Source organism: Rhyacophila brunnea, unplaced genomic scaffold, assembly GCF_057557595.1.
Source record: "Rhyacophila brunnea isolate RB1 unplaced genomic scaffold, BYU_Rbru_1.0 scaffold_15, whole genome shotgun sequence".
Classification (NCBI taxonomy): domain Eukaryota; kingdom Metazoa; phylum Arthropoda; class Insecta; order Trichoptera; family Rhyacophilidae; genus Rhyacophila; species Rhyacophila brunnea.
Genome location: NW_028232806.1, coordinates 7,361,433 through 7,505,611, shown reverse-complemented (window position 1 = coordinate 7,505,611; position 144,179 = coordinate 7,361,433). Strand labels below are relative to the sequence as shown.

General features: G+C 34.6%; 3 protein-coding genes across 4 annotated transcripts; 1 reads left to right on the top strand and 2 right to left on the bottom strand.

Moving 5' to 3' along the window:
• Positions 1–36,408: 36,408 nt before the first annotated feature.
• Amt (Ammonium transporter) lies at positions 36,409–56,897 on the bottom strand. The gene is made up of 11 exons (XM_085943232.1): positions 56,741–56,897; positions 55,407–55,493; positions 54,082–54,280; positions 52,398–52,543; positions 52,159–52,322; positions 50,891–50,976; positions 46,651–46,733; positions 44,335–44,484; positions 41,817–41,894; positions 40,324–40,502; positions 36,409–36,555 (listed from the first exon to the last, which is right to left on the bottom strand). Exons 1-11 carry the CDS (start codon positions 56,895–56,897, stop codon positions 36,409–36,411), a joined length of 1,476 nt encoding a protein of 491 aa, XP_085799358.1.
• An 8,301-nt stretch (positions 56,898–65,198) lies between these two features.
• LOC147074864 (synaptic vesicle glycoprotein 2B-like) lies at positions 65,199–135,421 on the top strand. Of its 2 annotated transcripts, none has more exons than XM_085942994.1 (12): positions 65,199–65,577; positions 115,340–115,657; positions 117,466–117,671; positions 119,394–119,541; positions 119,691–119,853; positions 121,190–121,411; positions 121,983–122,103; positions 123,256–123,438; positions 124,021–124,397; positions 125,324–125,547; positions 125,726–125,885; positions 126,905–135,421. In XM_085942994.1, exons 2-12 carry the CDS (start codon positions 115,585–115,587, stop codon positions 127,083–127,085), a joined length of 2,058 nt encoding a protein of 685 aa, XP_085799120.1. In that variant the 5' UTR covers positions 65,199–65,577; positions 115,340–115,584; the 3' UTR covers positions 127,086–135,421. The 2 variants fall into 2 exon arrangements, with proteins under 2 accessions (XP_085799120.1, XP_085799119.1); XM_085942993.1 differs by lacking the exon at positions 65,199–65,577 and adding an exon at positions 113,285–113,550.
• A 374-nt stretch (positions 135,422–135,795) lies between these two features.
• Positions 135,796–140,609, bottom strand: LOC147074863 (U-scoloptoxin(01)-Er1a-like; the record flags this gene model as incomplete). Its single annotated transcript, XM_085943230.1, has 4 exons — positions 135,796–136,326; positions 137,153–137,254; positions 137,617–137,730; positions 140,580–140,609. Coding segments are annotated over 4 exons (330 nt in total), but the record flags the coding sequence as incomplete, so codon positions are not given.
• Between the last annotated feature and the right edge of the window lie 3,570 nt (positions 140,610–144,179).

Here is a 144,179-nt window from a genome sequence, read left to right as displayed (position 1 = left end):
ATTGATAAGTTTTTAAAAATCAATTAAACCCTGCTTGAACCAAACCATAATAGTTTTGGTATATTTTGGGAGACATGAAATAATAATTGTGCACACTATTTCATTCATACTTATTTGTTTTCGTTGGATTGAATACATATTACACATATTGTTGGTTCATTTTTTTAAATTCATTAAGGCCTGTCTAAACCAAACTATAATTATAATTGTTGTTTTTATTTAATAAAACGCATTTTTTGTAGTACTTTTTCCACTTTTAATCAATAGATTTGGACCAGTTTCGTCCGCCTCATAGGGACATTTTCAACTCGTTGAAACAGTTGAAAATGTCCATCTGAGGCGGACGAAACTGGTCCTAATCTATTGATTAAAAGTGAAATAAGTACTACAAAAAATACGTTTTATTAAATAAAAACAACAATACAATGCAGTTCCACCATGAATTGACAGTTAACAAAATAAAACAAACTATATTACTTAGATAAAAAATATTATGTATGATTTAATTGCGTAATTTTAGTAAGTACGTTATAGATAGACGAGCATTATTATCTATTATGACTTGGTTTGCGCAGGGTTTAATTGAAATTTAAAAACTTACCAACATCATCTGTAAACTGTAGTCTCATTTCAATGAAAGCAAATAATAATTGTGACCGGCAAAGTTTAGTGTGCACTATTTATGGTGGATCTTAACAGCCTACCTCCACCCTTCGCCACTGGGTGTTATGATAAAAATTTTGTTGGCAACACTGCTCTACATGATTATGAAGCTCTTTTGTTTATTCTTCATTCTCTTGTCAATATTTGATATAGATCATTGCCGACTGAAGAGGAAAGCCGATACATTTCACGACTGGTCCTACCTTTCCGCCCCTCCCGTTCTATATGGATGACCAGTCATTGCCTGTCATTATAAATAGTATGGAAGTGGACCACTCGTTGCTTATGCAAAAAGTTATGATCAGGCTTTATTAATCTAAAGATGGCGGTGTATAGATACATAGGTACGTAGCAATATTAATACAATCTTGTAATCGTAAAATCATAATAAAAACATATGTATGTACCTACATATTGTAATAACCTTAAAAAATGTATTAAGTATGTGAATTAAATTTTACATTTCGATAATGTCGATAAGGAATCGCCAAACGAAAATCAGTCGACCGTTTCGTTGTCTGCAGTAAAAAAAAGCCGTCCCGACAAAAACCCTTTATCGGAAAGTTAAACGGATTATCTCTTGTAGTTTGGCAAAGCCGTTAAGTATAATCATCTCAAAGGCAGCGACATAGTTAGGTACCCACTGCTTCAAATTATTATGAGTTTTTTGTCAGAAGAATCATTGATATTCATACACAGCTGCACAGATGTATCTATAGTCTAAGTGCCTACCTAATATTTCTCATGGCTTATAATTTCGTCACTGTTCTGGCAGAAAACACCAATTCGAAAAAATGACATATTGAGTTAGTACCAAAATGTTCCTTATTTCAAACTTTACCGTCTGGAAACCTTCTTAATAAATAAATAGTCTTTATTTTAAAGTCATCCTTTTTACGATTACTTAGTAAACTCACATGATAGACCATTATTTCAAACATTTTAACAACTTCAAAGTCAAATTACTCAAAACTAGTATTCTCCAGTTAGTGTGTTCTGCCAGAACAGAGACGATTTATTCTCTGAATGTGCACATTGTACTTTAAGACCGTACTTCAGTGAAACGGCAAATAATTTTCAACAGTAGGTGTGACGAAATCGCCAATCGGAGACCGACAGTCGAGGTGTACGCACGTCGATTTGTTTTGTCATGGCGTCAGATGAATATATTCTTAAATCGTGTAAAGATGACTAAAAAACTTCAAGTATGTACTTACTTAAAAAAGAAAACCTGTCAATGAATATACTATTATTATTAGTAATATAATAATAAACATAACATTAAATGGATGCGTGTCGAATTTTTATGACAAATTATATTTCGTTTGGCACTCTTCATTTGCATAATCCGCGCACGCTTAGCCACGATATTTTTTAGACCATGCCTTCTATAATCTAAGACCATGCCTCAACATAGCCTTAACTAAAATAACATTCACTGTTGATGGCGTTCATGACGGTTCACGCCGAATGGCCAACATGAGTGATGATAGGTATATTATATTATATTAAATATTTATATACCTATATTTCGTATATAAACTTAAGTTTTATAAGTACTTACTTATTTAATTAATACATAGATAAGTACAACAAAAATTAATGTCTTGTTTGTTCTTGTTATATTTTGTCACCGTTCTGTTTATTCACGTTCTGTCATATCATTTTTACATAATTACATAGATTCTTCTTCTTCGATGGCGCTACAGCTCAAGTCGAGCCCTGGCCACCTCCACCGCCGTCCTCCAGCCAGAACGGTCCTCCGCACGTCTTTTCCAGTTCATGATTTTCAGCAGCCGGTTAGCATCTTTTGTAATGTTGTCACCCCATCGTGTGCGTGGCTTTCCCACTGGCCTTTTCCCCCCTGGATTTCTTTCGAGAATCTTCTTCGGTATCTTTGACTCAGGCATGCGCTGGACATGGCCTGCCCAGTTCAGCCTCTGGAGCTTTATGAAGGTGGAGAGTTTTGAATCTTGGTATAAGCGGTATAGTTCCGTGTTGTACCTAATTCTCCAATCCCCATCATCATTCATGGGTCCGTATATCCGCCTCAGGATCTTTCTCTCAAAACAATCCACCATTTCAGGTGTTTTCACATTTAGCGTCCATGACTCGCACCCATATGCAACGACTGTGCGTATGACGGTATTATAGAGCCGGGTCTTAGTTTTTCTGTGGACATTTTTGGATTTGAATATGGGCAGCAATGAGAAGTACGATTTATTTGCAGCGGTTATACGGGCTTTTATTTCTTCCAGTTCCTCGTTCTCTTTTGTAATATTGGAACCCAGGTATGTGAACCGGTTGACAACCTCAAATTGATGGTTTCCAAAACTGGAACTTTGGCCCAGCCATCTCTGATTTTGTCGGCTTTGTACCATGACTTTAGTTTTGTTTTCATTTACTCTTAAGCCAATCTCTAGTGCGGCCCTTTGGAGGTAGTCAAATTCTTTCTTCACAATCTGTATGGATCTGTCCATCATGTTGAGGTCGTCTGCGTAGCCAACCAGTCGGTCTGCTTAATATAGTGCCGCTCCTGTTCACTTGAGACTTTCACATACATATATACATGATACATATTATAGTGAGCAATGGCGAAGAGCGGAGGTAGGCTGTTAAGATCCGACAGAAATATTATCTACACACGTCACACACTCACACTAAACTTTATTAGTCAAACGTATTTGTTTTCATTGAACTAATATTAGGTACAATGTGTAGATATTGTATACTTTTATTTGTTTTTAAAATTCAATTAAACACTACGAAAACCAACCCATAATTGATACCTTATAGTAAAAAAAATAGTCTATTTATAAAATATCAAAAATTATGCCATTAAACCATACATCATTTTAGATATTTTAAAGATATAAAATTATTTTTATCTAATATGATTTGGTTTAGGCAGGACTTAATGAATTTAAAACAACTAGCCAATAACATTTTTAATAGGTATGTATTTTTAATTCAACGAAAACAAATAAGCACAAATGCAAATAAATACGAATAAAAAAATGTGTACTATTTTGTCGAATCGCCCATAACACTATTATGGTTTGGGTTAGGCAAGGTTTATTTGATTTTTAAAAACTAACGAACACCATTCTGTACATTGTAGTCTTACTTCAATAAAAACAAATAGGAATGTCCGACAAAGTTTAATGTGCACTATTTATGTCGGATCTTAACAGCCTCCCTCCACCCTTCGCCACTGGTGTAGGTACCTATTTAGATATACTGGAGATTGAAGGCGAATGTCAGTGTATCGGGGGTATTTATTAGAATACCATCAATTAGGCAAATCTGACAGGTAAGCATAATAAAATTTAACTACACCGAAACACTTAACATTATTATTACTTTAACCAAATCCATTTAAAAGTTAGGCATCTACTCAAATTGTAAGCAAACCATACCTTTATTAATTTGCTATTATAACCCAATTCATAAATTATGGGGAAATACGTTAATTGTAATTAATATTATTTTGACAAAATAGGTTTGTTAAATATTTTTTTTTCAAATAATTGAATTATTAATTACGAAGGAACCTCGGCACCCACATTAATTTTATTTAAAATTGATCGTATTAAAAAGAATAATTAAAACTTTTCTGTGTAGGTATCTATACCTAATCTATTTTCCTACTTAGTCGGGCACCTGTCAAACAAAGTGTTGTATATTGTATATATGCGATATACCTATACGATAGTAAACCAGTAAACGGTAGTGATATTAATAGTTGTAAGCATGGCCTCCACAAGGGGGGGGGGCTGACAGAGCTTTAGCCTGGGGGCCCGGCGAGGCAAGTCGACCAGATACGTGAGATAAACACACATCACAGATTTGTTTTCATAGTAATGCGCTATTTTCCTTGAATAATGAATGCACGCATGAATCAAAAAAGTTTGGCGCAATTTTCTTCCGTGGTATTAAATAATATAATTCAAGTTATAATTCAAAATATTTATACTTAATACTTATATTATATTCAATATCCACCTAGGTAAAATATCTGTCATATTTTTTGTTATAATAAGATGACAATAATATAATCCTAATAATTGTTTTTATTGTGCTTTGATATATTTCATATTTTACATATTATATTGGGGAGGAGGGGCGACAATTTTAGTCTGCCCCCTTGGCAGGGGAGAATGGCAAAGGTAGGCTGTTAAGATTCGACATAAATAATGCACACTACGCTTTGTCAGTCAAACGTATTTGTTTTCACGAAACTTAGACTGAAATGTGTAGATAGTGTTGTTTAGTTTTTAAAACTCAATTAAGCCCTGCCTAATCCAAGCCATAGTAGATAATAGTCAAAAAATATTCGTCTAAATATATCTATAACATACTTATCTAAAATTATGCCATTAGACCGTACTTATATAACTTAAGATATTTTATAGATAGAGGAATATTTTTTATCGATTACGGTTTGGTATATTATGTATTCTTAAATCAACGAAAACCAATAAGTTTGACTAAAAAAGTGTGCACTATTTTTGTCGGATCGCCCATATAGCATACCTAAATTATTATGGTTTGAATTCTAATGGATTCATATTAATGGATTTATGTTTTATACTATTCCATTTGAGTCGTTTTTTGCGACCCGGGTTTTGCCTTTCAGCGTCTTCAGGCGCAGTGTAGGTAAGTATTATTATGATTTGGGTTAGGCAGGATTTAATTGAATTTTAAAACTAACCAGCACCATCTGCAAATTGTATGTTTCGTTTAATGAAAACAAATAAATATGACTGATAAAGTTTAGTGTGCACTATTTATATTGAATCTTAACAGCCTACCTCCAACCCTCGCCACTGCCTCTTGGCGTCAACCACCCTTGGCGCGGCCATATCTATGATTTCAGAATTGTTGCTTTTTATCAATGTTTTAAGTTTTGATTATTTCCACGATACCTACGCATAAAATGTAATGTTTTAGAGTGTTTGTCCGTTTGTTCAGCCTTCACCAATAACCTATCTTGAAACTAGGGCGGTAAAGACAAGGTAAAGCTAGATGCTGGATGATTTTGAAATGTGGCGTTAAATTCTGAGAATCTTGAGGATTGCCAAAAGCACCAATGACTAAATTAACAGTGAACTACAGATGCGTGACAGACTCCCTTCGATTTGCTACTGACGGATTTTTTGGTCTTAGGGTAGGAATAGCCCGCGGAGAAGACCAGCAACCTGGAAACACTCATGTTATTGTCGGAGACGGCGAGGATCAGCTCCCTCAGATAGACAGACCAAATCAAGAATTTTGGCAAAGGGCCTGCGTACCACTGATTGTGGATGGACCAGGGAACACAAGCAGTGTTGCCAACTGTCGTTGAAAAAAACATGCCAGACGGTGTACGAAAACAGCTATTTCTCTGTATGATACCCAGAGACAGCGGCTTCTTAAAGATTTAAGTAAACAAAAGTACCAATTGCCACTGGATCTCACGATATTTTTAGCTCGACCGAATATCAAGGCATTCCAGTGTGTCCAAATGTTTCTGAGTGAGTGTGGCCTACAAGTTTAAACCGTTTTTGTACTTTTTCTTTTTTTTTCCTCTCCTGTAAATTTGTATTGTAATAACTATATGAGTAATTATTGTAATAATATATTGTATAAATAGTGTATGTTAAAAAGTAAAGCTAAATAAGACTCAATTGAGACTTCGGAGCTTAATAAATAAAAAATAAAAAAAAACAGCTATTTGGCAGGAAAAAACGCTCGATTTTATGAAAATAAAATTGCTAGTAAATTTACTTATTCTACCAAGAACGAAGTCAATACCTTTTATTTCGCTTATCGAAAAAAGGAAGTACAGAATTCGAAAACATGTCTATAAGTACGTGAAAAATCACACATTTTAACAGAAATATATTTCAAAATTGACAACAAATGCCTATTTTATGTCAACGGCGTTCGAGTTTCGTTTCATGTCATTCCGATAATCGTCAAACTGATATACTTACAGTTATTGTCACATACCTAAACGCACATTGAATTATTATTTGATACCATTTCACTATAGTTTCAAGTGTTAAATTATGTTGTTTTATTTCTCACTCAACTAAAATAGGTACCGACTAGGGATTCCAATCCCGGGATCCCGAGCTATTTTCGATACCTATGAATCCCGGGATTGATAAACATAATCCCGGGATTTCGGGATTGATTTTTTTTATCAATTTTTATGGAAAATAAAATAAAAGCGAAAATAAAACAGAAAAAATACTTTTAATAAAAAATAACTACATTAGAAATAAACTGAGTTTGAATGAAGTTTGATTTATACCCATGTGTAGGTTGCCGATTCATTTTATTTTTTCACATGAATTATTAAAAATGAGAAAGATTAGAAAAAAACAATGCTTCGCACTTTTAACAAAGTAATTCCACCATGATATCATACGTTATACGGCAGTTTCATATTTGGCTGATTAATTAGATTTTGCAGGTTGAGCAAGTGGCTGACATCCATTTCTCGTAAAAAAAAAAGAAAATCTGTTAATACAAACCTCTACTCTGTGGAGGCCCATATGATCCTATTAGAATCGGACATGGTCGAAAAATTAGATTTATGATGCGGAAAGGCCATAAGTACGCCATGATTATTTGCTTTACTATTTTAAATCTCGCTAACCCATTCATTATGTCTTTACTATCAGAAACAGCAATCTCATATTAAATTCACATTATTATTTATATTACAATATTATTTACTCCATTAAACTTGTGTATTTCCAAGATTGAACGTATACAATATTAACAATAAATGTCTTAAATAGTATAAATTATACTAGATTTATTTTTGACCGATTTTATCAATGTTATTTGTAAATATAAACATTTTATATTAACAATGGAAAAAAATGCCAATCCCGGGACCAGTCCCGGGATCCCGGGATTGTCAAATTGTAATCCCGAAATCCCGGGATCAGAATTTCGGCTCGGGATTGGATTCCCTAGTACCGACCTACCTGCATTAAGACGATACATCAGTGAAACGGCAAATAGTTTTCAACTATAGGCGCGACGAAATTTTGGACTCGCTGGCATTCGGAGAGAGAACGTCGAGCTGGGAACACTTCAATTTGTTTCGTGATGGCGACGGGGGTATTAATTCTTAAATCGTGTAAACATGACTAAAAACGTTATCCATTTACTTGAAAAAGAAAACATGTCAATGAATATAAGTATTATTATTGTTACTAATAGAACGATAAACAGAACATTAAATGGACGCATGTTGGATTTATATGACAAATTATATTTCGTTTGGCATGCGTCATTTGCACCCGCGACCCGCAATTCGCGCATCGCCTAGCCACGATCTTTTTAGATCGTGCCTCAACTGAGGCCTTAAGTAGTCAGAAATTTTATGTGCATAAAAATAAATAAACTAAATATCTGGCGTATTTTCGGCACATTTAAAGCTGTTGGAGGCATCAAAAAATGCTAGTTAAAATGCCACAAGCCAGATGCACTTTTTGCAAGCTAGATGCTTATCGAAAAATTCTAGATCTGGCAATAAAAATGCTAAATTGGCAACGCTGAACACAAGTATATAGTAATGGACTGACCGGGTGACAAATGTTGAAGTTCTCAATCGAATGGGGAAGGACCGAGAAGTTCTACTTAGTATCAAAACCAGGGGAACTACAATACCTCGGCCACATTATGAGAGGACAAAAATACAGCATTCCCCAACTCGTCATTCAAGGAAAGTTCAATGGGAAGCGTAGCAGAGGACGGCGCCGCATTTCGTGGCTTAAGAACCTCCGTGATTGGTACGAGTACAGCTCCACCGTACTGTTCCGGGTAGCAGACGACAAAGATAAGATCGCCTCGATGGTGGCCGACCTCCGCTAGGGGATGGCACAATAAGAAGAAGAATTTTTATTTATTATTTTTCACGATTACGAAATCGCGAACTGCTGCCGGTTATGAATTTGCTTTACGATAAGTACCTACATAATAAATACTTCTTGTTACAGATTTATATATTATGTACACTATCAATAATCGTAATATCACAAAGTACTTTCACATTTTCAATTAAACAATTAGTTTTAATTAAATGAAATAATAGCCAGAAGTCAAATAGAAATGAAATCTAACTTGTTTTCCTAATCCAATTAGTTAAATTCATAATTAAATTATCGAGTTAATAGTGTATTAATTGAATTAGCTGGCACCTTTTGACTAAATATTGATTTCAGCATATGTCATAATTATTATCTCCTATATATCGTTAGGTATTGAACAAGTATGATTTCATTAGCCTGTTATCTATATTATATATATTTTTCTATAATCTAAGCCTGTTATCTAATTTATTTATTGACAATTTCACTTATATATTTCAATTTACCATAATATGTCATCCCGCTATTTTAATAATCAATAATTAATAAATTATTATGGAAGTATATTTTTTTCAAAATCGTCTCCCCCTTATACTTTTTTGTGTGTGTTGTTTTCTACCAATAATTTCCTACCTATTATAGAAGTAGAAGGTATAGAAGTGTGGACACTGAACCACGAGATGTCTAAGAGAATATTGAGGCCTTCGAGATGTGTCTGTATAGATGTATCCTAAAAAACCTTTGGACTAACAAGGTGACAAAATGTTGACGCCCTCAAAGTATAGATAAATTCTGTGTAGTATCAAAACCATAACACTACAGCAGTGGTTCTTAACCTGGGTTCGATCGAACCCCAGGGGTTCGGTGAGTCAGTCTCAGGGGTTCGGCGGAGCAAGGTTCAACCGCAACTCTTCAGAACAACAACGCTCTCAACGTTTTGGTGTCAATAAATGATAACGTAACCTGTTATTGCTAAGAAAGCTCTGGAGATTTTCATACCGTTTGTTACAACATAATATCTTTGCAAGCAATCCTTTTCGAGGATGCTGGACATAAAAACGAAGAAAAGGAACAGACTTTGTTGCGAAAATGACATGAGAGTGGCACTTGCCAAGGTGAAGCCGCGCATTTATGAACTGGTCTCTGAAAGGCAACAGCAGAAGTCACACTGATTTGCAGTAAATATTCATTATTATGTTTTTCTTTTTGTGTGAAAATCATGTTTAATGGTTTTGTTCTTTGAACACAGTGATGTTGATGCACGGTTCATTTTGTGAATCAGTAAAATATATACCTACCTATGTTTTGAATTTGAAAAAAATCATATTTTATTTTTCCAATTAAGAAGGGTTCGGTGAATGCGCATATGAAACTGGTGGGGTTAACAAGGTTAAGAACCACTGCTCTACAGCCATATTATTATGAGGCTATGATGATTGGCGCCCCCCCCCCCACAACCTAACGCTAAAAGGGCAGTGCAATGTTCTACATCTACATTCTAAAGTAGTTTTCTCCAATTCTATTGGTATTCCGCGGAATTCCAGGATTCCGTATGCAATGAAGAGTAGGTATTCCGTGTATTTTTAATCGATGTGTGGTATTTTTTAAATAAATCCACTTGAATTGTTGGCAATCGGCATCATATTATGAAGCACTGATCACGACTCCCTTTTGTGATAGCCAAGTAACATGCAACCCTTCGCCATTTGGATAAATAGTCATTTTTATTAGCCAGGAAACACACTAACAATAGTTATAAATTAAAATTACACTCGTCAAATAGCGCTGCAAGTGACTTTATATACATCTATGCTTTATATAGTATTAAAGCAAAATTGTGGTGTATGTTTATCTCACTTAACTGTTAAACCTGCCACGCCGGGCCCTCAGGCTAGAGCCTTGTCAGCCTCTCCCTTATGAGGGCCATGCTTATAAACAGTGTAAACGTAAACGATATATTTTTTGCATGAAAATTTCTAGTAGTGTTAGCCACAGTATTCGTGACAATTGCATTGTTGGTTGTTTAAATATATTTTTAACGTTTTAAGTAAAGTAAACGTTAAATTGAATAATCATTCAGTATCGAGTCTTCTAAAGCTCAATTTTGTAATTATAGTCGCATTAAACCGAAATAAGTGTTGGTATATACCGAGCCCCTAACTATTTAGTGGTAAAAGCTTCTTATTTTAGAGGAGCTTTCAGTGTTTTAATGGTGACGTTCATTTGTAACATAGTGATGTGCTCTACTAACCTTAAATAGGTAACAACCACTCCTATAACTAACCGTAATCCGATTATGAATATGGAACTATCAGTGACCGCGCATATGAGAACCACTAGTGACTAGACGTTACCTGACGTCTCGGGTCTACTTTTCAGGGACGTATTGGACATAATATTATTATGAAATATTATCCAACACATAAAGACAACGTTCAGGTCATGGAGTCATGCGAGCATAACTGCAGGTTTATCACGTTTCCGTTATTTTTATCGGTCGAATAACACGGGAGGCATTCCATAAACAAAACAGCTACCTATATCCAATTCGTAGAAGAAGAAGAAGATAACTTTTGACAGTTCAAACGGTTAACTTTTTTACATAATTAACCGCCAGAATACGTAAAGTGATAAATGTGGTATATTTATCCCAATTAGCTCTTTTTGGATGGTAAGTGATATGTTAGAATAGGTCTGCTGCAATCAATGAAAATATTAATGGACGACGCACTCAGTACAGTAGCTAGCAAGTAAATTCACTCATAGCGACATTTGCACGTGCATAGGTAGACGTCACGCAATATCCATTATGCGATATCACGCATCGGGAATTTATAGCAATATCACCTTTATTGTAATGGCGTTAGAACAGCGTTTCTAGTATCAATGTTCGTTTGAGCGAACCCGTTCGAACCGAACCATTCGGCAGACCCAACAAAAAGCATCGGGAATTTATAGCAATATCACCTTTATTGTAATGGCGTTAGAACAGATTATGCCATTCGGCAGACCCGATAAAAAAGTGAGTGTCATTTTTTTCGCAGATGCTTCGTCCATATTAATGTCATTGGCTGCAATGGTTTAAAAAGTAACGTCTGACGGAAAGTGCTCCTTGATTGTCCAAATTTCAGCAAGAGCTTTTTATTGCAGTTGGCAAAGGCAAAAATTTAAACATTCGATACCTTCGAGGACCATAGACACCCAGCAGAAAGAGATGCGCTTTTTAATTTCTGCCTTGATGTAATTAATAAAAAGAATCACAAAATTAAACAATAGGTAACAAATAACACTTTATGCTTTTCAGATCCTGCAATTTCAGCCATGTAAGCTAGGATAAGGATCTTCAATTCTCAATTCTGCATCATCGTGCAATTGTAAATCCGGTGAAACAATGTCACAAGTGTTAAAAAATCGAAAGTTAGATTAATTGGTGCGTCAACGTCATAAGTTTAGTTCTTATAGTTTCCGTTATAGGTCTCATAATATGTCACATCATGAAACCATGTGACTATTAAGTTCACAATCCTCCTGAGAAAAAAATGTGTTTTGCACTTATGACGTTATTGCAGCGGATGTGCGGTATGTTCAGAAGTTCAGTACTTTGTGACATTTTTTACATGGGAAAGCTATAAAAATGCGGCAATAAATTTCACTGTGGCGAAAGCAATAATTGTCTTTTCTCAATGAATATAACAAAATATTCATCAGAGAAGAATGATGGTCATACATAAAAATAGCCGGCAATGTTGCAACCTTCTTCCGCGCGCACAGGAGGAACCACGCCGAGATAGTGACGTCACGCTGCTAACCGAAAAGAATGACTGACCGTCATCCATTCAAAGCAGTATCCACGCATTCGCAGACGAAACATGTTGCTATTCTACCAGTGGCACATGTCAAGTTATTTTTTTTACATGCTTCACTTCTACAGGCAAATGTTTTTTGCTACCTACCGAAAATGTCGCATCAACTCTATATTGTGTTGCAGTCAGTACTTTAAGTTTTTGTGAATGCCAACAAAATCATAATAATAAATTCGACGTGTTTCAGTCGAAACTAGTTTGTATGTGCGATATGGCAAGTAATACTATGACACGAGCAGAAACGCCGACCTTCAGTTAGTGTTTGTGGCAGAGTATGGTTTAACGACATAACTATACAAATCTAGCCTTGTAGTCAATTCTACTTCTCAATAGCCTTGCGACAACCTCACGACACGGTTCAGACAGGATATATAAGTCCCATGATTCTAAATTATGGAAGAAGCAGAGAAGAAATGGTCGAAAGAGACCTTGAACAGGTAACCAGTAACGTAATCGTTTAGTAATAGGAAGTAAAATGTATGTTGTTACCCTTTTCTTTGTAAATGTAATAAAATTTTACGTAAAAAATTTCGCCTCCAAAAATCGAGACTGCTAAAGTGTAATTAGAGCGCTGTGACCACAGGCCTCGAAATGACACGTCGCGTAGATTCGGCGCGATCTAATTTGGAAATAATTTCCGGGAAATCTCCATTAAACTTAGAAAATAAGTTATGGAAGAGATTGTTTACGTAAAATTTAGCAAGTACATGCTTCAATAACTTTTATAGCAATAATGGAAGTGTATGAAAATTGGAAAAGAAAATTGAATATTTATAAATTTATATACTGTATAATTATGAATAAAGAATTTTAATACTAATTTTATCAATACAAGATAAAAGCTAACTACCGCTATAAAAATACTGTAAACGCGTACCTATACTTATAGACGCGTAATCATAATTATAGATTTTGTTAATGCTATAACTTGCTGACTATAATGAATATTGTAAAAGTAACAATTGGAAAAACTTAAAATTCTGGTATAGATGGGTTTCTACCCATAAACAATAATAAATCTTAATCGCATCCTAAGTAATAAAAGAATCAAAAATCACAACTAAAAATACGAATTATCGCTCAACCTTGAACTTTAAAGAAAATCTATTTCGGTCAAAAGTACCGACCAGCTGGTTCACGTCGCGAAACAAAAATAGATTCAAGGTTGCATTCAAATTACTACATAAAAGCTACCATACAAGATTAAATAAGTTAGTAACTGCTCATGTATAACATCTTGTTAGAATTAAGCATTTATATACTTAAGTGGAAATGTTAAGTATAATATTATAGTATTTTCACGTAATAATGTTCGTCCGAAAGGTAAATATCGAATGAGAAAGTTTCTGCGGCTCCAAACAGTTTTATTAAAACTTAGTAAAATTCTATTGGCCTAAAAAGGCCAAGAGTGGTGGAAAGGACTAGTACATGGGTGTCAACCTTTCGTTTTGACATTTTAAATTTAAAGACTGCCATTCCCTTATTTAGTACCCGAATACTTATTCCGATACCTCGTTGGAAAGCTAGAAACTTTCCCCTTCGTTTGTTAAAAACAAATTAATAAACTCAGTCTGTAATAATAAATTTTACAAATCTTTTCGGGATTATAAAATAAATTTTTGAAACTTTATTAAGTAAACATAATTATAAAACAAGTTTTGGTAAATAAATTTGTAAACATAAAAACAAATTTTAGTAAATAAATTTGTAAACATTAAGCAAACCTTTTGTAAACAAGTTTGTAAACACAAATAAATATTTGTAAACATGCTGTGAACATAAATAAACTTTATAAACAACAATAAAATAAATTCTATTCTTTTTATAAACCTAATACTGTGTGACCAAAGAATAAATTATATTTTCTTTCTTATGGGAACATATTTCATGAATTAAAAATATCCAAAGAATATCTGCGTATACATTCTCTGAATTAGGTGTGACTTTTTGGGAATTTGTGAAAGATTTCACAGAGATCCTATAGTGAACAAATAAATAGTTTACTGATACTTTAATGAGATTTAATTACGGGAACAATGACAGTTAACCTTATTGTGTGACCGTGAACTCTGGTACCTGGATAAATTCGGCACCACACCAGCTGAGAGTTTTATTCGGGAATTCAAAAGTTGTGATACTACAAAGGAGATCCACCTCTCCTAGTTCATCACTAGTCTCCTCAGTGACGGCCCGGTAGCATTATTGAGCTAGCCGTGAGCCGGGTCATGTCAACTATCAACTGGTTCTTCCGAGCCGTTACAACTCACTAACCGCTAACAGCTAAAAGAACATCACTGGGTACCCACTTTCTATACGTTTTTTTCTCTAAGCAATTAACTCAACACTAAATTATAATCGTACCAACACGACTAAGCTTCTAAAGTGATTTTTAGTTTAGTGAGTGAATTTATAAAACATCGTCTGTATAATCGCATGAGTAGGTATCTACATTCCCAGCGATCACGCGATGGTGATTGGCGTCTACCGAAATACGTCCTAGGTATGTTTGGATCAATCAGAGGACGGGTTTATATCCCGCGACAAATTGTCAACATAAATTGCTAGAGCAGTGGTTCTTAACCTTGTTGGATGTACTGACCCCCACCAGTTTCATATGCGCATTCACCGAACCCTTCTTAATTGGAAAAATAAAATATGATTTTTTTCAAATTCAAAACATAGGTATATATTTTACTGGTGCACAAAATGAACCGTGCATCAACATCACTGTGTTCAAAGAACAAAACCATTAAAACATGATTTTCACACAAAAACAAGAACATAATAATGAATATTTACTGCAAATCAGTGTGACTTCTGCTGTTGCCTTTCAGAGACCAGTTCAGAAATGCGCGGCATCACCTTGGCAAAAGTGCCACTCTCATGTCATTTTTGCAACAAAGTCTGCTCCTTTTCTTCGTTTTTGTGTCCAGCATCCTCGAAAAGGATTGCTCGCAAAGATATGTTGTAACAAACGGTATGAAAGTCTCCAGAGCTTTCTTAGCAATAACAGGGTACGTTACCATTTGTTGACACCAAAACGTTGGGAGCGTTGTTGTTCTGAAGAGCTACTGTTGAACCTGGCTCTGCTGTATTTCAATGATTTCATCGAGGTATTCAGCACAGATAGGCCAAGCGATGTTGCGTGATCACCTGCAGTCAATGATGGCCAAGCGGGGCGTGTCATCACGAATCATGTGAGTCGGGTGTGTGTCTTGACCTCCGCCAAGCCCCTGAGACTGACTCACCGAACCCCTGGGGTTCGATCGAACCCAGGTTAAGAACCACTGTGCTAGAGTATTGTAAGCCCTGACACATCCACGATGGCCGCGCGGCTTCAACGTCAGCCTATAGCGTCGTGGGTCCCAGGTTCGAATCCTGGGTCTGGCAAGTACAAATATTGTTTTTCAATTTGTGCACGAGTCAGAGTATGGACCTAATAGGTTGAGCAAGTGGCTGACATCCATTTGTCGTAAAAACAAAATCTGTTAAAACAAACCTCCACTCTGGTGAGGCGAGGCCCAAATGATATTATTAGAATCGGACATGGTCGGAAGAAGAAGTAAGCCCTGACGCACATGGAAAATCGTCTCGTCTGTGTTATAGTCATAAATCAAAATTGGGCGCAAAGTTGCAACGGTATTCCGTGCGCACAAGCGAGGCCATGACGAAACAAATGAAAAAGCCACTTCTGCACATAATGACAGTGCGACATTGTGAACATGTCGAGTGAAATTTGTTGCTTGAGACACCAGCTGCGTTTTTCAAACTAAAATCTCGCATTCGAGCGGCATGCGGAGGTACATTAGGTTACGTGTGTTTTGTGAATACCAACAAAATCACATCGACGTATTCGACGTGTTACAGTCGAGACGAGTTTAGATGTGCGTGTTAACAAACACTTAAGACCAAATCCACAGTTGTACCGTACTTAAGTGACTTTAAGAAACGCAAAATTTGTACGCCACCAGGCGATATGTTGGTGCTTATAAGCATCCTGAAGCGGGCCCCTAGAGGCCCTAGGCCAGGATCTTTGCCGGCCCCCTACCTATCGATACGGTTAAAGGCAGTCTGATCGATACGCTCTACAGTGACGTTTTCCAAATGGTGTTCGAGGTCAAATAAAATTCATGGTATTTTTTAGCGTTTTTTTAACACATCGAATATGGAGTTGTCGAGTATCAACATACAACCAAAAATTGCATCGCATAACCATATATTTTAAAAATTCACAGGGTCATTCCTGAAGTAAAGTAGCGCCGCAGGTGAGATTTTTTTTTTAACTATTAGAGCAAATTTATGATGTGTGTTTATCTCGATTATAAGGTAGTCGCGCCACGCGGGGTCCCAGGCCCCACGCTAGAGCTCTGTCACCCCCCCCCCTCTTGTGGGGACCATGCCTATAAGTATTAGATTAGACTATAAAAGATCTTTGACAAAGATGTTTTATAACATTTATTTTAAGATCATTATATTATAAAACAAGCAACACTATAAAAAGGTAAGTATTTAAGAATAATTATCGAATGTGGAGAAATATGGGATAACCTTAAACGTTACGCCTGTATCGTGTATCATAATACGAAATTATAATATAAATTATAATATCATCGACAAAATGAAAAGCGCATTAAGCATTGGCAATATTAGAGGAACTCGGTTTTGTATTTCTTGTATTTATGGCCATAGTGATACACCGAAACTGATTTGAGAGCCAATGTTCATGGCGACTAGCTTTCGCATTTATACCCTATTAATTTGTTCACCGTGCACTACCATTGTGGCTCTGTGGGCAATTGATGTGCAGATTACCTACCTATCTATCAGTATCTACCAGTGGCGAAGGGTGGAGGTAGACTGTTGAGATCCGACATAAATATTGCACACTAAACTTTGTCAGTCATACGTATTTGTTTTCATTGAACTAAGTCCACAATTTACAGATGGTGTTGGTTAGCTTTTTATAATTCAATTAAATTAAGCACTGCGAAAACCAAGCCATGATAGATAATAGTAAAAAATAATCGCCTGTCTACAAAATATCTAAAATTATGCTAGTAAATCATATACCATTTTGGATATTTTATAGATAAGTACAATCATATTTTTTTATCTACTAGGTATGGTTTGCTTTAGACAGGGTTTAATATAATGTAAAAAAAACTAACCAACAACATGTGTAATATTATGCATTCTTAATCCGACGAAAATAAGTAAGTACCTATGAAAGAAAAATTATGCATTATTTTGTCGAATCGTCCATAAAATAGCAAAACTATTATGGTTTGGTTTAGACAGGGCTTAATGAATTCAAATAAATGAACCAACAATATTTGTAATAATATGTATTCTTAATCCAACAAAAACAAATAAGTATGATGTATGAGGCTTTCACGGTTGTTTTTTATCGTAGTATATTCTTGGGTTTCCACCGTGTCTCCTTCTTCCTTCTTTACTCGACGTTTCGGGCTCGTTGCAGAGGCCATTATCAAGAGATGATATATTACTCTGAACAACGTTTGCTCCTAGCTAATCGGATTCCTTTTGACATTCTTAGAGCCACGTTTACATTCACATACCTACACTACATTTTCATCATAAAACATATCATCTCTTGATAATGGCCTCTGCAACGAGCCCGAAACGTCGAGTAAAGAAGGAAGAAGGAGACACGGTGGAATCCCAAGAATATACTACGATAAATAAGTATGAATGAGAAAGTGTGCACAATTTTGTCGTATCGCCCAAAGTATACCAAAACTATTATGGTTTCATTTAGGCAGGGTTTAAACCACAGACTATAGATACATATAGACGCCACCCGTTGCATTGCTAAATGAAGCTACGTGCCGTGCGTTTGGTTTGTGGGCGAGCGAACGCATTCGCCTATAAATGTTCGAGACCATAGACCATTTCGCTAGTGCTCGCCCAAAGTGCTCGCACTAGACGCTCAAAATTAAAATATAATTTTCTGTTTTTTTACGTTATATAGTATTTTTAAGCGGTCAAAATGCAACCAATTAGGTAAATATATCCATAATTTAAGTTATTTTAAAGAAACACTAGGTCACTGATATTAAAATAAATAATAATATACAAATAAATTGTCACGAACATGTATCAACTTACCTATGAAACGTAATACCATCTTCTTGCTTATCAGTACGGCTACCATATTTTAATACAACATGCAGAACCACCTTTCCTACTTAATTAACTAAAAATATTTACCACTGACTTTATGTTTAACACAAAAAATAGCAAATTTAGCAACACGAACAACACGCTACGTGAAGCGATTCAGCACGATTTACCGGCGATATTTTTGGATACCAACTTAAAAATATGTATCCTTTTATCTTACTCTAGCGCGTGTCGCAGAGATTATAAGGGTGCCGAATACTTTCTCACTCGCACTCATGCATCGTTTTTGTTCAGGCCTTGGTTTAAACGATTTTTAAAAAAACTAACCAACACCATCTGTAAATTTATTGCAGTCTTAGTTCAATAAAAACAAATACATATGACTAACATAGTTTTATGTGCACTATTTATGTCGCATATTAACAGCCTACGTCCACCCTTCGCCATTGTTATCTACCCTGCCGACCTTCATTGTTAGCTAATGCACAGTAGTACGTACCTACATTTCTAATAAAACAAAAATGCTTGATAATAATTTATTTTTCCTGCAATAATTTCTATATTACAACAAAATCAACTTGGCAATTAGTTGACAATTACTATAATTAGGCTGTACTTAACCAATTATGGGGAAAAACGTCAATTCAAAGCCAAATTGTATTTTGATAAGGTCTTAATTTCATATCGACTACTAATCTATTTGCTAATTATGTTCTAATTACTATGTGCTTAGATCTTACCTTCCAAATAGTTCACTTACTATTACTAATTGTCTACGTTAGGTCTATAAATGTTTCTGGGAAGGTGTGTATAAATATTGTATACCTACTTATAGTATCTACATTTCGGTGATATCTATGACATAATTGTAGTGATCCCTAAATTCGGTTAACAGGTTTGTTTATAAATTTGACATAACTACTGATCGTCTGTGAATAATATAAAAGTGGCGAAGGGTGGAGGAGGTATGCTGCTAAGATCCGACATAAATAGTGCCCACTAAACTTACCAGTCACACGTATTTATTTTTATTGAAATAAAGCTACAATGTGCAGATAGTGTTTATTAGCTTTTATAATTCAATTCATCATCATAATCAACGTGAATCAATCCACTGCTGGATGAAGGCCTCTCCAACTTGATTCCACTTCTATCGATCCTGTGCGTTGCGTTGGTACGTACTTCCGTAGAATTTTATCATTTCATCTATCCAGCGGCCTCTAGGTCTACCTTGCAGATGGTTTGTATCTCTTGGGTACCACTAGATGATTAGATTTGTCCAACGATTATCCCTATTTAGAGCTATATGTCCAGCCCATTTCCATTTGAGGCCTTTAGCGAACTCTATTACATGTTTGATAGTATTTAATCAATGACATTAATATGGACGAATCATCTGGGAATAAAAATGACACTGACTTTTTTGTCGGGTCTGCCGAATGGCATAATCTGTTCTAACGCCATTACAATAAAGGTGATATTGCTATAAATTCCCGATGCTTTTAGTCGGGTCTGCCGAACGGTTCGGTTCGAACGGGTTCGCTCAAATGAACATTGCCACTAGAAACACTATTCTAACGCCATTACAATAAAGGTGATATTGCTATAAATTCCCGATGAGTGATATCAAATAATGGAAATTGCGTGACGTCTACCTATACATGTGCGAATGTCGCTGTGCGTGAATTTAATTGCTAGCTACTGTATTGAGTGCGTTGTCCATTAATAATGTCATTGTATATAATAGTCGTTTATCTATTAAAAAAATCCAAAATTGTGCCGTTAATCGATTCTTTAAGATTTTTTTATAGATATAAGAATATTTCTTATCGATTATAGTTAGCTCTAGGCAGGGCTTATAATTTTTAAAAAACTAATCAACATCACCTGTAATAATAATATGCACTAATTCTTAATTCTTTTATAAGTATTTGAAAAGGTGTGCACTATTAATTATTGTGCTCAAAGCACACCTAAACTATTATGGTCTGGTTAGGCAAGGTTTAATGTTTAATCGAAATCTAAAAACTAACCAGCGCCATCTGCGAATTGTATTATTAGTTCATTGAAAACAAATAAGTATAACTGACAAAGTTTGGTGTGCACTATTTATGTAGAATACGAACAGCCTGCCTCCACCCCTCGTCACTGCTACATCCCTGCCATAGAAAAAAACATAAGTACTTTAATAATTCCAGTGGGTGGGTGGTAAAAAGTTAGTCCGATCAGGTGACGAAAAATTGTGATCTACGGTAAGACCATATCATGGAGCATATTTTATTTTAGAATTCGGTAGGTTTTCTTGCAGTGACGAAGGGTGGAGGTAGGATGTATTAGGTAGGATGGAGGACTTTACATAACTAGTGCACACTAAACTTATCAGTCATACTTATTTGTTTTCATCGAACTATGCGTACAATTTGCAGATGATGCTGGTTAGTTGAATAAAATAAATTCATAGTAAAAAATTAATTAAACCCTGCCTGAACCAATCCTTAGATTAAACTTAGTTTAGGTATGTTATGGGCGATCCGAGAAAAATAGTGCACAATTTTTCAAGTCATACTTTTCGTTGAATTAACAATACATATTATATGGTGTCAGTCAAAATCAAGTGTAAAATTATGTAAGTATGTTTAAATGGCATAATAATAGTTTTAGATATTTTATAGACAAACAAATATTTTATTGACTATTATCTACTATGGCTTGGTTTCGGAGGGTTTAATTGAATTTAAAAAAAACTAATATACACTGTAAACACATTGTAGTCTTAGTTCAATGAAAACAAATACGTTTGACCGACAAAGTTTAGTGTGCACTATTTTATGTCGGAACTTAACAGCCTAACTCCATCATTCGCCACAGTTATCTTCGCTACATAACCTTCGTTTAATTAAGTGGATCATGGATCATCATGATACGACTGGTCTAGGATAGAAAGATGAACTCCAAGTTGATCGCCAACCGTAATATAAGATGGCGCCAATGGAATAATACGATGCATTTTTGAATGTGATACGTACAAAATATAATCTTTTATTTTTTGTACCTATGTATTTGTTCTTATCTAAGTAAAACTAAAATTTTTGGAATATACAATAAGAGGTGGGGACTACGTGCGCAATAGTCGAAAGGTTTAATTGGTAAGCCACGAAGCCACGAATTGAATTAGTTTGACTTTGAAACAAATAAATAAAGTAAATTATTTGATAGTTCGAATAGAAAACATCTACCGCCTACCTAAACCTCAAGTGCCCTCAGAAGAGATGCTTTCATCTAGCCGACGTGTATTTAAAATTTAATAGTACACTTGTAGACACTTTCAAAATTTTAATTTTAATTTACGATTATTTTTTTAAATAAGTATTGAAATTATCAAGTCGTAAAACGATAACTGCTTCATGATTTCTAATAAAACGATTTAAAAACCATAAAGTAGAAACATAATTCGTTGCATTCATAGACTATAGATGTTGCATTTGATTTCAAAGTGTATCTAACTCTAAGTGCCTAATACCAACATACTCAATAAGGTTTTAATGGTATATAACTTCTTAATTTAAACATAAGCGCTTGTTCCAAAAATGTTCCACGACACGCAAGGCCTGTGTCAGTGGATAACCGGTGGCATTAAATAAAAAAGTCGCCTGCGGCGCTAATTTACTTTAAGTGTTAGGGAATATTGATTATGGTTTTAAAACATGTAGTTATGCGATGCAATTTTTGATGTGTGTCCGATACTGGACAATTCAATAATATTGAAGTGGATGTATTAGAAAATCGCTCAAATATACACTAAATACAATACTCTTTCTCGTTTTCTGAGAGTTTCCGAACCGAGAAGGGAGTTCGTCGGGGATGTGTTTTATCTCCCCAGTTATTCAATATAATATATGGAGGCATATAATGCGAAGAGCCCTAAATCATTGGCAAGGCGGAATAACAATTGGTGGCCAGAAAATAAACAACTTAAGATTCGCAGATGATACCACACTAATCGCTGCTGATGAAAGAGAACTCACAGAGTTGCTACACCGGGTAGAGGAAGAGTGTCGCAAATATGGCCTCCTTATTAATAGGAATAAGACCAAGTTAATGGTTGTTGATCGGGCCAACCTTCTACCAACACCAAGTACACTCCAAAACCTCGAAACAGTCAACGAGTTTGTATATCTTGGATCGACCATCAGTGGAAAGGGCGGATCCGAAGCGGAAATAAGAAGGCGCATTATAGCATTGCAAAAAATGCGATGACACGCCTTACCAATGTATGGAAGGATCGGGGAATTTCGATTGCCACAAAAATGATGCTTGTGCAAACATTAGTGTTCTCGATATTTCTATACGGAGTCGAGTCGTGGACCCTGAAGGCAAGAGAACGGAAGGCAATTGATGCCTTTGAGATGTGGTGTTGGCGCCGAATCGGCCGAATGCTTCGCATTTCTTGGACGGAGCACAGGACGAACCAGTCAATCATCCAGAGACTGAAGATAAAGGAACGGCTCTCGACGATATGTATGAGAAGAATTCTGCAGTTTTTTGGACATATTGTCAGGCGCGGACCGGACAACCTGGAGAGACTGGTAGTTTTGGGTAGCCTCCAGGGAAGGCGAAGCAGAGGAAGAGCGTCTGTGCGATGGAGCGACCAAGTGAAAGAGCTTACTGAGGGCACCATCCATTCTGCCCTGAGAGAAGCGGAAGATCTAGAAGGATGGAAAGTCTTGGTCGCTCAAAGGATGGCGAAATTCTTAATTTTACCTCGAACACCATTTGGAAAACGTTACTGTATAGCGCCATACTGTCTTTAATCGTAGTGATAGGTAGGGGGCCTACCAAAGATCCTGGCCTGGGGCCATGGTTTGGAGCTTTCAATGTTAGCGACAAAAAGCGCAGATGACACAAACGGACACTAACGATCCTAATAATTATAACCGTTAGGCCAAGCGTATTCCGTAACCATTTATGGATGCGTCACATCTCTAAAACTCGTACCTACACGAGCACATCTAGTTATAGTTTCAGGCTAGCTACAAAAAACTGGGGACGAGATAGGGGACGCTTTTATTTGGCAGTGGATTGTCCCCCGGCTAATTATAATGATTATAATAAGAAATTAAACTGAAAAATATGCATAGCATTGCTTTTTCTCTATAATTAGAGAATGATAACAATCTGACTATCAGATGCCGGCATTGTACCTAATGATTAGTCTTAGATTAGTGGCACTGGGACAACTGGACGCCAGGATAAGTGGGCGCCGCACTGTCAAATGAAATATAGGTAGAGAAGTTCGTTACGATTTGATACATAAAGTAGACGAAGAATTTTGATAAATTTCTATCTACTACTTAGTAGTTGTAATTCATTTTGCTCTTAACATAATGGTTTTTTTTTATTGCGGATTGAGAATTATTATGCCTGACGCTTTATATATAAATAAAAGTACTCTCTTCTCATTGGAACTTAAACATAATATACACGATTAAATCATTATTTACGTGTGCATATTTAAACTCTCACTAAGTATTAAGAAATAATATATTAATTAGTATTAAATGTAGGTACCTATATTTTAAAAGTAGGATAATATTCACGAAAGTCCATTTATTTTCGAATTTCATTTTATTGCGTAGCGATTAGTTGTCCGGCACCAAATCGTCCTACTCCTAGACCCGTCTTAGTTAGGTACGGTTTTTTTCTAATTAATAATTAACAGTAGTTACACGTAGTAGGCTACGGAGCGGTGCGAGCCTATCTAAAAAGATTTAAATTTAAAGACGATGACTGTTGTCTATGTGACGGCTACACGTCTCAATCTGTGTGGCATGTCATCAACGACTTCCCTATACTGGAAAGGGAGCGATGGACTCTTAAAACTCTGTGTAGACAGCATAAACATGAAATTGACCTCCAAAAGCCTCACGAATTATAGATGTGTTAACAAGAGTTGAGGCGAAGACAATACTCACACAGACGCATCAGGTGTTTCAATTTTTTAAATCGACATCAACCTATATACGCATGTTGTCCTCTTTTCGCTATAAGCGCAATAAGTAGGCGTAAGCAAGACAAACGGCTGTTTCTCGTAGACGTCGTGCAATGCCCGTTGCCTCAGAAATGCACCAATACACACAATCTTTCGTATCTGTGATCGCCTCAACTCTGGCTGAGAGACCCGTACTAAGCAATAGAACAACATAAGAACACTACACAAAATATTTAATTCTGGCCATAAAGAAAATTAAAGATATAAATGGAAGAACATAATTCGCCACACATCAATGCAACTAATCCCCCAACCACCTTGTACGAAAAAGCAAGGGCATGGTTATTATAAAAAAAATAGTAGTTACAGTCAAAATTGCCTACTTCATACCATAGCAGACACAATATTATGAACAACTAATAATATATTAATTTCCCTTTTCTAATTCTGACAGCTTACCTACCTGTATAGTACCTACCCATTTCTACGCAGGTACACACCTATTCATTTAATGTCTTCTTCGTAAGGAATGCGAAATGTGATACAATTTTGTAGATGGGGATAATAAGAAAATTGATATAATTTGCAGTGGGGGTAGGGGGATGTTGGGTTGGGAGGCCAGTACCTCTATAATGTGCTATAAGCGATGCTTTCCCAGAGAACAAGAGAGGAAGCGAGTGATGGAGGTATTAACCAAAGGTTCTCAAAGTTTGAATTATACGAAATGACTCGCCGGGTCCAGCCGATTGTGATGAGCAATCGTATGTTTTTAGGCTTCCTACATTAACAGAGTTTGTTTTTCTTCCCTTTGAATGTTGTGACGGTTTAGAATTAGATATTTGTCATGTGACCTAGTCTAGTCGATTTGTAAACGAAGCTATTATTGGTCGATATTTTGATCTAGGTCTATCCATTGTTTGATAAGACGAGGGTAGGAAAAAACTTACGCGGCAGCGTGTCATTTACTGTTTCGATTTATGAGCAAGCTACATCTGTTTATTTAACCTAATCTGTGATCTATTTTTCATATTTATTATTATTCGGCAATAATATAGTCTATATATTACGTCATTGTCAAGTCATAAAATACTAAACAGATAATACTATATTATATATAGCAAATAGTAGCATCATCCCTACAAGCAAAAAAGTCACCCCTGTCCTACAGAATAAATTGGCGAAATGAATGGTTAAAATCTACAAATAAAAACTATTTTATTATTTTGTATATGTCGGTCTTCAGAGTAGATGTCATTGAGCTACTTTACAAGCTGCTAGTCGGCAAGTTTAAAAGCGGACGAGTCACCTAGTGCAATTGTGATGATGACACACAAAACTTTCCACTCGCTCAAAAGCCAACAAGCTAGCGAATCGAAACCATATGTTGTTTCTTTAATTTGCGGTGAATGTAAATAAAAATCCATGGGATTTACGCCAGACCCCAATATTGAAAGGTTCATAGGATATTATACTTTACTACGGTACTATTTGACAGGACGTATTGAATAGTTCGTTTTTTTACCGGCAGGTTCGCCACTATCGCTTTACTGTGCAGACGCAGATCGGCCCACACGCCAGCGAGTAGCGAGTAAATTAGCCCGGCTTTCAAATTTTCTCGGTATATTGTTTACAATCTGCATGTTAGCTAGTTCGATGATGAGGTTGGGTGAGTTTGTAGATTTTAAATTCACCGGCTTGTAGCTTATAAAGTAGCTCAATATCATCGAGCCTGTAGGTAGGTAATTAATAATTGCCTAGATAAACCTATAATATAAACCTATAATAACATGAAATGGCTTAGAGCTGATTTAATCGTCATGTTTAGTAGATAAGTTTTTTAGGCTTCACTGTTCAAGAAGGTTTTTCTTTCAAAGTCTTTACGAATCTGCAATTTCATTTCACCCACAGTTGAAGGATGTTGTAGGAATATTTGAGAGGTATATTAGGTTGGTGGGGGGGAGTGTGCGCGAGGTGGTGGTAGGTGTTAGTAGGCGGGCAGCGTCGGAAGAGCGAAGATTAAATTCCTCGCCAAATCTCAGAGGTATACGCGTATCATTACCCAGTTGAGGCACTGGCGGAAACTCAACCCTTATCTATTCATTCACACTTTGAATTTTTGTCTACAGTTTGATGTGCATATTTACTGCATTCCGAAGAGGTTTCGGTACAAGTCGGTTATGGGGAAGCCAGCGGCAAATACATTTTGAAAATAGCCGATACCTATACTGGATTAGTTTAGGTTAAGTTAGGTTAGGTTAGGTTTTCATTCTTGAATTCATGAATTTTGCCAAAATCGGACAATTAGGACAACAATGACAATTAGCGCGGTTCTCGCCTGGTTTCTTCTTCGAGAAATGGATATTATCTACTTGCTCAATAGATCTTAGATCTACCTAATAGTTCCCTTCAAAAGTCAAAACCAAACCGCCCAACACAACACTCTGTCTTAATCAAGCATATCGAGGCTCTAGGTTTTAAGTTTTGTAATTAATTGTTCACGCTCATGTATGTTTCATGATGCCTGAGACTGAGATTGCTTCGTACTCAAGTGTGCATTGTCTGAATTTATTGAGACTAAATTTAATTAAACATGCCCACGGGAAAGAGGTGCACGGAGAATTGACAAAAAAAATGATTCCAATTAACTTAAATCTCTTATTAGTCGTTCCTTCATGGGCAAGGATCGTGACCACCTTTAAATTCTGTCATCTTATGAGCGACCAAGACTTTCCACCTTATTTGATCCTCTGCTTCTCTCAGGGCAGAGTGAAGGCTGCCCCAGTCAGCTAATTCACTTGGCCACTCCAGCGCGGTGAAACTCTTCATCTGCTTTTCCTTCCCTTTATGTCTACCCATTACCATTGCGCTGAACAATATGTTCAAAAAAACTGCAGAATGCATCTCAAATATACTGTCGAGAGCCGTTCCTTTATCTGTAGTCTATGGATGATTGGCTGGTCCGTCCTGTGCTCTGCCCAAGTAATACGAAGCATAAGACGACAACACCACATTTCGAAGGCATCGATTGAATTCCGCTCCCTTGCCCTCAGGGTCCATGACACGACACTGTACAAACTTATGGAGAATACTACAACATACTACTGCACGAAAACAATACGGACATACCAAACTATGGGAAGAGATTTTCACGTCCGCTATAAGAAACTGGATTTTTTGTAAAGCATTAAAGTTGGCTTTTGTGGCGACCAGGTTGGACAGCCCGATGGGCCCAACAGCCCATCACAGGCCATCACAACACTTGAATGGTCAAAGACATTGCTTATGATTAGTATCTTTAGAATAAATTATCTTTAAATATGTAAATCTTGCCCATTTTTTGAATAATAAAATGCCTAATTCTTGTCATATTTGGGATCACAGAGATTATCAATATATTTTTTTTATTGTAAATACTTCACTATAATAATTTCGACATAAATTTTACTAGTGGTTTTATAAATGCTTTTAAAAATTAATAAATATAAAAAATCTTAACACCACTTCACATTGAAATACTGAAATATGACTATATTCTAAAACATTAGAGCGAGAGGTTTAAAAGAATAAGTACTATTTTATGTAATGAAAATACTTTATGCAGTCATCAAATGTTTAAAATAAATATAAAGGATAATAAGGCTTCAAAATTATATAAATAGATTATCTACAACGTTTAAGGAATGTCCAGGATCATGCTTTGAAAATAGCATAAAAGCTCCATTTTATTTTCCAGGCGTCGAATTTTAAACAGCGATCAATGGCTTTATAAGCAAACACGTCTATCTCAAAAGATGGCAAATCAGAATCCTATAGGCGTGCATTTTTGAAGCCATTATTAATAGACAAAAAAAAATCTGTCCAAATTAGATTTCATTCTGACAAATTGATATTTATACTTTCCGTTAATTATTTTAATACTTACCACTAATCATTTTTTACTTGCTGTTAATTATTAAATAATTTAATAAAATACTTGCTCATTTTTATTAAAATACTTGCTGTTTTTGTATATTATAATACTCATAATTTGAAGCCTATTTCAGAGCTTGCGCGGATTTTATTGACGCCTACGTATGAAGGAATTCAAAATATGAAAAATATCTTTGATATTTCGAAAACAGCCAAGATACTTTCCGCCGGTATATAAAGACACCCCCCAACCCCCTCTTTCGTTGCCTTTCCGTAATATTCAATTATTAAACAATAATCCGGCGTTTAGGGGGCCCGCGGGAGTAGTGCGGCCCGCCTATGCTCAACACCTCGCTCAAAACATTGCCTCAGTGGCGCACCATTCGGTACAATAATAATACACTTTTTATGATATTTGTAGGTACTTACCTACAGGCCTTGTACGAAAAACAATTGACCGAAAGCATCAGGCCGATTCACAAATGGCAAAACATTCCAGCCGAATGAAATTTTCATCGGTCAACCTTTTGCTAAAGCAGTTATATTTTGTAGATGCCTGGGACGTATGTAAGGGGTCCATTTTGAAAAATTAACAATATTTTTTTATCAATTCTTTAAGTGAGGGAAGGGAGCGGGGTAAACAAAGTCGATAAATTGCTAAGGTGCCGCTTACTTCCACATTTACCTCGTCTACTACTTACAGATTCTCGTCACATCACAGAATATCGCACTTTTATAAATGGTTATCATATAAGAGATACCTATATAAACTGTAGTTTTCTCTCAATACATCGATTGTGTCACGAGCTGTATAGCATATTCAGTTACGCCCCTAGACAAAATGCCGCCCCTGGGCAGGGCGCTATAATGTCGCCCCATTTTAATACGCTATAATACGCCCCCACCAAGGACATCGAAGGGCAACGGAAGTAAACTAGACATCGCGAACCCGACAAAAAATGCAGTCTTGTTAAACCGTTTACGTTAATTAATACATTTTGTTTCCAACCAGTGAGCTGAAATTTCTTAAAGGAAAGAAATCTTCGTTATTAAATACTGAGTTTAGGTAGCTATTTTTACATATTATACTGAATGATTCTCTTCGATTTGCCGCCCTTCGAGTAACTACCGCCCCCAAACGACGCTCAATCTGCCTACCCCCACGGGACATCACTGAACATATCACACCATCCTGTTGGAACCATAGATTGTCTATAATCCAGATCAAAATCATCTAATTAATGACAGAAAAAATTAGTAGGTACCCACCTAATCATATTTCTGTAGCGTTTTCCATTGACAGTAACTGCCTTGCCATTTTGGTTTTCAAAAAAATACCATCCAATTACATATCCAGACCATAAACCACACCAAACTGTTAATTTTATGGATGTACCTAAAGGTGTTTCGAAAATATCATGTGAGATTCCATTACTCTAAATGCGACAATTGTGCTAGGTACATTTACGAAACCATTTAACCAAAAATGAGCTTCATCGCTAAAGATGAATCTTTCATGAAATAACGGGTCTGTTTCAAGTTGCTCTAAAGCACGATCGGTTTAAGTTTTCGTGTTAACTGTATTTTATACGCATTCAAATGCAAATCTTTATGAAGAATATTCCATAATAGTGCCATAAGAAAGTCCTTGAAAAGAAAGAAAGGAAGTCCTTGAGAACGACGTGTAATTGATTGTTCCGGATTTTCATCCACACTTTGATTCACAAATCACAATATCGATATTTTCAGCAGTACGTTTACGTTTTTGATGTATTGGATTCTTGACATCACAAACATTACCATTTAACTCGATTTTTTTCAATTAAATTACGAATAGTAAACTTTGTAGGTCGATTATTTTCACCTTAAATTTCATGTAATCGTAATGCATGAAACGTAGCTCGAATAGATTCATCATTGTTGTAACAAATGTTAACAATTTATATAGGTACGCTGTACAACTGTGTACCTATAACATGACGATTTTCCAAACAATACTGAACACAGATGTCAATTTTGGTGGGATTCAGAAAAAATGGCTGGTATGACGTTTAAAAATATTTAAGTAGGACATACTAATTTGATAACTCTATACATTTAATTCGATACGACCTAGCTACCTGTAGGAGCAACGGGCTTCTACTATGCTGTTGGATTATTCTGTTAAAAATGTAAAAAAACTCAGTATTAAGCTTGTTTCGTGCACGCCAATGGGTGTCACGGATATTTTTTCGTTTTAAGCTGCAGCTCCGCGAACTACATCCGAGAAAACGGATAATAATAACCAGGCCACGGATATCGCATATTATAAATTTTTATTATACCTAACCAGGCTTTTTCTTGAATTGATACAATATTCTAAATTAATAGCTACCTACTCCTACCTACACCTACCTTACTGACCATCGTTACTGAACATAGCCCGGTCGCACATAGAAAAGAGTCTCGACTGCAGCACGCTGGATTTGTTGATGTGATTTTGTTGTCATTCAATAAACATAATAAGTACCTATGTAACTTACTGTACTGCCGCATATAGCGTCGTTTTAGGTAGAAAAAAACATCTGCTTGTCGCGCGTAAAAAATTTCATTCAGTATACCTATGTTGCATCGGCGCATGTGCAGAAGCTGCTTTTTTATTCGTTTCGGATAGCCGCGTTACCTCATTGTCCCGGTATGGTTCCGCTTGTGCGCTCGGAAAAGATTTGAACCATTGCGCCTGTTTTTTGTTTTTTTTTTAATTTATGAGGATAATCCAGTCGAGAGTTTTTCTTTCTAGATCTAGCATGTTTGAATAAGCTTGTAAAATTCACATACAACTTTAAATATAGCGTTTTTCGACACCGTTAACAGCTTAAATTTCTCATTAAAAATGGTAGAATAGTTTTTTTTATTGAGAATTGAGATAGCGACATTTTTGTACTTTTTGTATTAAAAAAAAATACAAATATTACGGAGCATGCCTTTGCTTTTCCGTATAACGTGTTTCTGTAGAGAAACTCGCATAGAGTTGATTGATTATACGTAAATTTATTAAATTGAAAGCTACGATCACTAATTTTTAAAACTAATTTCAAAATTAAATTAATTAACGCACTTTTAAATGAAATTGTAATGTAAATTATATTATGTTTCTTATTCTATAACTAGGCTGCTAGAGAACTTACTGCTAGATGCATCTATTACCCTTTATCTTTCTTACCTTATGGTTAATTTGGTGACTTATCTATACTTACGTTATTTTCATAATTATTGCATTGTTTTACAAGAAATTAATATTATATAACATGTACCATAAATTATAACTAAAAAATAGACTTATAATATAGACAATAAATTAAAAAAAAATATTCGCAATAGTCTAATATAATTTTAAATAAAAAAAATACAATGACATCGGTGTAAAATATAATTAGCTATACATTATTATGTTTTTGCTATCCAAATCGAGATGGCACTATAATATTTATTGAAATAACAGTGATGAAGAATAAAAATACATACATAAATAATTGTTAAAATTATTTTATAAATAAATAATTATTATTATTCATATTTTAATCAATCCAACCCATTCTTACTCTTGCTTCAGTATTCACACTATTTGGACGAGGTAACCAAAATCTTCTTCCGCTCCTCCTCAGATCCGAACCGTCCACCTTTATAATTCTGTCGATAGATCTACTCTTGAGAAAATCCTTCCCGCTCTTTTTTCGCGGTATTTTCAAAACTCGATAACTGTCGCCGTTAAATTCGATGATATCATTTCGCCGTCTTACGACGTTGTTCCTTGGAAACCCTCGAGTATTATTTCCAATTCCAGCACCATAATCTTTTTGGAATATAGTTTGTCTATTACCAAAATCATTTCGAGGACTATCCGATGAGCTGACGTATCTCTCGATCTCTGCTTCGAATTCTTTGCTCCTTGATGTCAGTGGGAAATTGGGATACCCATTATTATAACTAACAGAATTAATTACACCCAAAATTAGTTCATTGCCATTTTTAAAAAAATCCATACTTCCGTTTCTTGGATCTTGGTCAGCACTCTTCGGCTAAAATTGAAGATAATAATATTAATTATTAATTCGCTATGATTAGTAAACGTATTCTGGAATATTAAATGAAAAACTACTCTAAGCACTTCCATTTTATTACCTATCAAAATTGTACTGATTTTAATTCATTACATACTAACCGTATTGTATTTATTATAAAAATCTTTCAATTTATGAAATGTAGGTAGAAATATTACTTAATTTCAGAATAGACAATTAATATTATCAGCAGAGCAGGCGAAAAAAAACATTTCTTCCTTTATTTCCCACCACCAAGCACTGCATGACCTGTCTACATCCACGGGACTTTACTGCTCTATTAGGTTGTACAATAGAACATAATATTAATAAGATAGAAATGCGAAATCCAGTCATCATTGATCAATACTTTGAAGCAGTGGCGAAGGGTGGAGGTAGGCTGTTAAGATCCGCCATAAATTTTGCACACTAAACTTTGTCAGTCTGATGTATGTTGGCTGTTAAGATTCGACATAAATAGTGCACACTAAAATTTATCAGTCATACTTATTTGTTTTCGTTGAACTAAGTATACAAATTGCAGATGGTGTTGGTTAGTTTTTAAAATTCAATTAAACCATGCGAAACCAAGCCATAATAGATAATAGTCAAAAAATACTCGTCTATCTATAAAATATCTAAAATTATGCAATTAAATCATACCTTACTTTAAATATTTTATAGATAGAATAATATTTTTATCCATTATAGTTTGGTTTATTCAGGCCTTATGCATTTAAAAACAATGAACCAACAATATGTGTAATATGTATTCTTTATTCAACGAAAACAAATAAGTATGAATTAAAAAATGTGCACAATTTTGTCGTAGATTTGGCTTAGGCAGGGTTTAATTGATTTTTAAAAACTAACCAATACCAACTGTAAATTCTGGTCTTAGTTCAATATAAACAAAAACGTATGACTAAAAAAGTGTAATGTGTAGGTACTATTTATGGCGGATCTTAACAGCCTACCTCCACTCTTCGCTACTGCTTTGAAGCTTAGTTTAGTTTGGCCTGTGAATATCCTCAAATATTGAATGCGCGTTTGCTCTCCGTGACAAAAAATAATCCATATTGTGATATAAACGTAAATATGTACGTATTATTTATAACCACCTACAATTATTTTTAATTTGTACGCATTGGTTGGCAGTGTTTTAATGAATATAATATTTTAAACGATATGTGATTTTTGACCTGTCATAACAGCTAGACCAGGGGAGGGCAAACTGCGGCCCGCCGGGTATTTTTTTGCGGCCCGCCATCATCAATTGTACTTCTGATTACAAATAGGTTTTTTTATGATTTTTTAAAAAATATTGAAAATAGATTAAAATTTGAAGAATTTGTTGTTTCGTTAAGGGGGGACATGCTCGTCGAAGGTCAAAATTGAGTTTTTATTGTATTTTCAAACCATGATCCTGGACACTCCTTAAACGTTGTAGATAATCTATTTATATAATTTTGAAGCCTTATTATCCTTTATAGTTATTTTAAACATTTAATGACTGCATACAGTATTTTTGTTACATAAAATAGTATTCTTTTAAACGTCTCGCTCTAATGTTTTAGAATATAGTCATATTTCGGTACATGAATGTACAGTGGTGTTAAGATTTTTTACGTTTATTAATTTTTGAATTTGAATGGTCAAAGACATAGCTTATAATAAGTATCTTTAGAATCATCTTCAAATGTGTTAATCTTGCCGATTTTTTGAATAATAAAATGCCTAATTCTTGTCAAATTTGGGATCACAGAGATTATCAATATAATTTTTTATCGTGAATATTTTACAAAAATTATCTCGTAATAAATTATACTGATGGTTTTATAAATGCGTTTAAAAAATAATAAGTGTAAAAAAGCTTAACACCACTGCACATTTATGTACTGAAATATGACTATATTCTAAAACATTAGAGCGAGAGGTTTAAAAGAATACTATTTTATGTAACAAAAATACTTTATGCAGTCATCAAATGTTTAAAATAACTATAAAAGATAATAAGGCTTCAAAATTATATAAATAGATTATCTACAACGTTTAAGGAGTGTCCAGGATCATGGTTTGAAAATACAATAAAAACTCAATTTTGACCTACGACGAGCACGTGGGCCGTTAATGTATTATCTCAGTACGTCTTCCTTGCGTCTCGTCTCACACTATGTATTAACTATTTTCTATGTTGAACATCGTGACACATTTAAATACTTTTAACTCTGCGTTGCAAGGAAAAAAATATATGCCCATGATATGGTAAAAAGTTTGAATGGATTTCAAATAAAACTCAAGTTATTCCTTCGACAAATATCGAATAACAACGTGGACCACTTTCCAACTTTGAAGTTGCTAGAGTATAAATTTGAAGAATATGGAAAAATTATTAAAGCTCTGAATGACGATTTTTTACAAAGATTTGGTGACTTCCGAAAAATTGAGACAAGCTTAGCAACAGTACGCGATCCATTTTCAATAGATATTGATAGTGTACGACAGAGCTACAACTTGAGATTATTGATCTGCAGTGTGACACTGATTTAAGAGAATTGCATCGTCGTGAAGAAATCTCCAAATTTTACAATGCCCTTAATTCAGACAAATTCGACCAACTTAAAGATTATGCAAAAAAAATGTCCGTTATTTTTGGATCAACCTATACCTATATGTGAACAACATTTTCGATCATGAACCTCAATAAAAATTATTTACGATCAAATATCTCCGATGCCCATTTACAAGCAGTTTTGAAAATATCAACTACAAAATTAACACCTGAATTTGACTTTGAACACTTTCATTCTTTTCATTAATTTTTTTGTAATGTTTATTTTTCGTGATAATAAATAGTGTATAATTATCTAAAAATGGTATTTTACTTGCGGTCCTCCGCTCATTTTGAATTCTTGAATTTGGCCCTCCATCCAAAAAGTTTGCCCGCCCCTGAGCTAGACTAAACCATTAATAATTGGGTAGATAGTTGCAAAATGAAAAAAAAGCATATAACTTTGGGCGGACGTGCTCAGCGTGGGTCAAAATGGAGCTTGGAGCTACCTAACCGATTTTTTTTTAAAACGGTACATGTTCAAACCCGCGCGTTAACATCATTTTACTCCCTACTTCAATTATAGTTTGTCAATTTATAGCTACGGCCGTATGTTGTAGCTTAACCACTGGGGAATGCCAAAAGAAATGGCGTATTTCAAAAAAACACTACCTTATTCTTAGGTCAATAATTATTATAAAGCAATCATTATTCGTAGGATGTTTATCACACTTCAATGGTCAAAGACATAGCTTATAATGAGTATCTTTAGAATTATCTTCAAATGTGTTAATCGTATAATTTTGAAGTCTTATGATCCTTTATATTTATTTTAAACAGTTGATGACTGCATAAAGTATTTTTATTACATAAAATAGTATTCTTAAACCTCTCGCTCTAATGTTTCAATGTGTAAATCTTGCCCATTTTTTGAATAATATAATGCCCAATTCTTGTCAAATTTGGGATCACAGAGATTATCAATATAATTTTTTATCGTAAATATTTCACTATAATAATGTCAATATAAATTATACTGATTGTTTTATAAATGCGTTTAAATATTGATAAACGTAAAAAATCTTAACACCACTGCACATTTATGTACTGAAATATAACTATATTCTAAAACATTAGAGCGAGAGGTTTAAAAGAATACTGTTTTATGTAATAAAAATACTTTATGCAGTCATCAAATGTTTAAAATAAATATAAAGGATAATAAGGCTTCAAAATTATATGAATAGATTATCTACAACGTTTAAGGTATGTCCAGGATCATGCTTTGAAAATAGAACAAAAGCTCCATTTTGACCTACGCTGAGCATGTCCCCCCTTAACATAAAAATGGTTGTTTACGAACCGGATAAAATTCGTCCATATGAATCTTATGTCCAGGGTTTGATCCAATTGGTATTGTGTCTATGAGGTCTTCAACGTCCATATAGGGGCGCAAGATTTGAAGGGCGAGCGCTATATCGTCCTGAAATAAAAGTTTCAACGAGTAGATTTAAAAAAAACATATTATCACTCTTTCATTTAATATGGTAGGTAGGATGTGTGAAGGTCTATTTTAGGAATTAGATATATAGGTAATATGTACCTATTTATAATGTGTCTTTGGTACGAGTGCAGCTCCACTGAACTGTTCCGGGTAGCAGACGACAAAGATAAGACCGCCTTGATGGTGGCCGACCTCCGCTAGGGGATGTTACAATAAGAAGAAGAAATGTCTTTCTGAGTTTTCTCCCTATGAGCTGCAGGTTCAATATTTTATACCTTATAACCGTTTCTACTGATACTAATTATCTTAATAATTATAGTGTCTGGAAATTTGTACGTATTCAGTTCGCCGTATCACACTTCACGGTTAAATGTTGTATCGGAAATATATGGTCGTATATTACAGACCGTCCAACCTCTTTGGGTCGTATAGTACTGAGATAAAATTCATGTCTAAATAAAACACGGTTTTTGTCAGTTTACAGGAAGCCAGCGGCAAACAAATTTTTAAAATAGCCGATATACTTGATTAATTGTTAAGTTAGGTTAGGATCTAATAAAATTGGAACATTATTGTCTGCAATGCTTCACGAACAACGCGTAAGCTTTTCGTCTTTTTCCGATAAGAAAGCCCACGGTGAACTGTGCTACGGTGAAATGTATTACGTACAATTTACACGTAACCAAAACTGTTAATTATATCTGCATTCCAATTTTTATCGCTAGACTCAAAATATGGAGTGTCTGGGTATGGATAATGTATTTGAAAAAGTGCGATATTCCGTGGTTGAAGCGTTGAGAAACTATAAGTAGTAGGCGGGGTAAATGTGAAACCTGGCATTTTTTGTTAATCCCACCCCCTCCCTCCGTCTTTAAATCAATAAAAAATCTTATTGAGACTTTTCAAAATGATCCCCAAAACGTTTTTCTGTGTGGTTCGTAATATGTATTGCATTAATTAAGTATTTTGTTTTTTGTTTATGGGGGACGGTTCAGACTAAACATCTCATGATAGATCATAGAAATATAATTTTTATTTCATATCACACACAAACAAACATTACCAGATAGCAGTACAACCTGTCAACATTTTCAAACGCCTTCCCTGTGTCCCTTTCTCTCATACTTTTAAGTATATGTTTTGTCTTGCTGTATGTACCTAATTGTTCTGGTATTTTCACTCAATCAATTATGTTCCATAAACTGCTACATCAGCCTGGCGGAGTCTTTGCAGAGTCTCCTGATTTTGCGGAGCACGCCATCGTTGAGTTTATTTGTCAAGCGGCAACACTTATCTAATAATTCTCCCTCATCCATAATGTTTATATTTCTTGATTGATTGTGTTTGCTGCCTAAGGTTACAGTTGGTTAGAGCACATTATCCATTTTTAATTAGGTACCCTTAGATATATCTCTTGGATAACACATTAATATCTCGATATACTGTTACTGAACTGTGAGCATCAGCTGTCAAAACTATTATGAGAGTGTCATTTGTTTTTTTTTTCACAGTTCAAATAAGCGATTCTTCCGATTTTTAAATTTAGAATTTATGTTTATGTACAGACCTATAAACTTATCCGTAGAATGGCCAAAAATGGAACTACGAACTACCATAGGGCGCCATTTTAAAAATTTCATTCGAATGTCAGATTTTGTCCAGTTATGAGTCTTGATTAGGTAGTTTTCGACAGTGGCTCCCCCATCCCATTCTTCAGATAAGTTTGTAGGTCTTGTATGTTAAATACATCTTCTCTCTGTCCCTCTTACACATTTTCATATGCTTTCTCACATGCGTTACAGATAATTTTAGAGAAATAGATAAATAATATATCCCTATTTATCATACAGTAGTTACATAAAGTATATTATACTTCAGTGGCGAAGGGTAGAGGTAGGCTGGTAAGATCTGACATAAAAGTGCTCACTAAACATTGTCAGTCAAACGTATATGTTTTCATTAAACTAAGACTACAGTCTGTAGATAGTGTTTGTTAGTTTTTAAAATTCCATAATTAAACCCTGCCTAATACAAGCTATAGTAGATAATAGTGAAAAAATATTTGTCGATCTGTAAATATCTTAAATTATGCCATTTCGTACATAATTTTAGATTCGATTATGGTTTGGTTAAGCCTCAATTACATTGAGCTTCTTTACGAGCTGTTTATTGGCGAATTTACAATCTGCCTGTAAAGTCGCCCAGTGTAATCATCGAATAAGCTAATAAGCAGGTTGTAAACACTCTACCGATAAAAGTTGAAAGCCGGTCAACTTTACACGCTACACGCCGGCGTGTGGGCCTACTGCGTCTGCGCAGTAGAGCGCAGTACCAACCTCCCGGTAAAAAAACGAACTACGTTCCGTCAAAATACTCGCTGGCCTATGGCTTCTCAGCGAATGGAAAGTTTTGTGTGTAATCATCAAATCGCAGTAGCTGTATCGCCCGCTTTTAAATTCGCAAATAAACAGCTCGTAAAAAAGCTCAATGTAATTGACGCATTAGGCAGGACTTAATGAATTTTAAAAAGACTAACCAACACTATGTAATATGTACTTTAAATTCAACAAAAACAAATAAGTACGACTGAAAAAGTGTGCATTATATTTTTCGGATTACCCAAAACATACTTAAAACTATTACAGTTTGGTTGGGCGAGATTTGATTGCATTTTAAAAATTGACTAGCTTCATCTACAAATTGCATCCTTAGTTCAATGAAAACAAATAAGTATGACTGACAAATGTGCACTATTTATGTCGAAATTTTAATAGCCTACCTCCACCCTTCGCCTCTGATATGATCATGATAACGCGCGTGTTTGAACATGCACCGTTTAAAAAAAAAGTTTTTTTTTCGGTTAGGTACATGATCAAACACGCGCGTTAACATCATTTTACTCCCTACTTCAATTATAGTTTGTCAATTTATGGCTACGGCCGTATGTTGTAGCTTAACTACTAGAGAATGCCAAAAGAAATGGCGTATTTCAAAAAAAAAAAAAACTACCTTATTCTTAGGTCAATAATTATTATAAAGCAGTAATTATTCGTAGGATGTTTATCACACTTGAATGGTCAAAGACATAGCTTATAATAAGTATATTTAGAATTATCTTCAAATGTGGTAATCTTGCCCATTTTTTGAATAATAAAATGCCTAATTCTTGTCAAATTTGGGATCACAGAGATTATCAATATAAATTTTTATCGTAAATATTTCACTATAATAATGTCGACATAAATTATACTTATGGTTTTATAAATGCATTTGAAAAATAATAAATGTAAAAAATCTTAACACCACTGCACATTTATGTACTGAAATATGACTATATTCTAAAACATTAGAGCGAGAGGTTTAAAAGAATACTATTTTATGTAATAAAAATACTTTATGCAGTCATCAAATGTTTAAAATAAATATAAAGGATAATAAGGCTTCAAAATTATATAAATAGATTGTCTACAACCTTTAAGAAATGTCCAGGATCATGCTTTGAAAATAGAATAAAAGCTCCATTTTGACCTACGTTTAGCATGTCCCCCCTTTAAGTACGCAGAGATGTGAGGCACTCACAAGTTTGGAGGCATTAGCATTATGATGGCATCGTCTGTTTTATGGAAAACCGTCATTGATTTCATAGATTGTAATGATCACATCTCCCGCCTCTAATCAATACATGACCTGCCTACCCCCATAGAACGCCATTAGTATTATCATTGTTCTGTTGACTCAGTCCATTACCTGGCCATGCCTAATCATGTGCTCCGTCAAATCTGCACCGAGGAGTTCCTCTTTGGCTGTCATCCTGATCCTCCTGAAGAGGCTGATAGTCCAGAGGAGGAAAGCGGTGCTGGCCAAGCCCCAAGCCGCGAGGAGCAGTGCCGTCAGGCTTTGGACTCCTAACAGGTACCAGCCGCCTCCTGCAATATTATTTAGCAACGGTCCAATATTTTTAATACGACAAATTGACAGTTCGGCCAAAATATATGGTAGCGTAAAGCGAAAGGTCGATAGGAGAGGGTGAGGTTTGACAAGACCTTCATCTGAGTGTATCGACGAATGCTATGAATAGTTTTCGAAAAGGTAAGTATTATACCATTATTTCAACGATATGGTTGGTACCTAGGAACCTTAAATTTGAAAAAAAGACAGTTTAATTGTGATTTTTTTCTACCGTAAGTATTGAAATTCCATTGCGATAAACTAGCAAGGTATTTATCCTAGCACAATCGTAACAAGTCGATTGTATTAAACTATTAGTCCAATGACCCTTGCTATTATGTAGCTAACTACCCTCTGTAAACAACTGGCACCGCACTTCACTAAATAGGTACGAATTATTCAGAAAAATCTCGAAGAAAACAATTTTTTAACCCATTTTTCAGGATCACTTAAAAAGGCACACTGATTACTAAAATTGATATAACTCATTTATTATTCATTTAATTCAAATAAATCGTTTAAATGTTTACAAATAGGTACTAAATTATTATATTATTTATTTATATTTTTAAATTAACTTTGTATATCAGTGGAATCAAGAAAACATGTCAAATATAGTTTTTTTTAGCCCTTATGAACAAAAATCCACGATAGAAGTAAATGGTAAAAGAAAGATATACTAAAACTGCGGCTAAAGGTAATATTCATTATTTTGACAATTTTAAATAAAAATAGATTTTATAAATCAAATAATCCGGGAATGGGATGACTGGACGCCAGGACAATTGGACGCCGCACTGTCGTAGACACGTATACAGAACGTAGACGAGAAATTTGAATCAGTTTCTATCTACTAATTAGTAGTTTTAATTTATTTTACTCTTAACACAATGTTTTGTTATTGCGGAATGAGAATTACCATGCCTAAGGCTTTATATAAAATAAAAACTCTTTTTTCTTTGTAACTCAAACATATGCACGATTAAATCATTATTTACGTGTGCATATTTAAATGCTCAACAACTATTAAATCATAATATAATAATTCAAATATAAATAATAATGTTGAATTTTTTTTTTAAAGTACCTATAAGTACCTAACGTCTATTTAATTTCGAATTGCGTGGCGTCCAGTTGTCTCAGCGCCAAATCGTCCTAGACCCAATAATCCTGTGTACGACTGTGCAAGTGTGAATTATTTCCCAAGCAATCTCTAATAATTAACACCACCACCCACTGGACCAGCAATTGATTTTTCAAATATTATTTTTAATTAATTAATAACATCCAACCTTTAAAAAGTCCACTCCTTCCTCTTGTGGTGTCCAAAGGTTCAGGGTTATCAGCGAATAGTCCAACAGCTACAACACCTGGTATCAGAAAAAAATGTTCGATAGCATCATTAAAATCTATTAAAGTCACAGGTCGGCCTCAAGGAACACGGGCGCCCACCTACGAAAACCTAAAAGGCCGCTCCAGCCAAACAAAAAAGTCACATCATTTTATTCGTTATAATATATATTATATTAAAATACATTAATATAAGGCAAACCCATGAGAATATTGGTTAGCATGGAGGGCGGTGCAAAATAATATTGTTTTACCTGATTTATTCTTATTTGTCCAGTGGTTCTTTGTCCGGTACAAATCTTCCAATCGATTTTTAATTAAATTCCCGACTAGCTAGACATTTGAAACTTTTAGAATATATCAGAACACGAATGCCAATGCATTTTTTAAATACTTTTAGCCATCTTTAACTAGAATTGAATTCATTTTCAGTTAATTCTGTTTTGTATGAAAAGTTATTTCGACACCATTATTGGTTGCTAAGCGGATGGTCCTAGATACTTGCGTTACTGTGGAAATCAAAATGACATTTCAGTAGTAATGCTATCAAGTACAATTTTTTTTTTGATCCTTTAACTGATAATCTCTGTGATCCCAAATTTGACAAGAATTAGGCATTTTATTATTCAAAAAATCGGCAAGATTAACACATTTGAAGATGATTCTAAAGATACTTATTATAAGCTATGTCTTTGACCATTCAAGTGTGATAAACATCTTATGAATAATGATTGCTTTATAATAATTATTGACCTAAGAATAAGGTAGTGTTTTTTTGAAATACGCCATTTCTTTTGTCATTCCCCAGTGGTTAAGCTACAACATACGGCCGTAGCCATAAATTGACAAACTATAATTGAAGTAGTGAGTAAAATGATATTGACGCGCGTGTTTGAACATAGGGGAACACATGTAGGGAATGACAAAAGAAATGGCGTATTTCAAAAAAATACTACCTTATTCTTAGGTCAATAATTATTATAAAGCAATCATTATTCATAAGATGTTTATCAAACTTGAATGGTCAAAGACATAGCTTATAATAAGTATCTTTAGAATTATCTTCAAATGTGTTAATCTTGCCGATTTTTTGGATAATAAAATGCCTAATTCTTTCAAATTTGGGATCACAGAGATTATCAATATAATTTTTTATCGTGAATATTTTACAAAAATTATCTCGTAATAAATTATACTAATGGTTTCATAAATGCCTTTAAAAATTAATAAACGTAAAAAATCTTAACACCACTACACAGTTATGTACCGAAATATGACTATATTCTAAAACATTAGAGCGATAGGTTTAAAAGAATACTATTTTATGTAACAAAAATACTTTATGCAGTCATCAAATGTTTAAAATAACTATAAAGGATAATAAGGCTTCAAAATTATATAAATAGAGTGTCCAGGATCACGGTTTGAAAATACAATAAAAACTCAATTTTGACCTTCGACGAGCATGTCCCCCCTTAAGTTTATATGATTCAACAGAAAATTTAAAAATGTTCCATATAAAAAGTTATTTTTATCTTGTAATTATTTAATTATATTTGAGAATGTAGGAAATAAGTAAGTAGGCATATTTGTTATGAATTGGCTAAATCAGTTGTTTTTCGTTTGGTCCATGGGTTAAACATATTATGTTATATAAATTAATGTCAAATTATATATTTCAGTTCAATTCAATGACGATAATGTCATTGGTTCAATTAGAACATTACTTCATGACCCCCACATCCTGAATCGGGCCCTCAGGCCAGGATCTATGATGGCTCCCATACCTATCGCTAAGTTAAAATAAATGGTTTCAGCAAAACCCCAGGGTTAAGGGTATTCCGTGTAATTTTAACGATTTTGAAACAAATCTAGTTGGTTTATTGAGTTATCAGCACTCATATTATTATGAAGCACTAATATAAGTCATATTAATAATTGAACAATATAAGTGAACTCATTAAAAACATGATTACACGTGAATTGCCATTTAATTATGTAATAATATATGTTTTTCAAATGTTATTAATTATTAAGGAAAATAGCGCCACGGGCGACTTTTTTTACTATTGGCGCAAATTTGAGGTATGTGTTTTATCACTTAACTGGTCGATCAGCCACGATGGGGCCCCAGGCTAGAACCCTGTCAGCCCCCCCTTGAGGGGGCCATGCATCACTAAATCTCCAGAAAATAATCGAACGAACTAAAAAAAATGCACGAGTATAAAAAATGACCATTCGGTCAAATGCTCCACACACATTGCGTCATTTGGTCTCAATGCTATACTGTTATCTATTACCGGCACAAACTCTCACTGGGATAATAGATATAATATGGCGATCTACATTTATAAAATGTACATATTGTAACCAATACAACACGTACAAACACACACATTTATGGAGTTATTTCAATGGAATAGCTACCATAGCAAATTCTTAGCCTGTAAATATTCATACCCCATATCCCGCAGAATCCATGAACTGAAGATGCTCCAACGGGGTCATCCACTCCCATTAAATTGACTAACGGCATCGTCAGGCAAGCAATGGCACCTCCAATTATACCAATTAATACCGCTTCCCAAGAATGATACAGGAAACATCCAGCTGCAACCAAATACGAATACACATAAACTATATATTGTGAAACATATAATTTTTGTATACTGCCATTAACATACTACTATTAACATTGTCACATACTATTATTTGGTTTAAGTCATGGGCGGCCAACCTTTCAGCAGCCGGGCCTGATTCTAAAAATGAGATTTCCTACCGGGCCGCAACACTGATTTTTTTATAATACAAAACAAAAAAGGAATATATATTTTATATATTAATAAAATAAAACAAAAATCAGAATGAAACATAATTATTAGATTAGACTTTTTTTAAATAATAAAAAATAAACAAAATAATATAAAAATAATAAATTTTAGTGAGAAGTTTTATTTTGTGTGGCAGAACTAAGTGCATCAATATCGATATCGAGTGAGGTTGTTCCTACATGCAAACAGTTTTCCAAATGCAAATCAGTGATTCGTGTTCTCACTCGGGATTTGATATGCTTCATCCGACTAAAAAGCTGTTCACACGTGTAAGTGTTTCCAAATAGCGAAGTCATCATTAGAGCATGTTTGTAAAATGCAGGATATTTCTCCTTGTCCAAATATGTTTTGTAAAACTCTTCCAAACCAACCTGATGGAATTTCTTCTTTAACTGTTCATCGCAACATAGTTCACAATATTCCATTTGTAAATTTCCCGGTAATAAATTCACGTCTACAGAGAATGGCGTAACAAATGCAGCAAAAAGCACACGGTGCTTTTTAAAATCTTGAGCCAATATCGAAACTCAATTTGCGAAATTAGCACATCTAGCGGTAGCATTTGATATTATTTTTATTTTCTCACTGCTCCACGGACCACAAGTTGATACCCAGTGGGCCACTTGCGGCCCGCGGGCCGCGGGTTGGCCACCTTATTGATTTATTTTATATCGATGGATCTATATTAGCAAACTCCAGATTTGAGACGGCTGAAAGACGCTTCTTAGTTTGCCTTCACCGGACTCTTCAGTTTTTTGATCATTATAGCTCGCAGATAAAATGACAAACTGTGGAAACTCGTGATATTGCCGCTAATCGAAGGTTGGAGGGGGCGACGAAGAGCGTCCTCCAGATGGACGAACCAAACTATGACGTTGGTGGAAAAAAAATATAGTTTATTGTTTTATGTGGTATTTCAGAATTGGACGTATTTCTGCAAAAAAGATCCAACTCACACGTATAGTATTCTGATAAAAATCAATATTTGAGACAATTGATTTAAAAAATATGATGTGTGATTATTTAATTTAAACATGTGATGGGATACATGAATAAAATTTTATAATCAGACATCATGTTTGTAACTGCAGAATAATAAGCGATCAAATATCTATTATATCAAATTACTCTGTAGTAATATATTCCCAGCGAATCCATTTCCAGTAAACAACTTAGCTAGACCAGCAAGTCGATTGGCGAAATTAGAGACGGTGTATTATTACATAATATCACAGCACATTATACCATTACGGTGTATTAGCCGAATAATCAGTTTTCATAGTATTATATTTTCTTACGACTGTAATAACAAATAATATTTCTTTTCGCTACTCAATTTAAAACGCTTATTCTATAATTAGTCTAATATGATTATGTACCATAATTTAATGTTAATGTGTTACTTTTTATTGTATAAATAACGAAGAATAATTTATCTAGATGTCACTCGAATCCAAGTACTTAGCTCGTAACTATCATTGTATAATATACTATTGTACCGATACGCTGCTAATAAATCTCACCCTGCTACATCGTAGACTTCATTATCATCATCCTCAATCAACACATCGAACACCACACTAGTGACCCAACATGTTAAATCAATCTAAAGATAAATAATGAATTTTCTCAGAATTACACACGTGTGGGTTGGATTGTGTTTGCATAAATACGTACAATTATTGTTGCGCGATATGTTATTATAATTAAATGAAAGGTAAAGCCACATAGATAATAATTTTAAGTCAGCCGATGGCCGGAATAACACAATAGGCACAGTGCGCGCCTGCTAATCTGTATATAAATTCCGCCCGCTGCCTTTAATTTTTATTTCAATTGTCGAGTAAATCGTGGAGGTGTTTTACCAGAGACCAGCGGGGTTCATCCTCCCGGGAATGTTTATATACCGTGCGTAAAAAAGTTTCACTTCAACATAAATATCTACCTGTAATGGACACCAAAGCTCCAAGCACGCTGTTGATCAAGTCCATCAAATCCAGTTTTCCTTTGAAGCGACCCAAAGAATATCTGAAAGAGTAAACAAAGTGGATATCCTAATAATATTATGATAATTATATGCAACCAGCGGCGTTTTCTTTGGCACAAATGAAGTAATCAATTTGTCAGATGATTTAAAAAGGGCCTTGAAACGGTTCAAACCAGTTACATAATAATTATTAAGTTATAAGAAAATCTTAAAAAGATGCATATTACTTACAAATTAAATATAAAACATTACCCAAAGTCCCAAAGCATCACCAAATCCCTGCAACTAACATCAAAAGGGCCTATAACATAACAACTTGAACAGATAGGTTCTTTTGCAGAAAAAAAACCACTAATCACTGTCATCTTCGATTGGATTGGATAGAGAAGCAACCAAAAGAAATTTTTGAAATTCTTTATTTGAGGTTATGTGGATACAATTCGTGGATTTATTCAACTGGCTTTCTCTTAGGTATGCTAAAATACTGTAGGTAGTTTAAATGCTAGAAAATATCGATATTTGGCCACGTATTTTTTTCGACTTATAGGTACGTAGTGTAAATGAAAACTCTGCCATTCTTGTTGGTATTGATATCTTAGAAATTGGGAGCATCAGTTGTTTGTTCTACCAAGGTGCAGAACTAACCGGCCATTGGTGATGCCAATTGGGTGGGAAATAACTCTGATCAAGGTACTAAATCGTTTCGTATGTTGATATAATCCACCTACGTGAGGATGAGTATAGGTGGGCGTTGTATATAAATTAATAAAATAGGGTCCACTTAGCTCATTCGGTATGTTTCCATGCTTTATAATTTTTTATAATTTATGTACCCTAAGTATTTACTTTTCATACTGTTTTTTTGTGATACTGCATATATTTATTTATTCTTTATACTGTTTTAATATTATTTATTTGCTTTTAAATATCAAGTCGAGAACGTCTTAAATTTATAATTTATAATTTTCGTACGTAAAAATAAATAAATTTGAATTTGAATACATTGGTATTTTAAGTTGGTAGTTTGAATTGGTGGTTTTAATTTTTATTGCCAAATGGGAGGCCTAATAACTGTGTTCAATCAAATCGCTACGAATATTGACATATTCCACTTACGTGAGGTGAGTTTAGGTGACCTGTTTTATGAGTTTTTAAGATAGAGTCTACTTCTTAGACTATAGATACATCTAGACGCCACCCATTGCATTGCTAAATGAAGCTGCGTGCCGTGCGTTTGGTTTGTGGGCGAGCGAACGCATTCGTATACAAATGTTCGAGACCATAGACCATTTCGCTTGTGCTCCCCCAAAGTGCTCGCACTAGACGCTCAAAATTAAAATATATTTTTCTATTTTTTTACGTTATATAATATTTTTAAGGGGGGACATGCTCGTCGAAGGTCAAAATTGAGTTTTTATTGTATATTCAAACCATGATCCTGGACACTCCTTAAACGTTGTAGATGATCTATTTATATAAATTTGAAGCCTTATTATCCTTTATAGTTATTTTAAACATTTGATGACTGCATGAAGTATTTTTGTTACATAAAATAGTATTCTTTTAAACCTCTCGCTCTAATGTTTTAGAATATTGTCATATTTCAGTACATAAATGTGCAGTGGTGTTAAGATTTTTTACATTTATTATTTTTTAAATGCATTTATAAAACTATTAGTATAATTTATGTCGACATTATTATAGTGAAATATTTACGATAAAAAATTATATTGATAATCTCTGTGATCCCAAATTTGACAAGAATTAGGCATTTTATTATTCAAAAAATCGGCAAGATTAACACATTTCAAGATGATTCTAAAGATATTTATTATAAGCTATGTCTTTGACCATTCAAGTGTGATAAACATCTTATGAATAATGATTGCTTTATAATAATTATTGACCTAAGAATAAGGTAGTGTTTTTTTGAAATACGCCATTTCTTTTGTCATTCCCCAGTGGTTAAGCTACAACATACGGCCGTAGCGATAAATTGACAAACTATAATTGAAGTAGGGAGTAAAATGATATTAACGCGCGTGTTTGAACATGTACCGTTTAAAAAAAAATAAAAAAAATTCGGTTAAGTACATGTTCAAACACGCGCGTTAACATAATTTTACTCCCTACTTTAATTATAGTTTGTCATTTTATGGCTACGGCCGTATGTTGTAGCTTAACCACTAGGGAATGACAAAAGAAATGACGTATTTCAAAAAAACACTACCTTATTCTTAGGTCAATAATTATTATAAAGCAATCATTATTCATAAGATTTTTATCACACTTGAATGGTCAAAGACATAACTTATAATAAATATCTTTAGATTCATCTTCAAATGTGTTAATCTTGCCGATTTTTTGAATAATAAAATGCCTAATTCTTGTCAAATTTGGGATCACAGAGATTATCAAAATAATTTTTTATGGTGAATATTTTACAAAAATTATCTCGTAATAAATTATACTAATGGTTTTATAAATGCGTTTAAAAATTAATAAATTTAAAAAATCTTAACACCACTGCACAGTTCTGTACCGAAATATGACTATATTCTAAAACATTAGAGCGAGAGGTTTAAAAGAATACTATTTTATGTAACAAAAATACTTCATGCAGTCATCAAATGTTTAAAATAACTATAAAGGATAATAAGGCTTCAAAATTATATAAATAGATAATCTACAACGTTTAAGGAGTGTCCAGGATCATGGTTTGAAAATACAATAAAAACTCAATTTTGACCTTCGACGAGCATGTCCCCCCTTAAGCGATCAAAATGCAACCATTAGGTGAAAATATCCATAATTTAAGTTATTTTAAAGAAACACGGTCATTTGATATTAAAGTGTATAATAATATACAAATAAATTATCACGAACATGTATATACTTACCCATGAAACGTAATACCATCTTCTTGCTAATCAGTACGGCTACCACATTTTAATACAACACACAGAACCATCTTTTCTACTTAATTATCTAAAAATATTTACCACTGATTTTATGTTTAACACAAAAAATATCAATTTTGGCGGCTACACCTTAGCAAACCATCTCCCACATCTGTAAACCTTTTATCTTACTCTAGCGCGTGTCGCAGAGATTATAAGGGTGCCGTATACTTTCTCACTCGAACTTATGCATCGTTTTTGTTCAGGCCTTGGTCTACTTAGTTTACTCGGTGTGCTTCCATGTAGGCACCTTTTTTAACAAGTATTTTTATTATTAGTTAACACTGATTTTTTTATGTCATGTAATGAAGGTTTTGAACTTTTAAGTTGTCATGTTCATTATATATTATGCATAACAAATATCAAAACTCAAAATCGGTCAGTGGCACGCAGTGGCGCACCCAGGGGGGGGGGGGGGGGGCAAGGGGCCTTGGCACTCCCCAAAAATGAAAATTATCAGAATGATTTTAAATATTGAAATTGAAAGCCAATAAACTATATCTTTGGGCTTCAAAACAAAAACACGGCAAAAAAATAATTTGTAATAATTCTCCAGCACCCTTTTTCGAAAAATTTCTTAGATTTTAATTTCTAACACAAATGACACTATATAAATATAACTATATATAAAAAACACTAATGTCAGGTTTTTTTAGAAACCTAATCCCTAATGGAACTGTCAAAAAATTCTAGGTGTCCACCCTAATTCCGGAGTGGTGTAGGTCATGGCTGGGGAGGGCTGACAGGGCTCTAGTCTGGGGGCCAGGGCTGTGAGTGTAAGTGAGATAAGCATACATCAAAATCGTAAAAAAAGTCGCCTACGGCGCTATTATACTTCATGGTCATGAACATTTTCAATTACTTATATAATTGTGCAATATATTTTTTGAATATTATGTGTCAATACTCGACAGCTCCATTATTAAAGTAGATGTATTAAAAATCGCCAATAATTCACTGTATAAGTACCCTTAATTTGAACTAAAACACAATTTGAAAAACGTTAATGTAGTGTTTCACACGGCCTTTAATCTTAGCGGTAGGTAGGGGGGCCCCCAAATATCCTAGCCTGAGAGCCCGCTTCAGGATGTGGGGACCATGGTGTAGGTACACCGAGTGCAATAGACAAAAGACCGATAAACGAGAAATTAGGCCAATTCAGATTTCAAAAGCTGTCAATGATTATTACTACATTCTAAAAACTTTGTATGCTTATTAAAAAAATTATAAAATTTTACAGAAGTCCAAAAACGCCTCCACCGAAAGATCCAACCATCGTGATAACTGCGGCACGAGCAGCGTACTGCCACTTTGCACCACTCACCTGAAAAAAAACGTGATTCGTGATTAGAGAAAAGAATGAATTGTTTTGTCAACTTTTCAATGTCACGAAACTTCTTTTGAGGAACTGAACGGCTTTGTATATAATTAATTATTTACCTTTTCAACATGCCATCAAAACTTTAACAAAGGGAGCAAAACAAATCGATTTACGTATTCGTTGTTGTTGTAATTTGCAATGGAAAACAGGCTTTCATAATAAATAAAAATGTAACTTTTCGTAAAGATTAGGTAAGTACCTATTTGTATTGTAGGAATAATTACCTAATACCAAGTACCTAGGTACTTTAAGTATTCATTTTTCAACAATAACTGTGGTTAATTTAACACACCATTGAAATAATCTCAGAAAACGTACATAACATAACATTGGAAAAATTAAATTTGAACATAGGTAAAAAAAGATTTCGAGTTATAGGTAGGTACACATTTATATTTTTTATAAAAATCGTTATTTTTTAGAATAAATATAAAACCTATTAAAAATATGAATTAGTCAAAAATATCTTAGGTGCAACATAGAAAACTTAATAAACTAAATTTTAATAATAAATATGACCATAAAATATATGTAATAATAAAATGGGTTCCTTTGAAAAATTCACATTTTATAACATTTTTTTACAATTATTGTAAGTTTATCTTTGACTTTATATAAAAAATATTTTCTTTTTAATGTGTTCATATACATATTTATTAATTAATACAGTTGAAATTGTAAATTATCAAAAAATGTCTCAAATTGCAAGCTTCGTATTTTTTTCCGCTAGGTGCCTCTGGTAGGTAAAGACATCGCCTTAAGGCAGAGTGAAGCGGTACTAGAAACGCCTATTAACGGTATCACGAAATAAGCTATCAAATACAATTTACCGGAAATGTATGTTAAAAAGTGTTTTTTTTTAAATACCTAATTAATCAATTATTATAAAAAATAAAAACTGTAATAAAATGAGCATTTTAGCTTAGTAGGTACATGAAAGATTTCAATAACATTGATTTCTCTTGAAAGTAAAAATCTGTTTAGCTTGAAATTCTTTTTATTTATATCTAATCGAGCTACGATGTTGAAAATCAGCTCACGCATTATGGGTTTTTGTTAGAAAAAGTGAAGAATTGAATTAGTACCTACAATAATATTATTTGTAATGATATCAAACTCACGTACTCCATATGTGCTGCCAGAATTGAAGGCCAGCCAGCCCCACCAGAGTACGAACAGCCCCAGCACGGCGTTCACGGGTGACCCCGGGGGCAGAGGCTGTATTCCGTTTGAGTAGCGCCCCAAACGGGGGCCCAACATTGCGGCGGATGCAAATGCAGCGGAGCCACCTAAGTAAACAATTATTAAATAAATGTCTATGTAAATAATTAAAATGAAAAAATGGTGACATGGTTAAATCTTACCGATCAAATGCACAGGTCCGGACCCCGCGATGTCCACGGCCCCCATATTGTAAAGAAAGCCGTGCTCACCCCACACCCATCCGGCTGGGATACAATAAACAGCTGTGTTGAGGAAAGAAAATAAGCAGTAGGCTTTGAAGTCGCATCTGAAATAATCAATATCAATAATTATTGTAAATTCTTTCTACTGCGACAGGGTAGTGACGTCCCGTAAGGGTGTGCACTAAGCAACAGTTATATTCTATAGATATTCTTATTCTTCTTTGATGGCGCTATAGCTCAAGTTGAGCCCTGGCCTCCTCCACCGCCGTTCTCCAGCCGGAACGGTCCTCCACACGTCTTTTCCAGTACATGATTTTTAGCAGCTGGTTGGCATCTTTTGTAATGTTGTCACCCCATCGTGTGCGTGGCTTTCCCACTGGCCTTTTCCGCCCTGGGTTTCCTTCGAGGATCTTCTTCGGTATCCGTGACTCAGGCATGCGCTGGACATGGCCTGCGCAGTTCAGCCTCTGGAGTTTTATGAAGGTGGAGAGTTTTGAATCTTGGTATAAGCGGTATAGTTCCGTATTGTACCTAATTCTCCGCTCCCCACCATCATTCATGGGTCCGTATATCCGCCTCAGGATCTTTCTCTCAAAGCAGTCCACCATTTCAGCTGCTTTCATATTTAGCGTCCATGACTCGCACCCGTATGCAACGACTGTGCGTATGACGGTGTTATAGAGCCAGGTCTTAGTTTTTCTGTGGACATTTCTAGATTTGAATATGGGCAGCAATAGGAAGGATTCTATAGATATGGGCATGGCAAATTAACGAAGAAAGTAGATCATTACTATTGGATGTCTTTAACTCTGTGACGAACGCTGGTGTTTCAGTTGACGATGAGCCTTTTCAAATTATCATTTTTTCTTCTGTTTGTTTGATCAAAGAACGTCACAACTCTTTGGAGAGATATATTAGAGTCGGTCCGCCTCTTTGGTGTTCATTTAACGGTAACCGGACAAAACAAAACGTGACAAAACAGAACAGTGACAAAACAGAACATGGCAAAACAGAACAATGACAAAGCAGAACAGCCAGGGGAAAAATAAAACATTCATTTTTGTAAAATCTATTCATTAAAAATGCATTATTTTCAAAATAACGGTTTTGTAAAAAAAATGTATACTTATACACTATACTTACCTCATAAATAGGTGATGCTTTCCCTTAAAATTTTTTTTAAATATTAATTATTTATATTATAATATTTCGTTTATAAACACCTAGTAAGTATTTAATTAATAAATAGATACGACAAAAATGAATTGTTGTTTTTAATTTAATAAAACGCATTTTTTGTAGTACTTATTTCACTTTTAATCAATAGATTATGACCGGTTTCGTACGCCTCAGAAAGACATTTTCAACTGGAAATAAAAGAAAACAAAAATGAATGTTTTATTTTCCTCCTGGCTGTTCTATTTTGTCATGGAACCCAATTTGAAAAAAGATTTGATGTCCTGACGGAATAAAACGATTTGCATCTCTACGTTGAATGTGATATTCGGGACATTGCACACAGAACAGAGCAGAAACTTCAGCAGATGTATGGATCCTCACTCGGAAGAGAAGAGGTGATATGACAGCCGGTCTCAGTCAAAGCCTTGGCGATATTATTAAAAACAATACATTCGCTTCATACCTCTCCGCCATCGCTCCGCTGACAATAGTCGTAGCAGTCGTCGCAAAAGACAATTGAAAGAGGAACGCCGCAAAGAGCGGTCCCATGAACTCGTCTCCGACTGAAGGATCTATGAAGAATCCACCGACCCCAATGAACGGATTTGTCAGTGGTCCTTTGCCAAATGACATGCCGTAGCCAAACATCCAATAGGTAAGACCTGAAACAAATGATTTAAAATTAATAATTTTGAAAGGACGAATGTGGAAGCTAAATAATTGTCTACTAAATATCTAATTAGTTGATGTCTAGTAATAGTAATATTTAAATTGTTTCATATTATTGAAGTTATACAACACGTTCTCCTGAAGCAATACATTATAATATTATCTTGTAAACCTTTTATATACAAAACAACCCTTTTTCCTTTTTTCAGAAGAGAGTTAAACCGTTTAATTTTCGTTTTGAACGGAATGAAATTATAGATTTAAAAAAATATATTTCTTACAAAATGATATTGATTCTAGCGCATCTATTCTATACACAAGACTGCTTTCAGCCGCTACGGCATGTATCTAAGGTAGGTTTGTATCGAAGTATTAGCACTTATTGTAACAATTACAACTAACGTATTGTAATTGCTACAATATGTGCTAATACTTTGATACAAACCTACCCTAGTTAGCTGCCGTAGCGGCCGAAAGCAGTCTTGTGTATTGCGCAGGTATTTACGAGATTTGCAATTTTTCCGTCGTATAGACAGGAATTACGAGGTTTTGTGGATTGATTTTGATTATGTATGTACGAGAATCGTCGGTAATGAATATCTCAAATTGACCAAAATGAGATTTAATAGTTTTACTAGATAAAACTATCGATGTAGATTTGCCGCAAAATATATATTAATTTAGATAAAACTAAACACTGCAACAGACCACGAGGTCCAATGTCAAACACACATGCTTGAGAAAATTACTTTGATGTATTGTAACTTCACCGAGTACCGAACTCAGGAATTGGAATGATAAGCAAGTGCTTTGCGCATTGGATTACGAAGATCAACTAACCGTATAATATAGTGGTCTTCAAACTTTGTCGACTCACGGAACTCTTAGAATTATAGAGTTTATTCGGGGAATCCCATCCTTAGAAAAAGATATCTTAAAATAATTACAATTTTTTACACAATTTGTCAAAGTCTCGGTCTATTTGTCGTTTTTTTTTTGACTCGCGGAACCTCGGGATTCCGCGGAACACAATTTGAATACTACTGCTATATTAATATAACATGTAGAATTTAATTTAAGATTTTAAATATGTATATATATGGGTACGTTGAATTTTACCTCCTAAGACAATATCGACGACATTTTTCATCATGATGTTCACTTCATTCTTGATGGAGACACATCCTGACTCCAACATCCCGAAACCTATAACATACCAGCCAATATTACAATAAACCAAAACATATTAAAAAATTATATGAGGAAATAAATGCAGATCGGTACAAGGCACAAGACAGTATTTTTCATAGAGCTAAAGGGGCACGGTAATGTCTGACGCGTCGATTGCGGGATGGATTTTGGTCAATGGTACCATTCTTGTACCATTTATATTGGATAGTGAAAGTGTAAAAAGTGTGTAGGTACTGTTATATCCCGGAATTTAACACATTTTTAAAATACCCGATATACTGGATTATTTGTTAGGTTAACCTAACCAAACCTAACCTAACCCAACCTAACCTAACCTAAACTAACCCAAACTAACAAATAATCCAGTATATCGGGTATTTTAAAAATGTGTTTTCCGCTGTATTCCTCATAACCGAACAGTACCCTTTGAAATTTTTAAGAGAAAGCATTAAGGTGACGCATCAGTGAAACGCCAAATAATTTTCAACTGTACGCGCGACGAAATTTTGTACTCGCTTCGCATTCATAGAGAGAACGTTGAGTCAGACATACGTCACTTTGCTGCGTGATGGCGACGGGCCAATTAATTCTAAAATCGTGTAAAGATGACTAAAAACGTTACCTATTTACTTTAAAAAGAAAACATGTCAATGAATATATTATTATTGTTACTAATAGAATAATAAACAGAACGTAAAATGGACGTATGTTGGATTTATATGAGAAATAATATTTCGTTTGACAGGCGTCTTTTGCACCCGCGACCCGCAATCCGCACATCGCCTAGCAACGATCTTTTTAGACCGTGCCTCAACTAATGCATGGCCTTAAGCCGCGTGACCTCGCTGTAACACTTAATTCGTATTACATCACTCACCACTTACCACATAAGTAAGAGGAAGAGAAGGTGTGAATCCCTGCGCTTTAAAAAATACGTATTTTTCTCTTACAGCCACGCAGTAGGCTATGCGCAGTAAAGCAATAGTTCCATGATGAGTACAGAGTGCCCAAAAGAAGACCACATGTGTATTTCTCCTCATGTAGTCATCATCCAAATAATAATACCTACGTTTGTTTAAATTGATTAATGACAATGGGATAGTGTGGTGAGGCAGTTTTTATACTGAATATAATTGAAGTTATATAGCTATAGTCCCCGAATAATGGTCCCAGCGCCATAAAAATAAATGATAACCTTGACGTAGAGGAAGCTGGTATTCCCGAACCGTTGAATTTGGGGGTGCACAAGTTAACATTCTTACCGGTTTGCATAGTAAATATAATGAACGAAGAAGTCAATATCCAGTTAGTGTCTTCCACTTCAAGTTCATTGTCGTATCCGCCGGGGAGATGTATGACGCTGGCATTAGTCACGTTTCCCGACGAAAAGTACGGCACTTCCGGCGAAGGGGTCGCCATCTTGGCTAGGTTCTATAATAACACATGAAAATGTTATATACAATTTTCAACGATTTTCCTGGTTTTCTAAAAGGCGGTAAATGTATGAATATTGTGTGATAGTTAGGTAAACTTCAGTAAACAAACACAGTTAACTACCGTCTGTTGAATTATTTGCATACTAAAATTGGACATAATTATTTTGTCATATAATTTCAGTACCTGAACGTTCGAATGTCCTAATTCATTTTTTTTTCACTTTTCAATAATGAATCGTTAGATACACACAATCTGTGTATAGATAAATTTAATAATGAACAAGTTAATCCAAATAATATTTCTACTTCATAATAGTAATTTGTGTGATCTTATGGAAGAACTGGGAGTCAAATTTTAATTGAAAATAATATTTTAAATTTTGACAATATAGTCTTTAGCCAAATTATGATACGGGTCAAGTTTTATGAACCCTTATATTAGTCAATTCAAACTGTTAAAATGATGATAGTATTTTAAAGTAGCTATCGTCACCGTTCAGGCAAAAGTCACCAAACCTAAAAACATAGTTTTGAGATATCGCCATTTGAAAGTTTGGAGTGAAGGAAAAATCAGATTTTAATGTTTTTAAGGTTTTATCTACATTACATTATTTTCTCATGTCTTCCTAATAATTTCTTTAATGTACTTTTACTTTTTGATGCTAATTATAACATCTGGAAGGTTGTGAAGGAGGCAAGGTAGCTCAATTATGGTTTGGTGACTTTTGCTTGTTAATAATCTGAACAATGTTAGCCAAAAGAAGGATAGTGAAAAGTAGTGATATAAGTAATAATAAAGATAATGTGGTAAATAATAAGTTTTATTGAATGAAATAGTCTTTTAACATGTTTATTTTGTTATGTTTTAAGATATAAATACCTAAAGTAAATGAATTAAGTGTTTTTTTAATGAAATCTAATGATATTAACAAACCAATGAAAATTATGAAAATTAAGTAATGACATAATGAAAGTAAAGAAAGATTAACAAATAATAATTAAATACTTAATTAAAAAATTAAAATAAAAAATGTATTATATTATACTTTACCATTGCAATTTCTTTCCATGATTTACAGTGAAAAATTATTACTTTAAACTCTTCAAACGAAAAATGTAACTTTTTCACTTATTATAAATCGAACAAACCCACAGCTTTAGGTATTTAGTCATTATTATAGTGACGGTTTGGATTGCATTAAAATTGGGCAATATTAGTCAAATTTATATGCTTTACAAGAGGTATTTATTATTTAAAAATAATAAATGTTTCATAATTTAACATCTATTCCGGTAGGTAACCTAATTATGAAACAGATAGTTTTTTTCGATAATGTTTACATTAACTATTTTAATTATTATTTAGACACCATTTTTATATATAATATCTACTGACCGATTATTTTATTACTATTCAATGAAAGTTATATTTTTTATATGTTACTAAGGGCTCATTTAACCAACAATGTACGAAAAAGAGAGTGGACCACTGGTCCACTGATTAAATTAGCTACAAATTAATAACTTCGTATTGCAGGTTAATTTTTAACCACATTTATTTACCGATTTGCAGAGCGTATAAAAATACAATCCACCACTATGAATAGATAAGCAGCCAATACTACTACACTTCGGCATTATTATCCAGTTAAAAAATCGTGTAAAATATGTGCTAAAACCGTTAAAATTACAACACTCGAATAAGTCATCATAAGGAACATAGAAAATGGCAGCCATTCTGAGTAAGTAAGAAAATCAGAATGGCAACTGAACGATGCTAATATTTGTAGAGTTAACCAACTTAACCATGCAAAAATAACAATAAGACTCATTCTATAAATAATAATTGTAAAAATTCTTTGCATTTAACATTATTTAAAAAATATATAGGTATGTTATTTAACAATAGTGGCTTTTCAGCAAATGTGGGCACATACAAATTATTATAATGAATAACTCAACTATACTTACTAAATAATTTCAGTTTTAGGTCATCAGGCCGTTATAACACACATGCACCGTTATAGAAGGTTGCTTATTTCCCGTACAACTATTTTAAAAATGCATTATTACCTGATAAAACAATATTGATATTCTAGCTAAAATATAGGTACAATAGAAAAATGTTAAGATAACGGGAATAGCCTCGTTAATATTATTATGGAATGTCAAACCTCCTAGTAGCTCATTTATGGCAACACTGAGGAGGAAAATGCAAAATGTCAGCCTCAAAAACAGCTGATGTATTATGCATTCAATGTCAGAAAAACAAGAGATTATCTATTTATCGACGGCATTACAATGATTAGGCAATTATATTGCTATTTAGATGACAATTGCCAAGAAATTATTTATGCTGAGCGCATTTTCCTGTATGAAAGGACAAAGTAGCCTGAGATAGACCACATTCCGAAGCAGATATATTCTAACCTGCCCTTTGGACATCTGCGTATAGTGCTGGCCTTTCATACGGGGGTTTAGGGTATAATTCCCGGTAATGTCACAATATATTTAATATGGGATTTTCTCAAAGTCTGGATGTTTGTGATTGTTTCATTTATATTACTGATTACTGAACATATATAATTTAGAAAAACACTTTCTGAGAGAGTATATTATAACCAATAGAAAAAATCTTTTTTGGAAAAAGTAAGCCACCCCGGCCGGGAATCGAACCCTGCATCTCCACGGGTTTACGCCCCATTCCGTCGCATTTAACCTATATGCTACGGCGTGACATACTAATTGCGACAAATTTTAACTATTGGTCACTATTTAATACCTACTCATCAGCGCTCTTCCAAATCAAGCTACTTTGGCAATCGATTTTTGTTTCTTAAATCAAAGTAGGTAACTATTTACTATTACTTTGATTGATATTGAAATTGAATCTCTCAGAAAGTGTTTTTCTAAATTGTATATGTTCAATAATCAGAATGATATATTCTTAAATCTTGTGAATTATTCATTGAATAAAAGAAATAGTTAATTATAAATTACTGATTACACTATTGTTATTGGGCCTCGAAAGAATAGATATGTACTTAGATATATATTTAAACACATAAATAGAGAATAAATAACATACTTATCAGTTATCACTTAACTCCAAAATCAATTAAAAAAGTAATAAATTTTAATATGGCATTAATATATTCTACTTACGCGAGGGTGACGTTATTTTATAGGTAATAGGTAATACTATAAAAATAGGGCAGGTATACTTAGTTAACTCGGATTCCTCCATGTACTTACTTTTTAACTCATATTACTCTGTCGATTATCAACATATTGTTAACACCGGGGAACACAGACTTAATGGGAACTGAAATACCTAACGTGTGTGGAGTAACAGGCAACCGATCTTGAGTATGGAAGGATATGGGATAAACTTAAACAGGTGTCAATAATACGTCATTCTAATGTTGTTATTCGTTCTGAAAACTGCTCTCGGTTTATGCACTGACGCTCATTTAATATTGATGTGTTTGAAGGTTGCAATACACGCTACTACACGTCTTTAATGTGTGATACCATGTGACGTCTATAATTTTCGTAGGACGCTCACATATTCAAACCCCTGCTTGAAAATGTAGTGTATTGAGGTAGGAAACTATCTGAATTCTATTTATTAATCTGTTCTGTGGTTAACATTTATTATTCTTTGTTTTTATGTCATCGCTTTAAATTTGTATTTTTTTATGTTCAATATTTAAATAAATTTGGATTAAAATTTCACCCAGTACCTACCCACAGTCAAATAATTCCATACCTAGTATTATAGCTTTAAAACAGTTTTCACACAATTGAAGGCAGTGACGTCCCGTGGGGGTAGGCTGATTGAGCGTCGCTTGGGGGCGGCAGTTACTCGAAGGGCGGCAAATCGAGGAGAATCATTTGGAATATATATAAATAGCTACATAAACTTGGTAATAACGAAAATATCTTTCCATCAAAAAAATCAGCTCACTGGTTTTATCGGGTTTGCGTTATCTAGTTTACTTCTATTGCCCTTCGACGTCCTTGGTGACCAGAAACGACACGTGCAGATTTTTGAATAATTAGTCTGATATTTTGTTAGTAATGTATCCATACAACACATTTATTAAAAATTGGACGCATAAAAGGATGATACAAAAACTGTATAAATAATGAAGCGGCATTTTGGCGCTGGCTAGGGGTGGCATTTTATCTAGGTACGTCACTGATTGAAGGCTTGACGGAACATGAAAGCCTTTGCACGCAAGTCAATGTAATTATGTTTAGATGTTCGAAAATTAAAAATTTTCTATAAAATACTTACCTTAACATGCATACCGGGACATGCTCAGCGTACGTCAAAATGGAGCTTTTATGCTATTTTCAAAGCATGATCCTGGACATTCCTTAAACGTTGTAGATAATCTATTTACATAATTTTGAAGCCTTATTATTCTTTATATTTATTTTAAACATTTGATGACTGCATAAAGTATTTTTATTACATAAAATAGTATTCTTTTAAACCTCTCGCTCTAATGTTTTAGAATATAGTCATATTTCAGTACGTCCATGTGAAGTGGTGTCAAGATTTTTTATATTTATTAATTTTTAAAAGCATTTATAAAACTATTAGTAAAATTCATGTCGACATTATTATAGTGAAATATTTACAATAAAAAATTATATTGATAATCTCTGTGATCCCAAATTTCATGCTTGCAAAGATCATGCTTTGAAAATAGCATAAAAGCTCCATTTTGACGTACGCTGAGCATGTGGGCCGTTAATAAGGCACAATGCATATTATATAATATATTATGCTATAAATTTATAGATACCGAAACAATAATATAATATATATACACAACTACGATATACATTTATACGATTAAAGCAAACCTAAGCATAACCAGTACATAAATCAGTTTGCGTGCGGGAAATTGGTTTAAAATTATTAAGCCAGTAAGACCTGAATTGTTTTCGAGTGCAAGGTTACTTGAAAACTATATGTAGGTAGGTACATATCGTCGGTGTTTTGTAAAAAGGGCGAATCAACCAAAATGCTACTTTACAGGAGGAGGGTTTTTAACTTTTGACATTTATTTGTTTTTTACCTGTAAATGAATATAAATATCTAACAAGTTTATAATAAAGCTTAGAAAGAATACTGTCATTATAATAGGTATTATTATATAATATTTTAAATGGCCTAATATGTCACATTTGCTTTTATTTCGTAATTTTAATTAATTTAATTTTAGTCGATTATCGTTTTTAAGTACTTTCCTGTGGAGATAAAAATTCGCCGTTTTTACACAACAAAGCTAGTGGGGTACATGTTGTATTTTCATTAAAATCTCGATTTCGCCAAAATGGTTGATTCGCCCTTTTTACAAAACACCGACGATATATGTACATGGCCGCGAATGGACGAGTGGATACGTGTCCGCTTATGAAGACGTGGGTCTAGGGTTCGAATCCCGGGGCATGAATATTTAAATGGTATTTTTCAATGCGTGTTTGGACATATATCAATGAATATTGGTTGAGCAAGTGGCGAACTTCTTTTCTTCTAAAAAAAAAATCTGTTAAAAAATGTACTAGGTAGTGAGGTAACCAAAATCCACATGGAATTGTAAAGCCAATGATGAAAACAACTACATAACATAACACCTAATGAAAGAATGTTCAATGATATACGTTGCAGAGGAAGACACCGCGTTTGGTGGTTTAAGAATATCCGTGATTGGTACGAGTACAGCTCCGCCGAAATGTTCCTAGGCAGCATGAGGCAAGAAGAATTTATAGGTAAATTGGTTATTCATACCAAATCAACCATTGCTTAAATATTATACAAAATCCAAAGGCGGTTTATCACATTGACAGAATCTTTGCAAGGGGTTCCAAACCTGTCAGAGCATCGGGCCTCCACGTACCTAAAATCGCTTCTGTCTTAATCTTAGATACTATGTGTCTTTTTTATATTATATTGACCATTCCAACATGTATTTTACTCAGATCTGTCATATGGTGGCACGTACGAATGTGTTAATTACTTATGCATCTATTAATATTTGTGATTTTACCTGATTGTTCATCTAAAATCTAAATGATAATTAATATTATGTTTCAATGTATGAAAAGGACTTTTAGGTTTGCAATAATGCAATACGTTTTTTATCTTAATATGGCCTTGGCAAAGAGCATAATATGACCTGAGTGATAATGAAACCTGAGTGATAATGAATAATGAGATAATGAAACCTGAGTTTCAATTGTATGATAATAAAAACTCTACCTACATAGAAGAAAGTTTTTCTTCAATCTCATTGTATATTTTGAATTGATACAATTTTCGTAGTATTTAGTTTTAAATTTTCTCCGCCAGATGCCACTAACAAGTATACAAATGAAGGGGGAAATGAAAATATAATTTTAGAACTGTTACTGAATCATTTTTAATGAAAAAACTTGAATGTTTTCATTTGGATTATTAGTACCGACCCTAATATAATGAGTACCTGTAAAATTTATTATGACAGCTGAATGCAATAAAGTGATGGTAAATCATATTCTTATCGCTAGATGTCTCTCCTGTTTTCCCGCGCATGCGGCTTACGAATCAGTCATATTGTACCGAATCAATATCTTCGCAAAAATCCAAACGTACAACTGTTTCTTTCTCGCGTTGCATTTTCCTATTGTTCGAATGAGACAGTAATATTGCACATACTTCGTAGCCAGGTGTGAATAGTTTTCCTGGAAAATTGTAGATGTTTAGAATGAAAGATGTGTTTATTGTGCCAAATATTGAAGAAACTAATTAAAATTGCAATTGCTTAGGTTTTTACATATTTATTTATATGTATTACATTTTATATGGTTTTAGACATATTAAGAGTACCTATCTGACACAATGTTGGACAAGAAAAGACCACGATATCATTTAATTACACCTGGAAGCAAACTTGATTTTCCATGGAGCAAATGAAGTCTTGTCAGAAACTACGAGAATCTTAAAAAGATACTTAGATATTTTTCACAATCAGATTTTTTTGCGTATTTAAAATAATCAATCGAATATATTTTTAATTCTGACAATATAAGCGTATATTTTTACATTATGTCCAACTCTAGTGGCGTTTTATTGCGCATGCAACAAATTGAGAGAGCCTTCAAACCTGCCAGTGCCTCGTGCACCCACGTACCTAAAATCGTAATTGTGTAGAAGTAAATGAAATCGCCTACCTACGTAATGGCAATGTGCCAGCCAATAGGTACTTATAGAAATATCTAAGATTCATATTAAAAAGCTGAAATTTGCCACATTTGTAGATCAATAATATCAAATGTGTTATGGTTTTCGGGGCGGGCGCGATGTGTAATAACTTTTGATTGTACCCGATACTAGATACTTTTGATCTACAAATAAAACTATAGGTTTCCCAAATTTCAGCTGCCATTGTTGTTGCTTATGGGAGCAGACGAAGCAGTCCTTTGTTTGCTAGCCTAGTGGTATATACCTATAGCCAATGGCAGGGTAAAAATGTCGGTCGGACAGTCGATGAACAGTTGTCGGTCATCCTCAAGTGGTACTAAACGGTCACTAAACATAACATTGAAAGTGTGGATAAAATGGTACCTACATACTTTTGGACCTAGGGAATTGGTGTTGATCGAATTACTAATACCCAACTCTCGTAAAAATAAAGTGATAATGTCTACGTTAAAGTAAATAGCCCTTCAAAAAAAACTCTTTTTTAATACTTTAACTAATTATTAGTATTTCCTTTTTCCATTAATAGCGAGAATAAACTTTTATTATACAGTTGAAATACAAAATTTCTATCAGTTCAAAACGCATTCGGAGCCATTCATTGGTTGGCGTTGTACCTAGTATACGATTAGCAGCCAATGAGGTATCGATTAATTAGTATGGAGTGGTTATCAGCCAATGATATTTCATATCGGGTTTGCCCAAACTGTATGTGGGCAATGTACGATTTTCATATGTAGAAACGTCTCCATAAGCGCAGCCTCAAACCTCATTGAATATTCCCAATACCTAACAGTGACAGCAAAGCGCACCTATTTGTAGTGTACAGAGCCTTCTCTAATTCTTTCACTGCATACGCGGAAATTTTCACAACGAAGAAAAGCAACCTACGTATTATTGTGTACCATAATAAAAAAAGTGTTTGACGCCATATTTGAAATTTTGACATAAGCTATCGGCGCAATTATTTTCGAGTCGGGTTTCTGTTGATAGTCGAAAATAAATAATAAGTAAACATTAGTCGGTGTCGGTCGCCATTGAATTCGCTCGCGATAATGAAAACAGTGTCATTTTCTTATCAACATAACGACTGATATCATATCACTGTTTGTTTTATGTTATTTTTATAAAATATTTATTTGTTAAATAATATTATTCCGCTCTATTTCACGGCAATACTTTTGAGTTTTGATAGCGTTCCAAATTTAAATCAATGTCATATTAGAGATGTGTTACTTTGATACTTTTATGATTTTACACCATAAAAATAATTAATAACATTACGATTTAATACGTCTGTGATATATATTTTTTACATCTGTGGAAGTATATTAGAAAGTTCAGTGTTTTTATTGTTAATCCAAGAGACATCCAAGGACTTTTGAACTATGGTTTCTATATAAAGGTAAAGAAATTTTTCATTAAGTACAATATTATCTATTGGTAGTAATGTAATGAACCGGCTATATATTATAATACAGTTCATTTTACGGGTATATTACGACATGACTATAGATAATTAGATAATATACATGCACATGATCAAATCAACGGCTACAAGAGATTATGTACTAATTTAAAAATTGATTTATGTCACATCTTACTTACCGGTATATAGAAAATACATATGCGTGAAAAAAATATAATATATTTTGTACGTAAAGCATGACCCCCACAGCTGCTGACAGGGCTCTAGCCTGGGGGGCCGGGTTCTGATGGCCCCCCGCGTGGCGCGTCTATCTTATAAATGATATACCTAAACACACATCGGAAATTTCCTCTAAATGGTAAAAAAGTCGCCTATTTTCCTTTAAGAATATTAACATTTTAAAATATGTGATTGCGTGATGCAAATTTTGATTATTGTGTGTCGATATTCGAAAACACCATAATTCGAGTGGATTTATTGAAAAATACAAAAATCGCAAAAAAATACACTGAATAATTTGGAAAACGTTTCTGTAGAGCAGTGCTCCGCAACCGGTGTGCCTTGGCTATTTTCTGGATTTCGGTTAATAAAAAATATCCTCGGATTTCCGACAAAACAATCGCTGAAGCTCCTATTTTCGAGTCAAAAAAGGTCGCCTGCGGCGCTATTTTACTACGCTAGTATTAATATTTTAAAGCATCTTATTGTAGGATACAATTTATTAGTATTGTGTCAATACTCGACAAATAATTATTCCTAACCCGACAACTAACCATAATTATATTAATATAATATAACCATACGAAAAATTGCTAAACATAAAATCAATACCATACATTTTAAAAGTGCTATTTTAGAGTATCACGCTGTCTTCAACCTTAGCTATAGGTAGGAGGGCCCGCCAAAGATCTTGGCCTGGGGTCCCCCTTCAGGATGTGGGGTCCATGTTTTGGTGTATAAATTGTTTTACGTGTGGTGTGCCGCAGTATTCTGGGAAGACCTTTGGTGTGCCGTGAGTGGGAAAAGGTTGCGGAGCACTGCTGTAGAGCGTCACACTGCTTTTAACCCTAGCAATAGGTAGGGGGGGGGGCGACAATGATCCTGGACTGGGGGGCCGTTTTCGGATGTGGGGGCCATGGCGTAGAGTTATAAGCATACAAAACTTCTCTAGGGTAATAAGTTAGGGGAGTAAAATAAATTAACACATACTATCATTTTGATTTGCTCTTTCATTAATTCATCCCTTATTAGCAATGTGTACCTATGTATTTTGTTTCAATGTTTTTAAACTGACGCGTGTCTTTAGTGTCCTCACAAATTCTCACTAAAACAAGAAAACTTGTTTTTAAAAGCATAAAAATACAACTATAAAAAAAGCTTTCAAAAAATTACCCATTTAAAATGGTAACTAAGAATTCAGGAAGTGAAAATATTTTAAGTTAAAAGAATTTATTGTTTATTGAATCGATAATAGTAGGTACAATTACGATCTTAGAATAAGTTAAATCGAGATGAAGAGACACTTAAAGTTTTAATGTAAAACAATAATAATAAACACATTGTATATTGTACAGAGAAATTTTGCGTCAGTTTCGTTTAAATGCAAGCTATGTCAACTGTACTTGAAACTATTGTTCCCTCAACGTCTCAATAATTCACCCAAACAGGTCAGATAATGTTGACATATAAATCAATAGAATGCTGTTTTACTGTCTTCTTTCTACCTACACAATGCTATTATATTTTAGTTATGTTACGTAAAGTCCGGACCCTTTGATTGCACCCATGCGTGCGCGCCTATGAGCAATTCAAACAATTGGAGACGCGATGTCTTCTTCCCTACATACCTAATAAGTGGATACCTAGGTATCAGTGACGTCTCTATGCAAAGTGCCGCCTTTAGGCAGACTTCCAATGCCGCCCCCTTTCATGCTTAGTCTCAAATTGTATGCAAATTTGTTAGGTACCATTAACCTATTAGTTTTCGGCTATCTTAAGGCTATACCTCAGTTGAGGCACGGTCTAAAAAGATAGTGGCTAGGCGATGCGCGGATTGCGGGTCGCGGGTGCAAATGACGAATTTCAAACGAAATATAATTTGTCATATAAATCCAACATGTGTCCATTTAATGTTCTGTTTATTGTTAGAAAGCGGCCGTGCATATCCACGGTTGTGCATATATGACGGGTGGTGGTGGGCACTTTTTTTTTTTGTTCTATCAGTAACAATAAAAATATATTCATTGACATGTTTTCTTTTTAAAGTAAATGGGTAACGTTTTTAGTCATCTTTACACGATTTAAGAATTAATACGCCCGTCGCCATCACGAAACAAATTGACGTGTTTCCAGCTCGACGTTCTCTCTCCGAATGGCAGCGAGTCCAAAATTTCGTCGCGCCTATAGTTTAAAATAATTTGCCGTTTCACTGATGTATCACCTTAAGCAGATAAATGCAAAAAAATCTTGACTTATTGACATATATCTACCTAGATACATAATTTACAGATGTTTACAGCATTTTCATAAAATATATTCTCAAATATTGATGTCTTTAGGTACCTACGTGGAGGTGTGATGAGCTGAAAAGTTTGGAGGCCCACTTATGATTATTTTTTCAACAAAGAAAATTTCTGAAAATCCGCTACTGTTTTGCCGTCCCGTGGGGGTAGGCAGATTGAACGTCGCTTGGCGGCGGCAGTTACCCGAAGAGCGGCAAATCGAGGAGAATCATTAGGTATATATGTTACGCCGAATGTGCGAAATTGAATATTACATGAAATGGGCAAAATTTTGCCTAAATCATGAAAAATGCAAGCCCGTTGCCTTATTCATGAATTAGACAAAATATCTGAAGAGTGCGTGAATTCGGCAGTAATTTTTCTGCCTAGTTCATGTATTGGACAAATTAGATAGTAGCGCTACGGTGGTATTTTTTGCAACTAAACTAAATGTATCAAATGCTCATGCATTGGTCAAAATGAACATATATTATCTATGGTCAAAATAGATGATCGCGCTCCGGTGGTGTTTTTTGCAACTAATCAAACTAAACAAATGTGTCAAATGTCATTGATTATAATATAAAAATATACCAATCAATAACTATAATGACGTTCATATCCATTTAATATGCGCAAAAAAATCTAGAACTATAATAATTATGATAACGGAAGAATTTTATTGAAAAGTATTTTCGCGATTTGATTCGTGCTTGGGTATCAAACGTGCAATGGTCGATTGAATGTTTGTGATAGTTTGTTGACACTTGATAGCTTACCTCAAAATGGACATTCAGTTGAATAATTTAATTCAGAATTACAAAACCTAACCTAACCTAACCTAATAATAAGAATATTATATTATGTCCATATATAACTAATAAAACCATCCGTATTAAATTTACTTTTTCTTCTGTCATGTTGACAGTTCAAGAACTCCATACCCTGGCGAATTCATGTACTCAGCAGAAAATTTACCTAATTCATGAATAAGGCAACAGGCTTGACTATTACATGAATCAGCCAAAATTTTGCCCATTTCATGTAATAGTTAATTTCGCACATTCGGTGTAACATATATAGAAATAGCCATCCAAACTAAGTAATACCGGAAATATCTTTCCATTAAAAAGTTCATCTCACTGGTTGGAAACAAAATGTATTAATTACTATAAAAGTTGTAATAGGACTATAATGTTTTGTTGGGTTTGCGATGTCTAGTTTACTTTCGTTTTCCTTGGACTTCACGTCCTTGGTGAACAGCAATACCACGTGCAAATTTGCGAATTATAGGTATCTAGGTATATAATTACTGAATTTTGTGTAAAATGTTTGATAGTCACTCGCGAGTTTTGGAAGTTGTCAGGCGTATTTTTAAATGTATCTGAAACCGTGGACTCGCAATACCGATTAATCGTCTACTGAAGCAGGGATGGCATTTAGTGGTATACATTTTGTTAGTAATGTATTCATACAACACATTTCTTAGATATTGGAGTCATGAAAGGATGATAAAGATATTGTATAAAAAAATGTGATGGCATTTTGGCGCTGCCTAGGGGCGGCATTTTTTCTAGGGACGTCACTGCCCTTTACAATGTGCTGCCCCTAAGTAATACATGACCTGCCTACCCCCACGCATTGACCCCACATCGTGAAGCGGGCCTCCAACCTATCGCTAAGGTTAAAGGCAGTGTGATGTTCTACAGTAGTGTTCCCCAACTGGTTGGTATTCCATGGAACCCCAAGGCTCCGCGAGGGAAAATTGTGCGTATTTCGTCTATTTTTAGCGATAAGTACTTTTATTTTTGAATAAATTAATCTAGAATTAATTATTGAGTTGTCGGCACTTGGCATCGTATTATGTATGATGCACTGATCACGACCTCCTTTTATGGCAGTCAAGTAACATGCGACCCTTCGTCATATTGGATAAACAACCGTTACTCAAATACACTAAAAATAATTATAAAATAAAATTGTACACTTAAATAGACATTTAATTATATCAATCATCAAATTACGTTGAATTGCATAGCATCATTTTCTACATTCGACTTTTTTTAAATATTGCAGCAAATTTGTGGTGTGTTTATCTCACTTAACTAGTCGAATCGCCACGCCAGGCCCCTTTTAAGCCCGGACCCCAGGCTAGAGCTCTGTCAGCCCCCACGGGACGTCACTGATAGGTATAGATCATGGCCTCCACAAGCGGGGGGCCCGGTGAGGCAACTTGACCATATAAGTGAGATAAACACACATCACAAATTTGCTTTTGCAGTCAAAAAAATCGCCTGCGGCGCTATTTTCCTTCAATAATGTTGTTTTAAAATTATGTGGTTAGACGGTACAATTTTTAATTGTGTATCGATACTCGACAACTCCATAATACAAATGGATGTATTGAAATATACAAAAAAAAAACACTGAATATACCGCTACACCATTTGGAAAAAGCTACTGTAGAGCGTCACACTGCCTTTATTCTTAGCGATAGGTAGGGGGGCCGTGAAAGATCCTAGTCTGGATGCCCTGGAATAGATAGACAATCAATTGTTTTGATTTTAACATAATTAAACAATATTTATATCGTATAGGTATCTAATAAGTACCTACTTCTACTTGTTAAAACTCGGACAAATCACCCCTTCGCCAAAGAGCTGATGATTGTAAATTGCATTCGGTTTTAATGATTATCTGCCATTTAAGACTCGGTCTGATGTCATCGGTTAATTTTCTTTCGTACAAATTCCCGGACACGATGAGCGACATTATTTCATTCGATTTTTCATCTTTAACGGTCTTTAGATTGACGTTCAAAATGCACCCCTGCCCCTTTCTTAGAATATTTTGCCAAAAATAAACTGTATGATCACCTCTGAGCATCGTTAAGGGTGTCCAACTCAAAGTTGTAAAATGAAAACCCTATTCTATGCAGATAAAGTGTTGCTGAAAATGGGGTAGGCACTAAAACTCCCTAATGAATAAATTAGCTGCTAATAATTTCTCACGGCATATTCATGGGTAGCAGAATTCACACGTCTTGTAACTGATATAACTTATAGCAATATATATATATATATATATATACAATACGTGCGAATTCCCTATTGTATATATGTATAAGATTTGTTTTCCAGGCCCGGGGTAAGTAATATAAAAATATCCAATACATATTTGTGTTGCAGTTTGAAAAAAAAAAGTTGTTTAAATAGATATTTACCGGTCATTGTTTAGGATATTTTTGATGAAGATCACGTACGATAAGACCACGAAAGCATGAACGTCAACCAGAATGCCGCCATTTTCGGTTATATTTAGAAACAATGCATTCAATGTTACCAATGGAGATAAGTAGTATTAATATCTATGTAATCAGCTACGAATTTAAAAAAATGGAGTAGGTATAATAAACATTTTATTTATTTAAAAAAGACACATTGAGCACATAACAAATTATTAGTTCAAGACGTTCACAACATGACATTTCGGGTAAATCAAATTTATAGAGAAAAAATAAACCGAAAAATAATTTTATAGCAAAAGAAATAAAATAAGAAAAACAACATTAATTCAAGAAAAATACAAACTAAATAATAAAATAGAATTTTAAAATTAAAATTCATATTGCATCGATACAAATGTCTACATTGACATTGACCAGCCGTACAGCCCTCGCTATTGGTGCCTGGTGAGCCTGACATGAGTAAACAGTTTTCGCACAAAATAGGTCATGGCTGCAACCACGCGTGTAATTGACGGGTGCATAGAAAGTCAAATTTTCCAGAATATCAGGATTGGAAACTATACCACGTGAGAGCAGAGAAAAATGCTTTAGGAGAAGAGGTGACCTACGAGGTTCAAGAGAATGAAGGGCGAGCATTGAATAAAGTTAGTCGGAAAATACTCGACTACTAAATAGTAGGGAAATATTTATGTAACCCTACAAGGTGAGGGTTGTATTAACAGTTTTTTACGAGGAATAGTTGTTAAGCAAATCGTCCTACCCATTGGGTCCTTCCACTGGATCAAATAGGTATACATTGCAAAAACAACATGATTTTTCCGCGACCCCAGCACTCGAAATGGAGAATTTTACGAACCGGAGCGCTCGGTAATTTTATGAAAATATTTACATACTTATCTAATTTTATGTATGTTATAAAAAATAAGTGTGTGATTTTTTGTTATAATTATGGCCATTCTAGCTCAAATGGTAAAATTATTTTTTCCATGAGACGGAACGACCCGGAACGGCGCTCCGGTGCGTTCCGGTCCATTTCGAGCACTGCGCGACCCACGACATCGTATGTATGCAAAGACGGACGTTCTATGTGACCTATATGGTAGCACAACGTAGCTATTAGTAGAAAAGTCAGCATTACTCCCTCTATTAAAACTACTAGCGATATCCAGCGACTTCGTCTGCGTGAAATACAGAAATAAAAAGTAGATAGTGTGGAAATATGGTGATTCCCCCTCCGCCCCCCCAAATCATTGAAATAGGCAACGGTAGTGTTTAGACGCATATCCATTGATTTGAGACTCAACTCACCACTTTTGCTATTTGACCACTATATCTACTTTTACCACGATTCACTAAGTTAAATCCCAGCCATATAATGTAACTTCTTTTGAGAGGTCTGACGTGAGAGACGGTACCTAATGTGTAGGATCCTAATTTCGCCCATACTTTCCATTTATGTGGTTTCCGGAATATTCTTCGTTTTCATTCCCATCTGATTACAGCCTCAACTTCGCAACATTACTTATCTGTTCACGTTTTCATGTGATCTCTGAGGATTTTGCCTGCGATGCATACATACGAGTATCCTCATTTCTCGTCTTGTAGTAGTAACGATTGCTCCCGATTTCGTTCGTGTGGTTCGGTAATGAAAAGTGGAATGCTACACACAATACAAACTATGTGTTATGCATAATTATCATGGAAATAGTCGAAAGCGCTAACGAAAAGGAAATTATTTCGAAAACGTACCTACTTACAGACTTTTCAATTTTATTATTAATATTTATTCTGGCCTGCTAACTAAAAAGACAGTGTTTTTGGTTTTAGTAAAATGAGAACACAAGTTTTAAACTATCTTTTATCTTATAGAACAGGGTTGGCGAACCTATGACACGCGTGCCAGAGGTGGCACGTACGAAAATGTAGCTGGCACGTGAACGATTTACAAGTTCAATTTTTTGTACATAGTATTTCCGCATTCATCATTTTATATTTTTCATCATTCTGTATACCTATACATTTTTAAGCTGGCAATACTGCTGTTAACATTATTGTTATTTTTTCTCAAACATAATCGATAAAAACTGAAAACCGTTCAGTGATGGGGTAGTACTTATGTTATTATTATGAAATAAGTGTGGTTAAAATGCTCCCACGATCTCTTTGAAAATATTCAAATAATAAAAGATATGCCTTCGGCTAAAAACACGGTGGAAGATAGAATCTCAAGAACTCAATTGTTATTTTTAAACATTTTCAATAGATTTCATAAAAACTTTTTTTTGACACGTCAGACAGTCGAAAAATAATATTTGGGAAAATTTTACTCGAGCGTGTAAAAAGGTTCGCTGACCCTGTTATAGAATCTAAAAGTATTGGATTGTTTCGACATAATCAATAAATAGACACTATCTTTTTAGAGAGTAGGTATGTCAAAACAGTCCAATATTTTTACATACCTAATATAAGAGAAAAAGTAGTTTAAAACTTGGGTTCTCATTTCACTAAAACCGAAAACTGTCTTTTTTCCTTAGCATTATATAATTATTTCTTTTCTTTTGACTATGTTCGATCTTAATACGATCATATCGGCCTTCACAGGCTAGAGATTTTTATTAACAGATTTTTGTTTTTACGAGAAATGGATATTAGCCACTTGCTCAACCAATTAGGTCCACACTCTGACTCAAACACAAATTCAAATACAATATATTGTGTACTTGCCAGACCCAGGAATCGAACCTGTTATAGGCCGACGTCCAAATCACTCGGCTATCGTGGGCGTATTGTATAATAATTAATAATAGTTTAATTTTTAATAAATTTCTTTAGCCCCACCCTATATAACCGTCCAGATCTACATTAACTAGACAGGTATCCACCTACTAACAATGATATGAAAATACAATTAAATAAAATTATTTAAAATAAATTTTAGGAATTTTCCTAGAAATTCAAATTACATAATAATATGTACTTATGCTGAGTGTGTCTACCTACACGCCTCCCTAATGGATTTTTAATGGTGTTTACCTGTGGCGAAAGAAAACCCAGTTCAATTTTTGTTCATTTTGCTTTCTTCGTGATTTCGTCACGACTGAAATATGATTAAAATATCATATTATTATTATCATAAAGAAATTTTCAGTTATTTTAGATGGAAAATATTTAAAAGTAAGGCAGTTTGCACACGGAAATTCGACAATGCAATATCAAAATAATGTTAGTATATTTTTGAAGTTCGTTACTCGTTTTAAAAGTCATTGTACCTACTATCTCTATAGGACATAAAGAAGCAGGCAGGGATAAGGAAACAGGGGTAATTACCCCAACCGGAGCGCTCGATAATTTCATGAAAATATTTCCATAGAAAAATATATGGTACTGTTCGGTTATCAGGAATACAGCGGAAAAAACATTTTGAAAATAGCCGATAAACTGGATTATTTGTCAGGTTAACCTAACCTAAACTAACCCAAACTAACAAATAATCCAGTATATCGGGTATTTTTAAAATGTGTTTTCCGCTGTATTACTGATAACCGAACAGTACCAAATATATTAATATATAGTTTTATAATTTTATGTGAATTTCATAAAAATAAGTGTTAGATTATTTATTATGTTATATTATGGCTTATCTATCTCAGTCAAATTAATTTTGCCACAAGGCGGAGCGATAATTTTGGGAATTTTATGAACTGGACTGCGCTTCGGTCCATTTCGAGCCCTGTTTTAAGGGCATTGAAAGCTCAAAAAATACAAAGAAAAATCTATAGGTAAATAGATAAATAAAACACTGAGGTTCAATTGAAATCCAAGTACAGTTGAACTTCAAATTGTTCGTAAAATATAACCTGACAAGTTGAATGTTCACTGTTTATTGGGTTTTGTGTGGGGTACTTAGGTGACAGAACCCTCTGTGAACCCCTCAGTGACGTTCCGAGACAAAATGCCGCCCCTAGGTAGCGCCAAAATGCCGCTCCATTTTTTATACATTGTCTTTTATCATCCTTCCATGTCTCCAATATCTAAGAATTGTGTTGTATGGATAGGTACATTACTAATAAAATAATATATACCACTAAAATGCGTTCTTAAATGCGGGCCGTGTCGCGTTTCTTCTTCACAAAACTTGGCAACATTTGTAATGATATTTTTAGCCTGAGATCGCAAAGGTTTAAGCAATATTAAATCAATAATCGATAATCGATATAATGACGTATCGTAGGCCAGTGTAACAGACGCTATGTAAGATGGGCGTGCATCTTTGGTTTCGACGGCCAACGTAGCTTCCGTGTGAACTGGTTAATAAGTCAGAATGTAATAATTATTCGCAAATCTGCACGCGTCGTTTCTAGAGTTACCAATGACGTTAAATGGCAACGGAAGTAAACTAGACGTCGCGAACCTGACAAAAAAACACCGTCCTCTCAAACCTTTTATGTCAATAAACACATTTTGTTTCCGACCAGTGAGCTGATTTTTTAATGGAAAGATATTTTCGTTATTACTAAGTTGGGTAGCTATTTCTATATACTAAATGATTCTCCTCGATTTGCCGCCCTTCGAGAAATTGCGGCCCCCAAGCGACGCTCAACCTGCCTACCCCCACGGGACGTCACTGGAACCCCTTCTCTGCGCTATTCCATTTTCTGCAGTTTTCTTGCTTTTGTGTGGCAGTTAGTCTCAACATAGTAAAGCTGTAAAATAAATTCAGTTGTGATATGGTCGGGCATTATTGGAGTTTTCTAAAGAATACGTATTCGTTAGCGTATGTTAATTGGCTCACGAGATATTAAATGTGAGATAGTGATAGTGTGAAAATCGTACATGGTTGTGACCTATCATTCGATACCTTTCAGACGATGTATCTTTCAATGATCTATTCGAAACACGCGCGGAAAACTGTGAACAAACGTCAGTGAAAGTCTGCCACCGTTGGGGAGGAGCTGACCACTCTATGTTTACTGAAATGTAGTATTATGTCAATCTACAGAAGTAAAAGGAAGAGGAACAACCCTAACATGGCGTGTATCGCTTATGCGGTGTCCTGTAAATCAGTTTGGTAACCCTTGACTCGGATGATTAAATTTTCACAATCTATCTATTTAATCAAGTAATTAATAATTCACGACATGAATCATTGTATTATTGATATAACTCAGTGACGTCCCGTGGGGGTAGGCAGATTGAGCGTCGCTTGGGGGCGGCAGTTACTCAAAGGGCGGCAAAACGAGGAGAATCATTTGGTATAATATATCGTCGGTGTTTTGTAAAAAGGGCGAATCAACCATTTTGGCGAAATCGAGATTTTAATGAAAATACAACATGTACCCCCACTAGCTTTTGTTGTGTAAAAACGGCGAATTTTTATCTCCGCAGGAAAGTACTTAAAAACGATAATCGACTAAAATTGAATTAATTAAAATTACGAAATAAAAAGCAAATGTGACATATTAGGCGTTTTAAAATATTATATAATAATACCTATTATAATGACAGTATTCTTTCTAAGCTTTATTATAAACTTGTTAGATAATTATAATCATCTACAGGTAAAAAACAAATAAACGTCAAATGTTAAAAATCCTCCTCCTGTAAAGTAGCATTTTGGTTAATTCGCCCTTTTTACAAAACTCCGACGATATATAGAAGTAGGTATCTAAATTTAGTAGTAACGAAAATATCTCTCCATTAAAAAAACAGCTCACTGGTTCGAAACAAAATGTAATAAATTAACATAACAGGTTTAACAGGACGGTCATTTTTTTGTCGGGTTCGCGATGTTTAGTTTACTTCCGTTGCCCTTCGACGTTTTTGGTCACGGTTGATAAAACATACTGTATAAAAAAAATGAGGCGACATTCTGGCGCTGTCCTGGGGCGTCACTGTTATAACTGAATGACAAACATGATAAGAAATTAATAACTTTACTATATACCTATTATGTGGGTCTGAAGGACGTAGGGACTACCATCTCGCCAATAATTTACATCAAGATGTAAATTTCGAAATTATACTATTTCTCAAATAATATAAATTATAGTAACTACTTTTGGCTTACGATATCTCTTTCATATCGTACATAGTGCGTAGACCAAAATTACAGTATAGAATTATATATAGGTACTATAATTGGGGTGTGGTTAATGGTTGAATCAATGAGGTTTATTTTTTTCGCTGCGCTCGTGGAGACGTTCTCACAAACGAAAATCGTGGATTGCCCACATTCAGTTTGGACTCTCATTCGCTGAAAACCACTCCATACTAATCAAGTTATACCTGATTTGCTGCATATAGTTTAATACCAGTACACCAACCGTTCAATCGAGAAATGAAAAAATCGAGAAATCACAAGCTCTATTAGAGACGTTTTTATTCGCGGTGTGTGTAGGTATAATATACGGAATTTTACCACTGATAAATCAATTATTAAAATTATTATCATCAGCCTGAATCTATCCACTGCTGGGTGAAGGCCTCTCCAAGCTGATTTCACTTCTCTCGGTCCTGTGCGATACGTTGCCACGTACTTCCGCAGAACTTTATCATTCCATTGATCCAGCGGCCTGTAGGTCTACCATGCGGACGTTTTGTACCCCTCGGGTACCACTGGATGACTAAATTTGTCCAACGATTGTTCCTTCTTCGAGCTATGTGTCCACCCCATTTCTATTTGAGTTTTTTAACTCTATTACATCGCAAACCCTTGTCTGTTTCCTTAGGTATCCTAATCTTAATGGATATTAAATTATATAATGTTACCATTAATTATTTATTTTTTATTTCTTTACCATTGTAAAGGGCCCACATGCTCAGCGTAAAGTATGTCAAAATGGAGCTTTTATGGTATTTTCAGAGCATAACCCTGGACATTTACCTAAGAATAAGGTAGTATTTTTTTGAAATACGCCATTTCTATTAGCATTTCCCAGTGGTTAAACTACAACATATGGCCGTAGCCATAAATAGACAAACGATAAATGAAGTAGGGAGTAAGATCATGGTAACGCGCGTGTTTGAACATGTGCCGTTTAAAAAAAAATTACACCACTGCACATGGATGTATTGAAATATGACTATATTCTAAAACATTAGAGCGAGAGGTTTAAAAGAATACTATTTTATGTAATAAAAATACTTTATGCAGTCATCAAATGTTTAAAATAAATATAAAGGATAATAAGGCTTCAAAATTATATAAATAGATTATCTACAACGTTTAAGTAATGTCCAGGGTTATGCTCTGAAAATACCATAAAAACTCCATTTTGACCTACGCTGACCATGTGGGCCGTTAACGCGAAAAACGGCGTTGCCATGCTATTTAATGTTTTGGTAGGTTCCTACTTCATAACTTTGCACTCCGGCTCTGGGATGAAAATGATATAATATACTTATATATTATCTATGTATTTATTTATTACTACATATTATATGAGTATGTATAAGTGAATATCATTTGATCTAATTTTATGCGAGGCAATCAGGCAGTGTAGAAAAAAAGTGCAAAAAAGTGCATAGTTCTAAATATTCTAATAATTATGTCATGTTTCCATAAGTTTCATAACACGGTTCGTAATTAGTTAGTTTTGCATAATGTCAACTACCTATTCGACGTTATAAATGCATATTGCATGGCCCTAATGTCATAGTTTGAGAATCGCCACTCCGTAATCTAGATAAGGTAATCTTAATTGTATCAAATTACTTTAGGAAGCAAAATTACGAATCGCAAAATAAGTAGGTAAGTCAGTCTATTTATAAACACTTTTAGAATCGTTGACACGTCACGACTGTTGTAGCTTTTACGGCCTATTTTATCGAAAGTAATACAATAGAAATCCGATTGTCCGCAGCACTAAACGGGTAGGTATACCTATACATAATCCGGATTATAAAAGATGCGATCAAGTAAAAAAAATATAATACCTCATAACTAGGGAGCGGATTTATATGCAACAAAAAACATGATTATATGCATGCACGTATGCACTTGAAATCATTAAAATATGCAGTTAAAAATTGTCATTTTTTTGTGGAAAAAAATGTAAATACCGACTTTACCCAATATTACTGACAAAAAATCGAATAACTAGTTAATAATTTTTCAACATAATACGATAGCAGAACAAAAAAACACAAACAATGAATATAAAGTTAATCAATTACAATTTTCAAAATAGTTTTTTCACAAGTACAAATAATTGAATAATAGATGCAATGTAAACAAAACACAACTTAAAAAACAAAAACGACACACTTAACTATTCCTAAATACTATTTTCTGTTTTTTGCCCGAAAAAAAAATATTTTTATAACAATATTTTTTTCAATATTCTGGCATTAAATTTTTCCGCATGGTCAGTATTTTGTTTATATGCGGAAAACGACCTCAACGTCCACAGAGGTGATTGGGCAAACTTTAAACAAAGGTGCCTGAGTTGACTTCACTTTTTCTGATAAATCCACATCACAAAAATGCAAGTGCATCTAAACTACATATCTGCCTTCCTAACTTAGTTATATTTCGATAAAATAATTTAAAAAAAAAACTAAAATTATAAATTCAAAAGCTCTAAAATATGCATTTATTTATGAAATATGTACTAATGTCTCAAATATGCTCTAACGTCTCAAATGTGCATTTATATGCACAATACAATTTTATTTTTGGATTCTGTGTCTTTCAAAACGGATTTCTGTGCAACTCTCATAGCTGTGCATACACCCTAACAAAACATGCACTAGCATATAAATCCGGGCCCTACTCATCACTACTCTTTATTATTAGTTTAGGGGTTGATGAAGGTGGGGTGGAGATATAGTAGTTTTTGCTTGGATGTTGTGAGGGGAGTTTATTTGTGGTTACAAGAATAGCTAAATACAATAACAAAGATGACAGCGTGAGGTTATAATCGCTGGTACGGATGCCTGGTGAGATCGGTAGATTGATTGTTATTAATGAGCTGAGAGACTGGACTCGAGTGGAATGACGGTTGACTGTGACGATTGTCGAGTGACCGGACTCAATGTGAGAGTGGTGCGTCGAGTAACGGGCTCGATTTGTGCGTAATGATTTATGGATCGTCTTTTTTATTTATACAAATGCAGTCCATATATTACATGAGACATTGTCGCAATTAAAAAATAAGGTACTGTTCGGTTATGAGGAATACAGCGGAAAACACATTTTGAAAATACCCGATATACTAGATTATTTGTAAGTTTGGGTTAGTTTAGGTTAGGTTAGGTGAGGAATACAGTGGCAATAACATTTTGAAAATACCCGATGTACTGGATTATTTGTTAGGTTAACCTAACCTAACCTTAACTAACCCAAACTAACAAATAATCTAGTATATCGGGTATTTTCAAAATGTGTTTGCCGCTGTATTCCTCATGACCGAACAGTACCACAAATTATACTGATCTAGTTACGTTTGAGGAAATGTTGACGATCGTTTTCGCACTATTGTTTTGTTTTGACAACAAAACTTACATATTGAAGTTTGTCACCCGTGTAATGCTTAGTGGTATGATTGCTACATTAATTATAATAATATACTATTTTGCCGATTATGATTAAATAATCCTAAAACCAGATAATTTGTGAGAGATATCCTAAGATGTAGAAGAAATCGTTCATCTACCTGATGGTGGCTTTTGTGATTTCCCTATCGAAATCGCGCAAGTTTCAGTTACAAGTAAGTCAGGGGAATGGGACAACTGGACTCCGGACAATTGGACGCCGCACTGTCGTAGACACGTATACAGAACGTAGACGAGGTATTTTAATCAGTTTCTATCTACCACTAAGTAGTTTTAATTCATTTTACTCTTAACATAATGTATTCTTTATTGCGGATTGACAATTACCATGCCACACCATGCTTTATATTAAATAAACAACTCTTTTTTCGTTGACACTTAAACATATGCACAATTAAATCATTATTTACGTCTGCATATTTACATTCTCACCAACTATTAAAGCATAATAATATAATCATTTAAATATAAATAATAATATTAAATATTTTTTTTAAAGTACCTAAAAGTACTTAACGTCTATTTATTTTCGAATTCCGTGGCGTCCAGTTGTCCCGGTGCCAAATCGTCCTGGACCCTAAGTCAGTGGCATGTTTAGATTGTTTAGTGATTTATTGACGTGGAACCCCGAGGCATTGACTGATCAGATTAAAATAACATGTAAGATTTCGTTATTATTCTTAATTAATTAATTAATTCTTAATCGTGTGACTGGTTTGAACTATTTGAGGCCTCCTTTTAAATTTTCCGACGAATCGATTGCGTCAAAGAACCACTAACACTTCCAAGCCATCACAGTTCGTATGAACATCGGTGGACTATGTGTTCTTTTTTTGCTTCACTTTCATGTTTAGGCTTTATTTCTCTGTAGAGATAATGTTGAAGATAACCTTATTATATTTCTATAAAAGACATCTTTGTATAAATCGGCGTAAGATTTTTGACATAAAAATTCTCATAAACCGACTACTAGGTCTAGGTCAGTGGTTCTCACGTGAAATTTAACTGTGGCCGCACAATTCAAATTGACAGTTCTATGGAAACGTCTGGTAGCCTCACCAAATTTCATTTTAGTTGTGATTGAAAGAATTAAAGCTAAATTTTGTTTAAGTACTTATTAAGAAATGGATCAATTTATTTACAGACAAGTCCATTAATTAAACGACATTTGAACAATTTAGTACATATTTATTTATTTATAAATAATGCAAATGGAAATTCCTCAATACTCCTTTTTTCCAATGCGAGCCACATGGCTGCTTCTAAGTTTACATAACTGGCTTCGATATTTGTTTTTTATGAAGTGCATTACACTGAATGATCTTTTACAGTATACAGTAGTAGGAAATATCGACAATATTAATAAAGCAATTATTGCCAATTCTTTGAATTGACTTTATTCTCATTCATTTCAGACATGATCTCATCACAAAAACACTTTATGGATCGTTTGAGCGTGCAAAGAAATTTATGGCAACTCATGTGTATTCAACCAATTTCATAATTTTATAAATAAATTTTTGAAATATTATTCTGTAAAGCGCTGGTGGCCGCAGTAAAATCCTGCACATGAGAACCACTGGTCTAGGTAGTTATATTGATAAAATGATGAAATAAGATTTAGGTGATTAATGTATATATTGTGTTAATTAAAACACAAAATACCTACCAAACCAACTTATCTACTATATTATCTATCCAAAGAATTTTTGCTTAGAAGGATATTGTCAAGAGTTATTTAAACAAACACTTTTTTAAATGCGAGCAATAATTGTTCCTAAAATAATAGGTATGTTTGCAATTTTGCAGTGATAAACATAAAAAACCGATATCAAAAATAATCAAGCGTGATGTCGAGATTATACTCCTCTGTATAAAGAAGTCCGTGGTGTCCTTCGCCTGGTCACTGTAGCGAGTCGGGATCCTCCACGTCTTCTTAGGCGCAAAGCTTGCAGCGAGATCGGCGGAGCGACGACGCGCGCGAACAATTTTTGCGACCCCTGAATGAAAATGTCATGTGTTCTAATACTTGAGAGCATACTAGAAGCGGCGGAGCGGATTGGACGCGCAGGTCGAACGGTATACTTCGCTAGAGGCATACTTAGTTGGGACGACAGCCAGGCAACTTGTTTATCTTTTTTATTGGTCCTTACGTTTTTTCGCCAATCGATTCTTCGTGATTGACTTCGTTATCGAATTTTTTTAAAAACATATGTAAGTATAAGCCGTCGATCAAGGCCTGAACAAAAACGATGCATAAGTGCGAGTGAGAAAGTATTCGGCACCCTTATAATCTTTGCGACACGCGCTAGAGTAAGATACAAGGTTTACAGATGTGTAAAAGATTTTGTTGTCGGCGTAGCCGCCAAATCTTAGTTTTTTTGCTTAACTAAGCGTCGATAACCTGCCAGCGCGTGTTGCTAAAATTGATATATTTTTTGTGTTACATATAAAGTCAGTGGTAAATATTTTTAGTTAATTAAGTAGAAAAGATGGTTCTGTGTGCTGTATTAAAATGTGGTAGCCGTACTGATAAACAAGAAGGTGGTATTATTTTTCATAGGTAAGTTGATACATGTTCGTGATAATTTATTTGTATATTATTATATATTTTAATATCAAGTGACTATGTTTCTTTAAAATAACTTAAATTATGGATATTTTTACCTAATGGTTGCATTTTTACCGCTTAAAAATACTATATAACGTAAAAAAAATAGAAAAATATATTTTAATTCTGAGCGTCTAGTGCGAGCACTTGGGGCGAGCACTAGCAAAATGGTCTATGGTCTCGAACATTTGTATACGAATGCGTTCGCTCGCCCACAAGCCAAACGCACGGCACACAGCTTCATTTAAGCGTCAATTACATTGAGCTTCTTTACGAGCTGTTTGTTGGCGAATTTATAATCTGCCCGTAAAGTCGCCCAGTGTAATCATCGAAATGTTAGCTTGTTCGATGATTACACTAGGCGACTTTACAGGCAGATTATAAATTCGCCAACAAACAGCTCGTAAAGAAGCTCAATGTAATTGACGAATTAGCAATGCAATGGGTGGCGTCTAGATATATCTATAGTCTAAGCCGTCGATCTACTTTTTGAGATACAAAAGGCAAAAATTTCGCTTCATTTTTGACTGTGCAAAATCTTCTGATTTGTGTGTGCTTTAATAATAAGAAACGCCTCGTGAAAACTTCGCGAATTCCACATTCCGGTAACTATATTCTCCAAAACGTATGCTGATGTTTAGTTAGTAATGTTTGTGGATGCTCATTGGAGTGGAAAACTGTGCACGGTCCGCGGAATTATGAGCGCGCGCGAAATATTCCACTGCCAATTTTCCGTGAGTCATATCACTTCGCGCACATTCATTTTTCACGGGGGTGTGTGGGTCGGCCGAGAAAAGTTGGCGCAACATTTCGCCTTGACCCGCGCGACATGCGACCTTCCAGTTCCAAGTCGGTCTGCCGGTCATTAATATGCAATGATACGCAAAACGTAGCGACACAGCGGCACAATAAAAATCGATGCGCAACTCTTAAAGGTCTTTCGCGACTTTTGCCACACAACACCATCAAAGTGTGACTAAAAATACGACAGAATACTTCAAGGATGTCTCACTATTCAACAGGCCACGGCACGAAATTGCGACCTAACATCGTATTGTTAGCTGGACATTTCGTGAATTTTTTTGCTGCTTATATTATGCTTCTTACATGCTGATTGCCTAGCGGTATTATTAAAAGTTTTAGGTAACTCAATTTTTCACCAAATGGTAAGTAACATTGATTTGATTTATTTTTGATGAAAGAATTTTTGAGATTTTTTTATAATTATTGTCTATATTATTACGTGGCTATCTATCTATATATATATAAAATAATGTTTGTTTGTTTGTCCCGTATGCGTTCCTATACCATTCATCCGATTGTAATGAAACTTTGGTGAGTTGTTGTGCACACGCCCGCGAACGTTTCTGAATTAGTACAACTATCTTCTTCTTCTTCTTCTATTCGTATGCGTTCCTATACCAAATTTGGAAAATCCATGCTTCTTACATGGACAACTGTATGTGGCCTGCTCACGCGTTGGAAAACCTTCTGATTTATTCGTGTACGCACCAGACGGAAGAACAAAAAAAATATTGTGTATCCAAAAGCAAATAAACAGAATTAAAACACAAGTGCTTTATTTTTTTGAGTGGCATTGCAACGCATGCCGGGTACTCGCTAGTAGTCAATAAATAATTTTTCCTTTACATTTTGTTAGTACATATTATTTTGCGAATTATAGTATATTTTATACCGGTTGACGACTCCGGTCCTGATTATTATTAAACCAATTGGAATACGTGCTACACGTTCTGTTTTATTTTAATTAATAAATACAAATTTGTATTCCCACCATAAATTGACCGATAATACAATCAAATAATAAAAAAGATAACATTAGGTGTATTTATATTAAATAAATTGAAATTACCATAGTGATATCAGACTGAAATAATTATTATGCACAGATACAATTTATTCTAATGCGAAAGAAATATGCACCGTCATCGAACCTTATATTATTTAATTTCTAATATAAATAGTTCCTCTATTGGCATGTTCAACATCTCCGTTGAGGCACTCAAGCACTGCAATTTTTTTTAAATGTAACGATACGTTGTATTTTGTTTGTTGCTGTATAAATCATTTTATCTAACTGTAATATTTATTATTTGTGCACGTGTGCTTTGTATTACTGTTGTGTTTTATATATGTAATTAACGTGTTTCAATTGGGCATGCGCCGTTTATCAATAAATTAGTAAACAAATAAATGAATGAAGGAATGAATGAATAAATTCAATATGGTTAAAACGGTCTGGATCGTACGAATTTGTGCGCTTTAATCAAACAACATTTTCACAAGAACGTGCGTTACTACTTCCGATGAAACAGTATTTTCCGCACCAGATATGTACCAACTTGGTTGTCTCATTACATTTGCATATTATATTTTCCATCTACGGCGGAGTAGGTACCAAAAAAATATTTTGTATTGTATAAAAATCTTTCAAATTAATTTATGCAAATGATTGTAGGCATAAGCGGGCCCCAAGGATAGGATCATTTTCGGGCCCCCCTACCTATCGCCAAGGGCAATGTGACGCTCTGTAGTAGCGCTTTCCAAATGGCGTCCACGGTAAAATTAAGGGTATTTAGTGCATTTTTAATTCTCACATTCACCATAAGTATGGAGTTAATTATCACTAATGACATAATTAAAAATTGGGTCTCACAATCACATATTTGACAGTATAATCATTATTAAAAGAAAATATGTAGCACTTTTTTTACTATTATAGCAAATTTGTGATGTGTGTTTATCTCACTTATTTGGTCGACTCGCCACGCCGGGCCCCCCATGAGCCCGGGCCCCCAGGCTAGAGCCCTATCAGCCTCCGCCTTGTGGGGGCCATGATTGTAGGTGCATTGTCATTATACAACATTTACACAGTTTTTAGCAATGTTTATTTATTTATCGACTGATGTATGTTAGGCTGACTCGGATCCAGTTTGGACTATGCATCAAAATAAATAAGTTTTCATAATATGTTAAAATTTAGAGTCTTCGTGGCCTTGATGTCAACGCGGAGAAGTTTGTTCGTGCCCTGGCCTGACTTCACAGGGCCTTACACTTCAATCGATACGCCATGAGTAAGTTCTATTTTCTATTGTCGCTGATACCCACATATACCGTTGGCCTTAGAGATTGCCTTTTGTCATTATGATGTCCACTCAGTCAAGGCTTTCGCTCGAAAATAACCACGAAGTAGCACGCCAAAAATGAAGTAAATATGTTATACCTACCTGATACTCACTAGCAGAAGTACGCCTCAAAGAAGACTGATTGGGAATTTATACGAACATTTTGTATCACAACTTCTGCGCATTTATTCTATACACAATAATGCAATCGGCAGCTATCGAGTGTAGTAGTATTGGTAGTAATATTTTCATATGTTTATATCGAAGTATTAAAATTGTTACAATAAGTTAGCCGTCTAAACAGTCAAAACTGTCTATCTCGATCTAAAATTTCGAACACCCAAGTGAGGTGCTGTTAAAACATAGGATTTATTGTAACAATTACAACTAACTTTTTGTAATTATTTTACCTACAATAAGTGCTAATACTTCGATACAATACTACCCCCGATAGCTGCCGATAGCAGTATTGTGTATAGAATAGATGCGATGACAGTGATTCCAGTAAGTTGTGGTTTTATGTTGGGGTCGGCACCTCCGCCCAGGTGCCGACAAGTTTGGAGGCCCGTTCGCTAAAATAAAATAAAAAACGCCTAGTTTCAAAAGCCCCTAAAACGATTTTAGGTAGTTCTGAGAAAAATGAGAAAAACTCATATCTATTAAATCTGTGAACTTTATGAACTTACCTATTTATTTTGACTTTTGCATTTTAGCGGGTTTTCAAATTTACCCCGATTTTTGATCATACGTATTGATGGTTTTTGGTGTTTTTTAAGTTCAATCTTTGGCCATCAAATAGGTAACAAAAATATCCATCTAAATACATAATATCTAACTCAAAAATTTTCAAAAACCGTTTTATTTGAAACTAGGCGCTTCAGTTATATTATTGTGAAAAATACTCATTTTTTTAAATTTTCGTACATCCTGACGATTCAACTTCCTCGTTTTATTCGTGGAAAATCATCATCAATTCTAATGTACAATCAGTGAAGTCCCTTGGGGGTAGGCAAATCATGCGTTTCACAGGGGCGGCACATTGTAAAGGGCGGCGAATGAAGGAACGAATACAAATATATCGACACCTTTATTTAAAAGTTAATCGAAACGTAAAAATCCAGCATATCTAACTAGTGATGTCTTGTAATACCCACTGTATTACAATATGTTGTTTATGGCATATACAACATTTTTATAAAGGTGCCTCGTCCACGTCCACGTACCTAAAACCACCACAATTTGAGAGTAGATTTCGTGACCATGCTCTCATTTATTCTGTATTTCTAAAGTGCTTTAAAGTGTGTATTTCAATTTAAAGATGTGTCGTGTATTTGTCTGTTTAAGATATAATATAAACAGCAATCATTATTGTCCACAGTTCGCTGTCATTAATTACATACGTGCTATTATTTGCGACCCTGTATTTGTTCATTTTAATAATGATAGTTCATTGCATTTAATTTCCGGGATATGAGAGAGTGACACGAAAGGAAAAAGTGTACCTATCAGAGAAATTACTATTCTTATTGTATTGTATTATTGCCCACGGTGGCCGCGCGGCTTAAGCGTTGGACTATCACGCCGTGGGTCCCAGGTTCTAATCCTGGGTCTGGCAAGTACACATATTGTTTTTAAATTTGTGTGTGAGTCAGGGTATGGACCTAATAGGTTGAGCAAGTGGCTGACATCCATTTCTCGTAAAAAACAAAATCTGTTAATACAAACCTTCACTCTGTGGAGGCCCATATGACATGGTCGAAAAAATTGTAAATCAATGATTTCATCAAATCATCTTATCAGATTCTAAGATTTTACAACTCACATTCTATCAGTTCACATCTGATATAAATTATATGATTTATTATTAATTATGATATCTGAAAAAGTTTTGATTTTTTGATTTACTTCACTAATTGTCCGTCCGGCATGTCATATTATTTTTGACGAAATGGGAGGACGACGGCCATTAGGTCTTCCGTGTAACACGATTAGCCCATAATTTCCTCGTGTAAACTACTGAATATTCTTCGCTTTCTTCACCCATTTGACGATATCTTCAACTTTGTAATTCATTGTTCTCGGGTCTGTTCACTTTTTACGTGAATTCTGAGACTATTACCTTTGACTCATTTATAGGCTTCACAAGACCGCTTTTATGTTGTACTAGATTTTATTTAAAGCCAAGTATATCTATTTCGATAAAGCCGGTGTATTATTTCACGTAATTTTCATTGGTTTTTAATTAGGGTAACAATATTCAAAGCTAAATAATGCGTCCATTTCAATGTCCTATTGATTAAAAAGCTTGTGAGCGATATGCATATACGTGACTAAGCGATTAAGTGCAGCGCGCATGAGAGGGATGCAACGTGGGTGCTCTATTTATGCGATTGGCCAACAAAGACGCAAACTCTTTTGCATGAAAATTTACGTTCGTCAGTGAGATGCAGCTAATGCGTTACAGACAGACAGATAAATCAAGACAATGTATTTTATTGTATTTCCGTACGTATTATATTTTTTTATAACCACAATTTTATTTTTCTCGCTCACTTATTGAAAAAATATTTTTGATGAAATCGTATCATTTATTTTGGTATTGTGCAGATTGTTGTCGATCTTTAAATTAAATCATAATAATTACAAGATAAAAAGAACTTTTTATATACAACCTTTTTAAATTTTCTGTTGAATCATATAAACTTGACTTGACTAAAAAATTTGTACTTGATAGAAATAATACTGAAATGTCATTTTGACATTTCATATTGATTTCCATAGTAACGCACGTCTTTCATTCAAAAGAATGCATTGGCATCGTGTTATGATATATTCGAAAAGTTTCAAATGTCTAGCTAGTCGGGAAGTTAGTTAAAAATCGATTGCAAGATTTGTACTGAAAAAACAACCACCGGACAAATAAGAATACGACCTAATATAAACGTTGTCAAATATCTTTGGTGCTACAGTCACTAAAATTATTATTTTTATTTGTTAATTTACACCAATTAGGTGCATAGCCAAACATGATTAAGTATCCAAAATTTTCTATTTTTGTAACAAATTTAAACATAATTTCAAAAGAGAAGACATACACACAAAACAGTATTAAACAATCCATCAAAATGCCATTACAAATGAAAGCAGTCACATTTTGATCAAACGCATTTTTTTCGATATTCATACATATACGGCGAAGAATTTGTCAGTCGATAAATAATTGTGGGCAAAGAATGCTCCTATAATGAATGTTGAATTAGAACTAGAATCTAGAACAGTATTGCGAGATAATTATTTTACTTACTACGTGAAATACAAAAATGGGATTTAGGAGAAAAAACGCAAAATTTAATATTTCCGGGAATAACTTGTATACTCTTCTGCAACATCTTCTTGGCTACGCTTCTAGGCGCTGTTGTCTACTAAATGGAAGTGCGGTTAAAATTAGGCGGAGCATGTTAGTTCACAGTTTTAACACGTAGCCAAGAAGATGTTGCTGATGAGTAGGTACTGCTGCAATTTCTGTGCATCTGAGTCTTTCGAATTTTTCGTAATGACATCAATAGAAGGTTTCAGGGAATTAAATTCTTCATACATCGGGTCTATATTATGATCTACTTATCCAGTCTAATTTAATATAGACACCGCACTCTCTATACTTTCGAAACTCATTTAGTTGTTCATGGTTATAAAACATTGCTGTGAATTTTGACATAACCTAAACGTCTCATGTGTATTTAATCTATTTTCTTATCTTATCCGCAAAAATCAGGACGTCTGGTAACGCTGGTCCAGAATATCCTACATGTTTAATGTGTAATATTCCCGTCATGCAACTTTCCGCTTCTAGGTATGGGTTATTTTTTTAGCCGCACGTGAAAGATAATTAATAGTTAAAAGGCAGTATGTTGGTACATAGGTAATACAAATATATTATTAACAAACTGGCAAAATATATTACCAGGTGTCAGTACCACCTGTCAAGATTCTCATACGTCTTCTCTCTCGTGTGTTTATGTGTATGTTCTGTCTTGCTGTCTTTATCAGGTGCGATTTTCTTTGGCGGAGATAACGCAATCGATTCATCAGAAGATTTTAAAGGGACCCTAGAAACAGTTCAAACCAGTCGTGCAATTACAAAATTATACCAAAATCTTCAAAATATGCGTATTTCTTACAAATTGGGTATTAGATATTACTATAACTAACATCACTTTGTCACCCACGATGGCCACGCGGCTTAAGCGTTGGCATATAGTGTCGTGGGTTCCAGGGTCGAATCCTGGGTCTGACAAGTACACATATTGTTTTTCAATATTTGTGTATGAGTCAGAGTATGGACCTAATAGGTTGAGCAAGTGGCTGACATCCATTTCTTGTAAAAACAAAATCTGTTAATAAAAACCTCCACTCTATAGGCCCATATGATCTTATTAAGATCGGACTTGGTCTAAAAAAAATCAAACGGATCAATAAAACAACCACTCAAACACATACATAGTACATACTATATTATTACTAATATTATTATATAATATCAATTGCCATCCTCAAAAATGATTAATTTTGATTAAAAGATGTGATTTCTGGGGAAAAATGTGGGGGGACTCAAAATCAGTCAATACGTCGGGCTCCCACGACGCTAAGCACGCCACTAGTGTTTCAGACGCAATTACATAGTGTGTGTCTGCGAGCTGCTGCATCAGCCTAACGGAGTCTTCATAGAATGTTGAGTCTCCTGACTTTGTTGAGCACGCCATCGCCGAACTCGTTAATTTGTCAAGCGGCGCAGGTTAGCTGTTGATTCTTCCTCATCTATAATATTTCTATTTTTTGATTGATTGTATCGTATGTTACTTAAGGTTACAGTTGGTAACAGTACCATAACCCTATTATAATTACCATTAAATCTTTTGGATAACACACTAATTTCTCGATATGCTATTAACTCACTGTTAGCATCAGCTGTCAAAAATATTATGCAAGTATCATTTTTTTCTTTCACGACCCGATTAAAATAAAACATTCTTCCGACTTTTCAAATTTGGATGACGCGGATGGAGGAGGCGAGAATTTATTTACTGATTCAAACAACTACAAGGGTACGGTCGAATCGATGCAATATACCCATTGATAGTATATCAATGAATATACCTAATAAATAGGTATAATGGAAATTCGGTGCGAAGTGTCTTTCACAGAAACTTATAATTTATAATCAAGTGAGATGTCCAACAATTGGTGGCCAGAAAATAAACAACTTAAGGTTCGCAGATGATCCACACTAATTGCTGCTGATGAAAGAGAACTCACAGAGCTGCTACACCGGGTAGAAGAAGAGAGTCGCAAATACGGCCTCATTATTAATAGGAATAAGATCAAATTAATGGTTGTTGATCGGGCCAACCTTCTACCAACACCAAGTACCTACACTCTAAAACCTCGAAACAGTCAACGAATTTGTATATCTGGGATCGACCATCAGTGGAAAGGGCGGATGCGAAGCGGAAATAAGAAGGCGCACACAGATTGCAAAAAATGCGATGACACGCCTTACTACTATATGGAAGGTTCAGGGAATTTCGATTGCCACAAAAATGATGCTTGTGCAAACATTAGTGTTCTCGATATTTCTATACGGAGTCGAGTCGTGGACCCTAAAGGCAAGGGAGCGGAAGGCAATTGATGCCTTTGAGATGTGGTGTTGGCGCCGAATGCTTCGCATTTCTTGGACGGAGCACAGGACGAACCAGTCAATCATCCAGAGACTGAAGATAAAGGAACGGCTCTCGACGATATGTCTGAGAAGATTGGACATATTGTCAGGCGCGGACCGGACAACCGGATAGACTGCTAGTTTTGGGTAGCCTCCAGGGAAGGCGAAGCAGAGGAAGAGCGTCTGCGCGATGGAGCGACCAAGTGAAAGAGCTGACTGGGGGCACCATCCATTCTGCCCTGAGAGAAGCGGAAGATCGAGAAGGATGGAAAGTCTCGGTCGCTCAAAGGATGGCGAAATTTAAATGTGGTCACGATCCTCAGCCATGAGTGCACGACACAGAAGAGAGAGATGTCCAATGGATTCTGACCCGCTATTTATACATATCTACATATTAAATTTACACTATGAAATAATATTTTGAAATTATGCAGAAATAAGTAACATTCATTCGTAATGTTATGAAATTGCAGATGCGCACCAGGTTACGACTACGCCTGGTGCAACAAGCATTAATACAACATCCATGCTAGAAGGTTTATCGCATGCGGAAGAAGAGCAAGTGTTGGAATTATTAGCTTCAGACGGATTCTTGCAAAATAAATATAAGGAGTGTACTTAAACATCATTTAGGTTGCAAATGCAACATGTGTATCCAGTTTTAACAGATAAATTCCTGAAATACATTGCCTTTTTCAACTTCATATCTATGTGAAGTTGCTTTTTCAGCATTTGTAGACATTAAGTCAAAAAAAGGAACAGCCTTTGGGTGTGGAACCGCATCTCAGATTAAAATTAATAACCAGGGAACCAAATTATGATGATCTGTCGTTTCAACATAAATAATTTCATCCTTCTCATGGTTTATAATGAATGTTATTTTTATAGTATAACTTTTATTTATATTTTATTATGAATGAATTTTATGTTTCGTTTATTATTATTTTGTTTTTGTACTATAAAAGGAATATATTTTGATTGTTATTATGCATTTTTCTTTGACGAGGAGTACTCAGTGTTACGAAAATTATAGAAGGGGTACACAGATGTCGAATGTTTGGGGAACACTGGTCTAAAGAGCTACAATATTTATGCCGAATTCCACCGAAAAAAATGTTCTTTTGATTTACACCACCACCGTAGTGGGTGTAGTCGTTCTTTTCGCCGAATGTTTATCGCAGATTTTTGGTTTCTTAATATTGAGGTTTCAACATATTAATTGAAAATGGACAAAAAAAGTATTATTGCTTTTAAATTATACACAACCTACTCAATACAACACAGCCTAATATTTCGTTTATCGGTCTTTTGTCTATTGCACTCGGTGTACCTACACCATGACCCCCACATCCTGAAACGGGCTCTCAGGCTAGGGCAGTGGGGTAGGCAAACTGCGGCTCTGCCACAGATGCTCTCTGCCATATTTGACATGGCTACAAAGAAGAAGCAAAGAAAATGGAAGAGGATAACCGTAAATGTAATGTTGAATAGACCGAGACTTCACGTTTATTCAAAACTTAAATGGCTTAGCGACCTTTATTTATGTGTCGGGAAAAATTAGCGCATTTAAATTTAGAGAGATACTACAACTAAAAACTCGTAATTTTGCGCTAAATATTCTGTCAATGATGCAAGGAAGAAAGCAGCTGAGGAGAAGAGTCAAGAAAAATAAAGTTCTGTATTTAATTAGGTACTGAATAAAATCTTTCAACAATGTTAATATTGCAAGTTTTGTGGTTAGTAAAAAGATTTCCAAGAGAGGAAATCAAGAGTAAATTGAGAAATCGATTTATTGATGAGAACCTGGAATCGTGCTTAAAATTAAATCAACAACATACGAACCTGACTTACCCAAACTTTACAAGGAGATGCAAGGCCATTATTCACATTGAGTTTGTCAGTCATTGTCATGATTCAATTTTATGGATAGGTAGCTGACTTACAATTTAATTTTTATTAATAAATAAGATCATTATTACGTATGATATTCAGTTTTATTCAATGTACTTACCTATAATTTAATTAGGACTTAAAACTTTAACTAAAGATTATAAAGTAAATTAGCAGTGTACGAAACCGGTCCTAATATATTAATTAAAGTGGAATAAGTACTATGAAAAAATTGCGTTTTATTTCAATCGTTGTACTGTTGATATTTGGCTATATTGACTAATGAGTTTGCCGACCACTGGGCTAGGGTATTTGACGGGCCCCCTATCCACCGCTTAGATTAAAGACAGTGTGAAACACTACATTAACGTTTTTCAAATTGTGTTTTAGTTCAAATTGAGGGTACTTATACAGTGAATTATTGGCGATTTTCAATACATCTACTTTAATAATGGAGCTGTCGAGTATCGACACATAATAATCTGAAAATATATTGGACAATTATATAATTTAAAATGTTCATAGTCATGAAGTGTAATAGCGCCGCAGGCGACTTTTTTTACTATTAAAGATAATTTATGATGTGTGTTTATCTCACTTATCTGGTCAACCCGACACGCCGGCCCCCCACAGCCCGGGCCCCCAGGCTAGAGCCCTGTCAACCCTCCTTAGCCATCACCTATACCACTCCAGAATTCGGGTGGACACCGAGAATTTCATTAGGGAACGGGTTTATAAAAAAACCTGACATCAGTGTTTCGAAATTAAAATCTAAGAAATTTTACTAAAAAGGGTGCTGGAGAATTACAAATCATTTTTTGCCGTGTTGTTTGTCTAAGCCCAAGGTATAGTTTATTGGCTTTCGATTTCAATGTGTAAAATCATTCTGATGATTTACATATTTTGGGGGGGGGGCAAGGCCCCTTGCCCCCCCCTGGGTGCGCCACTGTATTAATAATATAATTGAGATCTGAGAATCTGATGACAGCCACACGTGTATGTTTAATACGCCTTCTCCCTGTCATATGTTTTCTCCCATGCGTTACAGACAATTTAAGACAAATATATACATATAAGGTAATTATATTGAGAAATATCTGGCTGTTATAATAGGTCGATCGATATGGCACCTTGAAAAAATATATAAGTAGGTACGTGAGCAAAATGGTTGGAAATTTTTTCAATATTCAGTTGGAAATTTTCGTTTGACGTTTATTGTTTATTTAGCAGTGTTAGTATATACAAGTGACTTGTTCTTGTGATATCGGTATGTATGTATGAATTACCAGGTCTCTGTCGGACTATCAAAAAATCGAAATGTCAAGTATCGGGGCCGAATTTAGGCAATTTACCGGCCCGCCTGAATAATATAAAACTTATATCATTGCAGTGTGTAGATAGATCTTAAGAGGGATGCTTATACCAGCAGAGGCACCTAGCGGAAAAATATGAAGCTTGCAAGAGACATTTTTTTTGATAATTTACAATTTCAACTGTATTAATTAATACATATGTAAGTACCTATCTGATAACATTAAAAGAATTTTTTTAAGTCAAAGATAAACAGATAAACTTACAATTGTAAAAAAATGTGAATTTGTTACATATTTATGTCCACAGTTACGTTATTTTTTTATTATATTTTATGGTCATATTTATTATTAAAATTCAGTTTATTAATTTTTCAATTTTTCATCGTGTAGATTTTTGGCTAATTCATCGTTTTCATATTTTTATGTTTATTTAAAAAATATCGATTTTTATAAACATATAAATGTGTATAACTTGAAATCCTTTTTATTTATATCTAATTTTATTTTAGTTATGCTCCCAATATTGAAGCTACAGAAAATTGACGAGGAAGCGTGTATAAATATTCGTATCCGGAAACTTGTACCTACGTATGCAGTTCGCCGTATCACACTTCACTGTGAAATGTTGTATCTGAAATATATTATGGCCGCATATTAAAGACCTTCCAACCTCTTTGGGTCGTATAGTACTGACATAAAATTCATGTCTAAATAAAACACGGTTCTTATTGGAAGCCAGCAAAAAACAAATTTTGAAAATACCCGATATACCTACTGGATTATTTGTTAGGTTAGGTTAGGTTTTCATTCTTGATTTTTTTCAAAAATCGGCTATGAAATTTGAATTAATATTGAATCCAATGGAATTGGAGATCGTATTGTATACGGTCATCTCTTTACGATAAGAAAGCTCACGGCGAACTGTACCACGGTGAAATGTTTTACGTACAATTTACACGTAACCATAAATATTAGCTATGTTCGTCGTAATTAGATAGGAGAAACGTGGCTTTAATCGATAAAATACATTGACGCGCATCCACTGAATTATTTTTCAAAGATTTTTTTCTAGTGGGTATATCAAGTCTGGGGTGTTTTCAAATTATGTACCTATGTGAATTTATCCATTCACGTTTGTATAGAACTTCCTACGAGGAGTGGAAGAATGAAGAAGAATTTATTTGGGCCTGGACTATCGTCAACGTTGCCCACGTCTTGATTCGGATCTGCCAACACTGCGAAAGGTTAAATCAAACGAAGTACCTTGCTGTCCTAACCTTTTTACGGAATTGACGGCGCACCCATATTAAGCGGGTCAGGTTGATTTTGATACTTAGTTATGTGCTCTTACCTTACTTTCTTGCTTAATAGAAATAGCCGGCGTGGATATATTGAACAGTTCAACTCTGATAAGTGTTGCAGTTGGTGCTATAGTACGGCAAGCGTGCCAGTTTTGGCATAAACACCTCAGAAACATAGATGCATACTGTCACCATAATATGATTAAATCAGAGTGCCTGCCACAACAGTACAATTTTGGTTTTAGCCAATTTAAAAAGTGAAGCTTCGTAATGTGTCGTATATAAAGGGACGCCTACCCAGCGACGTGTTTTCTCACTTTATCATAATGACATATCCTTCTCGAGAGAGAGTTGCAAGAACACTTTCTCGGTTTCAGCATTCGGGTAGATTTATTTCGTTCTGCGTTCGGGCGCGCGCTACAATGGAATATTTTGTCGTTAACTATTAATTAGACTTTAGACTTTTTAGTGCAGAGATGGAGGATAAATGTATGAGATTGAAGAAAAAATGACCACAGGTCCATTGATTAAGTTAGCTACATATAACTTCGCATTGCAGGTTTATTTGCAAAGAACCTCACACTATTGTTATGACGTTTTGTTTAAATACTTCGGCATTATTATTTAGTTGAAAGATCCTATAAAATCATTTGAAACTGCACTCGAGTAAGTTGTCACAATAAACATAAAAATGGCCGTCATATTATATGAATAATAAAATCTAAAGAATGGCAACTGAGCGATGTTATATAATAATATAAATAACGTATACCTAAGTATAATTCTTTGGTTTGGACCGATAATTTGTTGTAACTTTCAATACGTAATATTATGTAAAAATAAACAAGAACTATGTACCTAACTTCCATGTTTTCAAACCACGTTAATCATATTGTGTCCAAAAAAATGCTTCCAACATGTGCTTACCCTCCTGGTATAGAGGTATCGTCACTAACCGTCCTCTTCAAGACATGCATCTGAGGATATGTATCAATATCTATTAGAAAAAATATCGGTACTGGGCGGGACTCAAATCCGCAACCATCGGATTCTGGTCAATGTGCTTTCCTAATTTTCTCACATGTACCTACCGCCAGTGCCGGAGATTACGTTGAACCTGGCTTCTGACGGCCGCTACTTTTATTCAAATAGTAATGTCCAAAAATATATGTAAGGTGTGTAAGGAACGTATTTTTTTTTTGTATTTTCCCACATTTGATTACCTAATAGTAAAATTTTAAAATAACGTAAAAACTCGATAGAGAAAAAACTCCAATGAATATTTGTCTCACGCATGAAAATAATAAAAAATAAACATGCTCTCCCTCCACCAGCCGCCACATCTGTATAATTTGAAATCATTTTTATTTATATCGATTTTAACTGTGGTATTGTGACCGAATTAATGTAAGATTCGAGATAATTTATAATAATTACAAGATAAAAAGAACTTTTTATATACAACGTTTTTAATTTTTCTGTTGAATTATTATGATCAATACGCTCAAACTCGTACTTGATATGAAGTAAATAAAAAACAAACAAACAAATATGGAATACTGAAATGTCATTCTGATTTCCATAGTAACACACGTGTATATTAATAATTTAGTTGCTAGGACCACCCACTTAGCAACCAATAATAGTGGATTGAATTACGGATTTCTTCCGAAATAACTTTTCATACAAAACAGAATTAACTTAAAATGAATTCAATTCTACTTAAAGATGGCTAAAAGTATTAAAATAATGCATTGGCATCGTGTTCTGATATATTCTAAAAGTTTCAAATGTCTAGCTAGTCGGGAAGTTAGTTAAAAATCGATTGCAAGATTTGTGCTGGATAAACAACCACCGGACAAATAAGAATACGAGCTAATAAAAACGTTGTAAAAAATCAAGTTGATACACAGTTTTAATCCTTTTTTTATGAAAATCTATATTTTTTTAAATTAAAAAAAAGTTGAAACATGATTTTTTCAAAACCTTCCAAAGCTGCATTTTAATGAAACAATATTCATAAAATACGATTTGGGAGATACCTACCTACTAATAAAATAGATGCACAGTGTAAACAGATTTTTTAAATTTTAAGATTTCCATTTTGTTACCCAATGTTATTTAGATAACTATACTTATATTGATTATTTAAAATGAAAGTTATCAGTGGATACAATATCGTATTAACGCTAAAATCATTTTTGATAAAAACGATTCTCTCACATTTGAGATACTATATATATATTATTATACATGTACCATATTATATAATAATATATACCGTGTATTTGACGGCTGTGCGTTTTGATTGCCGTGGTATATATGCCTATAAGGATAATTTTTATATTATTTTATCCAGCTCTTTTGGATAGAGCTTTTAAATGAAGTATATCTCTATAAATATAGATAGCGAAGTTACCGTGAACCACCTTCGGCAGCAGTTCCAGACTCTCATGAATACTAAACTTTCGCATTAAAAGGTTAGGCGTCGCTACGTGAGCGTCGACCTTCCGACGCCGATTTTCGTCAGTCAGTTGTCGCCGAACGTCCGGTTCCGCTTGACCGGTGTAATCAGGCGGTGTTGCCACCCGGTCAATCCGGTATTTCGACACAAATTTTATTCTAACCTCATAATAGTTTCCCACAAATTAATTTATATTCGCGTTGTTTAATATTTTTTTTATATGACTATATTATTATGTTTCGGAAAATTACAACGATTACTTCGTAATTCGCAGAAAAGTGCGTTAACTTTTTTATAAATTATGACAACTTAGAATATAATAGTACAACATCGATTTTTAAAACGTTTAACACTAGCCATAGAAACTATTAATTGTTTCCTTTTAATGGGTAACGTTGTGCATACCTATTTATTTTAAAGAAATTGTTTTTGTTTTATTAGTGGTAGGTACCTACCTATTTTAAGTGATAAAAATGGAATTTAATGCAATGTTGGCCATCTTACTCAGGTACTTATCAAATTTAATATTTATTAATTATAACCAATTTTATAGCTTATTTAGTAATGTTACATTTTTCAGAAAGTAGATAAAATGAGAAAATTCCCCCCAAAAACCCAAGGAGTACAAAAAATATTAGCTGAATTCGCGTAAAATATTAAGAACTTTATGTTCCCATCTCTAATTATTATGAAAATGCCAAAAATAACATTATACAAGATTGCCTTAAAGTCCCTACAAAGTACCTACCAGAATACCATTGCAATTAAGGAATCACCATAGTACGTAGGTATATAATATACCTATACGTGGGTACATTTTCAGTAATAATTATTTTTCACTGCGTAACGCAAATAATGGCAGCACTATTTTCTTTTGTTTTGTTGATCTGTCAAAATAGTGTTTTTTTTTAAATTGGAGCTGTGCGGATGAACTGTGGACATTTCGTGTTTATTTATTTTTTTGGAAAATGTAAAATTTCAGAAGGAACGACATAATTATTATTTTAGATGAGTTTCTATATGTGTGTAAATATTATTATAAGACACCGTTATAATATTTGGAGGAATCTCATTTGACACTGCATTAGATATTATGTTATTTTCAGTAGCGGAACTACATTGCAACGGGGGACCCATTTTCGATAAAAATACATATATGCAAGTATTATAATAATATATTTATATTAATAAAATTATTGTATGAATTCTAAACAAATTAACATAATATCACAGATTGTTGAAACATACATTAAGGGTAACAGCTTCATTAAAAGGTATCCATATCTTAATTTTAAAAATAATCTAATAATAAAAATAATCGACCTTACAATATAACTATTATTGTATTTAACTGTATTGTAATTAATACACATTTATCGCACAAGCAAAATTGTCAAAACAATGTCTCCAAACCTGTCAGCGCCCCAAACCGACACCTAAAACCACCACTGTTTGGGAGCGGGTTTCGTGGAAATGTTCTAATTATCATTAGATGATGTGTACCTACGTCTATTAAATTTAAAGATTTTTGGTGCATTCGTCTGTTGAAGATAGTTAAAAATAAATAACTAGATACATAAGTAGGTACCTAATGAATTTACATACAATTTGAAACTAGAAGTGAAAGGGGGCGGTATTCTAAATTAAGGGCGGCACTTTGTCTAGGGACGTCACTGCCTGAATAATACATAAATGTCAATCGTATCGAAAAGTGAAGACAAAGGCAAGTAAAACAAGTTGCCATATTTTAATTCAAATCCGCCAACTTAGTAAATATTAATTTCCCCCTGGCTACCAAATCAACCACACTAAAAACGTTCGGCTTCGGCCACACCGAAGTGCTTCGCTTAGTGATAAGCTAGGTGCCATGCTTGTATACTAAAAACACTACTTAGGTACAAATTCAGTTGACATTTAGAAGCGCTCAAGTTAACAATGATGTCACTCTCAAAACTAACCAGAAAGTTACTTCTCACAGAGAATTTAAGTTTCTAATTTCGAAAGTCTCAAATTAGAACTTGTTGGGTGCATAATGTCAATTTATCTAGAATACTCTTGGAGAGTTTCAACTTCTCTACAAAGAATTTCGGAAATACGATGAAAAGTTTTTTACTTATTTGAGGATGGACAAGGACAAAGACAGGCAAATTAAAAGAGTCATTAAATATATTTTATAATTTGTTAGATGGGTTCCACAAAGGCTCTCTTTTATAAACCGCTCCTATTAAAACTTCCTCAATCTTGCAAAATCACTAGGTGACACAATAAAATTAACCAACACGTCTGTTCGCCAGGAGACTCACTAGGTGATTAATAATCACGTAGCCAGGCGCGAAGCGTGCAGTGTGGCCGTTACGATAGTATAGTTTGCGTCCGTTCGCTAGGATATGTCACCTAGCACGTAGCGTACCACTAAGTACCAAGCAAGGCACCTACCTATGTGCCATCCAGTGGTTTAAACTAATATTTTGTAAAATTCCCTCTTGTAACTTGAGGTCAAACTGATTGGTTTATTTAAATATTTTTTTGAAATAATTTGGGTAGTAGGTAATAATAATTTGCAATCTAATCAGTCAACTGGCACTGCGTAATTAAAAATGACTTTTCCATTTTTCAATTACTTATTTTCCGTGTCACGGAATAATTAATCATTGTGAAAATTAATGACCAGACTATTATTTCAGTTACCCACTACGTATTTTATTAGCTGACAGTAAACATCTCTCTACTCAATTTGTCGTTATGTATGGAGAAATCAGAGGTGCCGAACTTGATTTTGTCGTGGGCCGTAATGGACAGTAAGTTCGTTTTATCTCGCGGACCTAAGTCCTACCAGGCCCATGACCCCCACATCCCGAAGCGGATCCCGAGCCCAGTGACGTCTCTAGATAAAATGCCGCCGCTAGCCAGTGCCAAAATGCCGCCTCATTTTTTATACATTATTTTTTATCATCCTTTCATGAGTCCAAATATCTAAGAAATGTGTTGTACTAACAAAATATCAGATTAATTATTCACAAATCTGCATGTGTCGTTTCTGGTCACCAAGGACGTTGAAGGGCAATGGAAGTAAACTAGATATCGCGGACCCGACAAAACCAGTCAGTTTATTTTGTTAATGTAAATATATTTTCGTTATTACATACTAAGTTTAGGTAGCTATTTCTATATATTCCAAACAATGACATTAATATGGACGAATCATCTGGGGAAAAAAAATGACACTCACTTTACTGTCGGGTCTGCCGAATGGCATAATCTGTCCTAACGCCATTACAATAAAGGTGATATTGCTATAAATTCCTGATGCTTTTTGTTGGGTCTGCCGGATGGTTCGGTTCGAACGGGTTCGCTCAAATGAACATTGACATTAGAAACACTGCTCTAACGCCATTACAATAAAGGTCATATTGCTATAAACTCCCGATGCGTGATATCGCATAATGGAATTGCGTGACGTCTACCTATACCTACATGCGAATGCGCGAATTTACTTGCTAGCTACTGTATTGAGTGCGTCGTCCATTAATAATGGCATTGATTCCAAATGATTTTCCTCGATTTGCAGCCCCCAAGCGACGCTCAATCTGCCTGCCCCCACGGGACGTCACTGCCCGATCCAGGATGTTTGGCGGACCCCTTCGTTTTTAAATAAATTCATTTGAATTATAGAGTTGTCTGCACTAAGCATCATATTATAGAGCATTGATCGTGACAATTTTGTGGTAACCAAGTAACATGCGACCCTTCGTCGTATTGGATAAATAGCCACTTTAATTAGATAGGAAACAACACACTAAAAATAATTATAAAATAAAATTCTGCGCGTGAATTATCATTTTAATTAAGGATGTATACATATCAATCATCATTTCACATAAAATTGCATCACAGAGCTACATATTTTTTACATACATAATATTAGAGTACATTTTACCAGTGTTAGTGTAAGTAAGTGACCAACTTACGGGTCTATTCTATAGAATACTTAACGACGATCGGCTATCGACTTATTTAGCGACTATCGACCGCAAATATTTGTATTGATGTATTATAATTGTTACAATAAGTTAGCCGTCTAAACATTCAAAACTGTCCATCTCGCTCTAAATTTTATCACAGCGAAGAGAGGTGCTGTTAAAATATAGCACTTATTGCAACATTTACAACCAACTTATTGTAATTGTTACAATAGGTGCTAATACTTTGATACAAACCTACCCTAGTTAGCCGTCGTATTTATCACTTTATCACTTTAGCGGTCGATAAGTATAGAATAGACCCACAGGATCCACTATTATAATAGTAAGATGGTAACATGAAACTCTAAATTTTGATCGCATTGCTAGTTATTGGTCATATTTCGAGTTCAATGTGCTAAACTATTTTGGAAATGAAAATCCTCACACACCATTCACTTAAGTACGTGGTTTTTTGACATGCAAAATATTTTTTTCTTCTCTTTTTGGTATTCCGATATCCTGTCCTGTATCCAGTACCAGCTTGAAATTGTACTGTTCGCTATCCCAAGATGTTATACCCAACATGTATCTTAAATTACATTTGTTTTTAAAATACGTACCTATAGTGAAATAATTTAACATTGAACATGCACATGTGCAATTTATTTTAGTGAGTAGCAATTATACAGGACGAATGTGATTATTGTTGCTGTTGTCATTCTCGGCTATAGACCGACCTCTAAATCAAATCTTCATCTCACAGCTCTGCATGCGCTAACAATTATGTCACGTAGTTTTTACACGCTGATACTATTTATTACGCAACGTGTTCTTTGCGTGTTAACGTGTCTCAGCAGATACTCGGTCTCTGTCACTATCGGGAGGAATTAAAAGCTTTGCTTTGTGTTTCCCCTCCTCCCAATACTTCATTACATTCGAAGTAATGGTCTTAGTCTGCTTCGAACACATACTGAATTATGGGCGCTGTGAATGTAGTAACGAGGAAAGTAAATACGGAAGGCGGGTTTTAGTTCCTGAAACAACCGTGGTGACGTAGGAAACTTGATATAAAAGTTGCACTGTAGCAGTTACATTGAGCATCCCTTTCTCTCTCGGCGCCGATCCGAGTAATTATGTCTTGTATTTTGTCTAAACTATCAAACATAATGTGGTATTGACTATTTTTTTTATTCAACGAATAATTCACATTTTTTAAGAATGTAAGATTCTTTTTATTGAACATACATAATTTTAAAAACACTTCTGAGAAAATATAATAAAAGCAATAGAAAAAATCTTTTTTGAAAAAAGAATGTTACATTCTTAAATCTTGTGAATAATTATTCGTTGAATAAAAAAAATAGTTACTTAATTAAATTATTAGCAAGTTCAAATAAGTTAGTAATTAAAGTAATTAATACTTACTTTGATTTAAAATAAGCACAAAAGCCGATTGCTAATAGTAACTCAATTTAGAATGCGCTTCAGAGAGTATTAGCCATGGCCCCCACATCCTGAAGCGGGCCCCCAGGCTAAGATCTTTGGCGGGCTCCCCTACCTATCGCTAAGGATAAAGGCAGTGTGGTGCTCTTCACTATCATTTTCCAAATGATGTAGGTACGCGGCAAAATTAAAGTGTATATTTTAGTGTTTTTTGTATATTTTAATGCGTCCGTTTGAATTATGATGTTTTCGAGTATAAATACACAATTAAAATTTTATCATACAACCACATAATTTTAAATTAAAATATTATTGATGGTAAATAGCGCCTTTTTTACTATTAAAGCAAATTTGTGATGTGTGTTTATTTTACTTATCTGGTTGACTCGCCTCGCCGGGCCCCTCCTGAGCCCGGTCCCCCAGGCTAGAGTCCTGTCAGCCCCCCCCCCCTTTTGGGGGCCATGGTATTAGCCATTAGTTAAACTTTCTCGCAATTAGATAGGATGCCGATAGCATTGTCGTCGATGTGTGAGGGCGCGAATCATGAGAGACGCGGGTTCCATCCCTACTGGGTGTCGTGTACAAAAACATGTACTTACCTATGATATATCCACCGTACCGACCTACGTAATTATTCACGTGATGATCATCTCAAGACTCAAATATTATTTTGTTTAGGTACCAATTAGAAGACATTATGGATCTCTTTAATATTACCTAGGTATTATTTATTTAAACCTTTCGTAACTAGTCAATAGGTAGGTTTAGGTAGCTACCTTCTTAAATGCATAAATCGTGTATGATGATAATTATAATTAAGTATGTATTATGTAGGTGTGTTAAAATAAGTATTGTCCCTTTTATCGCTATCACTATAATTTCGTTTTATCAAACGAAATGCATTTTGAGTTTTGGTTTTTATTGAATCACGTGTTTATCTCCCATAGTGAATTAATTATCTATAATTAGATTTATTATGATACGAATAATATTTTAAGACGTAATAATATAGGTACATATTAATTTATTAAATATTATGTTATCTACTCAATTTAAAATACAAAGATATACATTTGTCATTTGGATTTTTTTTCTAAATATTTTTCTATCATTATTGTTTTATAATCCGATGTGGGTCTTAACCACTTCAGTAAAGATTTTTTAATACAGGGGCTTAGGAACTTCCTTTTGAAAATGAAATATAAAAACAGTACATTCTTATTTTTAGCCCATCACATGACACAGGAGATTTGATTTTACACCGTTTTAAAAATAATATCGCCCACCATGACTGTCAATACACTGATTCAGTCGAATTCGGCAGTTTTGGTTTACTCTTTCGGACATGCCAACCGGTTCATTGGCAATTTCAGCTCGGATGTTGTTCTGTAGGTTTTCCAGGGTCAGTGGACGATCGTTATAAACCAAGGATTTGAGATAACCCCACAGGAAATAATCACAGAGGCTAAATCAAGCGAGCGCTCTGGCCAGTTTACATCCCCTCTCAGGGAGATTAGCCGCCCAGGGAAGGCTTGTCTTAAAAAATCTATTGAAACCCTGGCGATGTGGGCTGTGGCCCCATCTTGCTGAAACCACACATTGTCCAGTACCATTCCTTCGAGACCAGGCGGAAAATCATTCTCAAATAACGGTCTGAATTCACGGTTACAGCCAGTGCTCGAAATGGAAAATTTCACGAACAGGAACGCTCTATAATTTTCCGAAAAAACGGTATGCTTAATTTTTTTCTTTACATACGTACGTACGTTGGATGTATAAATGCAACAATAAACTTTGAGCTTCTTACGCGGATGTACGAGTATATTGAGCAAGTGGGTAAGGATTGTCAGCGCCGCAGGCGAAAGAACCTCGTCTCAACAAAGTATACCGTCAAGAATTGTATTATTCTTTACTCTTACTTTATCTACCACCCATAATCAGCAGGCATGTTACTTCTACCACCACTCGTCACTGCTTATAACTTATATTACTGTCTCATTTGGGATAGTTCAGTTTGTTAATTAATTAAACTTAAAAAACAACATATCCACATACCTACCATAAAGATTCAAATTAAAAATTAATTTACATATAACAAATTTTACAGTTTATAGATTCAAGACGAGCACAGAATATTTTTAAAAAAATTAAAGAAATAGTATTAAAATAGTGTTTAAAAATAAAGAAATAGATGCAGCAATTATTAGAAAAAATAGTACTTAAGTACCTATACAGAGACGAGTAAATACAAAATTTATACAGTACATATCAGTATACCGATAGAGCTAACTACGCCATTTAATTATTTAAGAAGTTATCAAACTAAGAATTTATAAATCGTTCACATAAACTCGTTCTCACGCAGGAGGAATATACCAATATCCGAAGCGATTTGGTTGAACACAGTGTGTAAGCGTTCTTAAGATAAATCAATCGGATAAAGCCATGGATGGCATCCACACAGCTTCAAACAAAGGATCCTCAAAGATTTCTTTTGGACCTTCTCCACCATAAGGGCCATTAGGCCATACCTACTTCTAAGAAAAGCTTCAAGCCATCATCACAAAACTACGTAATTATAGCATTTTAAATTACCAATGGTGTATCATTAATTATCGGCTTTTGAGCTTTGAGAATCGATGTCTCCGCCGAATCTTAGGGGTACATTGGTACGACCGCGTTACAAATACCCGAGTTCGTGAGCACAGCAGCCTTCGGTGATTGAAGTTATCACGAAGAGACGATTTACGTGGCTGGGACACGTATTCCGGATGCCGCCAAAGAGTGCGGCACTTCGTACCCTTGTGGCACAGCCTCAAGGGTTCCATCGCCGTGGCCGCCTCTCCCTCACCCTGCAGCGGTGCTACAAAAGCGACCTATTTGCTGCAGGTCTGACATGGCGGGAGGCGCATGGCGATGGACCGAGGGAAGTGGCGCCAATGCTTGCCCTATGCCCCAATATTAGGACATGACAGGGTAGAAGAAGAAGTATCATTAATTATATAAGATAAAACATGACGGAAGGTGCAACTCGAGTTGCTAAACACGATTCCTATAGAATAATATAAAATTGTCATTAATCAGTAGGTACCTACCTATATTCAACATTATAAGGACTAATATTGTAGTGTATGTATATACCTATACCATAGGCCCCACATCGTGAAGCTGGCCCCCAGGCTAGGATCTTTGGTGGGGCCCCCTTCTTATCGCTAAGAATAAAGGCAGTATGTACGGGGTAACAATAATCTGTATATTTAGTGTTTTATTGTATATTTTAAAACATCCATACGAATTATGGAGATGTCGAGTATTGATAAACAATTAAGAATTGTTACGTATAACCACATAACTATAAATAATAGTATTGTAAGAAAATTCTTTTTTTTTACTATTAAAGCAAATTTGTGATGTGTGTTTATCTCACTTATCTGGTCGATTCGCCTCGCCGGGCTCCTCCTGAGCACGGGCTCCCAGGCTAGAGCCCTTTCAGCCCCTCGTTGTGGAGACCATGACCTATATGTTACAATGATGATGCTTTGGTTACCATTATTGTAATATACGTACACTTACCACCTCAGATTAAAGAACTTACCACCGTATTTATTTAATCTATGACTACCATCTAAAATTATTTGTTGTCCGCACTGAACACGTACCTACCTAATTTGTGAGTGTATTTTAAGCTAAACGATTCAATTTGTGATGTTTGTCCTTACCTAGTCTCATTATAGTCATTATTATTGCCACGGTGATGAATAATGATAATACAGAACAATAATTTATTATTATGATAGTAATAAAATTTTATTGGAGGATATTCCTTTTTTTTTTAAACAAATTTACAAACAAAAATTAACTAAAAGTTCTCTACATAGTAGGTATCTATTATTTCTATTATTTTTAAAGTAGCAAGTTACAACGTATGTAATAACACAATAGAAACGTCCCTTAAAAATAAACTAATTACGGTAGGCTATTCAATAGTTTCATACCAAAAACATTTTTGTAGGAAAATGGCATAATGGTGCATTTATTTATTACTCATTGTAAAAATAAGGGTTTACGACACGTCATAAATATTTTTAACACGTCGAGTCAATTGTCGAAATGACATTGAATCAGAAAACCCTGTTTCAACTGTATTGTCGATCTTAAATGCTTATCGGAGTGAATTCTTAATTTTTTAGCAGATTTACACGAAGTACCTACTACTTAATTAAACCTTCATAAAATTTATAAATATCCACTCATATTTATCATTTTCAAAACGAAAAAATTCTGCTTGTGGCCACTGGTCAACAGCATTATATGTTAAATCAGTTTGGATACCAACGACAAAAAATATACTTATATGTAATATATAGAAAGGTATCGCCTGCTGAGATGTTTGTCCAAATTTCAAGAGAACAAATTTAAATAATACAAAATGTTTTAAAAAACAAGCGATTATCACTAATAAGTAGATTTTAGCGGAATTGTACGATTTAAATTACCAAACTTTATCATATTAATTTTACCACCGAAAATTTTGCCCGCAAAAATAGACGTGGGTATAAAATTAACACGGCGATTAGATGGCGATGAAAATAAATAAGTTTTATCACTCACAATAAAATATAAGTAATAAATTAGTAGGTAAGTAAATTCGCAATGCATACCAGTCAAAGGTAAAAGCGAGACTGTACTGAGATATTTCATACTTTAGAAATTATTATACAAATATGTAGGTGCCATCTTTATTTTTTATTGAATTTAAGTTATTTAAGTACAAAAGGTTTTCAAACAATGTCAGCAAAGGCACAATTCTTTTGTAGCTTGCAGCTGTAGTTACTTTTTTTATGTAAGTATGCAATTATTTGGAGTGTTTAGACAATGCATTTAGACACGGATGTATCGACACAAAAAAGAAAATTGAAAGAAATTTAGGGATGTCATAAATTTTATTTTTAACCCTTGCACGCCCGGCATAACATAACTTCGTTAATTTTTAATTTTGAGAAAAACTTTAAAAGATACATTCACACATAAATACCTCAATCTAACGAACCGCAACGCAATTTTAAATGAATCCACGAGCCGGAACGGTATATTTTGGAATTCCACGAACCACAACGGCGCTCCGGTGCGTTCCTGTCCATTTCGAGCGCTGGTTACAGCACAACCGTTTCCTTGAAAATAGTAAGGACCGATCGTCGGTCCCTATTAAAAAAGTCGGATCTGAAATTTTGTCATTTTCGGCTTATTACGTAAAAGTTATTTAAACTCATTAAACATTTATACCACAATCACAGTTTTTTTGTTTTTGATATATATATGAGATACTCAAGTTAAAAATGACGGATCTACCGAGAGTGTCCGAATAACAATGTCGGTTCTGACAGTTCCTGCAATGTTCACCGGACAGACGGATGTTTTTATAAACGTTTAGAAAAGTTTCTATAACCCGTATTTTTATTCATTATGGCAAGCAATAGGTCACAAAGGATATTTGATGAAACATCTTTGATTGCCCGTACTGAAAAATACCATTTTGCTGACCGACTTTTTTAATAGGGACCGACGCGATGATCCCTACTCTTGAAATTGCACACCATACCGTGACACGATTTCAATGAAGGGGTCTGTTTATTAATAGATACAGCCACTAAGGTGAAAATGTCCCTCGTCAGAGAAGAACACAACTCAAGCAGCAGCTCACATGATGTTTGTCAGGTTACATAATCGCATAAATACAAACCTTAAATCCAGTCCATCTCATTCCTTTCTCCTCTGTGACCCCCACTAACTTCACCGTGCCGTTCGCTGATCCGGACCTCCCCCCCACAGGAACGGAAAAAATACAAATATTATTTCTTCTTCCACTTCATTTCGGTATTCAACAACATGCAAAACCTGTGACCACTGGAAGACCCGTGGCACTTATGAATTATTGACGCCATCTTGGGTATCTAATGTTTGCTTTAATATTCTGATAACGGATTACTACTAACTATCTAAATAATTATGACCGTAAGACCACGCGCATTTGATAACCACTTGTAGATGCGATACTTGTAGTTATACCTGCGGACCAGGGCTTTATCGCTATAAAAAGTGCGGTATTCCGCTGATGAATCGACGAGGACCTTTGCATACTAGGCGGGGTAAATGGGGACATCAGTGGCACCTGTTATATTTTTAACCCCACCCCTTACTACCGCCTTTAAAATCAATAAAAAATTATAATCGATATTTTTTGTGTGGTTTTGCCAGACACGGATTCCAATCGGCAACCCACGGGCTCTGGCGGCTCTCGTGGTGCAGTTGGTAAGGCGCTCGCCTTCCACCCGAGAGTTCCTGGGTTCGATTCCCGGTCATGACAAAAACATTTATGTGTTTTTCTCAAAGCCTGGGTGTTTGTGACTGTTCAAAATTACTAACAACCACCTTGTACGAAAAAGCAAGGACATGGTTATTAATAATTCTAAAAAAAAAAAAAAAAACCCACGGGCTCCTTCGCGGGCCTCTAAATCAATCCAAATTAGCCCCCTAAAAGGCCTATAACCTCCACCCCGATCTTCTATCCTATCCTAGACTATTAAAAATATTAATTTGAAGAAAATATGACGTGTCGTTCTTGGAAAATAAACCTAATCACCTACTTGTCTTTTTAAAGTTAAATTTTATGACCAAAGTCGTACCTACGTATGTAATTTACAGCATTTCTTTATTTTATTTTTAAATTCGCGTGTGGCAGAATTTAGAATTTCTCGTTTCACCTGCATATTATTATGTATACCTACATAATATTATGTAATACTTACATACGAATTATTATTATGTACCTGCCTACTTACGTACCTTTGCGACAAAAGTAAAAAGGTCAGGGAAAATAATATTATACCTACATATAATTGTGTAAGTAAGCTACTAATGCCAGTGTGTTTAAATTTTAAACTACAAACTCCAGTGGGTCTATTCTATACTTATCGAACACTAAATTGATAAATAGTATCAAACTTAGGGTAGGTTTGTATCAAAATATTAGCACTTATTGTAACAATTACACGAAGCTGGTTTTTATTGTTGCAATAAGTGCGATATTTTAACAGCACCTATCTTGCTGCTGTTAAAATATCGCACTTATTGCAACAATAAAAACCAGCTTCGTGTAATTGTTACAATAAGTGCTAATATTTTGATACAAACCTACCCTAAGTTTGATAATATTTATCACTTTAGCGGTCGATAAGCATAGAATAGACCCACTGATGAAATAATACAAACTATATTACGTATTATAAATAGAAAGTACCAACATAATTTTATAATATGCCTACGTAGTATCTACATCAGTGGCGAGGGGTGGAGGTAGGCTGTTAAGATTCGACATAAATAGTGCACACTAATGTTTGTCAGATAAACTTATTCGTTTTCATTGAACTAAGAATACAATTTGCAGATGGTGCTGGTTAGTTTGTAAAATGCAATTAAACCCTACCTAAAACCATAATAGTTTAGGTATGCTATGGGCGATCTGACACAAATATTGCACAAGTTTTCACTCATACTTATTTATTTTGTTTTCGTTGAATTAATTATAAGTACATAATATGACAGATGGTGTTGATTAGTTTTTTTATTCCTACCTAACTAAACCATAATATAATCGATGAAAAATATTCTTCTATCTATGTAATACCTAAATAATGAAGTATAGTGTAATGGCATAAATTTAGACATTTTATAGATAAACAAATATCTTTTGACTATTATCTACTATGGCTTGGAATAGGCAGGGTTTAGCTGAATTTTAAAAACTAATAAACAATATCTACACATTCTAGTGTTCAATGAAAACAGATACTTTTGACTGGAAAATTTTAGTGTGCATTATTTATGTAGAATACGAACAGTCTCCCTCCACCCCTCGCTACTGCTACATCCCTGCCATAGAAAAAAAAACATAAGTACTTTAATAATTCCATTGCAGCTACACCCACCCTTCGCCAGTGATCTACATAATTATACGTATTACATACATACGTTTACGTAAAGGATCTTTATTATAATATGGTTATAAGCAACCAGTGATAATAATAAAAAATGGTTAGGTTGGTAGTTGTCAAAATACCTACATAAGGAAAAATAATAATAACAATATTATTGCATACCTACGTACACGTTTCATTATTTTCCTTTAATTTGACATTTTTACGATTGTGTATAATGTAATCCGTCGTCTGCGCCGTTTGAATATGCCGGTCTGCGCAGTGAATAGCTGCCAATAACATTGAAGTTGCAATATGAAAAAAATTGTATTCCATAAACGAAAGTGTGAATGTTTTTAATAATTAAACAGGTTAGGTCCTAGAACTATAAAATCATGCTTAAAATAGATTTTAGTCTACATATTTTAACGTTTTCATTTTTGCAGACATCTATTAAATTTTAGATTAGCTACATACTTATTCAATTATAAATATTTCAATAGTGGTTATTTTTTATCTGTCCTATTTTGGGAATATCAGAAAATTCCCACTGGCAGCACTAAAACGTCTCCGCTTCGTCTACCTAAATTTTAAGGCGCATACCTTATCACGAAAAGTTTTATATTTCTCTCAAAACAGTGCACATTTGACTACAAAAACTTGCAATAAACGTGAAAAATGTTATTCGAACGCATTTGGTGACCTTTTTCATTGATAATTTTCGTTTCTCCACTGATAAATTTGTGTTTTCGCCTTCGGTCTGACAGCTCAATACACCGCCATAGACAATTTTTTTCATATTAGAAAAGTGACCTAACTTCGCAAAGGTATGATTTTTAATTAAGAATCTCTTTATAATGTATACACAGATAACCAGTTCGATACTAGAAACCCTCAGATGATCTTTTACGATTCATTGCCGATCGACAGCCCACGTAATTCATGGATTCAAACTCGTGTCACCGGGTTTTAAAAACCTGTTCCTTCACCATGCATTAGGCGTTTCAGTTAATTATTTCGATTGTGCATATAGTATTAATGTTATTGTATGCACATCGCTATATTTTTGGAGTTAGTACCTTAATTCGTCATCCACCGGTGGATTATAACTATTAGGAGTGGCTATTTATTGATGATTAGGGACATGTCGCAGATATCTACCCACCTACCTACTCCTACCTATTTTTACATTCAAACATAATATTTAAGTGTTTCGTATATTTTTACAATTCAAAGTCCAAAGTCTTTTTTGACGAATTTCTACGAGTAGTAATTTCATATTTACGAAAAATAATCTAGCACTCATTAGTCTAGCATGCTTATCCAAAAGTAAACAAAGAAACTTGTTTATTTTTCATCACACTTGTATTATTATTACTTTCCTATTAATTATTATCCTATTTAACTAATCATTAAATTTTTAAAGAAACAGAAATGACATTTAATGAAATAGAATATTAGTTCTTCTTATTCCATGTCTGCTCCTCAGTGGGAGCATAATATGGTCTGAACATCCAAAAATCCCTGTCACTCACCCGTCTTCTTGCGTCTTTCCGGGTCATTCCAGCCTCCCTTCAACGTCACCTTTTCGCTTTCAATGTGATGAGAGGCTGCATTATTGTCTCACTTATCTCCTCATTACTATTAAAATTATACCATTGCACAACACAATACACTTGACCTCGGTTATTACGATCACGGATATAGCGATATCTCGGATGTAACGAGGAAACATTCATTGACATTTTAGTTTATGATTTTTTCCGTACATTTATTCAATTTTATAACTTATCGGCCATGCCGAACTAAAATATCGCCAAAAATTTTCTTAAAACTGTTAATGTGTCGATCGTTTAAAAACATTTCGACCCTAAGCAATAAAATCCGACCGGACAGGATGCCGCCGGTATCGGATTACGTTTAAGACACGTTAAGTTCCTACCTAATTGGTGTTTTCGCCAACAATATTGAAAAAGTTGCCAAGCATATGGTTGAAATTGCATGTAAAAAATCCAACCCACCAGCGTTCATTTCAATAAACAACTTCTTTTGTAGTTTATGAATGCCATGCTTGTTTCGGGGAAAAATTGTAATTGTGTATTTTTGTTTGAATTGCGACTTTGTGTTATGTGACCGCTCATTTCAAAATACCTATTCTCTAATATAACGAGTAACGATTATAACGAGCAATTTCAGTTGGTCCCATCTTCCTTGTAATAACAAAGTTCGACTGTATTATGATCGTAGCATCGAATAGACAGCATTTGGTTTTTACCGAGTACAGATGTGAGTCCATCCGCATTGAGTTTAATATTAGCAAGCTCTCTTCGCAAAAGTATCATCTCCCGTGGTGTGCACCGCCAGGGATTTAAAACTGACGATATTTAATTTCTGCCTGTCACTAATCAGTGGAAAATCTGGATTAGCAGCCTATATTGAATGCCATTTAAATTTCTAAATTGCCACCAATTAAACCAATTACCAAAAACCATATCCTGTAGTGGAGTAATGGACAGAAGTCATACCGCATCTTGATGGTTTGTTTCTCTTTCCTAAAGGACAATGTATGCTAAGTATAAATTCAATACATAAATATACTTTCTTTCTTAATTCCAGATGTGCCCTTCAGCCCTTGTGGTCATCCCGTCCACAAATCTGCAACGCGACTTGAAAACCATCCACCCTCAAGAAACTATCATCACCAAGATCAGTTTTCCTAAGCTTGAAGATGTTACCACTCTTATCATTTCCTGTGACGAAATCGTTAACAATATCAGCCAATCAGCGGGTGCTGGAGTGTCATTTGGGGAGGGGCTGGGCAGCGTAGAAGCGACTTGCGCACGGGAAAAAGCTCCTTCATCATGTCTCTCGATGAGCAGGCGTGCCTTGTGAGGACCAGGTCCGACTCGGAGAATTCTGGAAGGAATCTGGCCGGTACGTATTCATTTTGTTACTTATATAGTATCTCGTATAGTTGACTCTAGGATTACCGGATCCAGTTATCCAGGCGGTGGATTAATCACGATGAAAGAAAAGTATAAAAAATAATTATCGTATTCATTATTAAACAATATACAGCGAATTTAATCATTCGAAGAGTGTAAAATTTACACTCTTCGAATGATTAAATTCGCTGTATATTTTGAGAAAATACTTTTATATTACGATAAGAGCATCTGTTTCTTAATCTGTGGATCATCGGTTAAAAATGCATATTATGGGTTGGGCAAAAATGCATATTAATGGGTTGGGCAAATGGGGTAACAACCATTCCTCGTAAAATATCCGGTAACATGACATCTTCACTGAAAATGGTACTTGATTTACTAGTATTTAAAAACATTTTGGTACTGTTCGGTTATACGGAATACAGCGGAAAACCCATTTTGAAAATAGCCAATAAACTGGATTATTTGTTAGGTTAACCTAAACAAACCTAACCTAACCTAACCTAAACTAACCCAAACTAACAAATAATCCAGTTTATCAGCTATTTTCAAATTGCGTTTTCCGCTGTATTCCGTATAACCGAACAGTACCAACATTTTTTTATGCATTTAGAGCCGAGCCACACCGGGCGACTCTGGTCTTGAGACCAGTCGCCGAGACCAGACCGATGCATGCAGTTATATGGACCATGCCACACCTGGTCGCCCAGTAATCGCGCAAGCAATAAAGTCGCGCGATCAGTAAAATCTCGTTCTCTCTGGTCTCTCTGGTCGGGCGATCGGTAGCGATGTATGAAAACATATAGCTATGTATTGAGCGCTGCCACACTAGGCCACGCCGCATTTTTTGCATAATTGCGTACACATTCATTATTATTATTATTATTATTGGCTGCCTCTCTGGTCGCCCTAGTAAATCGCCCGAAGAGACCAGTCTCGAGACCAAAGTCGCCCGGTGTGGCTCGGCTCTTAATGATATCATGTACTTATTAGTAAGTAATCCACTATTATTATTATATTTTTATGTATGACTTTATGCATGTGCAGTGAAATTGGTTAATAATATTATAATTGTTTTGCATGCATGTATGTGTTGTTTTCAATATTTTCTTTAATGTTTTGTATATGTGAGGAATCAAATAATTATCTGAGGAATAGATATCTTATTTACCTTGATAAATGGAGAGTCAACTATACATAATATATATATATATATATATAACTAGGGCCTTCATCAATTTATGATACATCCAAAATTGGTATCTTTCATTGGGAGAGTTTGAACTTTTAATTTGTCCCTGTAAACCAAGAAAGGAAGCCACAATGGGATATTTTATAAAACTTAAATCATAATTATTTCGGTAGTTAATGACCAAGCGAAAGGTCTCATAAAAATTAGTAAAGCTATTCCAATTTACCAATTTTAGTTTGAACAACGACCAAAGATGTATGGTATACATCTTATGATGAAAGATTTCGTTAAACTCTATGGATACTCAAGAAAATTTGAAACTCTCCTGTCTCTTTGTAATGGATGTATTCGTCGGAACTAGGGAATGCTGTCATGACCATTGTGATTGATCAGCAATAACTAGCAATCGTTTTGCCACATTCTAAGCAAATTTGTATCCTTTCTTTATTCATCCCACCATGGAGAATAGGTATGATTCTGAATGCTCACTTGGTAGTTAATATCGCACTGACTGGGTGGAAATTGATGCATTGTTTTGTTGATCAATGAGTCAAGCTCTCAATATTCCCCAGCCTTCAAAGTTAAATCAGTACCGGTTGCAGGTTTCGGCACGATGGCCTATTCAGAGGGGCACCCGTCCGAGTCCGGCGGGGGGCTGATGATGTTGGAGGGGGGCGGAGGAGGCGGCACGGGGGGACAGGCCCCCTCAGCAGCTATTATCGCGTCGGGGGACGACGGCACTGGCGAGCTCATCGAATACGGAGACATGAGTGTCTTGGCGCAGTTCCATGAGGATGCTATTAGACAGGTGAGCATTTTTTAATACCTGTTATTGACTTTTTCTTTACAACTGAACGATGTTATATGTGAAGTAAGTAATCAACTGTTAAGTGAAGCTCAAAAGGAACTCATTAACTACAGTAAAACCTCGTTAATACGAATTCCACGGGACCGAAAATCAAAAAAAAATTCGAATTACGAATTATGAAAAGTATGGGAGAAAAATATTAAAATTTAAAAAAAAAAAAAAAAATGATTTTCATCAATATTGTTTACGATCATAGATGTGCCTACCAAATTTCCGATGCCGCGTATGTTAATGGGTCATAAAATGTCAGGATTATTTTTATTACCTTTTTTTTTTTTTGTGATTTTACCGAGGCTTTGACTGCGACTCGCTGTCATAACGCCTCTTCTCTTCTAGAAGGGGATTTGTCGATCAGGTCCTCACTCCTATTCTGTTAAATAACTTTACAATTTTGCCTAGCTCTTCAGTCTTACCCACCGCCAGGACACCTTTCAATTCGTCGACATTCTCATAGATATCCGCAATTCGCAGCTGTACTCTAAAGTTCATATTTAGGGCGTTGTAGTGCTGTATGTACAATGTCCTCTAAAACATGACATTCATCGCAGAGTTGCGATTCGCTTCTTCCCATGAGGACATCAAATCTTTTGCCCATTGTGTGTCCTGTTCTTAGCCTCAGTATTAACTTAAGCTCATTCCTCGTCAAATATTACCTTCTTAAAATAAGTAATTTATGATGTTTTACAAAAAGTCTGTCACAATTTTCAATGACTGGCTCATGAAATAGTGTACTTTATTACGATTTATTGAATATTTTTATATGCCAGGACTCTGAAATAATTTAGAATTACGAAATTTGAATTAAAGGTCTGGTTTTATATGAAAATAATGTTCAAGGGACTTTTTTTTCACGAAAATTTCGAATTACGGCGAACTTTGAATTATCCGTGTTCTTATTACCGAGGTTTTACTGTATTGTTTAAATTAGCTGCAATTTATTCCGCATTGCAGATTCATTTGTAGCAAACATCACTCTTTTTGCCATCTCAAAACTCAACTCAAATTTAGATTCACACAAATAGTCAATTCTATGCATTATTATTATGACCAATTCATCAAGTTGTCTGATCTGTTTAGTTTTAATTTTAAATGACATAACATGACAATACGTGAGGATGGTGAGTAGAAATAAGAAACAGGCTATCCTGAAATGATTGGATGAGATATAAATCATTAAATTGGTTCTCAATATGGAATTAAATCATAATTATGCATGTATTAGAAAAATTGTCACAAATTCAGCAGAATGTGTGTTTATTCAGCAACCACAAATATATTATAATTTTGTGTTATCCATATCGAAAAGTCAAAACAAAGATGGCAGCTATAAACAAGCCGGAAAGTTTCAATTTCAATCCGCCAGTTTATAAAATATTAATACATATTGCTCTGGCGACCAAATCAGTTACGTTACATATGTTTCAGAAATGCTATCATGTGTTTTAATGCCAACATTTTATAAGAGCTGTTGTTGTAGACAAATTCCTTGCTGCATCAGACAATTAAGGAATAAATTTAAAACATGTACATGCAAGTATTTTCCTCGCCACCATTTGCCGTCATTTGATACGGCTCCGAAGACTTCTGATTCTTTCAAAGATATCGAGCAACCTATGATCCATACATACTTTATTTCATAAATTAATAATATTCTTTTTATAGGCGGGGTGCGGTAAACACCAGCTGTTATTGGGCAGTGTGTTTGGGCTTGCTTTGGCAGCGTCGGGTGTGGAATATGCAGCGATTCCTTATGTATTGCCGTCAGCTGACGTAGAATTCTGCATGACCACAAGACAAAAATGGTGGTTAAGTAAGTATTATCTATACTGTATTTAGTTTTAGAGTATTTTTCGACAGTACCTATCAAATTGCCATGATACCAAATGATGCTCGGTAATGAAATAGCTTGAATACTACTGCATTACTGGTTAAAATCATGTTTGACTTATTATTTTGCAGGTTCAATAACTTTGTTAGGAATATCGTGTGGATCGATTGTGTGGGGTAACTTGGCGGATCGGATGGGACGGCGGCGAACGCTGCTCTCCTGTCTGGGTGTGAATGCCGTCTTCAGCGTCATCGCCGCACTCATGCCCACTTATGGGCCCTTCATGATGGCCAGGTAACTCTTTAAATATTATCTTAATTCACTACAGTATCGCATAAGCATGTGTACTTATTAATCGGCTAGCGTAGCTATATTTTGTCCTGGCGCTTGCGAGGTTGTTTCAGCGGGTGAGCAGTGCATTTAGAAATTACTAATATAATTTTTTCTCACTTTTTTTGAGATACCTGTTGCATTTGATCACTACATCCACACTATAATATATCTTATAATGGATGTATGGCCGTCATCGGATCTGTGTGATCCAGTTCTCATTCACAGGTCGTCAACAGGTTTGTATAATGCTGACTTGCCGAAAAAAGCAAAAAATAAGTTGTTCATTACATATTCTTTGCCATACAAAATTCACATAGTTAAATTACACTTTTTCACCTCAGTAACATTTAAAATGTTTTTCTCACCAAAAGCTTAGGATACTTGTCCTTTCATTTTAACCGTGTTGGGTTAAATAAAAAGACTAGAACGATCGGACAGATGTCTCACTCGTAATACCCACTCAATATTCTCTCTCGATCTTCTCACTTCGTAAACTCACTCCGCTATTGTATCTTGCCGTGCCTCGGACAATAATATCTACTTCTCTGTTATATTGTATCACCGGACTTCTGTCAAACTCGCAAATAAACACACCATGGACCCCACATCCTGAAGCGGGCCCCCAGGCCAGGATCTTTGGCGGGTCCCCCTACCTATCGCTAAGCTTAAAGACATAGTAGCGTTTTCCAAATTTTTGTACATTGTAATGCATCAATTTGAATTATGGAGTTGGAGGTGGAATACACAATTAAAAATTATATCATACAACCACATAATTTAAAATAATAACATTATTGAAGAGAAACACCGACTTTTTTTTACTATCAGAGAGAATTTTTGATTTGTATTTATATCACTTATTTGGTCGACTCGCCACGCCGGGCCCTTCCTGAGCCCGGGCCCCCAGGTTAGAACCCTGTCAGCCCCCCCTTTCTGGGGGTCATGAAACACACAATCTACATCATCCTCAGACTTCAGTTCTTCACTCCTCCATCATCAACATCCAGCTTCTCCTACATCCAAACTGGTTACTACCACATCCCCAAATGAGTGATAGACAAAATGACCTGTCAGAAGTGATGAAATATATCATTAATAACAACCCGTCATGTAGTGAATATCATATACGTCACAGTGAAAACTCACTTGACAGAATCGTAAATACCCTTCTACAAAAGTAGTGAGGTAAAATATTTTGAGTAATGAAACGACTACGCAAATGTCAGGACTTAATGTACCTACTCTATCTGAAAAGCTCTCAATTTTTCTGTACATAATATAATATAATTTTTTACAGATTCTGTTCTGGTATTGGCATGGGCGGAGCGCCGGTGTCTGCGATCGGCTGCCTGGCGGAGAGCTGTCACGGCTCTGGTCGGCGTGCACCCATCGTGGCGGCGTTACTAGCGTGCGCTGCATTAGGCGCGGTCGCCTCAGCCGGGATTGCGTCTCTCGCCCTGCCACACACTGGGCGGGACACTGTTTTAGAAAACAAGGAACACTTCAGCGCATGGCATAGGTATTGACAAGTTTTTCTTTGCATTGCGCTCGGTTGAATCATGAAATAAATAGAGAAAATACAGTGTTTTGTGTTTTTGCTCATCCAAATATAAGACAAGGTGTTTTTAAAAATGTTACCTACCATTGAAGGTCGTGTTTGGGCATCCAAGCATTTGGAAGTTCTTGGGCTCGAATATCGAGTATTTAAATAATGTAGGCCTTTGAGCTCAACATTGTATCTTCTCCTTCGATTGTTGCGGTCTCTGATTGGCCCACAGATGTGTTGGAAGATTTTGTTATGAAAATGTTTAGGTCTCAATATCAACGTTTCCATGGCATAGAAGACCACAGGCTTTACAAATGTCTTACAAAGTATGCTTTTAGTTATGCGATATGATAGGCAGAATTTAAAACGTCTTTATAGATTGAAGTAGTATTAATTGTTTGCTAACATGATTTACCTTTTAATTTCGTTTGTGATGTCTTTATGTGTCTATTAACAAGAAATATAGCAGAATTGATTAGTTCATCACCATGGTAATGGGTTTTTTAAATTTTATTTCTGACATACATGTTATTTGACATTGCAGATACTTGCTGCTGTGTGCAGTACCAACAATGGTAGCTTTGGCCGGTCTGGTTTGGGCTCACGAATCACCAAGATATTTATTAGAATGCGGCAGAGAAGTGGAAGCTCTCATGATATATCAGGTAATATTAATTTTGTTAATTGACGGTGAGAAATTCCATTCCAATCGTAGATCCAATGGTAAAGCTCCTGGCACACAGTTATATATTATGTAGTGGGTCTCAACCACATCTGTTGCGGACATGTCCGATGTATGTACAGCATATCAGTCTACACTTCGTAACTAAACCATTAAGCATATCGTTGAGACCTGCATCCTCTATGCCGTTCCTGGGTGATTCGCTGTTCCACCAGCTAACAGGCTGATATCTTACCATCAATTGAGATTGTGCCAGTGGCTTTCTAGTACACATTGTGGTTTTTTTATGTTTGTATTTTTTTGTTATCATTTACATCCTACGATACATATGGATAACATTCACTTTGATTTAGGGTAATTTTGACTCATTAGTCCAACACACCAATTCGATGTAATTTCAATAGCTCACTGATAATATAAAATTGAGCGATGAGTTTAAATTATGTATTTTCTTAAACATTTATACACATCAAAAATCATTAAATAAAATTATTTTTATTTTTAAAAACAATCTACATATTATATTTATTTATATGTGATTTTCCATAGAAATTGTTTTTTTAAATAATCTAATTTTTAATTATTGTGGACAAAGTTGCAGTCATATAATATTATACACAAAGATTTTAGGCTTACGCATCAGAGCATATCGTTTTGCATACATTGCGATAGACATGCTGTGGTCACGTGATTAAAGCATTAATCGACAGCATTAAGTGATTAATCCTATAAATAAGTTAAAGACAGATGGCGCGCTGTGGCATATTTTATTATACTTTTAACGGTGCTGTAATCTGTATTTATTTATAATACATTCCTAGATATACAGCAGATGTTGTTGGCAAATTAAATTATAAATGATTATTTAAACACAATATGCAATTTAAAATTATTTTCTTTAAGAAGGTAGGCTGTAAATAATCGCCTAGTATGGTAGACTCCATTGTTAGTCTGTAAATATTTGAAAAATAATTGCTACTATGCATGAACGTAGGTAAAAATTATAGGTAATAATTTTTGTGTCACTAAACGACAATTGATTTCTTTTATTTTATGTTTAAATATAATACATTTACAAATTAATTTGTACATTCTTCTTCAAACTATATTTTTCAACAATTTTCTTCTTTCACAGCGCATATACAAGAAAAACCGCACCCGGAGTAGCGCCGGCGGCGGGATTGGAGGAGGCGGCGGGTCATCGGGTGGAGGGGGAGGCTATCAGTTGAGCGAGTTGGAACTCCCCTCCAAGAGACCTCCTGCGCCCATTCCTCCTCCCAGGTCTACCCTGGCCGATATGGCGTTCTCTGTGCACCAGGTTAGAAACGTTTTATAAGATTGATTGATGACTATCTTGGTTATATGCATCGCGTTGCCATGTATTTCCGTAGGACTTTCTATTTCGTTGATCCAGCAGCCTCCCAACCTTTCAAAATTTTACTACCTCTTTGATGACTAGATTAGTCCAGCGATTATCTTGTCGAGCTGTATTCAGTCCTAGAGCTCAGTATCAATATATGAAATCCATCAGGCTACCGCTCCGTCTCTTGGAGAAATTAAAAATGGCGTTCTGGTTCAGGAATTATTATGTAAATAATTACATCAATTTACATTTTTTGTCACACCACTATATGTCTACAAATAATAAGATTTTGTGTAGTTTTGTTACAAAGCTTTTTAGGCAATCTTAATATCCATTCAATTTCGGCTTTCAGTGAACAGATTTTGTTTTTTTTTTAGATGTAAAAACAATTATGTAGTCTTTTATATCAACCTTTTGCTAACCGAAGTGTTACCTACACTAATAACAATAATTAATGATAGATAGCAGCACCTGCAGTCATATAATTTTGTTTCATTATTTTAAAATACTCCATCTAATCAACGTCATTATTTTCAGTTCTGGAACTCATTCCTTCAACTATTCTCGACGACTTTCGCCAGTACGACATCGATCCTGGCGGCCGTCTTGTCGGCCACCCTCTTCTGCCACTTTGCGATATCAGCGTACGCCCCTGACCTCATAGTGAGGAACAAGAATGCCATCTTCCAGGCGGCCACACAGCGCATCTCAGGAAGGATGTTTGAGAGCGTCCTCTTCAACGCCACCACCATCGAGAACGTTGTCTATGAGAACTCTACCTTCTCCAATTGCACTTTCAAAGACGTCACCTTCTCACATGTCGTCTTCAAGTTCTGCGAGTTTCACGACGTAGAGTTTACGAATATCATGAGCTCGCTGACCTTCTTCGAGGGGAGCTTGTTTTTCGGAACCAGGTTTGTGCCGTTATCCCCTTGTAGAATTATGTAGACATGGGCTTTGTATGATGTTGGGCAGGAGGCACTGCATGTCTGCCGGAAGTCATATGGACAAGAATGGAATCGTTTTCTCTCTCTTACATGTTTATATCTATGGGCTTCTGCATACTTGCTCACTCACTCGTTTAGACGTTTTAAACACCACCGCTCAGATGGCTCCCACAACACCTCATAGCAATATTATCACGCAAGCAGAGAATCTATATTAAATAATAAACAATCAGTTATATAAAGAACTGTTTGAGCTTCTGTTATCATTGGGTTCAGCTCAGTCTATCTAGCTTACCTAGTTCAGTACATAAGTCTTGCTTGACCTCTGAAAACATGGATACTCTGTGTTCGGTCGACCTATGAATGCCATATTGTGATTAATGCTATTGATATTTTATTCTTCATCACTTGCGTCCTCTTGCTCGAATGATAGTGGAAACGATATTTGCAATACTCATGTTGGATCCTCGATGACATGAATCACATTCTAACTACTCCTCGATGTTTTCTTTATCAACATTTTCAAAACCTTGTAGATTTGCCATTAGTTCACATATTTCATAATTATTTTACTTGTCTCAGATTAGAATCGAATAAATCTCTTTATACATCTAGAAGAATTTTCCTTCGATCAGACGAGTTCGAACCAAGTTCATTTCTTGCTCAGATTATCCGAAAACCGAATTATGCACAACCGGATAATCGAGAGTTTATTGTGACTCAAATCAAACACTGAGTAGTGACACAGTGAGACACAGTGAGACACTAATGACATAAATTAGCAACGCCTACTTGTGGCGTGCGGGAAGTAATCGTATTTGCTTACTTTCTTATGACTAATAAGCGGAAGTTGTTTGTCTGTATTATTTTGAGAGGTAAAATTATGATTACAGATTCATAGACACGGATCTAAACACTGCCCGGCACATGGACGCAGCGTGCCGTCTCATCAATAGCACAATTCTGGGTCTGTCTCCCGTGTGTCCGTTGGAGACGGACCACAACATCTATTTGGAGGAAGGGCTCAAGTCACGCGCCATTTCAGCGGCTGCTGCCTTTCTTGGATTCCTCGTAGGCGGCATTCTCATCTCTCTCATAGGACGGGTTCCTGTTATAGGTAAAACATTTTATGAGTACACTGATTATATGGATATTTTAAGGAATGTCTAATTATTGTAAAGGATTTTGAGCCTATCAACTCTATTTCTTATCCTATAAATGCGCAACGTGGTTCAATAATATTATATAAAGTTATCCATAATTATTATTAACATGATGAATTATTTGTTTCCTAGTGGGTTCTTTGGTTTTGGCATCTCTGTCCACCCCGGGCCTGTACTTCCTGGAGTCAGAGACGTCCATCATCGTGTACAGCGCCATCTTCATCGGTCTCATCTCCATGGCTTACCTCGGCATCACAATCACCATCATAGAGTCATATCCCGTCAATCTTAGGTATGGACACTATTTCAATTATGATTTTTGAGTGTATGATGATTATTGGATAATCTTCAATAAATAATGTTGTCTTTTAAAATTTGCTAGTATAAAATATCTGTATTATATATTCGTAATTGAAAATTAAAAATCGTTCAACCGTGAGACATCTTATCTTTATCAGATCCATGACTTCCAGTATTATACAGTATGTAGTTATATAGCCTCATTAAACAAATTGAGCTACCCTGTGAGGAAGTGGACAATACGTCTTATGACGCTGGATGCGGCATTGAAGACGTAGCAGCGAAAGTGGGATGCTTCTACCGAGGGCAGGCACACGTATTTGTTCTTTCCGAATATAAAATGGCGATTGGAGATAACCAAATTGACTCCCGACCACTACACCAGTCAGTTTTTGACAGGCCATCGTGGATTCGCTGCCAAGCTCTATGAGCTTGGACTTGTTAGCCGGCCAACATGTCCATATGGCGGAGAACTACAGAATGCAAATTACATCCTCTGGGAATGTCCTAGAATGTGCTCCGAGAGGGAAGAGACGCTTCAGTCGGTCCAACCAGCTGTTGGGCCCATCGTGCCGTCAGACCTGGTCGCCACAAAGGCCAATTATATTGCATTAAAAAAATTTGCGGTATCTTATTGTGGACGTGAAGATCTCTTCACATAATTTTGTTTGTCCGGATGGTTTTAGCTTTGTTTTTTGTATCTTCTATATCATTAATTTCATTTATTTCTGTTGTCTCCATGCCTTGTTCTCCGATGGCACTTTTTATTAAATTACGTCTTTCAGTAAACTCGGTCAAAGCTCATTTGAGAGCGTGGTGATCTCAGTCTTGTGCATCTGCTCCTGAGACATTCCCAGCTGTAAAAAACTGCTGATGCTTCACATCTAAACTTAGGGCCTCATGATGCGCTCGATTAAGATTGAGTTTGGTGCGAGATGGGTTGGTTTGTAGGGGTCTATGTTTGTGCTGCCCGGTGATGAATTTATTTTAATTGATTATTTCACATTTCAGATGCACGGCTCACGGCTTCCTATTCTCCTTGGCGCACATAGCCGCCCTGTTTGCTGTGGGCATCTACTCCAACTTCACGCTGAACAGCTATGTGCTAGCCACCCTCATGACAGGCTTTATCGTGGTCGTGGGCACTGCATTTTCAACGCGTATCGTCGACAACAGTGCCAACCTCATGTAGACACAGAAAAAACACATACTCCCTTTTCTATAACCGGTTTTCTTGGATGAGATTTTTTTTTGTTCCGATGCCAATTAAAAAGGAAGTGTAATGGGTCTTTTGATGAAAAAATAGACGTGGAACGTTTAGAAATGAAGTGAAGTATAGCTCTGCTAATGAGAGTTTTGTGCGACTCGTCACAAAACATAAATTATTGCACTTCTGTGTTATGGACGCAACGGTTTTTTTTTACAAGATTTAGTTGTTATTGACACTGACACAGGTCTTCGAGATGTGACTGTATTGACGATTAATGTTGATGTCCTCAAACGAAACACTAGAAGACTGCAGTATGAGAGAACAAAATAACAGCATTCCTTAGCTCATTATCCAAGTTTCAGTGAAAGATGCCGCAATTCATGGTTGGTATGAGTGCAGCGCCACCAAACTGTTTCAGTTAAAGTGAAGATTGTCCTGATGGCGTCCGATTTTCGATACCAGTGACACAAGAAGGAGAAGTTCGAAGCAATCCGTTCAAATTATGATTATGACAGAAATGCGTCAAAAGAAATGAAGGCCTAAAACCAGTGACCTAGCCAAGCTTTGAGATTTGAAGATCTCTTGTTATCTGGTGATGAGGACTGGTCAAATTCAAAGTGCAATGATGATTTACCCTACTTCCAATAATTGGCGTGTGTCTTGCGGTTAATGCTAATCGGAACGTGATTGAATTGCAACATTACTCTCAGAAAATGAAATGCTGACTAATGTGAACGTTGACTCGCACCCGATCTCTCATTGGCAAATTTATAATAAATAAGTGAAATACATTAAATTATTAAAAAGACGTTATTTCACATTTTTGTGAACGTAATATTAAAATGTGTTTCTCCCTAAATGTTTATGTACATAATAATATTAGTATGATTACCAAATTGAGATTGAAGACGCGTAGAAGAGACTAGAAGATGTATCCCTTTCAGACATTTAATGAACTGTTTTGAGATGAGATACACAAAGATAGAGATTTCGACTGATTTATTAGGAAAGATTTAAAATACAAGTGCAATGGTGAATGATGCCGTTTAGAAGGAGACGAAAGCATTCCTCTCTTTCGTTAAGACGCGCACGAGGCTATTTTGCAAGGCAGTAGGAGGGTATATAGAAAAGACAATAGTTGTTACACTATTACATGAATGTGCGGTTAGTTATAAAAGTATCTAACAGTTTTATAGATACACAGTGCTTTGAGATTGATTCATAGACATTTTTTTACTATAAGTGAATGAACTTGGACAGATTTTTTTTTATATTACATAACCCTAAAGTTGATTTATTAACAGCCATGTAAAATTTTTTGATAATTATGACATGGGGTGCTTTTTGCCATAAAAAAATGATCATGAATTTGATATTATTTTTTTACATACCTACAGATTTAATTTTTGCATATTTTAACATTTTTTTCGTTTTCTATAATGTATTTCTATTTACATTCAATATTAACTTAACACGGAATATTATGTTTATGTATTTTTTTCTTGGATGACTTCTTACTATTGATGTTAATTGTATATTTCCTCTATGAACAAATTTAGTTATTATTATTTTTAATTTAAAATTATGAGAAAAGAACTCGTTTTATAAAGATGCACGATTTAAATTTGATTTGTTGAACTAACTTGCCTTTAAAAGTAACAACATACACATTTAATGTTCCTAACTGGTCGTTAACAAAGCAAGATCTCAAAAAGAACCATTTTAAAATAATTATCTTTTTTCTACCTTAAACTATTGAAGACCGTGTTTGGACAAGTGGCAGGTTACTGTTTAATGTCTGAGTGATGATTATAAAGTCAGATCCTGCGGCGGTGACTGCTGTAGCATGTGGTAGTAGTGCTTTCCCAGACGAGTCATTGACCACAATCGTCAGGTCAGGTCTGTCAAGAATAGAAACTTTTCTATTTCACTTCAGCCATCTAAATAATAGATTCGATGTGTTAATTTCATTATACAGACGGTCGGCGGGGATTGCGTAGCTCTGTGTAATTTAAACGTTAGTTGGCTCTCACATTTAAACTCGCCTCGTCTGCCACACAGCCATAAATCAAACCTTCCAAGAACGGCGATCCGGTGTTGCATATGAAGATCGTGCAGATCTACCTAGCGACAATCGCACGTAGCCTTCGGCATAGGAATGACCAATTCGTAGGTGTTTGTATGCGACCTGGCATCTTCGACTCTGAGAAGCATGCAACTTGTCAATTGCAACAGCAGATGTTTTTTTTTCAAATTAAACAGTCGCATTCGACCAATCTGCGGAGCTCCATTTGTTTGAGCAACGTGTGTTTTGTGAATAACGATGATGTCACATCGACGTATTCGACACATTGTAGGCTAGACGAGTTTTGATGTGAGAGCCGGCTTAGAAATGAGTTGCTTAATCGCTATGGGCGATTTTTCAATAAAATTAGTTTTGAATGTACGTATGTACTATATCGATAGGTCTACCAGCGTATCGAGGTGCGAGTTATGAATTCTGCCCTGTTTCGTCAAAATATCAAAATGAATATTTACTTGAGTCGCTAAATCTGCTCTAGGATAAATAACAGGTTACTAAATCCACTCTACATAGCCGACCGATCATCACTAATAAATCGCTATACAAACGTCACCAGTACTAGCATCAACATCATTGTAAATGGACAAAGGTTTTTCGTGATTTACTCAAAACTAAAAAAAAAACTCCAGAGCCGGCTTAGCGACTAATTGACTCAAATATTTAATTGTTTTTTTTTGGTATATCACTTTTGTACACTGTATTAGTGTTTCTGTATTCAATATACATTCCTATTGCAACCCACCAAGTATTATGTTAAAAATATAATATATATATATATCTAATCACCGTCCAAAACAAAAAATATTTTCATTCATTTATTCATTCAAAAAAAAGTATAACATTTACTACGACCAAACTTCTGTTTTATTATTTTACATCATAAGCAAGTGCTGGAAAATCATTAGTTCTGATTAACATTTTTTTATACGTACAATATAATAGGAATAAAGAAATGCAACACTGTCCATAGTGAATGTTGTATAAAAATTATTGACAATATAAAAATTAAAAAAGACATTTTCAAAACAATCTTATAAGTGAAAATTAGCAATTTTTTTAAGTGACGTACCAAAGACACATGTTTATTGTAGTAAATAAAAATAATTATTGCGCGTAATGTGTGAAATAATAATAATAAGTGAATTTATTATTGATTGTGATAAAAATAATGTTTTTGTTGCCATATCATAGAGTTAGTGTTGCCGCCAGTCAAAAATTTCTTTCCCTAGGCGTAAATAATAATAATTTCATAATAAGTGTGTGTAATAATGTTATTTTTAAAAGACTTTTATTTTCCAATCGACCCCACCTGATGTGTTTATTTATATAACTTTTTATTAATATAGGTGTCTGCAATATTTTTTTTTACTATTTTTTTGTAATATGTATTTTGTGATCAAATCATTTGAGATTGTACTTGTATGCATTTTTGGCATCAGTGATTTTGCTCTTTTGCCCAAAAATTATTTTATATTATAAAGCGAAGCCTTGTGAATTTGAACATCCATAATTTGATTTTTTTAATTTTTCTACAAAAAATTCAGAATTTTTGTGCAATACTTCATTATTCAACATTTCGGTTCCCATAATTTTGATTTAACAAGGTTTAACTGTAATTTACCAACATTTTGATTTGAAAATCTTAGCTGGATCATTCATTGATTATTATTATGAATGTAGAATTTATAATAAAATCGCTTTCTTTTTCTAATAAGACATAATATTATGTTTAATATCACTACCATACATTTTGCCTTTCAACAAATAGGTATATTTTTTTACCTATTTGACAAATTATCTATTAAGGAGTCCTTTCGCGTATAGACAAATCATTTTATTCTATTCAGTGTCTGGTTTTCAGTACAAATCATTTTCAACTATACCTCGTGTTTGAAATTAAACATACTTGAAAAAACTATTTTATTCAAGTACACAAATTAATTTGTCTTGGAGATAATTTTTATGGAAGGTTTCTGGTATTTTAAAACATTTCGGTTTTACTATTACGACATTTTTTCTGTCTTGATTGTGTTATACTAGTTATGTATGTATTCGTATGCACTTTTTAATTGTATGTAATTTCCATTTGATTTGACAAATATGACTTGTTGGCTATACAGAATTTATGTATTATGAAGTAAATCTACATTTCCACTCTGTAACGGAGCATAATATACTATGGACAGACTCTTAAGAGGTTGGGTTGAAAGACATTCTCTCAATCCACTAGGACCATGCGCTGAATTAAAATGCACATACTTGTTGTAAAAATAATATGAATTTGAACCCAGTATTTATAGAACTAGATACAATTATTCACAATAATTCAATTCCAAACAAATATAGTTATAATATCCTGAAAGTGTTCCTGAGCGGATGTGTGGATGGGCTGGTTTCTGTATATCAATTCGCAAACTTTAACCAACTATACAAGGTTTTATGCGCTATAAATTTGATGATATGTGGTAGATGAGGGGATTCAGGCAACAGCATTGTGATCGAAGTATTTCCGTACTGGGGTCCATAATGTCTCCTGTTTTTCTTCACTCAAGTCAATAATTAACACGGCCTGTATAAATAAATATTGTAAATCAATCCGCATACAGTGGTCTCCAAAGAGTCTATCCGTGAGGGTATGTGAGTCAGTCCAAACACTCAGGACACCATAAGTTCAGCAAAATTTCACGAAGTATCGCATAATATACTAAATTTACAGATTAAACAATTAATGTATGCTCAGTGCGTCTACTGTCAAATTCATGTGTCATACATAAGTAGGTATTGGTTTTTTATATCAACAATGCTTTGCTATTATAAATAAATAATTTCCCACCTTTTGATTACATGAATACAGTAATACCTTTGAAGATACATCATAGGTGGTTTATCTATCAGGCGAGACAGCGTAAATCAACATAGATAAGTTGATACAACTATTTCATACGAAAGTGACATGATTTATTCTTGTCAGTTTGAAAACATAAACTTGTGTCTGTCAAGTCTGGCAAAGTCATATATTGTTTTTAAATGTGTATTTAGACGCAGAACGTGGTCCTAATATATTGAGCAAGTGGCTAATATCCATTTCTCGTAAAATGAAAACTCAAGTTCCGGACCCAAAACATGCCTTCTCAAATGAATTTACATTATTTTAACACAGACCGACTCGGACAAAAATGACAGTTTGCAGAAATAGGATAACGATTTTAAGAAATCCGTCAGTGAAATCTGGAAATCGCCTTATTTATGTGTTGTCGCTCTTTATTAATAATAATTAATAAATTTCACATGACGTATTGACGAAATAATTTAAGTCGGGGTATTACTGTATTATAGGTTTGCCATATTGTTATTACGTGTCATAACTTGTGAAAAAAATATATAAAAAACATATCATGTATTGTCAATTAGATGTCGGTGTAATTGGGAAGTGTTTTTGTTTTAAACAATTCGACTAGTGAATGTTATTTTTTCTCTGTATATATTTCTAAATATATATATATATATATTATGTAGTAATTTTTACGCCATTTTAGAGTATGCCTTCATTTTGTTTTCTTCTACACTTCGTATAATTATTATCTATCAAGAGCTTGAAAACTCTTAACGTTAGTTATATCATAATAATTATTATTATTGTATCTAGAAAAATTTTACATTATTAGATTGTAAGTGAATATTGATTTATGTTAGCCTGTATCAAATGTTAATCTATCTTGTAAACCTCGTAAATCCAAATTGACTGCGTTTCAGAAAACGGAAAAACTGTCTTTGATTAGAATTTTGAAATTTTAAAGTACAATCTGTATAGAAAATTTTTCTGTTGTACACACGAATTACGTAATTATTGAAGATTATTTTTTATTAATAATTACACCGCATTTAGACCAAGCGAGCGAATGTTTGTTTTTCCCCCACTCCAGTGAAATTCTCTTGACGTAAACGCTTTTTGTTTGAGCGAGCATAAGAATTTCGTTGAAGTGGGGAAGAACAAACATTCGCTCGCTTGGTCTAAATGCGGCTTTAGACGTGTGACTGCCGCAAGAATTTTAGAATTATCGTATTCAATAAAAAATTAATTTTTGACTAAAATGGGATTTATGAGTTTTACAAAATACATAGACAGACGGTTGTTTGTTGCCCCAAACGCAGCATATTTTCCCAGTGCAATTTTGAAATATCTTTTTATTTTACTAATAATTATTCATTTGCGACCGTAATATGTTGATAACTCAAAATCTTATATTTTACGATGTCATGTTTTGTGGGTATTCTTTAGTTCAATTTATATAGTTTTATAATGCTATTTAGTCTAATCATAAATTGGACATTTCAATGTATAGTTTGGTGTATGCACTAGTGGTGAAGACTGCCTCTTAACCTTTTCGATTCCTCACGATATTACTATGGAAGTATCAGACAGGCCGCAGATTTTTAACGACACACGTTGAATGTTGAGCGAAGCTCTTACTAAAATCGCTGTATTAAATCGATAATTTGTGGCTTATTATTTCATAATTATTCAAACAGATGTCATTACGTGTTTAATTGTTTAGATTCTACAAATCAATCGCAGTGGCTGGTAATTTGAGTTTAAAGTCAGACAAGACTCGCGAAATTTGTATGTGCGGCCTGTCGATCACTTCGTCATAGAGCGAGAATACTCGCTGAAGGTATAGAACCGGTTAACGATTACAACGAACAAAAATAACAGCAATACACACTTAGACAGTTAATTATTGTGTTGTAATATTTGTTCTATTGTATTCCGCATTACTTGATAATTTCACAATAAACTCAGTTTATTTGAAATTATTTGTATTCAAACTTAACCTTCATTGTTTCACCATTGTATGGTACTAATTGCCTATGTCCATACAAATATTAGTTACAGTTACAGACCCAATAATTTCATAGTAACTGAAGGTTTCGCCTGTTTAAATCAATTTTCACAATTTGTATTCTTGTATTAAAATTATTTTTATGAGTCGAGACAAATGTTTAGTATTTAGTCTTCGCCACTGGTGAAACAATAAATCTGAAATATACGGTGCAGCCATGATCATCGATGATTTTTGACTTGTCAATATATTCACGCCATACACGAGGAGCTTTTTCTAAATGACTCTTGGATCTGGACATTCTCATTCCTACAAATCAAAAATTTTCACTTTAATGATTCCAAAAATTACCTTCAAAATATCAAAAGACAAATTTAATGTTCGTTTTGACTTTATGTGTAGTAAATATAATCGTTTTTCATTGTTTGTTTTTGTGTTTGTTTTGAGTGATTTGAAGTAATTTCTTTTCATAATGTTTTTGTGCTACGATTTTATAATGCAGTGTTTCATAATATTATTAAGAGACACTGGCAATATGAGTCGCTAAGTCGCCAAACCCGTTCTGGGCGATTTTTCAATAAAATTAGTTTTGAATATACCTATGCATGTGCTATGTCGATAGGTTCCGCCCTGTTTTGTCAAAAAATCAAAATGAATATTGACTTGAGTCACCAAATCCGCTCTAGGATATATAAAGGGTTACTAAATCCACTCTACATAGTCGACCAATCAGACGTCATGATTCAAACTGTGATTTTTAGCATACGTTTAAATCGCTTAAGAAACGTCACCACTACATCAACATTATTGATGTAAATTTTTTCGTGATTTACTTGAAACTGAAAAAAACCTCCAGAGTGGGCTTGCGACTAAGCCACTCATTTGATTCAGCGGGATGGAGGTATTTTACAAGCGACCAACTGGAGCCATCGAAATTAAATATTGTCAGTGACTTTTTAATAATTTATATTACATCACATAAAAAAAACAGACTGTTAATAATATGTATGTGGAGGTGATTAAAAGTATATTTATTGATTTTTTTCTCGAATTTTGTTTGTTTATAATGTTTAATTACAAATTTTAATAAATACCTTTATAGAATCAATTAAATATTTTTTACTTTATTAAAATTATTCATCATCTCATGATTGATTTATTATGTGATTAAATAAAATGGATGTAAAATTTTAGACAGATATATTGTAATACATATTAATTATAATGGATAGATTGCTAATTTTTTCACTCTTCTGTAAAAACAAAATAATTAAAAACCGTGTTCTGTGTAAGTATTTGAAATTAAAACAAGTTTTGACTGTACATATCTGATAAGTATTATCCGTTTTGTATTTTAAGTGCTTTTTAGTTTCAATCCGTCAAATAAAAGTTTTTCGTCTAAAATAAGTGTATTTTTTTCATTCCTTATTGTTTTCTCAAAGAGTGAATTATGTTTTGTCTCATAATACCGTTTTACTGACGAGGTTCTGCATACAACCGTCCCAGAATATAAAATACACACTGCTTTATTGTCAATGACAGTATTGCTAGCTAATAAATATATCGATGTATGGAAAGATGAAATATAAATGAAAAGTAAGGAAATACTATTCATAAAAAATTGAATTTGTAAATCGTTCATGTGCCACCTCTGGCATGCGTGTCGTATGTTCGCGAACCCTGATGTCGGAGCATGTACAAAGAAAAATATAGACAATTTAAAATAAAACTAAGTATATATTATTTTGATTGTACATATATTTATATTAATTTGTTACATATAAATTTTAATATTACATTATAATAGAATTATTGTTACGTATTATGTCTAAAATATTGCTGTACATTATAACATGCCCCGTAAGAAAATTAACATTGCAAAAAAACTATAAATATTACACTGGGATTCATACACACATAAAAGATTCGTAATACAAAAAGAATTACATAGGTACTTAATATAATAAAGGTGTGTTCTTACTTTTAAAGGAATATTGTTAATCTTACTTCCAAAATCTATATAAATTATTATTATGAAACCTAAAACTATGTAATATGTTACAAGACAGCCTGTATATTATACTGCTGTGAAAATAATATAAAAGAAAAATAAATTAGTAACTACTATTACAAATAAGTTAATGCATTTTTCAACAGATGTCAGATAAATCGGTTTGAGAGTTGGCTAGGTTTGTTTCTTTACTGTTATTTATTTTTATCCTTTTATTGGGTTTCCTTCACTGTCCTTATAGAGGTCACTGTTTACTGAATAGTATGAGGTCGCATCTTGGCAGTTTACCTGTAAACAAAATGAAAATGAATTAAATCTTATTGTCACATCCCCTAGTGGAGGTCGGCCACCATCAAGGTGATCTTAGCTTTGTCATCTGTTACCCGGAACAGTTCAATGGAGCTGCATTTGTGCCAATCACAGAGGTTCTTAAACCACGAAATGCGGCATCGTCCTCTGCTACACTTACCGTTGATCTTTCCTTGAATGACAAGTTGGGGAATGCTATAATACTTGTCTTCTATATTTTGTCTTCTCATAATCTAGTCGAGGTACTGTAGTTTCTTGGTTTTGATACTACGCAGAACTTCTCAGTCATCTCCCATTCAATTGAGAACTTCAACATTTGTCACCCGGTCAGTCCAAGGAAGCGTCTATACAGCCACATTTCGAAAGCATTAACTCTCGGTGACATATCTTGGTTTAGCGTCTATACTTCCATACCATAGAAAAAAATAAATTGAGAGAACAAAGCAACGTACCATACGCAATCTCAGACCTAGATTAAGGTCTCGATTGTAATGGTGGCGTCTCATTTTGAGAAAGGCACTCCTTGCGATCTCAATTCTAGTTTTTTTTTTCCTGAAACTGATCTCATTTCTCATTGAACCATGTACCTAAATATTTATAATGGGTCACACGTTCAATTGGTTGGTTGTTAATGACAAAACTTGTGTTGGTGTTTGGTGTCGCTATTTTTTATACTACTTAGTAATAGTTTTGTTTTCTTGAGTAACCTATTTTTTTTTCAGCCCAAACTGCCTTATTCACAGTTAAGACTGCAAATTGCAGTTCGCAAGCATTAATAACTATTGTAGAAATAAATCATTCTTACGTTGTAAAACCAGTCGCATACTCGTACGGCCTGGTTGAAAACGGTACCGTTCGGACAGAGGAATGAAAATTTCTGACCACTCGGTACACACCAATGGAACACCTGTGAAATAAAAATGACAATTTAGTTAATAGAAAACAAATTTATACGATAGACTTTTATAGATTTGATGCATACATAATTTCTGACAGTTCGTAAAGCAATCGAGACTATTCATTGGTCAGCGTATTGGTTATTAGGCGGTATGCAACCAATGAGGTGTCAACTGATTAGTATGTAGTAGTTTTCAGCCGATGAGATGTTATATAGCTGTTTTACAGGTAAATCCAAGTTGTAAATGAACTTTGTACGATTTTCATTTGTAACGGTGGAATGCAGAGAAAAAAATCAAACGTCATTGATTAAAACTATTCAATACTGCACTTCGCCTTGATATAAGCAATGCTTAGTATACAGGCAGGTACCTGGCATCTGGTGTCTGGATCCGCATAGTATCCAGTGATCTTATCGGTGCAGGAGAAGGGGAGACCTGGAGGAACTTCGTTGTAGGTTGGGTAAGGAACTGCCTCATCCTGTGCCTGGAAAAAAGCATCAATTGTAAAATTATTAATTATTTAATAAAAACATTTTATGTATACAAAGTCATTCATTTTGTTATACTGTCTTTCTATTTCTACATGTTAGTAAATACATTTATAAATAAATTATGTCATAGATCACTGCAAATAATTGGTTTCGTCTGCTTTACAGAAAAATTCTCAACCTCAACCAATATGAGAATTTTCGTGTTAGGAGAATAGACGAAACCGGACTGATCGTTATTGAAAACATGGTTGAATTATTACAATACTGTTTTCCCATTTAAAAGAAGGTCGAGGACTTCCTTTCGCTCTCTTTCCATTTTTTTTTCATCCGACCTCTCATCCCTATACCCAGCTTCCGAAGTCCCCACTATTTAAACTATAAAAAAAATCGCATACAGACTTTCCCCCAAAGATGCCACCAAATGATTTCTCGTGTTCGCCAAACATAAAGTAGGATTGCCACATTGTACGAAAAAACAAGGACAAAGTTGGTTTTTCAGAATAAAATAAAGTAACTGTCATAAATATGTAATAAATTCAGATTTTTTTTACAATAATTATTGTAAGTTTATCTTTGACTTAAAAAAATATTTTTCTTTTTAATGTCTTCAGATACTTAAATATTTTTTAATTAATGCAGTTGAAATTGTAAATTATCAAAAAAATGTCTCAAATTGCAAGCTTCGTATTTTTTCCGCTAAGTGCCTCTGGTGTTATAAGCATCCCCATTAAACAGCAGTGGTTGTAGACAACTTTGGAGCCCTAGTTGTGATTTTTTAAAACTAAAATATCGGTACTTTCTATGAAAATATGGAAAACCGTCTCCACTTTCAAAAGTTGTAATCAAATGATCGTATTCTTTCTTTCATAATTATTTGCAGCTCCTAAGCTACGCATGGCATGCCTACCTCCACGGGACGTACCTACCTAGTTCTTTTCTTTTGAACATGTCCGATCCTAATATGATCATATGGGCCTCCACAGACTGGAGGTTTGTATTAACATATTTTATTTTTACGAGAAATGGATGTTAGCCACTTACTCAACCTATTAGGTCCATACTCTGACTCAACAATATGTGTACTTGCCAGACCCAGGATTCGAACCTGGGACCCTCGACACTGCCATCGTGGGTGTTAAATACTACTTATACCTAATTACCTGGTTAGTATTACTAATCAACCATAAAAAATAAATACTGACCTATCATTGATTGATGATGTCATAATTTGTTTATCTCGTGTGAAAATTATTATTTGAATGTTAAATTATTAAATGTTATTACTTAATTTAAATATAGAACACAATAAATTATTATGAAATGTGAATATGATTGAATATTATATATGCCTTAATTAACCATAGATAATTCATATATTACCAAAAAGGTCAATACGGTCACAGTAAACTGATTTGATAAGAATGATATAAGTTCAAGACATCTTCTTTAAAATACACTGAGAGTAATTAAATAAAAATATATACCAAGTTACACGCAGCAAAACCGATGCAATACTAAGCCATAATTATTTAATTTTATATAACTTATACAATATAAAAACATCCAGTTATTTCCTAACAGAAAACGTATCAAATTCATTATTACGACATGTTTCCAAATACGCGTAAGTGGTTACATTGTCGATCGAAGACGACATGCACTACAACTGAACGGCAGTAAAACATAATGATTATCAAATTATATTACTTCAAATGTCAAAATTAATTACGTGGAAACAATAAATTGAAGAAAAAAAAACGCGGACCTGCTGACAGACAATTACTTTTTTCGATTTATTCCCACGCTATGAAAAGTATTTACTAAATAATAATAAGTTTGTGTAATAAGAATAAAAATTGAACTATTTTGACATTTCTAAATAATTAACAATTACCTAGATAGTTATGTTACTGTTTTTATTGAAGATCCGTAAGGTCAAGCGAAACGTGCGTTTTTGACCCACATTAGAGAAATAATATCGCTTATTATTTCTCTAATGTCTATGAGGAAAATTAAGATACTCTTATTTGATAGTTTTAATATCATAAATAATTGAAAGTGAAACTATTCATATCATCTCTTGATAATGGCCTCTACAACGAGCCCGAAATGTCGAGGAAGGAAGGCAGAAGAACACACGGTGGAAACCCAAAAATGTACTACGATGAAAAACAACCGTGAAAGCCTCAAACATTATGAAACTAGATAATTACATATTATGTTAGTCTTTTACGGTTATTTGTTAGCGAATTAATCATAATACTATAGGTACATAGTGAAAATGTGCCTACTTGATCTGAATAGCAATATCATCATCAGCCGGGGTCAATCCACTGCTGGATGAAGGCCTCCCCAAGCTTCTTCCAACTTTCTCGATCCTGTGTCGTTCGCTGCCACGTATTTCCGCCGAACTTTACCAGTTCGTCAATCCAGCGGCTTTTAGGGTGACCCTGTGGCCGTTTTGTGCCCCTTGGGTACCACTGGATGACGGCATTTGTCCAGCGTATAGCAATATATTATGGAACCATAATTAAGTCAAGCCAGGCTGGAGTGCTTTTGGCCGCCTGAATAATGTCTTTAAAAGTGACCTCCAACTGTGCCTAAAGCGCAAAGTGTTCAACCAGTGTATGCTTCCCGTGATCACATATGCGTGTGAAACATGGACCTTAAGTAAAAGAGAGATCCAGAAACTTAGAGTAGGACAACGTGGTATGGAGAGGTGCATGCTGGGCATAACGCGAAAGGACAAAAATAGGAATGAGTAGGTAAGGAGACAGAGAAGGGTTTGCGATATAGTAGAGTTCGCAAAAAAACCTCAAATGGAAATGGGCTGGACACATACCTCGAAGAATGGACAATCGTTGGACAAATTTAGTCATCCAGTGGTATCCAAGATGCACAAAACGTCCGCAATGTAGAGACCGCTGGATCGATGAAATGATAAAGTTCTGCGGAAGTACGCGGCAACGCAACGCACAGGACCGAGAGAAGTGGAATCAGCTTGGAGAGGCCTTCATCCAGCAGTGGATAGATTTAGGCTGATGATGATGACTCGAGTCAAAGTCATTTGGTATTTTATTATATAAATTTTCCTCGTATTAGGATTGTCGCACACGTATCCAGACCCGTGTCCGGAAATTTGTACGTATGCAGTTACGTATCACACTTCACTGTGAATAATGTTGTAGCGGAAATATATGGTAGTATATTAAATAAAGACCTCCAACCTGTTTGTGTCGTATATTACTGAGATAAAATTCATATCTAAATAAAACACGCTTATTGTCGGTTTACATTTACAAGAAGCCAGCGAAAAACAAATTTTGAAAATAGACGATATACTGGATTATTTGTAAGGTTAGGTTAGGTTAGATTACGTTAGGTTAGGATCTAATAAAATTGTAACATTATTTTCTGCAATGCTCCAAGAACAACGCGTATTTTTTTTTCATCTCGATGCTATAGAGATGACCGTATGACGTATTCTATTCGGTCATCTCTTTCCGATAAGAAAGCTCACGCAGAGCTGTGCTACGGTGAAATGCAATACGTACAATTTACATGTAACCATCCAAACCAGGCCTTAGGGCGATAGGACCAATAATTGGCTCCAATCGGTTCTCGCGTCTCTAGGTGATTTTGGTTGTCGGAAGAAAAAAAACAATGAAGCGACGTTAAATGAAAGGCCTCACGCATGTGCTGCAATTGGACCTCACACTTGTTAAGTTAAGACTCACCCTGCAGTATGACGTGGAAAATAAAGGCTCTGCATTGTATCTTGTCATTCCCTGATTGGCCCATAAATACAGCGGAGATTTATTCTTTCAAATATGTTAATAATAAAATTGCTGGTATTTCACAGAGTTAATTATTATTAATGTCCCGATTTGAACACAGCGTTTACAAGTAGCAGTGGTGAAGGGTGGAGGTAGGCTGTTAAGATCCGCCATAAATATCGCACAATAAACTTTGTCAGACATAAGTATTTGTTTTCATTGAAATAAGACCACAATTTTATTTACAGATGGTGTTAGTTAGTTTTTTAATTCAATGAAGCCAATGTCAAAAAATACTCGTCTATCTGTAAAATATCTAAAATTATCCAATTAAATCATACATAACTTTGAATATTTTATAGGTACAATAATATTTTTTTTATCTGTTATAGTTAGGTGAGGCAGGGCTATGAATGAATATATGAACCGACAATATGTGTAATATGTATTCTTAATCCAACGAAAACAAATAAGTATGCACAATTTTGTCGTATCGCTAATCATACACCAAAACTATTATGGTTTGGTTAGGCAGGGTTTAATTGATTTTTAAAACTAACCAACACCATTGTAGTTTTAGTTCAATAAAAACAAATATGTGTGACTAACGAAGTTTAATGTGCACTATTTATGGCGGATCTTAACAGCCTACCTCCACCCTTCGCTACTGACAAGTACCTAGTGTCTTTTAAAATGCTTTTAAAGCATGATTTTCTGTTAAAGGTGAGATAGGAGGTGGAACTTAAAATTTATGACACGATTCTCTTGTTAATTCCCTATGTGATATCATCATGTCGGTTCCCAAAAGATTGTAAGTACATGAAACTGTCGACTGTAAAAAGCAATAGTGAAAATCGGCAATAATTTTCCCGTGAAGTTTTTACTCGGTTTCGTTTTACCAATTAGTCACGCGAACAATAAAATAAATAATAAAAACCCATGGCACACAGTTGCCTACACATTAGCGAGTGATCTTTCCGATGTACCCGCGGACTGCCATTTCAAAATATTCATCAAGAACCTTACACCACTGGGCCTTTACATGTAAAGCAATCGCTTCCCACAATTAATCAAAATAATTTGTAATCACAATTAACGAGAAATCCATTAATTATTGTTTTTATTACGCACAAAACGAATTATAGAAATGTCGATATCATTTTTATTGTTTGTTATTTCTTTTTTTTTTTGTTCGAAGGTCGAAAATTTTTCTGTCACTTTTGAAATTAGTTCAAAAAATAATATTAACATGAGATGATTATGGAACAGATGTTTTGTTAGTAATAACACTTTTAGACCTAATTTCCAGAGTTTTTTTTAATTATACGTTCGTTATACCTATCTTTTTCTACCTGTCGCTGCCTCATTATTGAGGGTTTTTATCAACAGTTTCAATTCTGCACACAAATTTTCTCCACTTGTTCCTGGCAATAGCGGTTCCTCCTCCTATATTGTCGTTTACAATGTCGTGAAAATTAAGAGTTTGTGGTATCTCTGGAACCTAAGTATGACCAATCAGTGGACTTTGTATGAAGGGTGTTATTATAATATATAATACAACTTATCTTTTCTAATATTAGAAATCAACATGTAAAATATAGTATTACCATAAAAGGGTAATATTGTAAACGTCGTAGGTAGCGTGAAATTGAGAATGGAGCACTATTTTGGTACTTACATCAGTGGGTCTATTCAATACACAAGGCGGCTATCGGCGGTAGTTTACCATATTTGTGTCGCTAGATTTCAAAACCAGCCAAGTCCATAATAGATGAATAGGAGAAAAACAGCTTTTTGTTTTCTCAAATACACAGTCACAAGGGCGAAAGTTTATATTATTTCGAGTATAGAATATTTAAAATTAATAAATTCTACATTTTGATAATGCAGAAATGTTAGATAGCAGTAGTTCTTCAGCAATTCTCAAAAAAGTAAAAAATACCTAAAGGTGGACTTAGCTGATTTTGAAATGTAGCGACACATTTATGTATTGAGACGGTTAATTGTTACAATAAGTTAACCGTTTAAACTGTCAAAAAGTGCTATGTTTTAACAGCACCTCTCTTGGCTGTGTTAACTTTTAGTGCAAGATAGATAGTTCAGACGGCTAACTTATTGTAACAATTATAATACCTAAATACATAAATATGCTAAAATATCGTCGATAGCCACCTTGTGTATAAAATAGACCCACAGACGTCCGTGATTACGTGGTTATGGCATTTATTGTGAATTGTCAATGCGTACAATATACTTTTAAATACAAAAATAAGATTAGTATAATATGGTGAAATATATTTTGCAAATTTTCTATTGGGCTTTCCAATTGACCTGTAATTTTGGAGAAGTTGAAATGTTATGTGTTCTATATGTGATGCATTATTATTTCAAGGTCCGTTTTCCCCATTTACCAAATATATTTGACTACCTATATCATATTATTTTTGAATAAAATTAAAGATATATTGCACGTGTTGACAAAAGAATTTTAAAGGGTATTATAACTACGGACATCTGATATACCTATGCACCAAAATATGGCTTTATTTTCAATCACGAACAACGGTTTCCAATCATACCCAAATAGATATAAATAAAATATTTCATATTATGATCGTGCATATCGATTTCTAGCTAGGGCATACATAATAGATAGATTGATCAGA

Coding starts and splice junctions, on each gene's coding strand:
- Amt (XM_085943232.1), bottom strand. CDS start 56,897: ATGGCGACCCCTTCGCCGGAAGTGCCGTACTTTTCGTCGGGAAACGTG. Junction 54,281..55,406: donor CGTCGATATTGTCTTAGGAG/GTAAAATTCAAC, acceptor CATTTGTTTCAG/GTCTTACCTATTGGATGTTT. Junction 36,556..40,323: donor ACATGATTAGGCATGGCCAG/GTAATGGACTGA, acceptor CTTTTATTTCAG/GACGATATAGCGCTCGCCCT.
- LOC147074864 (XM_085942994.1), top strand. CDS start 115,585: ATGTCTCTCGATGAGCAGGCGTGCCTTGTGAGGACCAGGTCCGACTCG. Junction 115,658..117,465: donor TTCTGGAAGGAATCTGGCCG/GTACGTATTCAT, acceptor TACCGGTTGCAG/GTTTCGGCACGATGGCCTAT. Junction 121,412..121,982: donor CACTTCAGCGCATGGCATAG/GTATTGACAAGT, acceptor TTGACATTGCAG/ATACTTGCTGCTGTGTGCAG.